This window comes from Marmota flaviventris, chromosome 10 (assembly GCF_047511675.1).
Source record: "Marmota flaviventris isolate mMarFla1 chromosome 10, mMarFla1.hap1, whole genome shotgun sequence".
Classification (NCBI taxonomy): Eukaryota; Metazoa; Chordata; class Mammalia; order Rodentia; family Sciuridae; genus Marmota; species Marmota flaviventris.
Genome location: NC_092507.1, coordinates 80,263,753 through 80,407,931, shown reverse-complemented (window position 1 = coordinate 80,407,931; position 144,179 = coordinate 80,263,753). Strand labels below are relative to the sequence as shown.

The following is a 144,179-nucleotide window of genomic DNA, read 5'->3' as shown; positions in this document are numbered from 1 at the left end:
ATCAGAATAAAGGCAGGATGCAGCGGTTGCTGCTCACCTTTTCCGGGAGTAGCCCAGAGGGTGTTTACAAGGAAGATTCCTTTCTGCCCTTTGACTTGTAGAGTATTTAGACAAAAAAAAAAAACAGGGTAGAAGTCTTGGGGGTGGGGGTGGGGGTCATCTCAGATACAAATAGAAAAGAGTGGCACTCTCTAAGGGACAAAGCACCCTTGAACAGCCTTTGAAAAGAAAGATCAAGAATCTGGGGACAGAGTAAGGTAATCTTCCTTGCTGTGGAATGACATCTCTGTTCCTTTCTCTTCCCTCTTCAGCCTCACCCTCTTCATTCCCTCTTCTTTCCTGAATTGCCTTCCATCTACTAAACAAAAATACTAAATGGGGGTGGGGACAGGAAAAGCCTGTATAATTAATGTTTTCCCCAAATCACAGGTTATTTTAAAAGACCAGTCTTCGTCATTATTGTTATTACAATTGCATCAGGTGAAATGATAGTATTTACCAAGGAGACAGCTCATTTGACCTGCACTGAAGTTAGGTTTGGCCACCTTGTGTTTGGTGGAGTTGTAGAATGGCCTCAACTGTCCAACTACAAATCCTTGCATGTCACTCCCTTGTGGGAGAGACCTGACTGATTACCTAGTTTGCTCCAGGTGGAGATGGTAACAGCACCCACCTCATAGGGTTGTTGTCTGGATTCTGTGGGGAAATGAGAAAAGTAATTTGCAGAGCAGTTAGAAAGACAATAAGCACCTGAGTAGATCAGGTTTTATGGAACTTGAAGATTATACAATTTTAAAAGTCCTCCTAAATAAAAAGAAGATAGGGCTGGGGATGTGGCTCAGTGACAGAATGCTTGTCTAACATACATGAGGCCCTGAGTTTGACACCCAGCACTGCAAAAGTAAATAAAATTAAAAGAGATAGGCTGGGTATGGTGGCACATACCTGTAATCCCAGTGGCTCAGGAGGCTGAGGCAGGAGGATCCTGAGTTCAAAGCCATCCTCAGCAAAAGGGAGGCACTAAGCAACTCAGTAAGATCCTGTCTCTAAATAAAATACAAAAATAGGGCTAGGGATGCAGTTCAATGGTTGAGTGCCCTTGAGTTCAATGGCCAGTACCCTCCCACCCCCAACCACCAAAAATAAATAAATAAATAAAATCTTAGTTTTGCATTATTCTTACTTGTGGATGTATGACTATGTGAACATACTGCTAAGGCCCCTCCCAGGTTCTGGGAAACTTGCTAAAGAGAAAGGTTCTTAAACTCAAGCTTTACCAGCTTCAAGTGATAAACCTACTTCTAAACAAATGTTCAAAATAAATGTTGGGCCTTGCTGTCATTTATTTATTTGAGAAAAAAATGAGTATGAAGCATTTACTGTGTGCTCAGCAGTGAGATCTTAGCTGGGTGTAGGTGGCGTTGCCCATCTGGAAGGTCTATGCCCAGCTAAATGGAAGGCCATTAAATATCAAAGCAAGCTAAACTCCTTATCTAAAGAATGTGGTTTGATTTGACAAAACATCCCAGAGCTAATAAATGACTTCAAAGCACTTTGCAGACCTTTTTAACAGAAACCCTGTGCCAGTGGAATAGATGAATATTTCTAGTCATTATTTTATTTTTTTCCTTTCAAAAAAATTGTGATAAAATACACAAAATGTTCACTATCTTAGCCCTTTTGAGTGTACAGTTCAATGGTATTCAGCACCTTCCTCTCCTTGAGCAACCATCAGCACCACCCATCTCCAGAACTCTTTTCATCTTGCGAAACACACTCTGTATCTATTAAACACTAACTTCCATTCCCTCCCTCCCTCCACCTCCTGGCAACTTGTTCTGCTTTCTGTCTCTGTGATTTTGACTACTTAGAGAAGTCAAATACTCTAAAGACTATTTATATCTTAGATTTGTAAGATAAATACAAAAATAAAAGCAGGTAACACAGAGTACCTCGTCACAGTGGAGTCATACAGTATCTGTGTTATTATTGGCTTATCTCACTCAGTATGGTATTCTCAGGGTTCATCTATAAGGTTGCATACATCAGAATTTTCTTCCTTTTTAAGGTTGAATAATATTCCATTGTATGTATATACATTTGTTTATCCATGCACTTACCAACAGGCACTTGGGTTGCTTCCATATTTGGAATTCCATATTGTGAATAACACTGTTACAAACGTGGGTAGAGTGGATATTATTTTTACATGGTTTAAAACATTTGCATCCCTATAATTACAGATTAAAATGCACTTGGATTGTTGCTTTCCTTTGCTCACATATTAATTAAACAAAGCAAGTCAGTTATCAAACTCAATTTCTTCATCGCTGTTGAACTTGTATCTCACTATCATCAAAAAGGGCAGTGGGTCAGAAGAGTTCCGAACAAGCACTTAGGACATTAGAGTACTGGTCTCAGCACTGCAGCCAGTGTAAGATAACTATGTGATACCTGGAAAATTCTGCATCTTGCTGGGCTTCAGTTTCCTCATATCCTGTGGATGATTTGGACAATTTCCTTTCTAGGGGGATCAACTCAGTCCAGTTTGCCAAGTCACAAAAAGTCCCATATTCCTGGGAAACTTCTCCATCCCAGGCAAACTGGAATGGTTGGTCACCCTACCTTCAGCAAGTATTCAAATTTGATACCAGATTTTAAAAAAATATATGTTCTAGATTAAACGGAATCAGGTTGTTTACCCCCTTCCCATCCCCACCCCACAGGAAATATCAAAAAGGGATTCAACAGCTGAGTCAGACTGAGACAAAATTCCAAGTGTGTAATTTTTAACAGGCTTTTTGGGAAAGAGTTGATTCTTAGATCCAGTTAAGAAGTCATCCCCCACAATCGTTCTGGTTAGGGAGGTTTGTGTGTTAACAATTAGACAAGAGCTGTTAAAATCTCCACTGAGCAATTTTAAAATGCTGCCATTTTTAAAAACTAGTCCAGTTTCTCATGGCTTCTCATTTTTTCCCCCCTCTCTCAAAGGGTTCCCTTCTCTATCGTGGGGAAAACACAAGAAGTTGTTCCCACAGAATGATAACAAGTGAAAGTAAACCAAGGTGGGCCCCTTGTCTGATTTGCAGCTAACAGGAAAGCTCAGCCTGGACTGTGTTGAAGAGTCCCCCCCTCTTGCATAGGAATGCGCTGATATGCCACGTGAGCCCCCTTCTCTGGGGAGGATGATGTAGCCAGATTCCAGCTCCCATCAGCAAACAGGCAGGGCGGGTGTGAGTGAAGTCAGTGAAGAATTGAAGTGAAACACAGGCCTGGATGATGTGGGCAAAAGAAGTATTTCAGCTCAATTTCATTGGTTGCAAATTTTTTAATTGTTTAGAAAAACAATTCCAAGTTCATGAACAGTTCCAATGCATTTTTTACTTGATTGAGTCTTGATACAGTGCCTAAAAAGCAAGCAAAACCTTCTCCCTATAAGTAAACAGAAATGAAAAGATAACCCTTGTATCAATTATTTTTTCCAGTAGAAAAATGTTTTAGTGACTTCTTTTTGTGGTCTATCACAACAGAATTTCTGTTTACAGCTTAGGTGATATTTTACAAGACTTTCCATACATAAAACATTCAAACCCATAGATAATGTACGTAAAGCAGACGCTTATTATCTCCATTTTTTAAAAATGCAGAAACAGAAGTTCAGACAAATTAGTAGTCTGTTAAGTGGCAGGCTAGTCTCAAACCTGGGTGTTCTAAATCACAATCAGGACTCATCACCAAAATGCAGAGGAGAGTGTGTTTTACTGTTTTAATTATTCCTTCTAGCTGTTTTTGCTAACTTTCTCATACTTTTGATATCACCCAAGGATAATGATTAACAGGAGAGCAGAAGGTCAAAAACAGTATTGGTTAAAACCTAGACTGGCTTAAAGAGCCCATCAGAGGAAGAAAATAAGTGGGCAAAGAGGCCTGAGGATAGTGAAAAAGGGCACAGATGACCAAGCCAGCTCCACACTGCCTTCTAAATCAAGGGAAGTGAGAGAAGAAGCTTCATCTTTAAGGAGAATACTTGAGAGAGACCCCTGGGTTGGTATTTAGGGAGCTACTGTTGACCTCTGCGAACATAATTCCACAGAATCGTAGAATCTTGTGTTCTGTTAATCCGAACACTTATCCATATTCCACCACACTCCTGATTATTCCAACAACGCTGTTGGATAAGGCAGCCAGCAAAGGAGATTGAGAAGCAGCCACCGAGGTCAAAGCACCTAGAGAAGGATGTCTTCAAGGCTGGCTAACAAAGCCAGTATTTAAAGAAGGAGGAGGAACATCTCTGTGCCTTTCTTTCAGTGTTTTGTGAATGTAAAACTGTTTTTTTTTTTAAAAGCCTTTACTTAAAAAAGAGGAGGAGGAAGAGAAGGAGTAGGAGGAAGGAAAGGAGGGTGGTAATAGATCCAGTAAAATGAGGACCAAGAATTGCCCATAGATTTTGCACCATGGATTTCACTGGTTATCTTGACAATAGACTGAAGGAGACCCGGGATGATGGGAAGAAAGCCTGACTAGAGTACGTTCAGGAGAAGATGAGAGGAAAGGGGGTAAGAGGCAGCTAGTATAACAAACTTTTTCAAGGAATGAGGAGAATCAGAGAAATGAAGCAGTAGCTGGAAGGGGATGGGGGTAAGAGGAAGGCGGTGTTTGTTAAGGATGGGAGATCTGCTGGGTGCAGTGGACCACACCTGTAATCCCAGAGGTTCCGGAGGCTGAGGCAGGAGGATCGCAAGTTCAAAGCCAGCCTCAGCAATGGCGAAGCACTGAGCAAGGTAGTGAGACCCTTCTCTAAATAATATAGGGCTGGGGATGTGGTTCAGTGGTTGAGTGTCCCTGTTTTCAATCCCTGGTACCAAAAAAAAAAAAGATGGGAAATTTCACAGCATGTTTGCATGTTTATCTAAATGATCCAGCACAGAGGAAAAGTGATGATGCAAAAAAAAGGCAACAATTGCAAGAGCAAGGTCCTTACGTGGGGGAAGGGAAGAGATCCAGAGCACAGGTGGAGTTGGCCTTGAAGAGGATCATGGACAATAACAGAAGGAGCCTTGCAAGGGGAGGGAAGGCAGCACCGTAGGACACAGATGCAGACAGACATATATGAAAGCTCTCATTATGCTTTTATTTTCTAAGTAAAATACGGAGCAAGCTCAGCAGTTGAAAGTAAAAAGGCCCTAAGAACAAAGAAGAATCAGTGAGATCATCCTTTTAGAAGAATAGGAGAGTGAGTGGATCAAAAAAATCTATTAGGATTGCCTGGCAGGATGAAAGGTTTGGGGTCACCTAAGATTCAGTGCTATCGTTGTGTCTTTAAGACCAAAACTCTGGGCCTCCCTTTGCCCGTACCCCTTAAACGTGGTCTCATTTAAAACATAACAGTGTTAATCATTTTATGGATGTCACAAACATTCATGTTACATTCAACCAATTCCCTGGTGCATAGGTGCAGTCTGGGGCACATTCTGTCTGGGAATAGGCTAGGAGGTGAGTAGGGAGAAGAGAGAGAGAGAGAGAGAGAGAGAGAGAGAGAGAGAGAAAGGCTTACTCCATGGGGTCTTTTGCCTCCAATTCTCATAAATAGAAAAAAAATCAATATTCTTGGATGACAGCAAACATCCCTTTGGGATGGAGGAATGTAGCAACTGGAAAATATGGCTTTGATTTGAAAACAAAATGAGCTTCCATATACTGATCCCTAGAATCAAGGCTACCCACTGAGGCCCAAGCTCCGATGGATCATCCCAGACCTCTCCCAGGGGACTTTCCTTGAAATTTACAGCATGGAAAAGAAAAAGCAAAAAATGAGTGACTCCTGCCAAGCTTGGGAAGAGAGGCAATAAGATGTTCCCACCTGGTGAGGCCCAAGTGCCTCCTTCCAAAGTCACCAATCTTGGGTGTATCATTTCATCTGGTGGGCATGGAGCAGAGAAAGGTGTGTAGGAGAGTGGACAGAAGCCAGGAGTGTGACACAAGTTCATTCCCCTGCAAGGAAGAAAACAGCAGGGTGAGAAAGGAAAGTTCTCTCCCTCCTAATAGCCAAGAAGGAAAGTGAAGTCTTAGATCCTGGGAGACTGCCCCATCCCATGCTCCTGCCTCTGACCCCTCTTCAGCCTTGGGGCAAGCACCAAATAGGGTATAAACAAGGAATTGATGACCATTTTGGCCTATGAAATCCCAGCTGGCCCTGTGGGAAAGAGATAGTGGAAAAGGTAGATGAATTGATTGGAGGCTCAACTGAGGTCAAAGAATGCTTGACTTAGAGGTTAAAAAAAATGCACTAGAAAGATCACAGTCTCACATATTTGAAAATCACTATTATGGTTCTTTTGAGTCTTTTTATGTTTAATCCCAAAAGGATTGAATTCTTTCAGTGGTCCTATACGAGAATATTTCAATTATATTTATAAACTCCCTGGCTGCTTTCTATTGAGCATACTCCAGCACACTCTTTTGAAAGGATGGCACCTGGATGCATGCCTCCATCCAGAGGGAGTGGGCAGGAATGCCCATCTTCCCTGGCCGTGGATGCCTCTCTTCTTTACTGGTGCAATCTGTGGTTCTGCTTCCTCTTCAGTGTTTCCCTCCTGATAACTTACCTTGAGCTCTTTGTCTTTTACAACCCCTGTGTCTTTTTCACTCAGGTACTGCTGCTTAGCGAGGGCTCTACCACTCCAGACCTGGACAGTTTTCTTTTTCTAAATTTATTGACATTAAATAATGAGGGTTGGAGGAGTGATCTATCTGGGGGTCATTTCAACTCTTACTAGCTACTACTCTATTCCTTTGTACTTGTTCACAACAACAACAACAACAAAAGGCATCTACGCATGGTATATCTGAGGCTGGAAAAAAACATGGACGTGTTTGGAACAGCTGTGAGTGTTATGGCAGAGAGCTGATAAGCGAGAAAGAGCACTTTCCAGAGTGCTAGGCACTGAGATCAAAGCCCTCTGCAAATATTTTGATAGGAGGCAGCTGTGTTATAACAAAGCCTACACTGACCTCTCTTCAGAGGACCTTTGCCAAGTCCTGGTTCTACCATTCTCTAGTTGTTGTGACCCTGTTCAAATTTACTTCTCTGAGCCTCAGTTTCCTCACCTATCAAATGGAAATAGTGATGTCTCTCATGAGTCCATTGGGATAAAGAACTAGGGATTTCTCAAAGTGTGAAACAAATTTCAGGAAGTAGTACTGTATAGTGAGAGTCCTTTAAAAGAAAGTGGTTGACCTGTCTGTGTCTGAGCTCCTCCCAAATCAGAACTCCCAGCTGGTACATTTGGGGATGCGTCCCAGGGAGCAGGAAAAGGGAAGAGGAGGAGTGAAACCCAGAAGGCGGGCCAGTACAAAGATAGGTCGCTAAATTGCTCAGGGCTGTGGGTGACTGAAACTTGACCCCACACAACCTTCTGAAAAGCCTTAAGTGAACTGTGATTCAGAATTGCCCCTCCAGGGGACAGTTTACTTAAAGGCTTCCCTCTCCCTGGATGGAGGTGGCCCCTGGGCACCGATGATGCCTCTCTTTTTAGGTTGCACACGTGAGTGCCCAGTGGACTCCACAGAAGCCCCGGAGAAGAAGTGAACGGTGGAAGGTGCAGAATGAGGTAAAGCCATGTCAGGTGACCTGCTTCAAATTAGTTCAGAATGGCTTTCCACTGCACCAGCTGGGATCAGAGGTGAGACCGGGAGGTTTTGAAATGGTGCACAAGTTACCACCATGCCTAACAAACATGAAAACAAAACAATAACAACAACAACAAAAATTGCGACATAGCTTGGCTTGGTTATTTATAACAGGTATTACATACCATCTGTTTGTTAAAAAAAAAAAATAGGTACACCTAAACATTAACTCTTAATGCTATTTTTCCAGATACTATGTGTTTCTGTAGAATTAGGAAATGCAATCCCCAAGACCCATCTGTTTGTTTATTTTTTTTTGTACTAAATTATAGATAACATGACCTAATTGAAAGAGACCCAGACCAAAACTTTGGAGAAATTTCTTCATTTCTCTGGTGAAGCAGGGGTGGGGGGGGGGACAGGGTAAATTGCTACCATTCTCCCTGCCTGCATTCTATTGTTGTGTGGGTTTGGGAATGTGGGGGAGGAGTTTCATAAAATAACCTATTTGAAAATAGTTTATAAAAGAGGAGGGCTTGCTATAATTTGTGTATTAGGTATTGATTACTAAAGTCTATTTCCCCCCAAGATTCTACCGTAAAATAATTTTAAGTTGTCAAACCAAATCAATAAAACTAGAGCACCTACTTTGCCAGTCACCACAAAGGATACAAAGATGCACAAAGAGGAGTGACATGAGGAATTAGGGTAGTGCCTGAGTAGTACTATGACCACTGCTACTGCAGGAAGAAAGAGTATGAGCATCAGATGGAACTGTCCAGAAATAAAGTCTTGGATTTTTCTCAGGTTGAGCCTGACTTTCCTGAGATTATGAGAATTGTAACCTCTCTTATATTTCCATATAGCACTTCTATAATATTATTTTACATTTAATATGCAGCCTTTTCAACCTATCTAATATTTTATTTTTAATTTGTGAGAAGTGGTATGCAATTTTATATTTTTCCAGAAAGATAGACATTTTTTTCTAACACCTCTTGTTAAATATTCTATCATTTTCACTGTTTTGAAATGCTATCTTTATTTTATTTTATTCTTAAATGTGGTCTCTGGTCTATGCCATTGACATATTGTCTTTTCCAGCAACAATTCCACATTATTTAATTGAGGCAGGTTTATAGTTTGATAAGCGGTAGGTCAATATTACCCCTATTATTCTTGTTTTTCTTGATTATCCTTATGTATTTACTTTGCTGGATGATGTTTATAATCTCTTTATTTTATTGTAAAATCCTATTAGAACTTGGGTCATGATTTGCTTATATTTCCTGTATGAAATATTATCCAAAGTCATCTCTTTAGAATAAGGTGAAGAGAAGACCAGATGTTTGGGGAGAGAGGAGGGATGCAGCAGCTGTTGTAAAGAGCAGAAGAGTTAAATTATCAGATCACCCTGCAGATAAGGAGGTAACCAAGGATTTGATAATAGCGCTAATCTACAGTTTAGGTGATTTTCTGCTCAGGAGTAGGCATGAAGAATGATCTGGCCGAATTCAATCTGGGATTGGATTTAGTAAAACAAGCTTAAGATGGGAGGGATATATTTATTTGTCTTTCTTTTAGAATAGAAAAAAAATGTGTTTTTCTTTCACCAGAAAGAAATGTGAATAAAGAGAGGTGTAACTTTTTGTTTCATTCTTTAAAAAATATTAGTAAAACACAAGTATTAATTTGTGGACCCCAAACCCCCCTTAAATTACAATGGAACTTTGTATTGTGTAAATAACTTAGTGTGTGTGTGTGTGTGTGTGTGTGTGTGTCATATTATACTTGAAATATTTTCCTGTGACACAAGAACACTATTTGGTGTAAAGCCCTATTTTTTTTTTTTGAGTGTGTATATTTCTCCCTAACGTTTTCTTTCTTTGGAATTAAGCATTCTCAAATGTATTCCCAGGGGAATCTGGAAATGTTGGTACATATCCATTTGGCAGTTTAGGGATTTGTTAGAGTGTGGGAAAATTCAGAGGTTATTTTCAGGTTAAGACATCTAAATATTTCTTTCTAGGTCCAGAACACAGCTTGTTTTTAAACTGTAAAGACACTGTAGTCTTGGTGCCCTTTTAAAAAGGAAATTGCTGCCATCTTTAACTAAATAATGTTTGAAATAAATACCAATTTAGAAAATTAGAGAATTTTTAAAATTGCCTGTTGGTTTTTATGTTTCCTTAGGCAAGCAAAGTTAAAGAACTATTAAATAAGATGGTTGTAAAGGTAAATCCATGGATATCATAAACAAACCTTTTTACCTTTTTCTTCACTATGAATAGGGGCTTTAGCAGGGTGAATCTCTGCTCCACCCTGGGAAATAACTCCAAGGCTTTCCTCTGGGGCTTCCTGAACTCAGGGTGCTGCCCATTCCCATCACAGTTCTCTCAGCCCAATTGTCTGATAGGTGGGGAAAGACCCAGAATTCAACTACTGCAAGGAAGGGGAAATAGTGCTGCGTACGTGTACATTGGTTACGAAAAGGCTGCTGTTTTCATGGTTCCCATCAGCCTTCAGAACATTCCCCATATTCCTTCAGCCAAGGGAAGCTGGATCCATGCAATTCTGAATATGCTACTCCTGTCTAGATGCTCACTGATCAAAAATGTGGTCAGGTGGGGTGACTACGTATTTCAAGAGTTGCCAGCATATACATTCAACTCATGTGTCTTACGTATAATCAACCACGACTCATTCCCTGAGCTTTGAGGTGAGACAATGAAAATAAACACGATATACCAACATATTCTTGGCACATACCATGAATTAAAATATTCACATTTCAGAGTTGGACTCCTCTTGACACTTTTACTCTTGACACTTTTACTTTTATCCACACTTTCTCTGGCAATAATAAATTCAGTAAAATTTATCCAAGACTATATTTCTTCCATCCATTCCTTCCTATCCACTGGTACTGCTAAGTTGTTGATTCATCTACATCATCTCTTACCTGGTCTCTTATAAAATCCTGATAAACAGTCTCTCTCACCCTTCAAAAATGTGTGTGTATTTACAGTACTTCTGTGACTAACAGTTTTCTATTGTTCATCGGCCCAAATCATTGATTAGAATTCCTCCAAATTTGGGTCTTTACCTATGTTCCCTGCCTCATCTCTGTTAATCTCCCATTGCTTGTGCTCCTACCACATAGAACTGTCTGTAGTTCTAGGGCTTTTCCTTCTGTCCAGAAGTGATATCTAAAATATTTAAAGAACAGAAACCAAGCAATCAGAACATGTCCACTTAGAACATGTCCATCTTAGGGCACCCTAGCACCTTGACCTTGAGTCTCTTCCTGGGGAACTTGAGCAGATCCTTCACACTGTCTATGGTGGAATAGCAATTGTGAAGGGGCTGGATGTGAGGGATAGTGTCATTTAGAAAGGATTATTGACTTTATTAACTTTTTCAGCTATGCAAAGACAAGTGGTCTCTCTGGTGCTCTAAGGAAGTTCTGACCCAGTAGTTGTAGTTGACCATTTAAAAAGCTTAGTAGGGGGACGGCAAGGGAGATGAAGACCTGCGCAACATCCAATTCCCTGGATCTAGACATGTTTGCAGTCAGCTACCTGCATCAAGTCCCCAGAGATGTGATCCAATATATTCCCAGAGAAGTGATCCATTCTGAGATGTTTTTGTTTTTAAGGTAACTGGAGATGAATGTCTGTAACTTGGAAAAAAAAGAAACCTGACTAATACACAAGATCAAAAAGGTCCTCATGGGAATGGAAAGGAAAAAACTAACAAGAAGTATTGTGAAACTGTGTGATGTGAGGAAGAGGGAAAGGTCAAGAGTCCTTTTGAGGTTTGGCTACCTGGTGACAAAGCATAAAGCTTTTACTGAAAAGGTGGAAGAAGTTGCTATTTTCAGTAGAGTTGGAAGAGAAAGTTTCCAAGGCTCCCAGGAGTCCAGAGCACTAGCCAGCTTCCAGAGGTAGAATCTACAACATGACTTGTGTCTGCTAACCCCTTCACCCTCTTCCAGAATTGCAAACTCATGAAAGGGCTCAAGGTCTGATTGGAATAGGCCTTTTGGACTCTGGCCTTTATCCTCTGTTATGGTTTAGATATGAGATATTCCCCAAAAGCTCATGTGTAAGACAATGCAAAAAAGTTTAGAAGTGAAATGACTGAGTTATGAGAGTTATAACCTAATCAGTGCACAAATCCTCTAATATGGACTAACTGGGTGGTAACTATAGACAGGTGGAGAATTGTTGGAGGAAGTGGGTCACTGGCGACATGCCTTTGGGGTTTATATTTTGTCCTAGGTGAGCAAAGCTCTCTCTGCTTCCTGATTGACATGTCATGAGCTGCTTCCATCCTCAGTGCCCTTCCACCATGCTGTTCTGGGTCACTGTAGGCCTAGAGCTATGGAATCAGTCATCTATGGATTGAGACCTTTAAAACTATGAGCCCTAAATAAACTTTTCCTTCTTTACGTTGTTCTTGTCAGGTCTTTTTGTCACAGTGACAAAAAAGCTGACTTAAATATCTCCCCAATTCACTCACTAACCTAATATGAATTTTCTTTCCAAAAACAATTTATTCAGTAATATGTTCATTCATTCACTTAAGACATACTTGGTGAGTGCTTACTATATGTCAGTTACAGTGGCAGGTGCTAAGGATACCATGATAAGAAAATAAACATGGTCCTCTACCTTCAAGGAGTTTATAATATAGTGGAGAAAACAGATGCAGGAAGGATTTGTCACACAAATGAATATAAATAGAAATAGTCTGAAGTTATGTGAAGAAAATGGAGTTTCTTAAGAGGTGTCTTGGGGAATATAATTTAGATGGAGGAGAGTTAGGAGGATTACTAGGGAACTTTTCTGGGTAGCCAAGTAAGAGGTGGGCACTGAAATGAAAAAGAAACGTAGAAAACCAGAGGAGTTGGTCTTATCCACCCTTAAGAAACAAATGATTCACCCATCAGGAATGTGAGACCGGGAGGCTTCAAAGTGATTTCTTTGAAGTGCAGCCACACAAGCCCTTAGAGCAGAGCTTAGCAGAAAAAATAAATAAATAAATAAAAATAAACCAAGGTAGTATAGGGACCTCTCAGCCTGTTCCCCAGTCACCTCTGGATGACTCTACTCATTTACTTATTCATTCACTCACTCATTCAAGAAATATTTATGGAATACTCACAGGTGGGAGGTATTATACTAAATGGGAGAAGACAATCTCCACCCTATCTCTCAGCATGAGGGCAGAAGCTTGGGTAGGCTCTTCCTCAAAGGGCTCCAAGAATCACCTTGGTCTTCACCTTACAGAATCTGCTAGACACAACCACATGCATATGTTTAATAAGACTTTTATGCCCTCCCCTCTAGCAGACTGGTATTTTTCTTTTGTAACTCAGGACAACTACACCTAGTCCTCCCAGAAGAGGCAAAGGTTCTTTACCCACATAAACTAGGGAACATGGCAGACTGACACCAAACACAGTGTGGCCGCCCAGTCCCTCCAGATAAACATAAGGAAAGGTCATCCAAACACAGGAAGACGGCCGCCCCCTTCCCTTTTCCTTTACCCCCTCCCCTTCCTCCCCCCTGGCTCCCTTATCCCCAGAGGGTGGACCCAGCCTTTCCCAGAGTTTATTCTGAGAGTTCGAGCTCCCACAGTGGAACGTGCTGCGGACATGGGAATACAACAGCTCGGCCAACAGGGAAAACCAAAAATATAAACTGAGATACTTAATAGATTTCTGCTCCTCCTCCCAAATTGTGGCAGAAATGTCTGCTGGTATTACTTTTACTGAGCTCGGTATAAGCCAGCCCTTCCTAAGAGGAGGTCTTCTGAAGTTTATTGCATTTGCCAGTGAACATTTTGTACAGAGGAAAATTAAACTCTTTCTTAGGATTCTCAGTGCCATTTGCTTGATCCGCTAAACAAATGCAACAAATGTTAGGAAACAAAGGCCAGAAAGCCTTGTATCTCAAACACTGGCAATTGAGTTAAACATGAATACAAATAACACTAAAACGGCAGGGGAAAAAAATAGAAGGCTAAATCTGCTTCAAATTCACTGTTGGAACCCTGGACCCATAAATAGGAAGTCATTTTATCTTTTACTGTCATATTCTGACCCAAACAGTGGTAAGAACAAAGTTTATGTTCTCATCATTTTGGATTTTACTTTCCATTTGAGAGGGGAAAGAATGAATATTCCAGGATTGTATACCCCAATGATTATAAACCAGCATTTGTGATGAAATGTTCAGTACTAATTTCAAAACAGACCCGTGTTTGAAAGCAAAGCATAATGGTGACCTTTCTCATTAGCTGTTGCTCAAACAAAGATATGTTCCAGCAATATCCGATGCTTCCTTCCTGCTCGGGCCTCCACCCAATGCAATTTAAAACACTTGTGTCACATCCAAACTAGAGCTAAGGATGTAATGTGGCTGTTTCAGTAACATTGTGTTTATGGTTTGTTGTTACTTTCTAAGTTTTTTTTTTAATGTTTTGTTTTCACAAATTTATTATCATGAGTTGGGTTTGCAAGATTAACTGTGTGAGACCGTATAGATGAACTCGTTATATACATATTCACTCTTCTGTTTCTCCAGCTCCCTATTTTTGTGATGAATAGCATCATAGGTTCTTAACCATAGGACAGAGATTTATTTCTCATTGCTCTTTGGTCAGTGTTTTTATGAAACTTTGTAGGCAAAAACAAGTAAAAATGAAACAATTTTTAAGGATCATGTGTAGTTTGTTTTTTGTTAAATACTATGAACCAAAATAAACACAAATCTAAGGAAAGAATGTAAGGAAGAAACAAGAGGGGGGGGTGGGTTAATACAAGTAATCCTCATGTTTGTCATGGCTAATGTTCCTGAATTAGGTTGAAAATTATCAAAGTCAAGGTGATTTTCCCATAGAATAATAAACAATAAGAATTTTGTTATTTACCAAAATTTTTATGTCCATCTTTGTAGAAGTGACCATAAACAGTGCAACTATAAATCATATAAACCATTTATATTTTCTACCATGGGCATAATTTTGTAAAAGAAAAAAATTGAATTCATATTACTTTAAAGACAATTTGACATATCTATACTTGTGCAGTATAAAGCTTTTAAAAGTATATATGCCTCATAAAAAGAGTTAAACACCCCGCAATTCTGTGAGAGTGTATTTGGGATGGTACAGTATCACAAACTACTACAGCAAGAAATATTTGGAGTGTTGATATTTGGTCGGCCACATATTGTGTCATTTAACCCTTATAATAAGCCAGTGAAGTTGTTTTTAGCATTACTATTTTAAAAGTGAAGAAATGGTGGCTCATAGGAAATAGCTTTCCTTGGGAAGCGGGCTAGCTCATGTGGTGGAAATTTGGAGGTAGAGCTGCCCTAGCCTGACTTGATTTAGAGGTTCACTATATTATCTGGACCCCAACTGCAATGTCCCTAACATTTTTGCAGTTCTGCCCCTTTCTGCATAGTCATTGCATCCTCAGCCCAGCTCCTTTCCAGCTGCAGTGACTCTAGGCCTTCCATTGCAATTCCACATAATCTGAAGGAAGGAAGATTGCATCCCAGAAATCCCCCAAAAGCCCCAAACAGGTTGTGTCACATGCCAGCTCTGGACCAGTTTTTGAGATCAGGGAGATGAGTGACTGAATAGCTTAATTTAGTCAGGCACTATCTGTTTCTCCTTAACATGTTACTAAGAATAGGGAAACCTCCATTTCCCCAAAGAAAATCTGGGCACTAGTCAATGACTGTCCAATTAAGAGTTGTCATGGGCTGGGGTTGTGGTTCAGTGATGCACCTAGCATGCATGAGGCACTGGGTTCGATCTTCAGCACCATGTAAATGTAAAATAAAGATATTGTGACTTAAGAATAAATATTAAAAAAAGAGTTGTCATGAAGGTTAAATGATATGGATATACAACAGTTTTCATGGTGCTCTGACCACTTAAAGACTCAAGAGTGACTGCTATATTTGTTGGAAGCATCACTAGAACATTGCTTTTTAACTCTTGTTAACAATGACATGGAATTTCAAGAATTGAATATGTGTGATAAAAAGTACTGAAACTTTCAAAGAAACTCATTAGAATATCCACATATAATGAATATCCTCACACAAAGCAGTCTTTGAGAGTCTGAGTTTTCACATGCTGCTGCCATGCTCACCTTATTGTTCCACCTGTGCAATAGGTATCTGCTGCTATTGTCCTCTCAACACCTCTTTTTGATTTCAGGAAATTTCCTCTCATTCATGTCTTTTGACATTTGGAAACCTTGTTCATTATAGTGCTCCTCTCTCCTCCGGGGGTGGTAAAGCAAACCAGGTCTGGCCAAGCAGAGTAGACCATTCTCTTCTCTGCATCCATAGTGATGAGATTCAGAGTTAACCTGAGACCTAAGCAAGACTTGTCACAGTCCTTCCAGGAAATTTGGTTTATGGACACTGGGAGAGTCTCTCATCAGCTGCCATGAAGTGGGCTTGGAGCTGCCAATAGCCATTTTTTTTTTTTTTTTCCATATGGAGAAAGCCTGTCAGCTGCAAAGAGAGAGTAAGGAACAAAAACTTCTAATAAGTCAGAATTGAAAAAAAAAAGGAAGTGCCACCATGATTCCCGAGGGAGTAGGGAGCTTGAGATGGGAGAATTTACTTCTCTGATTTCTTCCCTGAAAGGTCTTCTTGGGTTGATTGTTTCTTCTGGCCAAAGCCTTGTCTCCTCTAGACAGCCCTCTCCTTCTAAGTTCTGGTAATTGTTCCTTCCCCATATCCTTTTGAATCTAAGTTAATTGTTCCATTTTTCTTGCCCCAGTGTACTCTACAATTCCTTCTTGGTTCTGTATACTACAACTACACCACTATAAGTTGTTCCTTCTTCTAAATTCTGATGTGGACCTCTAACTCCACATATATGGATTTCCATATTAGAATTAGCATGGGCATTTATGATGACTTACACATTCTCTCTTGCTAATGGATTCGCTGCATCAACGTACAAAAATGATCAACTAACTTCAAAGACCCCTAAAGTATTTTTTTTTTCTTGCTATATTGTTTAGGCTGGTCTCAAACTCCTGGGCTTCAGTGATCTTCTTGCCTCAGCCTCCAGTGTAGATAAAACTACAAGAATGCACTGCCACACCAGGCTACTAGCTTACACTCCTGATTACATCCTAAATCTACATCTTGTTATTATTTTGTAATCACAGTCTTCTTATAAATGCATAGTTTTAATTGCATTAAAGGCACTAAGCCCCTTAACTCCTTCACTCCACCCCCAATTTCTTGGCTTCCTTTCGTTTTCATTTCCTTCTTCAGGCAGCTTAAAAACAAGATCCATTCTTTCCATCTTTCTCTTGCTTAAGACCCTGAATTCCATCCTCCTTCTGCCTTGTTCTTATACATATTCATCTGGAAAAATTCCAAATCATGAGTCAATCCAACTATTCACCTTCTCTGTGTCTAACACTGATGAAGAGCAACAGATATTTGTACATAGTGCTGCCACTCAGCTTTTAAGATCTCCAACTTCACCTCCAATCCTCCTACTCAGCATCTTTGCTCTTCTTCTTCAGCAATATAATTTCAAAGCTTCTTCTTGAACTGAAAAGAGGGGTATACCTCTCTTGCCTATTTTCTCACTGTAACACTCTCCCAAACTCTTTTAGTCTCATGTTTTCTTCCATAGTTGCTTTCTTCTTTTCCTTCACCTCCTTCTCCTTCTTCTCCTGCTCTACCTCATCCTCCTCCTCTTCTTCCTCCTTCTCCTTCACCTCCCTCTTCTCCTCCTCCTTCTTCATCTTTTTGTTTGTTTGTTTGTTTGTTTTTAACAGTGTTGGAGAACAACCCCAGGGCCTCACACATGCTAGGCAAATGCTCTATCACTAAGCTATCTTCCCAGCCCAGCAATAAATTTTTAATTTCTTAATATAATTGAATTTTTGCCTTTGAAATATTTGGTTTTTCAAAAAGGCATTTGACGCTTTTGCCCACTTCCTTCTTGATATGTCAGTTTTGCCTTCTAGAACAGCATTATCTTCCATTTTAGGACAATATTCTCTCCTCTTATCACATTCATGTTGGTATTTCCTCGGGGTTCCATTCTTGTTCTTCGTCTCATTCTCCACTTCTTACTTTGTGCTCCTCTCATTTAGCCTTCTTTTCAGCTTATCCACTGCTAATTGTCACTGGCTTGAACAACCTATACACTGATCTTCCCTAAATCTAGGGGTCAAATTATAATAAGTTCTAAATCAGTATATCCAACTGTTGAGATTTTTGATTGCGTGACTGACCAATACCCACAACTCAAAAGGGTCCAAATTAAATGATTAATTTTCTCCACCCTGCCCTCTGCCTGAGTCCTCCTTTATCAAATGGCACCATTTTCTACTTTCCCAGTCACTGAAACCCAACTCTGAAATCATCTTTGGTTCCTAACATGAAGCCCTTTTTGATTGTATTTCCCAATAGTTCTGAAGTCTACTCATACTCTCTATTCTTTTTTTTTTTTTTTTACCTTATTTCTTACTTAGAATGTACCAATAGATTCTAACCAATCTCTGTGACTTTAATATACCCATCTCCTCTACCACCAATGGAATGATGATTCCAACACCAGAGTCTTATGCTACTTCCCTTCTCAGGCCCTTCAGTAAGCTCCATTGTCTCGGGGGTAGACTCCAGGTGCATTAGCATTGTGTCATAGTGCAATTTCCTTTGGTTGAAAGGAACAAGACTCTGCCTCTGAAAACTCAAGGAAAAAGAGGGTAGCTTATTGGGAAGAAACTGTAGAAGATCATAGATTTAAAGAAGGAATTGAACAACCAACTTCCAGGAAGAACCTGAACTAGCACTGCTCTGAAGATGTGAAGACCTTGGCAAGGACTGCCACCTCTCTTGTGCTGACCGTGCACTGTTTGTGGTGGTTCTTCTCCCTAGGGAGTTGTCATTAATGTAACTCAACCTAAAGACTCCCAGCCCCTGTGTCCCTCACTTTACGTTTCAATATTGCCAAAAATAATATTTTGATTGGCCCAGTTTGAATTAATCATTCCACTTCTAGATTCATGGGGTGGGGGAGACCATGGCACAGGCATGATCATAAGGAGCTCCCTTTACACAGGGCGTTCTCAGGGAACAGAGAATCACTGTGAGCTGACAATATATCTAATTGCTATTCTCCACATTCTGTCCTTTCTACTTCTCAATTTTCTTTTTTTTTTTTTTCATGATTCTTCATAATCTTATTTTCCAGGCAAAGTATATGTTGCGGACTAAATGTTTATGTCCTCCCCCAAAGTCATATGTTAAAGCCCTAAACCTCATTGTGACTGCATCTGTAGATGGAGCTTTTGGGAGGTAATTATGGTTAAATAAGGTCATAAGGAAGTATGGGACCCTTATCTGACAGGATTGATAGCCATTTAAGAGGGCTATCAATCTTTCCCCCATGTAAAGACATAACAACAAGAACAAAACAAACAACAACAGCAAAAAAAAAAAAAAAAACCCAGCTGTCAGGAAGCCAGGAAGAGAGCTCTCGTCAGAACCTAACCAGGCTGGCATCCTAATATGGGACTTCCAGCCTCCAAAACCATGAAGAAATAAATCTCTGTTGTTTTGGCCTCCTCTATGGTATGCTATGGCAGCCAGAGCTGACGAAAACTGTACAACTTGTCACCCCCTGGAATAAGTCATGCTTTTCTACTCTCCTGTCTTTGTGGCTTTGCCTTCTCACCCGCTGCTCCCTGAGGTTGAAAGTACTTCTCTTTCCCATTATATCCTCTCTCCTTCTTCATCTACCAACACTCACTCATCAGTTAGGAAACATCTTAAAGATCATTTCCTCCAGAATGCCTTTCTTGGCTCTTCCGAGCTGATCCCATATTCTCTATCCACACATCCATAGCTTCCTGAGCTTCACTTTATCACAGGTCTTATCACACGCTATTGTAATTCCTTATTAACTCATCTACCTCTCTTACTAGCTTGTGAGATCTTTAAGTTCAAGGGCTGTATTATTATTATTATTTTTTAATCTGGGTCTGCAGAGGCAAACATAGGAGCTGAATCATCGCTAATTCTCAGCATATACTTTTGGAATGAATGACTGAGACTCATGACAGCCTAGTTCCACACTCAGTGCATTTGATAAAGTGCTCTCTCCAACTTCAGTTCATGGCCTTTTGACACAGCTGATTGTAAATATATGACTCTCACTCATGAAATTATGAACAGCTGGAAGACAATTATTTTCATATCACCCATGCTATCTCCCTCTGTGCTTTGTACATGTTAGGTAGGCAATAATTTTGCTGTTGTTGTTAAAGACCTAAGTATGTTTGACAAAAAAGCTAATGCACTCTAAGCCTTTATTAACAGATGTTCAGTGTGAAAGAGTTTGTACTCCTAATGACTCTTAGGTGGATCAAATTGCATCTGAAATATTATGTTCAATTCTGGGCAACAATCACGCATTCCTTCCTTCAACAAATGTTTATGAAGCTCCTATCCTATGCCAAGCACCTTTATTCATTGCCCAAGGCTTGGAAATCAAAAAGACATGTTTGAGTCTTAGTTTTGCCACTTACAATGTGCATCAATCAGGATAAACTAGGGTTTGTAACAGAAACAATCTGAAAAGATCAATGGCTTACCACATCCCAGTTTTGTTTCTTGTTCATGCTATGTGCTCTTCATGGACGGAAAGAGGCAGGCTCCAGGGCCCATTTGGAACACTGTTGGTTTCATGCAAGACAGAAAGCAAAGCCAGCCATGCACTGGCTACTAAAGCTACTGACAGAAATAAAACACATCATTTCTGCTCATAGTTCGTATGATCATGTCTGAATTCAGAGAGGGGCAGATAAGGGTGGGCAGTAAAATCATCTTCACACTGTATGACTTAACCTGTCATGACCACATTTTATCATCTTTAAAATGATAATAGCAACATCTACATTGAAGACTGAGATTCAGATTGCAAAATAATGTATGTAAAGCATATGATATGTTGTAGCCTGTCAGGTGATGATAGCTATTTCAGTTTAAATTCTATTAAAAATTTTAAAATCCTGATATTCAGCACAAGAAATTACTGTAAAGCTTTCTAAGTACTTCTGAGTAGAGTAAGTTAGTTTTCTCTTTCTTTGAATTTTTTCTTTGAAGATCCACTTAAGCTGACTGAATTATGTTTACAGGGCTGGCTTGATGTTTTTCATCTCTGCCTTTTGACACTTTTCCCGAATCAAAGAAATCTGTACAGAATTTTTCATATTCAAAGTCTGTTTTTGAAACAAGATTGTAAGCAATTGAGTATAGGACCATGTTTCATGATTTTTTTTGCATCACTGGAAACTAAGACAATTCCTCACCCAAGGAACATTTCTTGGAACTGATAAGAGTGTTTGGAAATAAAATTGGGACTTTATGTTATTTTACAGTGTCCATTGGCTTTTCAAAGTTTATTTTTTTATGAACAGAATGCCTTCAATTTATTTGTCTATTTTTATGTGGTGCTGAGGATCGAAACCAGTGCCTCATGCATGCTAGGCAAGTGATCTGCCACTGAGCTACAGCTCCAGCCCTAGAGCTATTTATTTTTAAATGTATCTTTATTTGTTAAATTTATATGTCATTTTCTACCAAATAATGTCAGGTCAAAGAAGGTGATTGTCTGACTTGGCAGATAGATCCAGAGTTACACAAATCCTGATAATACCACATCTAGACTCATCCACTGAAAACTAAGGGGAACAATAATTTATTACTTTTTTCATTACTCTTCTTAGAATGGCTAAAAGAAATTCTATATAGAGATAGTTGAAAATCCTTTTCAGGATGGAACTTATTTGGGTTCTTTTAAATATTTAGTAACCATGTGAGTTATCAAATGTGATTTAGAAAAATAATTATGCAATTGGGGGCATTCTCAAGTAAAGAATTTGAAATAAATATCTTCCAATTTAACCCTCTTAAGAGACCTCCTTTGAAGTGAGACAGGAGTGATGTTTGGGAGTCACATGGGTGGCACCTTTCCAGACTTCTCTAAACAACTCAGTCCTATGAACCATGTGTGCAGGGCAGCCAGGTTATTCCTCAGCACTGACGTCCTGTGCAGAGTGTTGTTGGTGATTATGGGATGCTTTGAAGATAGAAAGCAATGATACCCAGGCTGCCATTCAAACTAATGGCCAGCTATTTGTTACAAAACAGAGAACTCTCCATATTTGTAACCTCATTAAAACGTACTCCATAATAGTAAGCATCTTACAGAGTTGACATCAGGGTTTGGAAAGATGCTTTTATGCATTCTTTTATTAAGCTTAAAAAAAAAGATAGCTGACTGCTGGTCTGTGTCTTTGCCAAACTTTTTAATATGGTATTTGTTCATAACACTCTAAATACTAAGGCCTAAACTGTGAAGGGATAGAAAAGTGAGGGAAAGACCATGTCCCCCCAAGGGAAAGTAGATAGACACCCTCCCTTACAGGGAGGATTTGAATTAGCTTTGAGTGATTTAGATTTACTCAGATCCAATTTAATTAATCAGATTTAATTTGATTCAAATTCACTCAGTTCTAAAACCTCAATTTTTGTCCAGACAAGCCATATGGGGAGGAAAATTATATTAATCAGATTACACATGGCCTATTCTTGGTTCTTCTTCTGTATGAAGCAGTTTATAGCTCTCTAGGCTGCCAGACTTGCCCTCTTGTCACCCATGAGGAAACTGCAGGGCCCTGGATGTTCACGCAGCAGAGGTTAGAGGTCTCAAAAGATGGTAGGTGACTAAGACCTCATTCCGCCCTCTTTCTCGTTCTCTTCTCTTTCATCTTTATCAACCATTAGCAAAAATTGGATCATGACTCAGTGGTTCCCAAACCTTATTGGATTCGAAGTCAAAGTTCTGGGCTCTAGCCCAGATCTACTGAATCAGATTTTGGGGGTGGTAGGGCCAGGAATCTAGGCTGTTTAAAGTTTCTTGGTGATTCTGATTATCTTCCCACACGATGTAGAGAAGATTGCATGTTTATGGGCCATCTTAGTCTTTGGCAATTGAAGAGATCTGATCAGAATCACAGCTCTCCCCACCACCATTCCACACTGCCTCCTATCCATAGTACCCTGTGCTGTCATAGATATTGAGGAATTTAAGCCTGTGGACACAGAATATTCCATGCAAGCACTGAAGTGCTTCATAATAAAGACAGTCCTAACCATCACATCCCCAGGGAAAAATAAATCTTCAGCAATGCTGCCAAAGATGCACCTATTAGAATTTATTTTCACCCACTCTGGCTGTACTCCATTCTACTATTTAGACTCTTTAGCATTTGTCCAACTCCATGTAGCCGGTCCCTCGTTGATTTTATCCAGAACCCTCTTCCCTTGAGTGCTTGTAAACAATACCTGCCCAAGGAGCTCATTTAAAAGGAGAAGCCTATGTGCACATAATTCAAATTCTACAACCCCCAGTGATAACGCTATTATGTGTGATTGCAATTCTCTAAATTCTTTCAACTTATTTCCTGCCACCAGAGTGACGAATGCTTTGATATGTTCCTGAATTTCTGTGATGCTTTGCCATGAATTCCTGTAACTCGTCTCACTGATGGAGTTGATCTCAGGGTTAGCTTTAAGTGCTGGGCTGTTCCCAGAAAGAGCAGCTTCAACTGTACCTCCTGCTTTGTGCTTTCCCAGCATGATATGATAGCACAAGTGCACCAATTCCTTCCCTATCTTGCTGTCATTTGGGGCAAACAGAGATTTATGTAATTTTAGAAAATCACATATTCTCATTTTAGAAAGGGAGTTGAATGTGTATGTGTTTATGTCTATCTGAATATTTTGCAATGCATACGTGTGGATACACATTGTATGTGTATATGTGATATTAAGGTACACATACTCAAATACACTATAAGACACAAAGATTCCACTATTTTTTGTGTCTCAAACAGCAGTACCATGACTGTTTCTGTAACTAATATCAAAACAGAGTATATCTGTTACTTGTGTGAGCATAATTGACCCTCCAAAAGGTTGAAATGGGGTCTCAGAATATGGCTCAGTTGGTAGAGTGCTTGCCTTGCATGCACAAGGCTCTGGGGTTTAATCCTTAGCACCACAAAAAAAAAAGTTGAAATGGTTATGTTAGTAGAAATCATTATTCAATCTTGGGAAGTGATTCTAGGAATTGGAGACTGTTGGAGGAGCTGGTATAGAAGGACAGAAGGGAGGACATGAGTCTTCTCTATCTACCTTGCTAATATATCACCTGTAAGGTAATTGACAAATCCAGCTCATCTTCCCAGGTTATAGAAGAAGAATGGGCCTTGCAATAGTTTGAAAATTGATTGTAGTTTGCAGAAAAGAATCAGGATAAGCTGGAGGCATTCTTTCTCTCCTAAAATGACCTTTCCTCAAAAAGAGCAGCAGTTGAACCTGCTATTTCTGGAAACAGCCCCCTAAGTTGTCTTCTCTTATTTCTTATTTCCCTTGCTCTAGGGTAAAGCATTTCTACACTTATTTTTCATGTAGTAAATATGCTTAATATAATGTTTATCATTTTAATCATTTGTAAAGTGTCCAATTCGGTGGCATTAAATTTCTGTATTTCTTAATGGTGGATTCCATGCGTCTATCATGTTTTTTTGTGTCTATCTTATGTGGCCTATGAGAGAGACTAACTAGAGGGCACAAGTGAGAACCCTGGAAGTCCCCAACCTTTCCATCTTCCTCTACATGCTACTTGACCCAGTTTTCAGGGGCCCCGTGCTTGCAAAACAAGTACATCACCACTGAGCTACAACCCTTGCCCTAGTTCTAGAGACCTTTATTGTGGGAAGCTCACCTACTAAAGATTATGGCAGGTTGACAGTAGAAAACATTTTTTTTCATTGTTGAATGAATAAATAAATAAGGGCCAAATTTTAGCACAGGCTAAGAACTGTGAAGGTACAAGGGCAATTTGAAAAACAGTATGTAATGGGTGGATGTGGCCAGGATATATTCTGGAAGGTAAAAGTAAACTGCTATGAGACAAAGTTGGAACCAGATTAGGGAAACCTTGGCCCAAAAGAGCACTTTCTACCTCATCCCCAACAGAGTGAATAGACAGACCCTGAAGGGAAGACTATGGGGACAGAGAAAGCCCAAGTCAACACCTCCACCCCAAAGAGGTCCCTTAGGGTATAGAGTGGGAATGGCGGTAGGGGTGGAATCTAAGAATTAAGACAGAATTTTAGACCAAAGCAGAGAATCTACGGACACATTTAACAAGTCACAGAACAAGGAAGCAATGGTGTATGTCCAACCAACATAGACTAAGGGCCTTCTCAGGCCACTCCCCGTGGCCACCCAAGTGGAATAGCTGCAAATACTGTCTTCATGAAGCTTCATTTTACTTTGAAAGATAAAGTTAAATTAGTAATTTGGATACAATTTGAAAAGTGCTATAATAAAGATTTTGTGTTAAATGCAATGGAACATAGTAGAAGGAGAGATTAGTTCCACTCCTTAGGGGTCAGGAAAAGCCTCATAGAGGAGATGACATTGAAATGTAGGCTTTGAAGTAGAAGCTCGTCAGAGAAGTCAGAGAAGAGGGGCAGGGCCATCCAGGCCTAGAGCACCGCACAGACAAAGGGGCATGAAATTGCATGGCAAGTAGCACATTGCTTCATACTAGAAGCAGCTGCCCACTAATCTGTGTAGAAATACCAATACTGCTGGAGATTAACCATCTGGAGCACAAGCACAGCTGCTCTTTGAGAACCGCTGTGTTCATGGACATAAAGAAACCATGAGAAACAGTGAACCTGGCCAAAACCATCAGAGAAGCTAGAGAGCGGGACATTGCTGTCCAACACCCACATGAACGTTAGCCGGATAGATGACAAGTTGTCAGTCATTATTTCGAATCCTTACAAGTATTTATTTATTAACATTATCATCAATTTATTCTATGCATCAGAAGTATTTTTCCTAATAGTCATTTAAATCACATTTGTACATTTATCCAATAAATTTGAAGGCAATCCTCTTCACTTCATCTCCTCTAAGGCCCATGAGAAACCAAGAACTGGGAGTGCTACCAGGTGGGCCGGCCAAATGCTTGGAGCTATATTCATGGACAGTTGGGTTGATCCAAAACCCATCTTTCCAGGCCGACACACATACTTAGTAATTAAAGTGGGGTTTTTATATGGCTTTAAATATTTTAATGTGAATATGCCCTAAAGGTCCTCAGCAGAGTTGGTTTAATAAACTTAATAACCAATTAAGACACCCTCAACTTCAACCTCCATTAGGTTAATTGTTTAATGAGTTTCAGAACATCTCGCAGGACATTTCTTCCCTAGACATGTGAGAAACACACATGCACACACACATGCCAGGTATGAATTTTAATCTTTGATTTGCAAGGTACTAGCTGTGCAACCTTGGGAAAATCAGAGAACATCTCTGAGCTGCCTTTTTCTTCTCTATAAAAGAAAAGATTTAGACAAGGTTTTCAAAGTTCCTTCCTGTTCTTGACTTTTATTAATATAACACATGAACGACTGTTATCAGTACAGGGAAGAAGAGGTTCGTAACCTGCACATAACGCATTGTGCCTGTGAGTGAGTGAGTGTGTGTGTGTGCATGTGTGTGTACATGTGTGTTTAAATGAATCTCAAACAACCTGGTGTCTTTATGCAAGTAACAACATTGGGGTTGGATATATCAGTGTACATAAAGTTTCCTTGAAAGTTTCCTTATTAACTGGCCAATGAACAGATAAACTTTGTAGACAATCTGGAGTTAGCAAGTTGTGTTAGTTTTCCCAAAATTCTGTAGCCCTTTTGTTCCTAAGGCTTGAATGGCTTTCCCCTCAGGAGCTACACCTTGGTGGACCCATCAGCAATTGAAGGAGAAAAATAGCTCTCACTAAGCTGCAGTAGGGATCTTGGGGCCAAACAAATCACCACCCCCTCCTTTGTCCTTCTACTCGCCCATCACCATGACCGGCCAATACCACCGTGGGAAACTGACCTAGGTAGGAAAGGAGGAGAGAATTATAGAGAAAAGGAAGGAGGAAAATTTAAAATATTATCTGCTTCATTTTCTACAACTGAATGAATGGTCCTCCTTGTCAAGAAGACTTGGAGAGGATAATCTCTTGTTTTGTCCCTTCATATTAAGACAAAAAAGCAAAAACAAAAATTCAACATACAATACAGTGTTAATCTGATCCACCTAGTGCCTAAAAAGACAACTGGTACTTACAAAAACAACTACTTAAAATATGTTTAAAATACTAGTCAGAGGGACATTTGCCTTCACCTTGAGCAGTAACGTAGGGTACCATGACCTGCGGGAAAACAAGGTCTGAGCTGTCCCATTCAGTACAGCCAAAAGTTGTTTATCCAAATCCATGACAAATCCGCCTTTCAGTTTCTTTGAGACACTGCCCCCTCCCTCTGCATATTCAACTCATCTTTAAGAATGAGAAGTTGGCACACTTTCCAGTTTCCTCAGAGCCTGATCTTCCCAGAAGGGCAGCATTATTTTACTTAAAGTTCATTTGAATTCCCAGAATTTCAGAAACATCCATATTCAAATGTTCGAATAAAAACACATTCCAAAGTAAGATGAATTAAGTGCACTCTGCTCCAAATCTGGGGTACTCATGGGGAAAGTTTCTGCTGTGGTTGAAAACATGCTTTCATTTTCAATAAGTCATAAAGGCCTCAGGAACAATTTCGGGGTCATAGCTATGGTAGTTAAACCCATTGGCCTGTTAGGGCTAAGACACTTAAGTCATAGGGTATTAGGTAACATTAGCTGATCCTTTACAATGCTAGGGAACAGGATGTCAAATATTACAGAAAAGAAATTCAGGAAAATGCAGAATGAGAACCTTTTCTTAGAGAGGGCTAAGAAGACTGCCAAACCCTGCCCATTCTGAACCTGGAGGCAGGAAGAATCTTGTTTTGTTTTGCCAGGCTTGATTTATATACAGGTGCTGGGTCTTTTACTATGTGAAGCATGCCTGAAGTAATCATGCTGGCGTGATCCATCCAAGATTCACATTTTTGTTCTGTTACCTAGAGAGGAACTCCTGAACATTCTTCAGTGTATTAGAGCAACAAAGTTGACTCCCACACAACAACCTGTCAAACAAACCAGTGTCCTTATATGGTGGAGATGGGAAGGTGGGGAACTGTGATAAACATCCCTACAACCATTTACATTTTTTCTTGCTTCTTGGTAAGATGTTTGTAAGTGTAGTCATGGAGATAAACACAGAATAGCTGACTGGAAAGGTTAAAAGCAACTTTAGAAATCCTCCTGACTAGCATTTCCAAACATAGTTCATGCACATTAGAAGCACTTGTGGAGTTTGATAAAAACTTAGATTCTCAGAATCTTAAAAAGGTATTGTCTAAATCACAAATCACTAAGATCAGGATCCTAGAATTCTATCTCAAACGAGTAGCTAATAGACAGCCAGGTTTCAGAACCATGAGTACACTAATCCACATTTGCTCACTTTCACTATCTGCTTTTTTTTGGGTGAATAGATGGCTCCTGAGAATGAGTTCAATGGCTTCTTAAAGAAGGTAAGGACTCAAGACAAACTTAGAGAAACCAGGACCCTTAAAAGTAAATTGGTGATTTCTTTGAACAAATCTCTTATGTGACTTTGTCAGGCCCTGGCGTGTGAGACATTTATTCTGTAAAGAACTTGAGCTTGAGACAGATGTAGACGGAATAGCAAACTAAAGCTGTGCTCCAGCTGTTGTTATTCAAACTTTGCTCCTGGAGATTGGAGCTGAGGGATATTACAAGCGGAGTTGGCCCTGAACCATTAGCTCATCCTATTAGAGACCCCTTGTCTTAATTCATTTTCTCTTGCTATAACAAAACATGTGAAACTAAGTAAATTATAAAGAATAGAAATGTATTTAGGTTAGAGTTCTGGAGGCTGGGAGATCTAAGAGCTAGGTACCAGTATCTGGCGAGGGTTTTTGTGTGTGTGTGCATTGTAATATGATGGAGGTCATTAACATGATGAGACAGGGCAAGCAAAGTAGCTTGGGTTTAAATCTCATTTTTCTCATCTGAATAGGGTAATAGTAACAGTATCCTATCTTATAGAGTTCTTGTTTGAAATAAATAATCCTTGTAAACCTGTGCATGGCTGTTAGGACATGCTAGCTGTTTTTTTGTTTGTTTGTTTGTTTGTTGTACTGGGGATTGAATGCAGGGGTGCTTAACCACTGAGCCACATCCAACACTTTTTATTGTTTTATTTTGAGACAGAGTCTCACTAAGTGCTTAGGGCCTCGCTAAGTTGCTGAGGCTGTCCTCAAACTTGTGATCCTCCTGCCTCAGCCTGATGACTTGCTGGGATTACAGATGTTTGCCACCACACCTGGCTTAGCTGTTATTTTTATAACTTTAAAAAACTTGCCTATATTTCTCATTGTCTTTCTTACTCTATTCTTCACCTGCTTTTTAAATATTTAATCAAAATAAAACCAAATTATTCCTGAGTCTTAATAAAAAGCACTGATGTTTGAAAAAACTTTGGATTCAATCACTTTTTGATGATTAACCACTCAACTCTTCAGAACAAAGACTCTAAAAGATTCCTTAATGCTATAAAAAAAAATCCAAGGTTACATCTCTTTGATGCTTAGTAAACATGCTTTGATATGTTTGTTTTTCACAATTTTTAATCATGATAGACAGAGTGGGGCTTGACTTCACGTACATTTATCCTCTAGTTTGGTTATCTATCTTGCATGTTGTCCCATTGCCTCAGATTTTAAGTACTCATAGCAGTTCTATTAAATTCCTTTTTAAAATGCAGGAGGTGAGTGAAACAGAGCACTAAAAATATCAAATGGTTTTTCATAGCAAGAAAGTCTGAGTGATAAATAAGAGACCAGACCAAGAATCTGCAAGGTTATCTTTTAAACTTGCAGCTCTTGGTGCTGGAAAGCCTACTAACCATTTGTATTAAAATAAATTGTTTAAGCCCTTTAGTCAGATATCTTGCAGAATGAATTGTTGCTTATGCAAAGGAGTAAAAAATTTGACTCATCTAACATTTTATTTATTAGTTTCTCTTTCTGATTATGGAGCTTAAATAGAATCTCAGTTTTCCCTTTTGTGTACAAGATTTCTAGTCTGGCATTGACCAAGACTCTGTCTTATGAGAATAAGACAATAAGACAGCAATAAGAAACTCCTACTTTGACTCCTGTAAGTACTCATCCACCCATCAGAGGAGTTACTTGCTGGGGGATATTGTCTAATTGCCCATAGCAATGGGAATTTACAATTTTTGTTAATATATAAATTTGTGCTTTAAAAGTTGAACTGCAGTCTGGATTTATGTTTGGGATAGTCACATGTTGGGTTAGACTATCTAGATTTTAAACTATTTTTTCAGAAATTTTGTTCTCAACGCCAAAAGTTAAGCTCACTCTATTCTGTGTCAGTGCTGGTTCTCCAAGAAGAAGTCACCAAGAAGGAACTCGTTATGCATGAGACTTTCTGGGGCAAAATCCATGAAGAATGAGGCATGGGAATGGAAGTGGGCAGGAAGAGCCTTCTCATTGTGATGCAGATCAGATACATGCGAAAGGAGAGAAGAAGAATTGGATAGAAGGAATCTCAGACTGCAGCACAACTATGTGGAAGTCTCCAGTAGGTCAGGAGCTCCAGAGCTACAACTGTCCATCAGAGGAGTCTCATGTTGGGCATAAATGGCCCACCTCTAGTACCTTCTCTCCTATTTCAGTCATTGGCTGGACCCATCTGAGTAGACTGTGACTTTGGAGTGAACACTTGTATGTATCCTAAGGTACAAGAGTTGGAGGCTATTGGCTAACTACCTCCTTCTTTCAGGTATTTTGGAGGGAGAGCTGAGCGATTTGTGACATCACATTTCACCCTTCACCCCAGAGATCCACTTCTCTATGCAATTTCAAGCAGCAGATCTTCCATGGTTCCCATAATCCTCATCCTGAGGAGAAACTTAGAAAAAAAGGTTAATAGGACAAACTGAAGTCTCATCTCTGCAGTTGATCTTAGAGCCAAACTGGTACTCACTCTTTCTTTTTCTTACTGTATTTTCTCAATTGCCCTCATGTTGCTATTTGTGACTTTCTTGGTGGTCTTAACCAAACCCTCATCCTCAAAGGATCTGAGCTCCTGGCATTTATATCTTTTCTTTGCTGATCAGCAAAGATCAGCAAAGAACTTTGTCCTTTCATCATATATATCCAGGACCTAGCACAATACCTGAAAAAGAATGGGAAATGGATTTAATTAAATGAATTTTTAATGAACAAATGAATGAAATCACCCTGCTAGAGCTGAGCTTCAATTAACAAGTTTAATTTAGATAAAAAAGTATTTTTTCGGAGACTCACTCTAAAATGATGCCCCATAACCAAGCACAATGGCAAATGATTCAGTTGCCTAACTGGGTCTGAGCCAAAACTGGACTCAACTCTGGGAGTTGAGCAAAATTATAATTAAAATTGGGGTAAGGGATTACCGAGGGGTGCTGAAGTGGATAAAGTGAGTTCTACATATGTTCATCCCGGCCCTCATTGTGTAAAAGCAGCCCTATATCTCTTGCTGATCAGAATCGATTTCTTTCTGCCAACATGGTGATTCTATCTCTTGCCTGCTGATATCTAGATACAAGGTTTCCAAAGTGTCCAGGTGAGAGCTGTACCTAATCTGAATGAGGCTTCTTGCTTTGTGCTCTGACAAGAGGGTGCTTCCTTTGGGGCCCAGGATATGCATCATAGAGTCCAGAATTACTAGGATGGGTCACTGGGAGTAACGGTGAGACTACTTCTACTTTCACCTCTTTGTATTCTTCCTGGGGAGGGTACAGTCTTACAAAGAGGTGTCTGAAATGTATTGTGTTCTAAAGGATGCCATTCCATCCTCTAGGGCATTGCCACCAAGTTGCCCCTTCAGCTGCACCTTCAATAGGCCATTCCTATAAGGACCCTAATATGCCCTAAGTACCAACTGAGGGAGACGTGCTGGTGCAACTGTGGTTGGTGGCGTGAAGGTTTTGGCTACCTGAAATTTACTTGGCTCTCTGGTGCTGCTTCAGCTGGATCCTGGGTGTACCAGTTCTGTCCTTTAATAGACTTGCTGGATCTCCGACTTTATGACTTGGCAGATCCAAAATAACCCAACTCATAATGGATAGTTCTGGGTACGTGGTGTTTCACGGTCATGAATTCTAAGTCTACAAAGGTTCAATTACATGTCAAGAGCTGTTTCTCAAAAGAAGCATAATGCTTAACTGCATGTGGCACAACTGTGCTCCAGAACTCCAGGGGCCTTAATTATAATTTTCCCACTGGGATTAGCCATAAACTCCACTTTCCCACCATTGACATATACACCATCATTGGTTTGCCAGAATTTATGGCCAAAGTAGCAGGACTGATTGAAGTAGACCTCCTGCAGAGCCTTTTCTGCTCTGGGTAGATGGTTGTCTTCTATGACACTATGGCACACTATTTCTAGGTATGGAATGTGTTGCTTCCAGAACTCCAGAGGCTTATTAGGCACTGTGCTTCCTAGCAAGGTAGAGAATGTAATATGCAGCAATGTCCCAGCACACTCTGACTACTGGACCACGAAAATATTATTGAATGGCAGATTCCTGAATCTTTTTTTTTTTTATTTGTTCTTTTTAGAGATACACGACAGAAGAGTGTATTTTGACATATTTCACAATCCTGGGGTATAGCTTATTCTAATGATTCTTGAATCTTTGTAGAGATTTCTCCCCATATTCTGGACCATATGGGTCTGATCAAAGTCTCTAGTACTGTAAAACATGTTGTTGTTTTGTTTGCCTGATCAGCAAGATGTTACCAATATAATAATGTTCTGAGGGAAGTCTAGATGGTCCAGCTCTCTTTTCCAGGGTATATTATGTCAAAGCGTAGGATAATTAACATAGCCTTGGTGAGAAATGGTCCATCCCTTTGATTTTCTCCAACTTCCATGAATATTGATATTAAATATAAATTATGGGGACTAGGAAAATGACTCCCATCTGGATCCATAGACCCAGTGTACCCCCTATAAACTGGGCTTCAAGCAGGACTATAATTATAAGCTCATGCACCTATGTATTTATTTGTTTATGTCTCTCCAATTAGAATAGAAGTTCTTTGAGAGCTATGAATTTGTCAGTTTTATTTCTTGCTGTATTCATAGCATAATTAAGAGTACCTGGCATACAATGGGTGCCTAGTAATTGAATAAATGCTATTTATTTATATTATTTTACTCTGCAATACTTTAACTATGAATAAGATTGTATTTCTTGTTCTGTAACAAACTGTCTTTTCCTCGCCCTTAGTGTTATTATTAAAAATATAATAATAGTAATAATAATATATTATGCTCCTTCTGTTCCTGGCCACAAGCAATTGCTATCACAAAGGAGACAGAAGAGTTGGTCCAGTACTGAAAACCTCATGTGCATAGTGAACTTGACACTGATGTGTGTTACTTGGTGACTCTGGCTATATCCTAATTCTTATGTTCCTGCAGCATCCTTACAACTGCATTATAATCACCCTTTTTACTTGTCTCTGACTTCCCCTAGATTAGATCTCTTAAAGGAATGAACTTTGTCCTTTCATCATATATATCCAGGACCTAGCACAATACCTGACAAAGAATGGGAAATGGATTTAATTAAATGAATTTTTATGAATAAATGAATGAAATCACCCTGCTAGAACTGAGCTTCAATTAACAAGTTTAATTTAGATAAAAACGTATTTTTTCTGAGACTCACTCTAAAATGATGCCCCATAATCAAGAACAATGGCAAATGATTCAGTTGCCTAACTGGGTCTGAGCCAAAACTGGACTGAACTCTGGGAGTTTTAAAAAGGAATTTTTTTTTCTGTACTGTTACCCCAGGGCATTCATTGCTCTGTGGGATATGTGATGAAGTATCTATTTCTTTAGAAATAAACATTGCCTCAAAATAGAAAAAGGAAAGAAGATTATACTCTGTTGAGAGACTTCAAAGTTATTGCACAATGAAAAAAAAAGTGATCTTATGTGTGTGTGCGTGTGCATTTATAAAGATATTATAATACATGTATAGATGTATGTACATGTATATTCATATACACACATATAAATGGTTATGAATAAAGTAAACTTTGACTTATAGACAAATAGAAGATAATGGCTCAAGGATTTGTTTATATTTACACCACAGAAGATAATCATGATGCCTAGCACATGCCTGACAAAGAATGGAATAGTTTAAATAGATCTAATATGCCATGTATTCATTTGACTGATATTTACTGTATTTACTGAACATCTATTATGACCTAGAAACTCTTCTAGGCACTTAGAAATATTAATGATAGAGAAATAGGGAGGGAGTAAGGGAGGAAAAAGAGAGAGAGGAGAGAGAGAGAGAGAGAGAAGCCCCTGCCCATGAGAAAACATGCAATAAGCATAATGAAATTATATAATGTGTTAGATGGTGATAAGTGCTAAGGGGAGAAAATTAAGGCATATAAGGTAGTTTGGGAGTGTCAGTGTGCATATGTGGTTTACAGCAGGAGTGGGAGAGAGTGAATTTCTGAAGCAAAAGAAAGGTAGATGTGGGAAAAGATGAAAGCTTACAGAATTAAATGGGATGATTAGAGTAAGTCCCATTCAGAAGGTAAGATTTGAATAAAAACTTAAAGAAGGAGAGGAAATGAGTAAAATGAGTATCTTTGAAATCATTGCATCAAATATTATCTATGGGTCTTTTTTATGTATATTAGTCCATTTTCTATTGCTATAACAAAACACCTTAGGTTGGGTGATGTATAAAGAAAAGTGATTTATTTGCCTCACAATTGTGGAGGCTGAAATTTCACCATTTGTTGACCCCATCTGTTCAGTCTCTGGTGAGAGCCCTGTGGCTGCATCACAACTAGGTAAATGACATGTGACGGAGAGATCACATGATGAGATACTGAGGAGGGTCCAGTCCTGTTTTATTTTATAATAAGCCACTCCCTCTAGAACTAACTGGGGTTTCTGTGACAACTACATTTATCCCTCTAAGAACAGAATTTCCAATGACCTAACTATCTCCCACTAGACCCCACTTCTTAAAGGGCCCACCACTTCACTGAGGATCAAATTTCCAACACATAAACCCTTGGGGGACAAACTGTATTCAAGCCCTATCACTATATAATATATTTTTATTAAACTAAGTTTCCATGATGATATTCAAAATAAATATCTGAATTTAGACATCATTACATTAAAAAATCAACATATTAAATAGAACTGTAATTAATGAGTTTACTAATTGTTCTTTTCTGTTTGTCAGAAGAAGCCTATGTTTAGCTGGAGCTTACATGGTATAAAAACAATTAAAAGAGCTAGAGAAAGAGGGAACAGGTAATAGAACAGATATTAGCACTATTAACATATTAAGGAAATGCAGTTATTTCATTTAGCAACTTGAGCACTCAAAGTCCTCTATTATATAGTGAAGACTGAGCTAGCTCAATAGAGTAAAATAATGATAAAATCATTATCTGGGGACATTGTTACTGTACACACCTGCTGGTAAAGCTTCTTCATGGATTATTTCATATAGTGACTTCAAATACCACTCATTTGATGATAAAAAATGAGAAAGCTGAAGAAGTTATGTATTTTACCCAATGTCACACAGTTAACAGGTGGCCAGGTCAGGATATGATTCCAGATTTGTTTGCCATCAGATTCCACCTTCTCATTCTTCATGCTATCTACCTCTTGACTATTTTCACTGTTTTATTCATATTTACAATGAGAGAGAAAACAAGTGAATTAGTTAGATCTTCACAAGAGCAGAGGAGAAATGGGAGATTTGACAAACATATTGCACTTTTACCTCATCCCAGAATTTACCATAGTTCTGGATTCAAGGGTATTCATGGCCATAGGACTTATGTTACTGTAACTTTTGGGGACTGAAGCTGAAGATGGCTGAAAAAGGTTCCCAGGACATGGGTTTATTAAAACACCTGTTGAGGACAGCTCCACGAGGCTCCCATTCTCTACTTTAGCAGGCCATAGTCTTCTGAGACTACTTGGTAGAAAGCCAGAATGAAATGCTATAGAGTCAACTGACCTAATTCTAAGCTATGTGAGTAATTTTGACTCAAGATCTAGGGATGCATAAGCAAAAGATGAACAGAATCTAAGGAAGGCATGATAGCACAATGGACAGATCCCTGGTGAAGGCAGAAGATCCAAGTTCTTGTCCTGGCTCTGTCACCAACCCACGTGACCTTGGGCAAGTCACTTCACCACTATGAGTCTTGGGTTTGCTCATATGTATGATATCCACAGTTGTAAAGCTTAAAGGATGCTGATGGGTGTGATTCGTGCAGGAGCTAATGATTAATTATCACAAATAATTGGTTTATGTATGTATCTCTGGAACCTAGGGCAGCCGAAAAGTTTGATTCCGAAAGATTAGAATGAGAAACTCCAGTGCTGGGAAGGTTATGCATAGTAAGAAGTAAGTTACCATAAATTCCTTCAGGTACTTCATCTGAAGTGTCCTCTTTAGAACCAGTTATGGGAATGAGTTCTGTGTTCCATCCTTTCCATGTGCTCCACATCCTGAGCCCCATCAAAGTGTGGGTGAAAAGAAGCAAAGATTGTATCTTAAAGGCTCAGATTATGAAATGGGGAGAAGAAAAAAGCAGAGGGGAAGAGAAGGGAGGGGCCAGGAGACAGGGTTAGCCCTTAGGTTAGTACCATGAACACAGTGTTCAGAAAAAGTCCCTTTGTATCAGGAAGAAAGACCCAGAATCCCATTCAAAGATCTGATAACTCCTTAACACAGTCTGGAGGTGAGAAAATATTGAATTTGTTGAGAGCAGTTCCTGGAGTAGCATAGGCTTTAGGAGTACTTAGTGTTTGTGTAGCCAGGAAGAATCCAGGAATAGCATGCAACAGAAGGAGAATGACAGTGGCCAGAGTTCATGTAGCCTGACTTTTCAATCTGACCCTCTGCACTGAACATGTTAGATAATTTGCCTGTCATTCCCTTCCTCCCTGACTTTAGAGGGATCAGCCCTTCCTCTCATTCCAATTGTCTGAATTCTGAGTGGGTTTCAGTTTCTTTTAATCAAAAGCAGCTTGACCAGAAAGAACACCACCAAGTTCCTTGTCCTGCTGGCTCATGAAAATAGGCAGAAACGAGAGCAGCGTTTCTTCTCAGTCTCCCTACAGGCACGTGCCTGTTGCTATGCCAAATCGGCAACAGCTGCTAGAGTGGAGAGGGACCAGACTTGTGGATTTTGGGACTTCAGTTTCCATAGACCAAGGGACCCCTCTTTACCTATTGGTTTTGGTGCCCCTCTCCCATTTCCTCTGATGAAATAGCTGCTAGCCTTATAGAACCCACTAAGGCAACCATCCCTCCTCACTCTTCAAGCAGGGTTGGGGTGAGGTGTTAGAAAGTCAGCAGAAGGTCTAAGGAAAGCACTGGGGGCATTCTAGGCAATAATAGATAGTTTGCTTCTCAGAGTTCTTTCAGATCTGAGTGACTGCCCCTATTCTCCACATTCTTTCCTAGGACATGTCCCTAGAAAGGGTTGGTTGGAAAGGGGATGGTCTGAGCTTGAGTTACCCATATGCAAGGATTAGACCCTACCATAAAACTGAAAAAATTTCAGGGGTTAAAATAGCCTATCCATAAAGATTCTGGAGCAGGGACAGAGCTAGGGAGGAAGCCAAGCCTGCAGAAATGCCAGGTCATGCTTTCCGGACAGATTGTGGATATGGCTCCCAAGGAATTTGAACAAGGCCAGCAATGCCAAGGCAGGAGGGAAGAGCCAAGAGGGTAACTGGGATATCATATGGTGGTCCAGAGGGCAGGTCATTCAAGATGCTAAAGCCACAGATGGAGCATAAACATGTGGGAGGAGGAAAGACCAATGGAAATAGGGCAGGGAGGGCATGTCTGGGAAGTACAATGGGGTTTATTAAGACGAAACTGGCAAACGGCCACAGTCCTCTGTGCACATTTAGCATACTTCCTTAATATCCTGAAGCAAGGCCTTGAAGTGTCAGTTTCTCATTGGATGTGTACCACAAGGACCAGGGCATACTGGGAACAGAAAAGAAACTTGGAGCCAAAATAAGAGGGAGTCTCCCAAGTCAGGGCAACTGGAGGGAAGAAATGATCATTTGAAGGGGAATATGGCCATGAGAAACCATGACCAAGCTAAGGTATAGCAAATATAGACCCAGCTCATAAATGTTAAGGTCCAAAGGACAAATAAACACAGGAAAGCAGAATGAGGAATGGGCTCATTGGCCTTTAGCAAAGACCAGGGATGTGGGCGGGGGGTGGAGGATTTTGAAATGAAAAGCTAAATCTTCTAGGGCAGAAAGAAGGTTGAGAAGAGTAGAAAATGGGGCTGGCCGGGATGAGGCAGGGAAAGCAGATATGAGCTCCATGGTAGAGTATATGGTGGGACTCCCATGAGCAAACTCAGGTCCCCAAGAGAAGCAAGGGAAGGGAGCCATAGGTGGGCATCTGGGGAAAATCAAGCAGAACCATGCTTGAATATCTTAATGCACCTGCATCTTAGGTCTCAGTTTGTGAGCCAGAGAACATTTCCAGATCTCCAGTGACAAGTAGGCCAAGGGCTATTGATGTTTTTCCCAAGTGGAATCTTAGTCTTGGGGTGGAAGGTGCAGGCTTGGGATCGTTTCATACCAAATGTGAACAGGGAGATGAGGATCAATAGTAAACCTAACACAGAAGGATAGGGAGGAGTCCCAAGAACTCCTAAGCCTCAACAAAACTTCATTAAGTCATAAGAGAAAGAAATCAAGATTTGCTGGAGTGAGATGGCCATCCTAATATGCTCCTGCCAAGATTGTGAACAGGTATGTTGGTTCTAGAGGTCAATGTGGCATTAATTAGGAAGAGCCATAAAAAAATATGCCCAGTCTTTGACTGAAACTTCTACATCTAGAGATCTAAATTAAGGAAATAAGGGTTGATATAAACTCAGCTTTATGTACAAGGAAGTTCATTAATGTGTTATTTATATTCAAGGAAAACTGGGAACAATGCGAACATTCAATGGTAGAGAACTGAACCAGCTAAGGGAAGAAACTTCCGGAAGATGAACTATTATGTGGCCACACTAAATCATGCTAAATGGCATGGGAAAATGCTTATGTTGTAAATGGTAAGTGGAAAAGGAAAAAGTACAAAGTGGAATGTGTAGAATAATTTCAATTTTGTAAAAAAAATTAACCAGATATGCACAGAAAATAATATAATGAAAGGAAGAATACTAAAGATTAATAATCACTATCTTAAGTAGATTATTTTAGAATTCTCCACAATTTTCTGAGGCAAGTAAGTATAATTATAAACAGAAAACATAAATATATTGTGTAAAACCCAAGGGAAAACAGGAAGAGGATGGAATGCAATACACGAAGAATTTGGCCTCCTTAGGTGATATTTCATAATTGTGCCTCAAAAGTTGGCATGAGTATATGATCTGCATGATTTCTAATACTTTTAGAATACTGTTATTCCTGATTACCAAAAAAAAAAAAAAAAAAAAAATCCAGACATAAGACCCCAAATCTTTTATTTCCAAATTACTGAATTCTTTTTTAATTCTGTTCCCTTCAATTCTGTTGAAATATAGCTAAACTTGATCTAAATACATGACACAGTTAAGGTAAATGAGACCCAAACTTGTTGTAATAAACACAAATTTAGGGGCTGGGGATATAGCTCAGTCGGTAGAATGCTTGCCTTGCATGCACAAGGCTCTGGGTTTGATTCCCAGCACCACCACCATCACAACAACACACAAATTTAAGTGGGCCTTAGTTTGTCATTCAATTGTGGAAATAAAATGACATTAAAGGCAATCAGTGCTATTACAACCCATGCACTTTGATTTATAAAACATGCCAGAGCTTCTGGAGCAGGTGAATTGGGAAAGAGGAGGCAGCAGAGCTGGGAGTAAGGAGTGGCCAAGTGTCAAGATCTCTCAGGTGAGTGGATACTCAGGATCCCTGGGATAGTAGCCAGGAAGTCAAATCTGAAGGAATTTGGCAGGGGCAGAAGGTGGTTTCATGGTCTGATGTTTTAATGATTCAAGAATAGAGACATGTTTACCTGAGTTAATGGGGGTTATGGGAGTGAGCAGGTGGTGGTGTAGGGATTGTGAGGACAATTAAAGAAGCAGGAAATGCTCAAAGCTGCATGCTGGACCTCACAGAGACAGCACATCCTTTGAGAACCAGAAGCTGCTTTAGAAAACAGTGCAGCTTGACTCATCCTGTGGGTCCCGGGGGACCAGCATCAGGTGCCCTGACTCCACGCTTCTGCTACGTTTGATGATGACACAACTGCTTTGGGTGTCTGCTTCCCACTGTTCCTACCTCTACCATCCCATTTCCTCCATCATTTTTTTTTTCTGTCTCCTGGTCTCTGCTCACGAATGGTATCTGCCATCTAATGGTGTCTGCTTTCTATATGTTTTTCCAACCTCTGTCCCTATTACCAACAGCAGTCCCCTCACCTCACTCCTATATAAATGCTGCAAAACAGAATTTTATTGGTTCTTGTTCATTACCCTTTTCCTTATTAGGTAGAACTCCCTTGATAGATTATTTCACAGAATGCTGACAGGCCTGTGGATGGGCTGCCCTTGGATGAGATATGCAAATTTTGTTGAATCAACTGGGGTTAGGAAGTAGAAGTTTGTGGCCAGCTTTTCTCAGTGGGAGTGATGGACATTTCAGGTTTTGGAAGAATAAGAGATTCTTCTCCAATGCATAATTCTTCCAGTCTGAGAATGAGTCCTGATCAGAGGTTGGAGCAAGACAGGTAAATGAAAGTTGAAAATGTTTTCAGAATAATTGTTCAGCAGCCAGTTTGAGCAAGCATGGCAGAGCATAGGAAAAGATTACATAATGCATGCTCAGATGTTCATGGCTACCCCCAGCATAACAAATTGGGATGGCATGACAAATGGTGGTAGACTGGCAGATGGACTTCCTAATACAAGCAAGTCCTGGGCAGGATTAGCTTTGAATGGAACCATATTGAATCACCATGCTGGATGCCTCTGGCCCTCCCTAAAAATTCCAGGGGTGCTTTTGCATTGTATAGAGAGGAAAATGTTACTCTCGGAACAGTTTATTCTTGAGCTAACAGTGAGTTAGGAAATAATTCCTGAATTTTTTGACTTGAGAACTCTGAATTTAAACACAAAGCAGAAGGCTGTGAAGCACTCCCAGCAACTCAGGAGACCGAGGCAGGAGGATTGCAAGTTCAAGGCCAGTCTCAGCAATTTAGTGAGGCCCTGCCTCAAAACAAACAAATGAAAACTAAAAAGGACTGGGGATGTAGTTGTATGGTAGAACACCCATGGCTTCGATCCCCAGAACCACAAAATAAAATAAAAATAAACATCTAACACAGATTCCTCCATCCTTTCTTGAAAGGGCATTATAGTATTAAATTTTTTCCTTTAAAATATGTAGTAGTTTCTTATGTCTACTTTCACAGATTGCCACAAACTTGGATGGTTTAAGACAACAGAAATTGATCATAATAGAAGGGAGACCAACAGTATAGACAATGGGATTGGGGGAGGGAGGAGAGAAGGGAAAAGAGAGGTATTGGGGGATGAAATTTACCAAATTGTGTTATGTGCCTGTATAGATATATCACAGTAAATCTCACTATTATGCATAATTATCAGGCACAAATAAAATTAAAAGTAAAGAATAAAGGTGGTAAGTACATCAAAAATAAAACAAAAGAAATTAATTTTCTTACAGTTCTGGAGGCCAGAAGTCTAAAATCAAGGAGTAGATCACCACTCTCCCTCTGAAGTCCCTGGAGAAGAATCTTACCTTGCCTCTTTTTAGGGTCTGAGGTTGCCTGCAGTCCTTGGTGTTCTTGGCTTACAGCTACATTGCTACAATTTGTAGCTTTGTCTTTATAAAGCCATCCTCCCTTTGTGTCTCTAGGTTTTTCTTCTTAGAAGGACACCAGTTTAGGGCCCACTCAAATCCAGCACGACTAATTTCATTAAAGACCCTATATCCAAATAAGGTCCCATCCTGAAGTTCTGAGTAGAACTCAATTGGGGGTGGGAAGTATGCAATCAACTACAACATTTTTTTTTATTATTGGTTGTTCAAAACATTACAAAGCTCTTGACATATCATATTTCATACATTTGATTTAAGTGTGTTATGAATTCCCATTTTTACCCCGTATACAGATTGCAGAATCACATCGGTTACACATCCACGTTTTTACATAGTGCCATACTAGTGACTATTGTATTCTGCTGCCTTTCCTATCCTCTACTATCCCCCCTCCCCTCCCATCTTCTCTCTCTACCCCATCACTCCAGTAAGATTGGCAGCCATTATGAAGTCAAACAACAACAAGTGCTGGCGAGGATGTGGGGAAAAGGGTACACTTGTACATTGCTGGTGGGACTGCAAATTGGTGCTGCCAATTTGGAAAGCAGTATGGAGATTCCTGGGAAAGCTGGTAATGGAACCACCATTTGACCCAGCTATTGCCCTTCTCAGACTATTCCCTGAAGACCTTAAAAGAGCGTACTACAGGGACACTGCTACATCGATGTTCATAGCAGCACAATTCACAATAGCTAGACTGTGGAACCAACCTAGATGCCCTTCAATAGATGAATGGATAAAAAAAAATGTGGCGTTTATACACAATGGAGTATTACTCAGCACTAAAAAATGACAAAATCATGGCATTTGCAGGGAAATGGATGGCATTAGAGCAGATTATGCTAAGTGAAGCTAGCCAATCCCTAAAAAACAAATGCCAAATGTCTTCTTTGATATAAGGAGAGCAACTAAGAACAGAGCAGGGAGGAAGAGCATGAGAAAAAGATTAACATTAAACAGGGATGAGAGGTGGGAGGGAAAGGGAGAGAGAAGGGAAATTGCATGGAAATGGAAGGAGACCCTCATTGTTATACAAAATTACATATAAGAGGATGTGAGGGGAAAGGGGGGGAAAAAACAAGGGAGAGAAATGAATCAACTGCAACATGTTAAACATTTTCCAATCTTTGGTCAAAATAATAACGGCAACAAATCCTGTGTTTTTCTTAGTCTCTGTATATGCATTCCTTTTTGTCTCTAAAATGAATACAGGTCACAGAGGAGTTGTGAAACCTTAAATATTTGGCTGGCTACCTATCACCAGCACAGACTCCCATAGGCAGAAGGGATACCTAGCAATTGAACACTGCTGATAACTGGGATTTTGGCTCAAAACTCCCATAGGGCACCTCCTAATTCCTAGAGATTTGGACTAAACTACTGGGTCTCGCATAAAACCCTGAATAAAAGCAAGAAAATATCTTCTTACAGATTCATAATCAAGACTTTAAACTCTTCCTGGGTGACAGGAGTTCAAAAGGGATTTACCCAAATGAAAAATGCCCCAAGGGAAAAAGAAAGTTGATCCCTCTAGTAGAGGAAGCAGGAGAATAGAGGATAAAGGTGTAGTAGGCTTTGAGTCAAGCCTGACTTGAATTCAGATCCTGGTTTTGCCACTTGCTAGCTGGGTGAACTCATTCAAATTAATTTGTGTCTTTAAGTCTCAGTTTCCTCATTTGAACAATGGAGTAGTAGCATCTTCTTCATAGGGCTTCTGTGAAGAACAAATGATGTAATTTATGAAATGCCCTTAGTACATGGCAAGCGCTGGCTATAATCATTACTAAGGCCTAGAAGACTGGCCTAAACTGCCCACACCAGGCCTTTTATCTCCAGGACCCTACCTTGATTACCCCTGGAACTTCCCAGTGCAGAAGGCTCTCCTCTGTGATAGCACCCTAAAGCCCTCTCTCACTAGCTATGTGGGAGTAAGTTTTTCTGAAAAGGCAAAACCCAAAAGCATCTAACAAGCTGTGCACAGTGTTTCAGGCTGTGGTCTCAGCTACTCAGGAAACTGAGGCAGGGGAATCACTGGAGCCTGGAATTAGAGACCTGCCTGGGAAACATAGAAAGACGCCAACCCTCCCCCCTTTAAAAAAGAGCACTCTAGTATCAGCCAAAGTTTTTCGCCTACAGGTTGCAAATTGGCAGGTTTTAGGTCAGATTCTGCTCCTTATGAGTTTCATTTGGTCTTGACAATTTGAAAAAAAATTGACTCTATTGCCCACATTTTAAAACCCAGAGTTGTTCTACAAAAATCCAAATTTCTGGCTTAAAAAAATTGGAAGACCAGATAATATTAAGCCTAAATTTTCTTGTGTCTAGAATATCCATTTACCATATTGTACAATTGGCATACTTTTGAGATTACGAAGACTTTATTAATAACTATGCCTGAACAACGGGTGTCAACTTAGGCTGCCTGGGGAAAATGAGGATGTGTGGTCAATCACAGTGGTCTGGAGCTACATAGGAATGAAGGCCTGTGGGAGTTGGCTCTCTTGGTTTGCTTTTACCTCCCTGGTTTTGAGTTTTCAACTTCTATTTTACCACCTCTTATACCACACTTAAGAATTGATCCAGGGCATTCCTTTGACTTTGAGCAGAAACTAACCATTCTCCTCCTACTGAAAATCCATAAATTGTGACTTGTGAGAATAGGAAGAAGAATTCATCATTTCTGGTCTAGGTGTCTACCATTTTCTCCTTCCTCTAAAAAGAGAAAAGTGCAGAGTAAGATATCAAATCAACGCTGGACCTCATTCAGGTGACATCAGGAGTTCTGGTTTCCAGTAGTATATTATTAATTACACCATGCCATCAGTAATCTGTTACCATTCAGTGTCTTGGTAACTTGTCCTTCTCTGCACCCATAAGGCATGTATCACTGGGCTATGCATCACGTGTGTCACAATAATTTACAGACATTATAAGATTCGTGAAGTGCCTTCTGAATCATGAATCCTCTTAAACAAGAGGAATGTAAACCAATTTTTGAAAATTCTTAATTTTTAAGGAGTCGCCATCCTACAAATGGATTGTAATCCAAAAGTTTACTTATAAATTTAACATATTCCTATTGAAACAATGTTGCTTTTCCTATCTCACACATACATATTTAAAGTAAAATAAAAAATAAATCATAGAACATGTGAATATTAGTACTGTTAAATCTCTTTCTAGGTATTGATTGACATGGAATTCTGCCTTGGTGAAAAAGAAAGTATCTGTTGGACGGAGTGGCACATGTTTGTAATCCTAGTGGCTCAGGATGCTGAGGCAGGAGATTTGCAAGTTCAAGGCCACCCCCAGCAGTTTATCAGGGCTCTAAGCAACTTAGTGAGTTTCTGTCTCAAAATTTAAAAAAGGGCCAGGGATGTGCTCGTGGTAAACTACCCCTGGGTTAAATTACCCCAGTTATCTCCCCTCATACCCACAAAAAAAGAAAAAAGAAAGAAAAGAAAAAAGAAAGTATCTTTTGAGCACTTACTCTTTAGGAATTCTGAACTAAGGGTAGAGAGGGGGAAAGTAACCTCTGGAGAGATTCTAGAGGCATTTTTTTTTTCTCTGTGTATTTGTATCTCCTAAATATTTATTCTTGTAATCTTTGTAGGATCCAATCTGCATAATCTTTAGTATCTAGGATATTTGATGAATACAGAAAATGCCATTCCTTGATTAAATTGGATTATTTGAAATTTACAGGATGGAACAGAACTGTCTAACTAGGATATATTGGGAAAGTTCTGCTTAAGGAGACAGGTGACTTTACTTTGAATTTAATCTAAATGGTTCTTACTTACATATAAACAAAGAGATCAGGGCTTCCCTTCAACTTTTAGCAGAAACTAACCATCCTCCTCCCACTGAAAATACTTCCAGAACAGCAGGCTTGTAAACATCCTGCCCTCTGATTTTAATGACAATGTTACAGTGGATATGATGCGGCACCCTGGCCCACACCCCAGAGTAGGAGTGATATTGACTCATTGTGACTTGTGAGTATTTGGAAGAAGAAATGCCCTACTTCAAGAATTGGACAATGGCAACTTTCAGTAAAATTGAACTATATTTCTACCTGGCAAGGAAGGAGATGGTCTTGGTCTAATTAGAACTGATTCCATCAATGCTGTTACTATTGAATTCCTACAATTCCTAGATTTTAGATGGTGTTGCCTTGTATGTAGTTTCCTAAGGGCTGCCTCAACCATGCACCTCAGCCTGGGTTGTTTAAACAACAGAAACTTATTTTCTCACATTCTGGCTAGAAGCCTGAGATCAAGGTGTTAGTATCATAGCTTTCTTCTGAGGCCTCTCTCAGTTTGTGGGTAGGTGGCTGCCTTATCCTTGTGTCATCTGCCCTCTGTGTATGTCTGTGTCCTAATCTCTTCTTATAAGATAACAATCATTGAATTAGGACCACACTGATGACTTCACTTTTACTTAAGCACCCCTTTAAAGGGCCTATCTCCAATTATACTGTAGTCACATTCTCAGGTTCTAGGGGGTATGATTTCAACATATGAATTTTGGAAGGACACAATTCATCCTGTAAATAGTTTGTTATGTAAGTCAGTGGTTACTTTGTTCTCCAAAAATATTCCCTAAGCTTTAACTCTATCTCCTTTATCTTTTCCTTCTCTCCACAGTCCTGCCCTGGCCCCCACTACCAAACACTCTAGCCCCTCCAGTTTTCACAGCACTTTTAACACTCACAAATATAGCATTGCTATTGGCATCAGCCGCTCCCTTTAACTGAGGTGCTGGTGTTCAAGAAGATCCTAGGTAAATGAAAACATCATTTCTCTGTGAAGCATCTTCAAAGGGTCCTTCTAGAATCCACTGTCCCTTGACCTACATTCTATGTGTTTTCTTTTTTGGAATCTCTCAGGAATTCCAAGCTCTACTCTTGGATTCTGGTTTCTTGGTAAGATTACTTTTAGTCATATTTTTCCTGAATGGACCTCCTCCCTCCTTTTGGTTCTTAGTCATCACAACAAAGGAAGTTACTAGAAATCCACTTGGCCCTGTCCATTTCAACCAAGCCATACGCACAGAAGAAACCTAAAGCATGCTTCACCTTGCTGCCCAATTTAGCTAATTCCCAAGCAAGGCAATATGCTGTCTTGATGCCTTGTTTGCAGATCCATCTGTTCTCCACCCTAAATATACTAAACCAATGGCTTCAGAGATGTTACATAACAGCTATTTCATCAGTTTTTTGGCTAGTGACCTCATATACTCCAGTACAATGTAGCTCCCAGATAAAATGTAATATATCCTAAACTGAATATGTCATCAAGTGCAAAAGGTAAAGAATGTCAATACATCAGGAACAATCAATTTGTTATTGTTGTTTTTAAAGCAGCAACCATCAAACAAAACCCTCAACCAATGTTTTTGAAGTAAGAGTATCTGTAGACATTTCTAGATAACAATATCATAGGATTCTTAATTCATGGTACTGTTTTTTTCCTGCATTTTCTTTTCTTCTAACTGAAGACCTATATTGTCAGCTATTAGGATAACTTAAGAATAAAGTACTTTAAATCCAGTTATCTAAGTGGTATAATGATAGTTTTATAATAATAGTTTTTTTTCAATGCTATGAAATGTGGCATTCTCCTGAATGAACTTAAAATCAGCTTTGAAAACCAAATATTTTCCAATTTTTACAAGCAATTACTTCCCAATCCGCTGGCAAGCATGCCTCAGGCAGCCACCCCTATATAAATATGCAGTTAGAAAGATAAACACTCATTAAAGTCACTAGTGGTAGCATTGTTTCTCAGAGGGTTCAGCAATATTTGTTCAGTGGGTAGATAAAGAAAGAGATTAGTAATGTTTCCATTGGGCCCTACTTCTTCCTAAAGCCAGCCAGGCATCTCTGTAGGAGAAAGGCAGCAAGCATTATAGGTGTGTGTTTCAGAAATGCCTTAGGATATCTTTCTACTTCAAGAGCAAACCAAGCTCCTCATTGGTTTCATGCAAAGCCACCCATTTTTTTAGGGGCGACATTTTTGCTAACAATAAGTCAGACCTCCAATATAGTGGGAGTACATTTATACAAAGAATTTTGTATTTAAACATGTTAGTAGAGCTTAAATATTTACTCATTAAGCTGAGAATGATTCAGGTAGGCACTCTGATCTAATTTCATAGGGTTGGCAGAGATTTTAAAGCCTTCGATCTACTGGTTAATGCAAAAAGAGCCTTGGCTGAGGTTCCAATCCAGTTAGGCCAATGGCTAACCTGTGACCTTTGGAAAACTGGCTGGGCTTTCCTTATAAAATAAAGGTGAATAGAGTCGATGGGCTTTAATATGCCTCTGCCTCTGGTAATTATGAAATTCTCTTGGGAAAAACAGACCTGATTTACCATTTTCAGGGTTTTTGTGAGGCTCAAAGAATAAAACATACCAGTTAGGAGTAGCTGTATTTACTTTCTTTTCTAGTCAGCATTTGGTGAAAGAGATGAAAGGAAAACAGTAGCAGAAAATATTCACCCCCCTCCACTTTAAAGAAGGAAGGAAACAATTTAAAGCTCTAGAGTTATTTATGGTTCATTCAGATAAAGATTTGGTGAAGTAATTAAACTTGGCTTGTGTTCGTATGTTGATTATGAGCACCTAAAGTAAAATCATTGTCAAACAAAGCAATATGGTTCTCTTATCTGATTAAAATGTTCAAAACGTTGACAAACAAATCTTTTTAAAAGATAAATCTAGTGTTTGGCATATGTAATGTTATTTCATTGATTGATTAATCTAAGTCCTTTCCCAGGCACTGGAGATAGAACCAAGCAGTCAAGAGTCCCTTCCTTCATAGGGCTTCCCGTATGTGAGGCAGTGGCTTAGATTCTCAGCACCCCAGAATACTAAATAAAGATACCGTGTGTCCATCCAAAACTAAAATTACAAAAAAGAACAGTAATTTTGGATGAAGTCTCTCACCTTCCTCTGGTAAGCCTCCTGACATCCATGAAGTGGGAACAGGGATCCTTTGGGTCAAATGATTTGTTCCAGGCCCAGCAGTAGCTAGGACATAGGTGGTTGGGTTTGTTTCTTGACTCAAATACACATAAAGAATGTACCCCCGGCAGTCAGTAGGCCTCTAATTTGGGAAGCAGAGCAGTATTAACTGCAGGCCCATTTCATCTTTCCTCATTCTCAAGAAGGGTGTCCAGGCCACCGTGACTTTAGGCAAATGAGGGGCATGGGAGCTTACTTTGGACACAATCCTGGACTGCTCCAGGTATGGAAACCTCCAGCCAGAAGTTTAGGATGAGTGTCACACTAGTGAGAGGAAGTAAAGAATACATAAATAACTAGTGACACTATATCAAGTCGTAGAGGGGTAAGTGCTATGGCAAAAATTAAAGCAGAGTAAGGAAGATAGGGAGTATCAAAAAAGAGAGTGCTGTTTTCTATGAAACCCTATTGCTGATATGGACCATTTGAGGAAAGTTGGAATGGAGCAAGAGACAAATCACAAAAATAAATGTGTGGGAGGAACCCATTCCAGGCAGAGGGGACAGCAGGTATCCAGGGAAGAGCAAGAAGGACAAAGTGTGAGAGGTAGAATAAAAGGATTAATTTCCCACCATCTTTTTCTAAGAAAAGTGTGGCCAAATTTACCTTCATGCTAATGTTAATTTTCATAAAAGTCAGGCAGAAATTCTTTTATTGAGGGACTGGGAGTGTAGCTCAGTGGTAGAGTGCTTGCATAGCATGCCCAAGCTCCTGGATTTGAGCCCCAGCACCACACACACACACACACACACACACACACACACACAAATTCTTCATTGAACTTCTTTGGTCTGTGCTTCAGTTTTTCATTTGTAAAATGGGTATGATAATAGTATTTCATAAGGGTGTTGTAAGGACTATTTAACTTTACTAAATGTTAAGTATAATTAAGACAGCGTGTAACACAAAGTTAAACCATGATGTCTAGTTATTATAACTGACAAATCATTATCATCTCTTTATTTACAGCAGTTTCAGTAATTGCATTTTTAAGGCCAATTTTGTTTTGTTTTGTTTTGTTTTGTTTTGCACTGACCATTAATTATTAGGGGAGTTTCCTTACACATGTTGTTAGGCTATTAGGTAGGGCTATGATATGGTGTGGCTCAAGCACTGAGGCTTATGTCATCAAAAGTTCTACACGAAAGTTTAAAATAATATAAAATATAACACCTTGATAATAATGGTAATATCTTAATCTAGTCATAAAATGATTATATTATATCCATATTCTCACTTAAGTTTTTCTTTATTTTTACTAGTCCATCTTACTCAGTTTCCTTTCCTCATGACAGCAAGGAATCCTTGCATGTTTGCAATATCTTTCATATTCATTTTCAGCATGTGGACTGAATTGATTCCTTGTTTCTCAATTACAACCATCATGGAATCAAGATTAATAACCTGCTTGGTGAGTTTTGTCCACTTTGGAATCCGGAGGCTTTGTAATCATTGTGGCCTGCTGGACTCTTTGTCGTTCTTTCTAAATGCTCCAGCAGTGAGGTCAAGGACAGCAGCAGTCCGGGAGCCCAGCTGCCTTTGGGGAACTCCTGCCTACCTCATTATTTCTTCCCCTTGTCCAGGCATTTGTTTATTCCTGGTTGAGGAGAAGCTGAGAGTGGATTTAAAGTTCCCTGATATATCTTCTGTGCTTAGAAGAATGCCTGACACATTGGAGGTACTCAATAAACATTTGTGGAATAAATAAAAATAGGATAAGCCTGGAGGACAGTGTTGTACCCTCCTAAACAGACTACCATTAAAGTGAGGCTGAGAAGGATGAGCACCTGTCCATTGAGAGGCTAGATTCCCACCTCTACTGCCCATGTATGTGGAACATGCACCTTCATGATCGGCCTGTGATATCTGGGACCACCTTTGCTTTAGGCATGAGGTTTATGTGGCCATTGCATTTGGTTTCATGAATTATAACCAACTTGAACATAGCTTATAGTAAAAAAATAAATAAGTGCAACCTGGAAGATTTTTTATTCTCAGATTTACTGAATTGATTCCTTGTTTTTCAACATCAACATTCTTTCAGAAAATACTTAGTGAGGGCTCATTCTGTATCAGACTGGATAATGTAGTACTGCAGAACTTCAAATCTACATAGTAAACACCACCAAATAGCCAGGTGCAGTGGCATGCACCTGTAATCCCAGCTACTTGAGGAACTGAGGCCGGAGGATGGCTTGCCCTCACAAGTTACATTGCAAGACCCTATCTTAAAACAGAACAAAACACATTACCAAATAAACTTGGCCCAGCACCATGATACCATAAGAATAATATCCTATGTACAATATGATCGAAAATAGGATACTTAATTTTCAGAGGGGAGAAGAGAAAGGTTTCAGAGTAAAAGTGGTATTCGTTATCATGAAAGGAATAAAGAAACATATGAATGGGCAGAGTGGTTATGTATTAATACATGCTATAAATATAAAATAGTGATACTGCAACATCTGCTATATATGTTTTATTATTATCCAGTTATGCCTCTGATTTCTCATTTATCTATTATTTCCTGCTCTCTAATGCCATAACCACGAGCTACTTTAATGGAGAAACAATGGTTAAAAAACAAGCAAACACACACACACACACACACACACACAGAGCCAGTTGGTTTAAAAAATAATTCAGGGGGCTGGGATTGTACCTCAGTGGTAGAGTGCTTGCCTATCACATGTGAGGCACTAGGTTCGATCCTCAGCACCACATAAAAACAAAATGAAGGTATTGTGTTCATCTGCCACTAAAAAAATATTTTAAAAAATAATTCTGGGCAAGTTCTTGGGACACTTTCAGAGGGTTTGGTGGCAGTATTAACACCTTATTCCTTATTCCTTTCTTTGCAAAGAAACTGCCAGATAGCAGATTTTTCACAGTCATTCTTTGTCAATTAATACTTTAATTTTATTGTAAAAATGAACTACCATATTTCTCTGGAAATGTTTTCAAATATCATATGTCCTCTTATTAATAAAGAAGAAAGAGAATATGGCAGATGTCTCATATATTTTGAAAAAGATTCAAGGGAAGGATGAGGTTGAATGACTTTTCCAAATACCCTTTACATAATTTTGCTCATTTGTCAGCGAATATTCATGGTCTGTCTGTTATGTGTCAGCATAGACAATAGGAAAAATATTCTTGGTAGAGCTATTAAGTGTAACTAATATGTACAGCACTTTATTCAGTACAAACACTGTGCTTTTTACCTTCCATATATAATGTGTGATCCAATTAAAGCATTTATCCATTAAAGATAAATGCTTTAATTGTGGTTGTTCATTCTCCCCCCACTATGCTAATGAGACCCATTTATCAGAAGCATTTAATGGTACGAAGAAATTGCATGGTTAAATCGACATGTAATCAACTAGTATTTATTGAGCATTTCAATGTGTCCAGTTACCGTGTGTACATTAATAGCTGATGTTTTCAGGTAGTTTTTTGAAAATGACAATCAGCTGAAGAAAGAAAAAGCGGGGAAGTTTTAAAGTTAGGCACAAAATGTATGTTTGTTTCAGAAGGCAAAAGGAGGGAAGAAGTAGTTCCATAAAAGAAGTTGAGGACAAGAGTCCTGAGAAGGAATTTATAGTGTCCGCCTGAGAAATGTCCAATTAAACGAGGACAGAAGACTTGCTCCCTACTGGAATGTGCAAAAGGTGATTTTTCTCTCACTCGTCCCGTTTCCCAGCTGCAGCCCCTGCGTCCCGGGACCATGAGGACTAGGTGAGGCAGCCGCGCAGCTGACAGCCTGTGCCCCGCGAGCCAGCGGTCACCCCCACCTGCTGCCCGCTCCGGCCCCGCCCCCACGAGCGCCGGCCAATGGTGGGACTCCGGGGGGCGGGCGGTGCGCGGCGGGGGCGGTGCGTCCGCGGCCAGCGCGGTCGTGGCGGTGGCTGCAGGGGCGGCGGCGGCTTGGCCGGGCGTCTGCGGGCCGTGCGTGGGGGATGGGGACGGCGAGCTCCAGCCCTCGGCGGCGGCGGCGGCGGCCGTGAGCGTTGGACGGGCGTCCGCGTCCGGGACGCGGGATGGAGCGCCGCGGTGAGTGTGGGACGGCGGTGCTCGCTCTGGCGCCGGACCGGGTTCGGGACTGCGGAGCCGGCCGCCGGCCAGTAGCTGTCCGCGGTCGGGGCGGCCACGCGGTGGCCCGGGGCCGAGGCGGCTGCGGGCGGGGCGGGGTCCTCCCGGAGTATCGATCCCGGGCGAGGGCGCCCACGAGCGGGACGTCACGAGCGGGCGCTGTGGGAACGTTGCGGATCTCGGTGAGCAGCCGGAGTGGGGCTACGCCGCGGGAACCGCGGGCGAGACTGGCGAGCGGACTTTACTTTTCCTTCTTGGTTTTCGGGTCTTCATGTCCGTCTTTCCCAGTGGGATTTTTTTTTTTTTTTTTTTTTTTTTTTGGAAGTTTGGTGACATTTCCTGGAATTTCATTCTGACTAGTACGAAGGCTGAGGTAAAGAAACACACCCCGTGTTCCATATTTACTTTTTCTTAACACACTTCACCTCTTCTAGGCCTTGGTTGTTTACTACTTTGGTGGGGAGGGGGGGCCTAAAGGTGCAGGAACACTCTCCTTCCCTTTCTTTCTGAGTGCCCCCTCTGATGCATCTCTATCGTACCCCTTTTCTGCCCTTCCCTTGTTACTGTCCCTTCTGTTTCTATTCACCTTTTCCCAACCATGGCCCTAGGGCAAGTCGTGTGCTTTGCAAAATAGGAATTGATAAGCTGGGAGATTGCAGCTACTACAGGGAGAGCACGTCCCTTTGAGTTTGTTGCCCTGGTTGTCTTCAGGACCCCGTCCGTGATGAAAAATCGGGTATTCCAGAGGCTGTCTGGGTTCTGTGGAAACCAAGTGGACCACGACTCTCCTTGTCTTTGAGTCAGACAAGTGCCAGATTTATCTCATTTTTTCACTACTACTCCTCCCAGGATGGGATTCTACTCTGAGTTGTTTGGATCTTTGACATCCACTGAGTTCTTTGGATCTTCTGGAGGAAGGGAGGAGCATTAGGTGTTTTGTGAATGTTCCAAGACCATTTCAAAACAGCAGACAGCTTTTTGTTCTATAGCTATCTTTTCCTCTTTGGATTAACTTCACCTCCTTATTGACTTTGGGAGTAGGGGTCTCTCTCTTCATGAAAAAGAATTCAAAATTAGATGGAAGGTGAGTATTTAGGATGAGTAAATAAATCACAGCACATTATAGTTGTATATCTTAGAGATTTAGATCCTTTTTTCCCCCCAGTGATTTCTTTAGGCACTTTGCCAGAAATGCCTACTTAGAAATGCTTCCTTATTGTAAGAACTGTGCAAGTGAGGAACTGTGACACTTAAGCCTCATTAGGTTTACAATACATATAGCTCTGGTCTCATGATTTTGATAAGACTTTTTTAAGAGTGAATTTGAAGAAAGCAAGATAAGCCCAGGTAGAAAAGTTTCAGTCCCCAAGTTGGCAGGATACCGAACTTTGGCTGAGATGAAGAAATCACTATTCAGTGAATGTATGGTCACTCCAGCTCCCTCCACCTCCCTAAAATAGAACAACCATCTCAGTTATCAGCACCTTCACCTCCCAGCTGTGAAAGCCCTTGACCTAGGAATGTGGGCTTTTACAAGAGTTCTTGGTCCCAGTGGGTTAGTACTACCGCTGAATAGAGATTATTCCCAGGAGGTATCCTGGAAGGATTTTGCTTCCTGTCCATGGTAATTTTTTTCAGCATTCACTCTGAAAATTTAGCAGGATCTCACTTTATGCTAGACAGAGTCCCTGTAGAACCTTTCCGTTTATTGAGTGGCAGTATACAATAACCAAAAACTAGAGCCCAAGGCATAATGTGGGTTACCTGATAGAAGTATGAGCAATCCCCTATGGAAAAGTACAGGGATGATTATTTTCATTGGAGGGGATGAAAAGGCATTTTGAAAGAAGTGATGTTTTTGTGTGAGCTTAAAGGTAAAGAGTAACTTTAATAAGCACAGAAGATAAGGGGTCCTTCCTGTGCAGAATTGCTGATTATCTCTAATGTATACCAGGATATCATTGATCCAGCTTAGATGTTTCTGCTTTGAAGCATTGACGGTTATTTTGTTTGCCATTTACTTTAATTTCGTATTCTCTTCCAGCATGGTAATGAGCCACACATATAAAGACGTATTTATGTGTGTAACAAAACAAGGGGGTTTAAGAAGGTTAGGAGCACATTCTGGTCTTTTTTTTTTTTTTTTTTTGGAAGGTGGTATGCGCTTTATTTATTGTTTTTATTATTATGGTTATAAGTAAATGAGCCATATTGTTCATAGAGCAGATATTCTGCAATAATACCTCGCTAGGTAAGAATTTTATTTTTCTTGAAGAATGTTTCAGGTTGTGTTGCTGAGAAAGTTTTCAAGTGTCACAGTCTTTCTCTTTATATTTTATTTTTTGTGGTGCTGTAGGTTGAACCAGGGCTTCAAGCATACTAGGCAAGCACTCTACCACTGAACTACATTCCCAGCCCCTACAGTCTTCCTTTAAAAGGAAGAGGTGGGAGCTAATTAACATGTTTTTAGAAGTATTAGGGAAGGGTAAGCCGCGGCTCGGAGCTGATGATGGTGACCACAGTAAAAGCAAACTGATAGCATGTACCACACCAATTGCTTGATTTTGTGAGAGTGTTACACGTTCTGCCTCCTTTAGTTGTCGCAACAGATCCTTGTTTTTTTTTTACTCATTTCTCACATAGGCAAATTAAAGTTAAAAACCAGCACAAGCACACTGACTAGTAATTGTCAAGAGTGAAGAACTAAACCCAAGTGCCTTTGTTCCAGAATGTGTGCTCTTGATGGCTTAAGTCTGTGGACTTGCCTCTGTCCCTGCCCCGCTCCTGCCAACCCTGATTGTAATTCTTACTCCACTTGGGCTCTCATCACTCCCCTTGAGGTGTTTTAGGATTTCAGTGGTGTGTTTTTCTCCTCACCTCTGTCTTTTGAATTTATAAGGGGTGTTTTGTTTGTGGGCTCCTCAAGCTCAGTGGTTTTGTCTCAATTCTATTTTGAATGGGTTTTGAGGTTTGATGGCTTCAATTTAATTTTTTTTTTTCTTTGAAGGGATGAGGTCAAGTCTGAGATGGTTCAAGGTTGAACCCTAATGCCAGATGAACCTGTGCCTTTGTTTATTTGTTCACATTCTTTCTCAGGAGGGAATTTGCCTCTTACCTTTTCAGAGGACAGTATTTTACCTGCGAAAGGCAAGAGCTAAGCACTCCTTCCCTTCTGTCTTCATGACTGTCTCTTGTCTGTCATGTCTTTTGTCTGTTGTTACTAGGCCTTTGGGGAGAAGCTGGAGTGGTGGTGGTGATGGTGGTTCTCTCTCTTTCCTTCTGTATTTAAGTCCAGGATGGGGAACGTGCTCTTTGCCATTGGGTAGTTTTGGCTGCTCTGAGACAAGCCTTGCCTGCCAGGAATGCTAGACATTTTGGAGGCGTGGGAGGCTGGGCAGCTTCCTCTTTTTTAAGCATGCTGGGTTCAAACTGTACAGGAATGAAGTGTATGTGTGTTGTACGCCTTCCTTTGGAAATTGTTTACATGTTATTGATAAAACACTCCCTGTTCTTTTTTTTTGGGGGGGGGGGTGTTTTGTTGTTTTGCTATGTTACTGGAAATTTAACCCAGGGGCATTTTACCACTGAGCTCCAGCCTTTTTTATTTTTTTAATTTGCTGAATTGCTGGGGCTGTCTTGGAGGTTGCCATCTTCCTGCCTCATCCTCTCAAGTAGCTGGAATTGCAGGTGTGTGCCACTGCACTAGACTTGGGAGTGCGTTTAAAAATGTAATTAAAGACCTTCAGAACTCTTCTGATTTTTTTTTTTTTTTAGCATCTTTAAATAGATTCTTACCATATCAGAAATTGTGCTAAAATAGCAGGTTTCTGAAACATCTACAGTTTTCCCTGTAGTGGAAATAGTAAGAATGGGTCCTATTAAATACAGATACTTGAGAACAATTCATTTCACACTTCAAGTAGTCCAGTACCTTAAATAAAATACTTCTATAATGTGCATTTTTGGGGTTGTATGTGCATGGAATAGGGGATATTGATTGACACAGGTTACTGAAGTGTTGGAAAAGCCACTTGGGAGACAGGAAGTTTGTATATAACTTTCTTTCTTCATTTATTTCATTGCCCCCCACCCACTTTCAGTGCTTGGGATCAACCCAGGGCCTGCCACATGCTAGGCAAGCACTTTGCCACTGAGCTACTCCCACCCTGTGTCCATATTTCTAATTTATATTACTTAGAATTTAGAATAAACAGAGAAAGTAGTTTTACATGGTGATTTTCTGCTTGCTACAAAATTCTATGATAAGTGGGTAATGTATGTTTTTAATGTCTATGGTTCAGAGTTGGAAGAAATGTTATAAGAATTAGAGTTCAACTGTCTGTTTATACAGTTCAAACTTCACTTGGAAGGCTTTTAGTAGGTTTTCATGAAGTCAGTTAAATCTCTGGAATTGCTTCTTGCTCACAATCTACAGATGTAGTGAAGTCACATTTATTACTTAAGTGTGTGGAAAAACAATAAAACACTGCAACTAATGATGACTAACAGTTATTGAGTCTTCATGATGAACCAGGTGCTATGCTAAGTACTTTTCATGCATTAGCACCCAACTTAATTAAATTACTAGCTGCAATCTATTATTAACTACATTTTATGTCACCTCTCACTAGAAATATCCACTTTGTTATAAAGGAAAATGAAAAGTACCTTATAAGTAGTATATTAATGATCATGGAAAAGTGTATATTGTCTAAACTTTATTTGTCATAGTTCAGTTATTAAAACTTGGCTTATATTTGTATTCTAAACATTTTATCAGTTGTAATATTAATGTTTCCCTTTCCCAGTTTTAAATGTGAAAAGTAGTAGAAACACAGAATTAGAACATTAATCATAATATTGGCTAGAGGTAGAATATAATCCTTTTTAGTGCCCCTTGTGTGAATGGGAGGGGGAGAGAGAGTACATATTTCTCTGTCTTGTATAAACATTTTCAAGTATTTTTTTTTTTTTTTACAACTTTGGGTTACTGATTTGACACAGTTACTTAAGTACATTCTTTTTACTCAGGTGAGACGTTTTATTTGAAACTTGTGATATATCTTTAGTTTTTATAAACATGTTTACCAATAACAGTGACCAGTTGCCTAATTTACTAAATTTAAAAGCTGCCAGAGGTAAACAATGACTTTAAGTAAACTGCAAAAGTGATAAGATTTGTTGGGCTAAGAGCTCTTCAGTTAGTGATTTGTACAAGAGCTGCCCAAACAAGGCACTTGAATTTTTTGTTTTGTTTATTTCTGTTGATGGCAAAAGCTAGGTATAATTATACTACTAAAAAATCATCCTAGGTTCATTTTAGAAATTACACATTTAAGGATTAATATTAGATAGACTTGAAACTAGTTGAAGTGTAAAATTCTATTCTTAAATAATTTGGAATTAACAAAAGAATATTGAATAAAGGAATTTAAAAAGCTATAATTAGAAGGAACAGAATAGAAATATAACTTTTATTTCAATTTTATGTAATTTTGCCTTTACTCAGCTTCATGTCCTTTTTTAAAAAAGAGATGGATTTTTTTTTTGAAAAATTATTTCTGTTTGAAATATTGCAAAAACCTAGTTATTTTGTTGTCTGTTAAAGTCAGTTGTAACTTTATTAATTTATATCCATTCATTCTGCAAATAGTTTGAGTAGTTCATCCTTTCTCTTGTAAAGCACTGTGCTGCGAACAGAGAACAAATGATTAACAACCAAGACAAGGTCTTAATTTCCTTAAGATTCTAGTCTAAATGGTAAGATCTGAATTATCTATTTGGACTGTGGTAAATGCAGTGATGAACAGTGTAGGATGCTCTAGATCATCTCTAGGGCTTCTGTTCTAGTTGGGTGATGGTGATTATGGGGCCATGGGAGTAGTGCAGGAAAGTTTCTCTGAGGAAGTGATCTTTGGGTAAGATCAGAGTGAGTCAGTGAAGGAGAAGAAGGAATATTGCAGGCAAATGGATCTGCATGTAGACTGGACCCTGATGTGAATAGTAGGTATTTTTTAAGCTATAATGTCATGACCCCCGTTACATGTATAAAAACAATTTAGCGAGTTGCAACCAGCATTTATAAAAATAAAATGGAATAGAATGAAAAAAATCTGAGTATATCTCATAGATCCTTAGCTAGAATCTGTTTTATGAAAGACAAATAGATCTGACACATACCACACACCAACATTACATACTAATGTATCTATACTGGTCATGATGTTTCATACTGTGGGTGAAAGTACACAAATACTGTTAGAAGGAAAAGGAGATGTTTATGGCAGGAGTGTTGAGAGCCAGGAGTGTGACTTCAGATAACATTGCAGGACCAGGCAAGAGCCACCACATCTCACTTTGAGCCTCACAGAGTACGACATTTTTTCACTTGTCCTTTGGAAGGTTTGAGCAGAGAAATGGCACCATGAGATTTATGTTTGAAAAGTTTACTCGCTACATTTATAATGGGACGAGAATGGTTGTGGAATGATCATTAGGAAATTAGTGCAGTAGCTCAGGCAAGAAATGACAATTCACTAGTGTGGGAGAGGCAGAAATAGAATGGGATAGACTAGAGAACTGTAATCCCAGGGAGAAACCAAATCAGTGGAATTGGGCATGGTGTAATAGTACATGGTACAGTAATGTATTTTAACAAATGATGAAAACATTACATAAAACTTTGTACTGTGAATTCATAGAAGTCCTTAGTCATTTTACATTTTGAAAGTGTCCAAATATTTAAGACAAAATATTTGAAAACTCTTTTAATGATCATGCTTGGGCTAATTCCTCAAGTTGTTTCCTTTTTGATTTCAAGAAATTTAAAATAGTTGGGGATTTTATTCTGGAAAGTTAAAATAAGGATGAAGAAGAAATTCCTCAAGATTCTCTTGAGTCCCAGTGGGCTAGGATTAGATGTTTTAACACAAAAATTTCTAAATTTTGTGATGCCTTTTAATCTTCTCACAAACCTGAGTATGAATTGTATAAGTCACACATCTGGAAAACACTGGAGCCAGGATTCAAATCTTTTTTTTTTTTATAATTCTAAACATTGCCTTTTCACTATTCCATTGTTAAATTACCAGAAATATTTCTCTGATAACATGACATTTATTTGTACAGTCAGGATACATCAAATTAGGGGACATTCTTAGAACTATTTTTCAACAAAAAATGTTCTTCATGAAACTTAATAACCCAGAATGTCAGCGTGTATGTGTACATGTATATATATCACTAGAAAAAATAACTGTAATTAAACTACTTTTATGTGCTCAATGGATACTTACATACTACTGTCTTATTTAATTCTGTAAAATAAGCTTCTGAGGTAGGTGTTGTCAGGATGTTTTTCTGATTTTATAAATAAGCATACTAAAGTGAAGAGATGATTAACAGCTTCTAAGGGCATATAGTAAATAATGGAAGAGGATTTTAAAAACATTTCTTTTTCAGAGTCCATATTTCATCTTTATTTTTGAAGGTTATATTATAGAGGGAAGATTTGACCTACTAAGTGATGTTTCAGAACAATTTTTACAATTAAAAATATTATGTACCTTAGGAATTAAGAGGAAGTTAAAGCAGATCTAGATTTAACTCAAGAGTTCATCATTTATCAGCTGAGAACATAGACATATTTTTAAACCTCTAAACCTCAGGTTCCTCACTTGTGAAATGAAAAGAATGATAGTTTGCATATTGGGCATTGTCAGGATTATGGACACTTAATGAATGGAAGCTATTATTCATAGTACAGAGTTTTATTCATTTGTTTTTAAAATTGAAAACAGGAGACTAAGGTGGACTGTGGGCAATTTGTGAAACTCTAATATGTTTTCTTGGCTGATGTAGTATTTGTGTTTCTCTCTCTCTCTCTCTCTCTTTTTTTTTTTTTTGTTTCTTGCCCCCTTAAGGATTTCAGTTTTTCTGATTGTTAAATGAGAGGATGCTTGCTCACAAACAGAAAAAGGCAAAGAAAAAACGTGTTTGGGCATCAGGCCAACTCTCTACTGATGTTACAACTTCTGAAATGGGGCTCAAGTCCATAAGTTCCAACTCCAGTTTTGATCCGGACTACATCAAGGAGTTGGTGAATGATATCAGGAAGTTCTCCCATGTGTTAATATATTTGAAAGAAGCTATTTTTTCAGGTTTGTCAACTGTTTTCTCTTAGCATTCTTACTGGATAGGTTGTAAAATTTTAAATGCCAGCCACCCTACAGATAAGTGTGTACACAGTGGTAGAAACAGGTTATTATTCTGCTTTAGTTATTTTAATCATACCTCTAAATGTTTGATGTTTACAATGTAAATGAACCATTTTCTAGCCAAATAATTGTGCAGTTGGGGAATGATATTGGCCAAACTATATTGTTATGTGCATGTATGGATATGTAACTACAAATCCCACCACTATGTACAAATGTAATGCACCAATAAGAATAATGAGGAAAAAATGAACAGAAGCAAAAGAAAATTTGAAAAATAAACAATGATGCAGTATATAATAATTTTGGTAAGGGTGGGGAAATAAGAGTACCAAAAAGGAAAAATAAGTCTTTGGTTTCTCTCAGTTTGGTCCAGGATAATTTGAGACCGTTGGAATCTAAACCTTCTTGTTAAAGACAGTACAGCACATTGATTGGTCTTTAATAAGCAAACTAATGTTTACAATGTAGATTTTTGATGCTTTGGCCTTAATTCAGCTTTCCACATTGTTGGCAACTTTTAAATGACTGTATTTGAATGAATTTTCTTCCCCAATATTCAAACTTAATTTTGTTTTGCTGATTTGTAATCTCTTCTTAGATTAAGGGATAATCACAGAATTTGTCTAGTTAGAAATAAAGAATTATATGTCCCTGACTTCATCTTAGTACCTAAGTCTTCTTTTAGTGTTTATTTAATATCTAAATTTGATGTCAGTGATAATAAATAGTTGAGACAGCTCCTGTTCTTTCGTGATAAGTAGCAGTTCATTTTCATGTTCGTTATGTTATAGAAAGTGAAGATTACACTTCACTTTTATTGTATTTATATGACACTTCCTGGGCCTTCATAGAAATGTGTGAGATTTCAACAAATCATTTATGTTAAATGGTTATTTTCTGATATGCATTTTGACAACCAGAATCTAAAACCACATCTCATGCTTATACTAAATTTAAGAGTATATTTCTAACCTAATTATAATGTTCAAGTTGAAGTTCCCCAAATAACTGAACTAGAACTGAAGCCTCCAAAAAAATAAAAAATTATTTTTTTCTGGCATTGAGGCTTGAGCCCAGGGCTTCATGCATGTAAGGTAAGTACTCTACCACTGAACAACCTCCCCAGTCCCAAAGTCTCAGAATTTTAGTTTTTGAATTTTCCTTAAAGCAACAGTCATATATAATTCTTTTGAGATTATGTTAAAAATACATAAATATATATATGGTTTTTATATTGGGTTTTTTTCCGGGGTACCAGAGATTGAAACCAGGGGCACTGAACCACTGAGTCACATTTCCAGTCCCCCCTCCCCCATTTTTCTTCTATTATTTATTTTGAGATAGGGTCTCACTAAGTTTCTTAGGGCTTCACTAAGTTGCCTCACTAAACTTTGAACTTGAAATCCTCTTGCCAGGGCTCCTTGGGGATTACAGGCATGTCTTTGCACCTGGCTCCAGAGTATGTAAATATTATTAGAAGTTGCTCACACTCCTATTAATTTCAATAGGTTGATTTTGAAGTCTAAAATGGATGATTACATTGTGGTAAAGGTAACTTGTTATGGAAAATATCCTAAATATATTAAGGATTATACTAGTAACAAATTCCTTATTGAAATGATACGTCTGCCATTTTTTTTAAAGATCATAGTTTTGTAATAAAGATTTGTTCTTAACTGGATTATTTATTTAAAATTTATTTTTAAGTTTGTAAACAGTAAATTTTATTCTCTTTGTCGTACAGTTCGTTAGTGGGTTAATTTTTAAGGTGAAATTTAAAATGATATATTTACTGACAAATCATTTACCTCAATTTAGGGTAAAACATGATGTTATTTAATGTATCAATGGAAGTACATTTTTAATAATATAAATAAGATTTTTAGTTAGGATTTCTGTTTGTTGTTTATTTTCCTTAGGAGTTTTATACCCTTTAAAATCCCCATTTTACATAGATACGCCTTGTTTAACAGATTTTAAATGGTGGTAATTTAAAACAAAGTGAACCACTCCTTATTGGCAAAAAAAAAAATTATGAGTTTTAATTTATGAGTAGACAATTCAGAGAATAGGAAAGAAGAGGATTGGAAGCCAATCCACATGAAAAAAGAAAAAAATAGTAATAAGATACAGAAGGAGACTACCCCTTCAGATAAAAGGATATATAGGGAAACAAATTTATTCATTGAAGTTTAAGTTTAAAAATTTGTATGGACATTATCCTTTTAATAATAAGCATACCAGTACTTTAACTTAAATAACAGATGTGTCACTAATAATTGAAAAGCTTATAAATTAATTTTTTAAAAAGATTGATTTTAATGCTTGGTTTTTCAGGCATTTTGAAAGATACATGTATCCCCTGTCAATATGAATTTTGAATTTAATAAGAATTTGTTTTATCTGTCTTTGGAAGATTATTACCCAAATCTGAAAATTACTATTTAGTTAATTTGAGTGGCTGGAACCTTTTTGTTTTGTTTTCCTTAAGCAAGGAAGTATATATAAATATATAAATGAATCTCATTATAAAAGATGAGGAGAATGCTTTATAATAATATGCTTGTGTTTAAGCCTGAGAGTGATTTTCAGCTTCTTGGAGTATCAGACTATTTCTTATTTACTTAATAGAGTTATTATAAGGATCACATGTAGTCTTCAAGCAAGCAGTTAAAATGTTTAAAATGCTATAACTCTTTTAGGTCATATTATTACCTATATTTCTATAGACTTGAAACATGTGAATTGAGAACTATTCCTGGACTTCTGTAGTTACCACTACAGCAATAAACGGTGGCCAGACAGCAAAGAGCTGTTTCATTGTTCTTTTGGAGTAAAGGAACCTTGTCAGTATTTTGCCAGCAACTTTGCCAGTACTTTGTCTTTTGCCTTCCGATTTCTGGCATTGTTTATTACCTTTTAATTCATATCTGTTAGCTGCTAAAGAATTGAAAAGTTAGCCTTGAAAAATAAAAAATGTGGATAGACAAGTCACCTTTTGGTCTAGTCAGAATACCCTTTTTAATGTATAGTTTAATTATAATGAGGCAGTGATGTGCAAATTCACTTGACTATTGCCTCAGGTGTTTAATCCTACTGTTGAGGCTAGACTTAGATAAGCATCTTTTTTATTGGTTTATGGTCATATTTTCATTTACCCAAGTGAGTCATAGAAATGATCATTCCCTACCCAAAAATCTTAAAATGCAAAACTTTTTTGAGTACCATGGCAGTAGGAAAAAAAAAAGTTTCTGATTGTAGAGCATTTTGAATTTTCAGACTAGGAATGCTGAACTGTTAAACTCTGTGCAAATATTCCAAAACCTGAAAAATTCCAAAATCTAAAATATTTCTGGTTCCAAGAATTTTAGATAAGGGATACTGAATCTTGTACGTGGTGCTTTTCATTTTATGTGATAAATTCATATGCAAAGAAATTTATTAATTTGGTACCCATAAAGGTGAGTACTTTTAGCCACATTTTCCCAATGAGATGTATAACTAAGATTGTATGATCTTCGTCAGCTTCTTTTTGTTGATAAATATTGGCCTTATTTGGGGTCCCAGAGGTCGTTAATACAGAATGGTATATTCTTTCCAAGCGATTGCACCTGCCTTACATGGCAGGCACTCTATAAAAGCACTGCTCAGTTTTCATTATTTCACTAGCTAATTCTGTACGTTGTAGGGATTATCTAAATTTGCACTGTCTGATATGGTAGCCATTAGGTATACATGACTGTTTAAATTTAATTAAAGTAAAAAACTTCTCAGTTATAGTAGCCACCTTTTACATGCTCAGTAGTACATGTTGCTCGTGGTTACCATATTAAAGAGTAAAGATACAGAAAATTTCCGTTCTCTCAAAAATTTCTGTTGGATAGTGCTGATGTAGACATTTGGTTTTTATAATTATGGAGACTACTGAGATGAGTTCTTGCACTATAAATATATTTTTTAATTTCTGTAGCATTTTTAAAAACCTAGAAAAGTTGTTTGATAACAATTAGTAAATGTTTAAGTTTTTTACAATAGAAACAAAAGTCCATTTGGAATCCCCTTCCTTGGGTTGGTTTTGGAGTGTGTAACTTTCATTCCCTTTTTTATTTGAACCAGCAGATAATTTTCTAGCTAGGGAGGCTGGGGTTGTGGCTCAGTGGTAGAGTGCTCGCCTTGTATGTGGAAGGTACTGGGTTTGATCCTCAGCACCACATAAAAAAATAAAGATATTATGTCCATCTACAACTAAAAAAATATTTTAAAAAATTTTTCTAGCTAGGTTATTTAGTGGTTAATTGGTAGTAAAGGATAGCAGGAAAAACTCTCCCAGAGAATCATATTATCCAGCTTCTAGACCTAGTTCTGCTACTGCTTTGGAATATATCTTAAGTCATTTAATCATTTGTTAAGAATAAGTTACTTGGACCAAGTTCTGTCAGCCTTATAATTTTGTAAATTAGAATTTGATTCAACTTGGAGATTATATATCATTTTGAATACTTTTCAGTTTGAAAGTGAAAAACATTAGCTAAATACTTCTTTTCAAATTATGAAATGCATATTATAGGGTATCCTCTTTTCTCCTCAGGCTCTAGAATGTTTTTATGACTTTTCTGATGAAAATTTTTCACAAATTTTCCCATGATAGCTATCTGTGAGAGATCTGAAGACTATGAAATTACTCCACTCTTACTTTGATAGGATAAGTAGTTTGGTGATTCTCTTTCCACTACTATGTGCAGGGTAAGATTGCCCTGTAGTCTTATACATGTAGCAGATATAGAATTTGAAGTTTTATATCTCTATCCATTGTTATTAAGGTACATTATGAATAATTACAGGGATAAGTCTATATCTTATATGAAAGCACTGAAGGTATTCACCCATGCATAAATACCTTCTGTTTAATTATAATACTGTAGATTTAATGTATGTGCAGTGTAAGTACTAATTCAGGTTTATGGTTGTTCCCTGAGGAATAATGTCTTCTGAATTTCAAATAACAGATTTATAAATGTACTTCTAGCTTATTCAGTAGTTTAAAAGTATACCTTTGTGACATATCTTCCCATTTCCAGATATAGTGTCATTCAAGGAGGTCCAAAATCTGTGAATTTTAAAGGTGCAAGTCTTTTTAATTAGGCTTGAAGGAATAGGGCAAAATACCTCATTTTTTTGCTACTCATTGCTTGAAAGCATTAAGTGCCATTATAAAATGTGAGATGGAGAAAAACAGTCTAATACTTCTTATAGGTTTTTCGTTTTGATTATGTAATGGTATTTTAAAATGGATTTTAGTGAAAGTTTACTGTTATAATTATGTGCCTTATTTTTCTGCTTTGTTATTTGGTTTTGGTTTGTCTTTTAAATAGGCAAGAATGGAAGATAAAAATTTATCATCAGTTTCAGATAAATTAGTTAAGTTCATAAATTTTTAAAAGTGCCTTCTAATTTTAAGAGCTTATTTTAGTTTGTAAACCCATAATTTATTTTATAATGATAGCTTCTGATGAATTTTAGATCCTAGATTTTATAGAACTGTAATAAGAAGAAGTATGTTAACTTTTGAAAGCAAATTTTATTGAATAGTAGGAGTTAAATGAAAAGCTTAATACCATTAGCTGTTCTGCTATGAGAGATTCTGCATGAATTTGCACTTTTAATTACTTGTCTTGTATATTAACCAACTACCTCCACTCCCCTGTGAATGTACAGTAAGTTAGGTAATTTTTTTTCCCAGACAAATTTCAGTGTGTGTTAATTTTACCTCACTGATTTAATTTTAGCCTCACAGTGTGCCACAAGTTTTGTGGGATATTAGGAAAATTAAATTGCTAGTCCCATATGTTGTGCTGTCTTCTAGAAGTCATCCTCTTTCTAAGTGATTTCTAACAGGTATCACTTAGGAGAAATGAATGTGAATGTTATTAGGTTATGACTTAGAGACAAAAAGAGATGAAATGAATCTTTGAAGAGTGAAGTATGAAATACAGGTAGCTCATTTATTACACCTCTACCAGTTCATAGGAGATTGTAGTACTCTTCTGTACTTGCCTAGAATGGTTTACATAATTTATTACTATACATAGTAACAACTGTCATAGTTATTGGAAGTTAAAGCCTGTTAAATCAAATCTGCAGAATATCTTGTCATTAAGCTTTAACTTCTTTAGCCATGTGGCAATGTATTACAGTGAGTAAGAACACAAACTTTAGAGCCAGAATACCTGAGGTTGTAATCTTCATTTCTCCTACTTGCTAGTTAGCTCTAATCTTTGTGCCTGGGTTTCTACATCTGTTAAAAAGAGATAACAGTATCTACATCACTGGATTTAGTTTAGAGCAAGTGTTTTGAAGTGTCACCAGTTATTGTTTTTACAGTCCACAGGTAAGTAGATAAAGCTACTATTCCTAGAGTTTCATTTTCTATAAATTCAAAAGTTATTATAGCAAAACATAGGAGTTTCCTAGTGATGAGTTCTGATGCTTTTTTCCTCCTTGTTCTTTTCATTGCTCTCCCTAGTTAGGTTGAGCTGAATTAACAAGACTGATTTTAAGATTATTGTCAATTTTTTAAAATAAAGGAAAACACAGTGGTTTTTAAAATTTATTTACTTAAGCATTTCCATGAAATGTTTGCAATATAAACAGTGTGGTATTGTGTTAATGCATGAGAACCCCAAAATAGAGCTGACTGATCTGTTTTCACTTGATAAGCTGCATGAAGCAGAAAATAAATGGCACAAATAGGCAAAGCAATAATTAAAAGTCAGGTTACCATATTACAGGGGTAGTAGATACTTTTTTACTCTTCTAGATAATTGGTGTTAAGACTTTGGTTGGATTTTCTTGTATTCACATCTATAATACTTTTGTAGAATTAATTAAACTTTATTACATTTACAGTGTGGCTACTGTGACTTTAAAAATTATCCTGTATTAGTTATAGAACAAAATTAAATACTATAAGTTGACAGGCATAGAAGTATTTTTATAAGGTATATGTGTAATGACTATTTCCAAGTAACTTATTTAGATTTCACATGTAAAATGAAATTGGAACTTTAATGTTTCTTTTTCATTAACTAAAACATTGAGACTTACCTATAAATATGTTTGTTGCTCATTGTACCTGAGACACATCTGTTTTCAAAGATACTTAGTTTGAATGGCTTATAGATTTATTAGTAATAATCATTATTTGTATATTAAGACTATAAACAATTTCATCTCTATTAATTTATTTGGTATTCACAGCAACCTTATAAAAATTAAACAGGTATTCTTATCAATTCTCTCTTACTATTAATGAATCTAAGATTAGAGAAGCCAAGAGTTTTATTTATAATCATTTCAAGGCAGTGGTAGATCAAGGATTGGAACCGAGATTTCTTAATCAATCTTTTGTTTTCTAACACCAAGCACACTTTATTCAGTATTGGGAAAGAACAGTTACTGCTTTTGCTTTCCTTGTGTGACTGCTTTGTTTTATTTTGTGGTGGCAGGGCAGGGGATATTTACTTTTGATGAACAAACTATTTAAACTCCTTAAAACTTTTTTTAAAAGTCATATTTTTAGTTAGAGGCTTTTTGCTTCTTCTTTTTTTAATATTTTACTTTTTAGTTATAGTTGGATACAATACCTTTATTTTATTTTTATATGGTGCTGAGGATCAAACCCAGGGCCCCTCACGCGGTAAGTGAGCGTTCTACTGCTGAGCCACAACTGCAGCCCCAGCTTTTTGCTTCTTTAAAGATAATTTGAGGTAATTTTATTCTGTGGGGAAAATGGAACCTTTTTTTTCTTCTTTTAACTTTTTATGGCACAAATGGTTGAGGGCTTGCTAATTTATGAAGTCCCAGGTGAAATTTACCAGGGTATACTCATGTCCTAGTAGTCAACCCTTCTGCCCAAATATATAGAAAAGTTTATGATTCTGTGATTAACATTTTATTTAGTTGACATATTCATTGCCGTTGATTTATAGGCTTCAGAAATATGTTTAATCATAGAAATTCGAATTATCTGTAGTGCAATTTATTTGTCTTTCTGAAATGTTTCTAAATAACTTAGTTATTATTTTTTAGTAAGTTGCTTTGGACCAACTTCAATATCTTTATAATGACTTCTTGTAGGGAAAAACGGAATTTCAATTTGCTATTTTTTGCTGCAGTTATTGGACTGTTTTGCAGTAATTTTTTAAGAAAACTTATAGCAGGGATTCTCATGACATCTGTTAAAAAAATTACTGAGGATTCCAAAGAGTTTTCACTTGTGTATTTTGTATCTATTACATATTACCTACTATATTAGAAATGAAAACTGAGACAATTTAAAAATATTTAATAATTTTGAAATATGTGAATGTCCGTATATTTGATTTCCTTGACTCTGAGAAGGCCAGAATTTATGACCCTAGTTTATTTAGACATTTAGGTCATTAGTATTTTGTAGTTCTTCCTTAATAGCCTATACTAATTGGTGGTGGTTGTTGACAATCATTTAAAATAAAGCTCTTTTTGCCCTGAGATTTCAAAATACAACAATATATTCTTGAATATTTCTCAAGTATATTAATATCTGTTGATTTTATTGTGAATATTAGAAATGACTAGCTTTTTTCTCTTTGAGATTATTAATCAGCTTTGGGTCATTACATAAGATATAAAAATACATAAGATATATATATGTGTGTATGTGTATATGTATATATATGTGTGTATATATTTATATTTTTATATATATATATATATATATATATATATATATATATATATATAAAGAAAAATTTATTTTGGTTTACAGTTCATTATCAATTAACACCCCCATGGTTTGGGGCCTGTGGAGAGGCAGCACATGATTGTAGGAAAAAATGGAATTTCAATTTGGTATTTTTGCTGACAGTTATTGGAGTGTTTTGCAGTAATTTTTAAGAAGACTTATATGGTAGAACAAATCGAGCTACAGAACAAGAGGAGAAGAGAAATGGAATGGACTCGGGTCTCAAAGTCTCCTTTAAGGACATATCCCCAGTGATCAGGCCCTTCCTTCTAAAGATTTCACCACTTTTCAATAGTGCCATGCTGAGAACCAGTATGGGCCTTTGGGGAATATTTAGCATCTATACTATTGCACTACCATAGATTAGGTTTCAAAAAGAATGTAGTACAATTCTCTGTGATGCTCATCACTCAATCTTGGTTTTGGTAAGTATCCAGAAGTATTAGCATAGACTAGCTTCATAGTATAAAGAAGAGACTTGTGCAAAACTGGGATAACATAGGAAGTCTGGAGTGTTTTACAGTTTTTCCTTACAACTATCAAGTTGTATTATTTTCCCAGAAGTTTGTTTTATTTCAGTGCTACTGGATTCTGTTTCAGAATCCAGCCTTTATAACCTATATCTTCTGTTGCTTAAGATAATAGGAACTGCAAATATTTATAGAGGGCTTACTATGTTCCAGCAACTGTTCTAAGTGCTTTATGTGTTTTAACTCATTTAATCTCACAACTCTATGAAGTGACCCTCTTTGTCTTCTCTTTATAGGCAAGGAAAGTAGGCACAGAGAGATTAAGTAACTTGCCCAAGTTTCTCAGCCATGGAGGTAGAATTTGAAGTCAGGGAGTCTGGTTCCAAAGGCTATCCTTTTTAACCACTATGCTATATTGGCTTAACTAAGTAAACTTAACACCCACAATTATCAAACCATTGTTTATTTAATTAATATAGTTCATTAAGTTGTATGTTCATATTTGTCCTAAGGATTAAAAATTATAAATTATTTTTTAAAATTAGGTTTATGGAGAAAATGCCAGCTGTACATAAAATTCCTAAAATCTCTGACTGGCTTTTATTTCATTTTTAAAACAGACTTTGCTTTTTAGAACAGTTTTAGATACACAGAAAAATTGAGACAGTATATGGAGTTTCCATATAATCCTATGTCCAGTTTGCTTTAACTTCGTAAGAATTAATGAACCAATATTTGACAGTAACCAGTAATAATGCTACCTTATTGTTGAACAAAGTCCATAGTTTATTCAGATTTTATAGATTTCCCCAAATGCCCTTTTTTGTCTTCTAGAATCCTATTACAGTACATTTAATGGTCATGTCTCCTTAAGTTCTCCCTGTCTCTTAAGTTTCTCAGACTTTCCTCATTTTTGGTGAGGAAAGTTTCAAGGAGTACTGGCTATATACTATGTTGCATGCCCTTTGGTTAGAATTTTCTGATGTTCTCATGATTAGTCTGAGGTTGTGAAATACTGGAAGAGAGATTACAGATGTACAGTGTTTTTTTCATCCCATCATCTCAAGGGTACTTGCTACCAACATGATTTATCATTGTTGTTAACCTTGATTAACTGTCTTATGTGGTGTTTGTCAACTTCTACACAGTGAAATTATTGCTTTTATCCTCCCATGCATATTGTACTCTTTGGAAGAAATCACTATGCATACCTCTCTGAGGGCAAAGTGTCTACATAAAGTATTTAGTATTCTTGTACACAAGAGGTTTGTTTCTTCTCCATTTACTAATCTGTTCATTCATTTATATTAATATGAATGTATGGATTTTTTTTATACTTTAGGTATAAAGTCAGTACTATTTATTCCTCCAGTTGTTATAGCTTTGGACAGAAGGAACCTTTTCAGTTGACTTTTGTACACCTTTGACATACCCTCTTCACTTTTTAAAGTTTTTTATTGATGCATTATAACTTTGCATAATAGTGGGGATTCATTATGCCATATTTGTATATGCACATAACATCATTGATCCCTATTATTCCCCAGTACCCTCACTTCCCCTCCCCTCCTCCTTCTCCTGATCTGCTGACTCTACTAATATTATTATTATTTCAATTAGTACATTATAATTATACATATAAGCAGGATTCATTGTGGTATATTTGTACATGGACATAGCATAATTTGATAGATTTTGTTCCCTGATACTTCTCCATACTCTCTTCTCTTTGTTCCCTCCTGCTTCCTTACTTTCTGGCACTATATGATGCTTTTGACTCAACTTGTATATTTCGTGCCCCTGTCCTACAATTAGTCATTTCTTAAAGGAGTTCTGATTCCTTTTATTGGAGAATGGTTCAGGAACCAAGACCTTTGTGCTAGTTATGCTTGTTGCTACTGGGGTGGCATTTGTTTATAGACTCTCTTGGTTGACAGCAGAGAAATACATATGTCTGTGCTGATCCACGTGTCCATATATACATATCCATAAATATCCTATGTGTAACTATTTATATCAAGTCAAACATCAGTTCTTACTGAAGTTTCCAACTTTAATCCATCACAACCTGGAAAATTATAGTTTCCTCCTCCTGTTTATTTCTAAATTCCACTGTAACAGTGAGATGAGATGTCTGGCTCCCACCATGTTATCCATTTATTCATTTGTTCAGTTCTAGTGTACATGTATAATGGTGCCAGTTATAAACCCAAATTCCCATTGAAAAAATTTCAATTGGAGTACAGTACTCAAGAGTATTTCCTTTGCCTTTAGTCTTACTTATTTAATCTACTTACTTCTAGAGTTAATTAAGCTAATACTTAATCTCATGTTTTGTTTTTTTTTTTAATTTTCCCCTGTCAATAAAATTTGATAGATGAATGAATCAGATTTTTTCCTGGAAGGCCCTGTTTTCTCTCTTGCTTCTAGTACTATGTGGACCACTCTTTTTTTCTTCTCTCTGAATACTCTTTGCCCTGATATGCCCAGCTCTTTATTTTGTTTTCCTGGCACCTTCACCCATTGCTCCTCTTGTTCTTCGCATTTGTTTCACTCTTGATAGTGCTCTTAATAAATGGAATATTTTATGGATTATGTTGAAATATTTTTATTTTTTATGTTATAGATAGCTTTTCATTCTGGTATCTTCCAACATTTCTGTAAAATGAATAATTTGTTTAGTGATTATCTTTCAACATTTCTGAAAACATAAATATACATTTAATTATCATACTACATTTTAAAAATTATTTTCGGTTTTTAAGCTGAACTATTTCAGTAGGAAGGCAGTATAACATTAAGAGCATATATTCTGGAATTATATATGTTGACTTTAAATTCTGGCTCCACAGTTTGGTAAACTTAGGTGACCCTCAGTTCTCTCATCTGTACAATGGAGAATTGATAGCTAATAAGGTCATGAACATTAAATGGGACAATATATCTTTTAAGCATTTTTAAGTGTGCCTAGCACAAACTGAGCATTTAAATAAATATTAACCATTATTAAATGCTAATACTATGTAAGGTCAAGGAAAGGAGAATCATACTATGTTTAAGATGGTTATTTTTTCAAACTTCTGAAAATTATTCAGAGTCCTAAAGGTAGGTTGATAATACATACTGGTTTGCCTGGAATGATAATCCACACAATATGCCTATTATGCTAGCATGATTATGAGGAGCATCCTCCTTTTTACTTACTAAGTATTTTGGTTTGGGTGATAAATTATATGATCACTTATTTTTAGGGGGTTATAAAACTCTTATCTGCATCCCTCTGGCAGGGGTGGTATAGCACAGGAGGCTAGGATTAGACTAGTGGGTCCTGGGAAATGTGCACATCTAAGAGGGTAGCATTGCTTCGCTCCAGCTGCTGAGGAAGATAGCAGGCCTGGTTTAATCCAATCTTGCTTTTTTTAGAGTAGGCAGAAATCTGGAAAATTTAAAATAGTTCACCCAATTTGTCATCATTAGCAACTAATTACATTTTTCTAAAAAGCACAAAAAATTTATTAAAAGATCGATGCATTAGATCGTATATAATTTATATTGCAGGTTTTTTTTAATATGCAGGTCAAATGATGGTCCTTACATATAGCCTGAGAGTTTCTGTTTCCAATAACTGATAATTCCTTAATAGAAAGAATTAACTCTAATGTAGAAACTGAACATGTATTTTTAAACATTAGTTATGTAAACATCAAACTTTTTAGGACTTTTAATGTAGTTACCACATATATTAAATATATGATAGTAAAAACTGTAGACAGGAAATACCTTATATGGTTGTTTCAAGGAAAATCTGAAGAGTATATGTAGACTGAGAAAACTGAAAAGGGTAGTGCTAAATTGACCATAATTGTGAAAGTCTTTGAAATCCTTAATGAATTAAAATGACCAAGAATTTTCTAAAGATAACATAATTGCAGTAGTAGAATTAGAAGTGAATGTGTAGTAGGCAACAATTGTGGAATGCTTTCTAATGCCTTTCACTTGAAATGTGTTTCATGTGATCTATTGTAGCTTAGATTTCCAGAACTTTTCTTTGGAAACAAATTTTTTTTTCCCCTTTTTAAGACTGTTTTAAAGAAGTCATTCATATACGTCTGGATGAGCTTCTCCATGTTTTAAAGTCTGTAATGAATAAGCATCAGAACCTCAATTCTGTCGATCTTCAAAATGCTGCAGAAATGCTTACTGCAAAAGTGAAAGGTAAGGATGATATGTTAAAAGGGTAGCTTGGGCAAAAAGTCTCCAGTGAGACATTCTGTTTCATAATGACTGTATAACCATTTCCTCTGATGGCATTTGTATGAGGTGTATCAATAAAGAGTTATGCATACTTGGATATTTAAATACTTCCACTAAGTCACACCTACAGTTTCTTCCTCTTAAAAATGAAAACTTTGTCAGTGAACATTGTAAAACTACTAACTTAAACCAAACAGGTGATGTTTAAAAATTGTGCTTTATGAATGAGTTCATGATATTTTGAGGTAGTTTATTAGTGTACAATATGTGTCTTTGTTATGTGAGGACAAGTGATGTTAGAAAATGTTCAATTGTAGCAATTCCAGTTTGTAAAAGGAACCAAGTGGAGAACAAGGCTTATTTTAAGATTTGAAAATGAAAATTGTAGAATAAGTTTATCCTCTATATGTGTGTGTGTGTGTGTGTGTGTGTTTGAACACTCACATAGCATATGTGTGCTTAAACAGTCAAGAATTGGGACTTCCCAGTTAAATGACTTGCCACTCAAAATTGTTAAAATTATTCTGGGCTGCAACATATAAGAATTGAGAGTGAAGGGAGTATTTATTTAGGTCAATTAGGAGATTTTTAGAAATTGTGGGCAAGATAAGGATTGAAGGTCTGATTTAAGGCAAAAACTGGGATGTAGTAGTGGTAAGTTGTTGATTGTTGTCTAGAGGGGATGGATGTCAATTGACAAAACAAGACAAGTTGAACAGATTAGGGGTTATGGAGAAGTTTGGAGTTGAAGGTGTGGATTTGGGAATTGATGTTGTATGGGTGGTAGATAATTTTAAGTGGGAAAAGTGGGTAGCTTCTCTGTGGCTTTTAAAAATGTGCATACTAACCAAATTTGTTTTAAAATAGATTGTTTACAAGTGCCATTTAACTCTACTTAGGGAAATTTGTGTCTATAGATAGTAAAATTTCCATGCTTGGAAATAGCGACCTAGTTCAATTGTTGTCAGTGGCTACTATGTGCAGTCAGGATGTCCTGGGGAAGGAGTGCCTATGTGGTTGGTGTCCACATTCCAGAAACAGACAAAGAGAGTTGTCTCTCAATTGCCTTGGAGATCTTTTTATCTTTGAGCTAAAGTAATCTTTTGAATATCATTTCCCACGATGACTGTCGTTACATGGGATTGTTACTGTTTTAGTTTTGCGTTGGATGAAACTTTAAAAGCGGAAGATTACTTGTGAAATTTACTCTTTCAGCAAGAATTTGTGAGACTAAAAAACTTAAAAAAAACCTGTTCTTTGGAGTAGGTTTACATGTTTTTTAAAAAAAAGCTTCCTCCCTGTCCCTACTCCTAATGTTGAAGCCCCCCTAAAAATATATTGATATTGTAAATGAAAAATATTCAGTGATCTGCAAAATGGAGATCAGAGCTTATTTAATTCTTTAATTTAATGATAATCTAGTTTTCAAAAGCTGGAAAGTCAAGGTATAGGTGGAAACCATTTTTTAATAGACATTAAAATAATAGATTGCTGTCCCAAGCAATCTGAGTGCTTTGCATACTTCAATCTTTGCAGAAATCTGTAAATGTACATTTTTGTTATGCTTATTTTAGAGAGAAATGTTAAGAAAAACTCTTGTATGGTAAAATAAAAGAGTTGTAGAAGTATGAAGATCATTTAGATCATTTTAGTCTTAATCATCTGATTACATTTTAAAAAACAACAGTGAACTAAGCACTTGACTTTTTTGGAGTTCTTACCCATCAAATGCATTTTTCATATTTGCCAGACTGCTCAAACAAAAACAAATAACCCACCCCACAATACAGAACATAGAATGTTGTTTGTGTTCCTTGGATTTGAATGCATGAAATGCATCTACTTTCTATGCAGAAGAAATGAGAAATTGCAATCTTTAATTCCCCTTACTTGTTATTGTTCATATGAAATTTACCTTGTCTTAAGTTGAGAAGAAAATTTCTTAGTTTTTCCCCCATTTATTTTAGTAGTGATTTGTATTTCCTGTGTCTCCTCCTGTTTCCAAGCAGGAAGTTCAGTCTGACAAAATATTTGCAATGTGGCAAGAGAGATACACGCTATTTTTGAAGCAGATAAAGACATTTTCAGAACTCAGGAATTTATGCTGTATTTAGTAGTCATATTTTCATTTATTTAGGTCAATTTTAATTTGTAATTTAAATGAGAAGGAGGTTTTACTTAGGTTTTTCATGATCTGTATTTTGCTCTTTATTTATAAATTGGCAGTCAGAAAAATAAGCTATAATTATACCTCCAAGAATATAGAATTTCATGTTTTCAAATTTGATTCTTTTAATATGCAGTTCATTTACACAAGTAAATACAAATTGTGAGAGAGTGTATTCACCAATAAACATTTTTTTTAATCTCAGCCTCTTTGCCTACCTATATTTTTCCCTAGATAAGTAATAACTACTACTGCTTTCTTTTACATCTTTCCAGAGATATGTTACACATATACAAGCAAATACATGTATGTATTGTTAAATTCTGACAAGTGCACATTCCTGTGAAAACATCATTATAGTGATGGCAATGTTTACTCCCCTTATAATTCTCCACCTCCTCTTTCACAAATTTTAATCTAATTTCTCCTCTTTTTCTTTGACACATGAGTTAATTAGAAGTTTGAAATTTAATTTTCAGGTGTTTGGAAATTTCACAGAGATTTTCTATATTTATTCTTGATTTAATTCCAAGTAGTCACTGAATGTGTTTTGTCTGATATGAATACTTTCAAACTCAGTGTGAGACATGTTTTATGGCCCATAATAAGGCCTGTGTTGATAAATATTCATTTGAAAAGAACATGTGTTTGCTGTCACTAAGTGGAGTGCTCTATAATTGTCTGTCTTGTCAAGGTGGTTGATAGTATCATTCAGATCTTCCTACCCTTACTCATTTTCCATCTGTGTGTTCTGTCAGTTGCAGGGAGGGCTATTGAAATCTCTGCTATCACTATGAGTTTCTCAATTTCTTGTTGCAGCTCTATCAGTTTTTGCTTCATGCATTTTGAAGCTCTGTTTATTGGATACACAAATGTATAGAATTGTTAGGTCCTCTTGATGACCTGACTCCTTCATAATTGTAAAACAAGGTTGTGTCCATTTGTGTCTCTCCCCCTGCCCCCTGTAATTTCCTTTGCTTGTGAATCCACACTGTGTAATATTAGAGAGTAAAGTGGGCAGTTGTAAGCTTACCATGGTGTTTCTTGTCTTTCAGGGATTACTGTCCTTTATTGCCTGATAATCCAGTGTCTTGAAAAATGTTGTCTTTAAATTTTATACAGGTTTTTTTTCAATTGTTTCAGGCTTAATTATAACCTGTTTCTTGGCCAGAACAGAAGTCTTAAGAATATTTTAAAAATTATTTGCAATGATTCTTAAGTTTTTCTTTTTGTTTGTATTAGGGATATTTAGAAGAATGTGATGAAATGTGTGGACTGTCCTCACCCTCCACAAATCTGGTTGTAATTTCAGGGAATTTGTAGGCTTGAGGTTTAATTCATCCCAGTCTAGGAGTTTTTGCTTTCCAACTCTATTTGCATATTAGTGTCACCTGGGAGAGCTTTTGAAAAATATCTGTGCCTTACTCGAGCCTTTTTTGTTTTGGATACCAAGGATGGAACCCAGGGACGCTTAACCACTGAGCCAGATTCCCAGCCGTTTTTTATATTTTATTTAAAGACAGGGTCTGATTAAGTTCCTTAGTACTTCTCTCAGTTTCTGAGGCTGGCTTTAAACTCAGGATCTTCCCACCTTAGCTTCTCAAGCCACTGGGATTACAGGCATGTACCACTGCACCCAGCTACTACAGACTTTTCAAATCTGAGTTTTTGGTGATGGGGCTGACTTTGTTTTTAAGAATCCCCATCCAAGATTAAAAACGATTGGTAAAGTAGAGGATGGCTTCTTTTCCACATGGTTTCTCTACCTGCACTTTATTGGTATGGATACTAGAGAGGGTAAGATACATGGAACTATTTGCCTTATTACCAGCCTGAGTCACATGGTTTATTTATTTAAAGGAAAAAAGCCAATTCAACCTTCAGATTTTGTCTTAGTAAATTGTGTTTGGGCTTTTATCAAGGGTGCGTATAGAAGTTAGAAGAAATTGTTTTAGTTGTTTCATAATTTTCATTAACAAAGTGCAAAATGTCTCTATTATAAACAAAAGACAGCTCTATGTCAATTAACCTAGATCTCAGGGCCCAAGAACCTATTTTGAGCAACTATAAATAAATAGAAATTTAAGTTTTCTAAAGCACTAGATTTTTAAAAAATGTGATATCTTGTTATAGGTTTTATATATACAAATATATAAATGTATATAAAATTTCAGTTATTGGTGGTTCATAGTAAATATGTGCTTCCAAATGATTTCAGTGAGCCATAGTGTCTTTAACTGTTCTTAAAAATACCAGAAAGCAGTAAAGAAAAATAGCACAGAACACTCTTGATAAAGAGGTCTGGTGTAACAGACTCTGACTCCAAGACAGATTGATTTCCCACTAAGTAACTTTTTATATGTGTCAAATTATGTAAAGCATAGATTAGGGAGTTTGGAATGCCAACTACTTTCATGCAACTGATTTTTTATGATTTCCTGAATGAATACCTGAATATCCTCTTGTTTTGTATAGCCCTTTCACTTTCTGAATCTTTTAATGAAGTACTGGTAAATTTTTAAAGGAGTAAATGATTTTGTATGAATCTATATTCATATATTGTCTTCCTCATTTATTGTAACAAACCTTTCCTTACAGCTGTGAATTTTACAGAAGTTAATGAAGAAAACAAAAAAGATCTATTCCGAGAAGTGTTTTCTTCCATTGAAACTTTGGCATTTACCTTTGGGAATGTGTAAGTAAAGGACTGTCTTTTAAAGGTACTGGGCCTAAGTGTGTTTCAGTATATATATTGCCTGTACAATCCATAGAAACTAAAGTATTAACTATTATAACATATTATCACAACTTTGAAAAAGACACACTCTTTGTTGTTCTATTAAAGTATTTGGAGGTGTCTTTATAACTATTTAGAAGCTACATTCATTTGTAAGTAACTGATTCATGTGAATAGATTTCTAGGAGTTTTTAAATCATGTTCTTCCTTAAAACAGATTGTCCTAGATGATATGATTGTAAAGCCTGTGAAAAGAAGCATAATGATATGTCTTTTTTTTTTTTTTTAACCTCCCTGGATAGCCTTACAAACTTTCTTATGGGAGATGTAAGCAATGATGCGTTGTTACGACTGCCTGTTTCTCGGGAAAATAAGGTAAGTTGTTTGGTTTGAGTGAAGCCTTTTATATTTTTAACTAAGCATTTCATTTATTTTCTAATCTTAATCTCAGAATTACTCCTTCATAGTTAAGTTTATAAATTACCATAATATGGCAAGAAAACCAGACCAACTCATTTGAAATATGATCAGTTTTCTGGAGCAGTATTTGGTAATACTTTTTAAGTGGACTGAACTATTAAAAGGGCATGCCTGATAATTTATAATATACAATGAATCCATATGGTATAAGGTCTAAAATTTTAGAAGGGATTTTTAACCTTTTTCCCTACTGACTTTGGCATAGATTTTGAGACTGGTGAAACTTGTGGGGGAAAAATGGAAAAAGTAAGGAAGGTGGTAATCTCACATATCATACAATTTGAGTTTTTTTTTTTTTGCCAGGAAACACTTGTTAACCCTGTAGGTCTTAATTCTCCCTACCAGCATCCCTGTACTTTTGTCATAGGATTGGGGTTATGATTTCTAATTGGAAGAAAATTTTCTTTGGAATAATAAAGATCTATAATAGTGGAGGCTGGGATTGTGGCTGAATGATAGAGTGCTTGCCTAGCATATGTGAGGCACTGGGTTCGATTTTCAGTATCGCATATTCATAAGTAAAAAATAAAAGTATTTAAAAAAAGATCTAAAATAGTAGGAATATTTTCAGTTGACTGATTATTTTTTCACTTAATGAAAGATATTTAAACATACTCCCTCAGGGACATGTGTTGATAATTTCTATTAAAAATGATCTGATCCATTAGCAATGCCCTAAGCAACTTAGTGACACCCTGTCTCAAAATTTTAAAAAAGGGCTGGAGATGTGGTGCAGTGGTTAAGTGCCCCTCGGTTTAATCCCTGGTACCACAACAACAAAAAAAGGATTGATCAGATCCAAAAAGGATTTCCACAAATGTGCCAGGTACTTGTATTATATAAAAATAATATAAAAAGTTAAGCTGGTATGGTAGTGTGTGCCTGTAACCCCAGCAATTCAGGAGGCTGAGGTAGGAGGAGCACAAGTTCAAAGCTAGCCTCAGCCATTTAGCAAGACTTTGTCTCAAAATAAAATAAACAATGAAAAGGGCTGCCAGGGGTGGTTAGCACATGCCTATAATCCCAGTGGCTTGTTAGGCTGAGGCAGGAGGACCGGGAGTTCAAAGCTAGCCTCAGCAATTTAGCGAGGCCCTAAGCAACTCAGTGAGGCTTTGTCTATAAATAAAATACAGAAAAGTGCTGTGGTTGTGCCTCAGTGGTTAAGTGCCCCTGAGTTCAATCCTTAGAACCAAAAACTAAAATAAAATAAAAATAAAAAGGGCCAGGGATTTGTTTCAGTGGTTAAGTACCCCAGGTTCAATCTCTGGTACTCTCAACGCCCCCAAAAGAAAACCTAAGATCATTCTTTAAATGATACAAAATATAAGCATGAATGCTTAAAGCACTTGGTGTACATGTATTATAATATTGCAAAAATGATCAGGACTGTTTCTAAAATCATCCATTGATAAATGAAGAATAAGGAAGAGTCTTAAAATTGTCAAATATTTTACTGTTATTCATGTTTCTTCCTCAATTTTACCTTTTAAAATTGTTACTGATTCTTCAGAAGATAATAAAACTTTAACATGTGTAGCAGGGCTCTGAACAATTTAAATTTTAGATATGAATCATATTTCCTATTCCTGCTTCTCTAATGTGGGCACATACTATTCTGACTTTTAATAGAAAAATAACTTTACCCTTCTTAAAAAATTTTGTGCCTTGTTTTTCTTTTTCTGAAGTTTTAATTTTCCCTAGAGATTAAGATTAAAAAGCTCAAGATGATATAATCCTAATAATAAAATTACTTTGTTTGATGAAGGTTTTTGAAAAATATAATTTAAAAATAATAGCTGCAATTCATTTTAATAGTGCTTACTATATACCCTGTACTGTGCTAATAACATTATATCATCTTGATTCTTAAAATAGCCTTATGAATATAGTATTCCATTTTACAGAAGGGCAAACTAAAGTTAGGCGAATTTAAATGTGTAATCCCATGTCATAAAGTGAATAATGGAGCTGGACTTGAGACCCAGGTCTTTTTGATCCCTTTTGCATTGAATCCCTATATACCTTGTATTGCCCAACCAAGTAGATCAAATATGTGTAAGATTTAACAATTTTGATAGATGTAGTTTTCTAGCCTGCTAATATGGTAGCCAGTAGTCACTTCTAGTTCTTTAAAATTAATTAATAATTGAATAAAAGTAAAAATTTGCTTCTTAGTCATAATAAATACTTTTAAAATGCTCAAGTAATGTATGAAGAAACTAATGGTGTGACTCTACTTTGTGTACAACCAGAGATATGAAAAGTTGTGCTCTATATGTGTGATATGAACTGAGATGCATTCTGCTGTCACATATAACAAATTAGAATGAACAAATAAATAAATAAAAAATTTAAAAATGTTCAAGTAAGTAGTTACAATGTAGTTAATAGCTACCATATAGGATATTACATATTTGCATCTTTACAGAAAGTTCTGTGCTAAGCTGTCCAACAAACTTTCAAGGATGTGCTTATCATATAATAAAATGGTAAAAGATGAGCTGGACAAGGCAGATCTATATCTTCTATTTAGATAGCAATCTATTTAGATCACTTCTTTGACTTCCTGATATTTTAGGAATATGCAGAATTTAAAGTTTTGCATAGATTCATGCATGTTAACTTATGCTGTTAGTAAACAATGAGATTGTTCATTCTTGCTTGGAGCTTAAGACCTTTTGTGGTAAAAAGCCATGTAATTCTTAGAAAGTGTTCTGGTATTTAAACAGACTTCTCAGATCCTTTGAAAGGTTTTAAATACTTGAAATTCTTTGGCAGGAATTATGTCAAAGTAACAAATTGGGGTGAAAGTTTTCTGAAGCAGAGATTTGTTGTCTTCTGCACTAATCTTAAATTTGTTTTCTTCCATGTTGTAAAGTCTTTTGAAAATATTTCTGTGGACTCAGTCGAGTCATCCAGTGAAAAAGGTAATACTCAATGTACTTATAACTTTTGTTAAACTTTTTGCAGTTTCTTTCAATAAGTGGTTTGGATTACTTTATCTCTTCTTGATTAGTAACCTATTGTACCTAATATACTCATTTTTTAGTGCATAATGACATATAAAATGTTATGTATAAAACTTAAGAGGAAAACCCCAGTTGAGTAGATAAATAATTTGATGTTGTAGACTTATCAAGAATATAAGGCTTGTAACTTGAATAATAGAAATATATATTAAGATAAAATATATTATAATTTGAAATCATTTTATGTTTAAATCGTGCCCTGTAATTATAAATTTGTCTGAATGCTGCTTTGTTTAGAATTATTATAGACTATATTTAACAAATACTTACTCTGATATTTTTCTTTTCAGGAAATTTTTCTCCTATAGAATTAGACAATGTGCTGTTAAAAAACACTGACTCTATTGAATTGGCCTTGTCATATGCTAAAACATGGTCAAAATATACAAAGAACATAGTGACATGGGTTGAAAAAAAGCTTAATCTGGGTGAGTTGTCTTTTGGAGCATCTGATTACTATGGAGTGTAAGAACTAAATTGTTTATGATTCATTTTCTATAGACTAAGTATTTATGATAACAAATTAGTTGTTTCATTATTCATTTTCTCTTCTTGAAATAGACTTTTCTTACACTAGATATACTTGTTGAACATTTACAGTGGGTCAACCATTGGACCTAGAAGTCATATTGTAATGGGTGAAAAGAAATACAATCAGATAACATGGTTAAAGGAGATAAACGCAACAATAGATGTTTCAGCAGAAGACAGTGAAAGCTTAGAAGAAACATCCCCACCCCCAGCCCATGCTGGGGATTAACCCAGCATATCATGCAGGCTGGGCAAGCACAGTATATGCTACTACCACCGAGGTACAGCCCCAGCTCGAAGAAACATCTTAACAGCTAATATTACCTAGAATTTTATAGTTGAAAAAAATTTTAATATGCATTATCTCATTTAGTCCTACAAAACCCTGGGAAGTAGGCAAGACAAGAATTCTTAGCCCCATTTACAGATAAAACAAATAAGTGATTTTCCTAAAGTCATATATCAGATTTACTTAAGGTCATAGAGCATAACTGGAAGAAAATAGAATCTAGCAAAGCCTGTGCTCTTTCCACTGTGTTATTTATTTTTAATAGGGAATGCTAATTAGAATCACTCAGATAATCTGAAAAAAGGACAGTATAAAGGCCTAGGTTCCATTTCTCAGAGAGGTAAAGTACAGTCAAATGTATTTTGAAAAAGTTTCCCAATTGATTCTGATGAGCACTTAAAATTAAGAATTACTGCATTTTATCAGGATGCACACTAGTATGTGTAATCACTTTTTTCTTTTCTTATTTGTTGGGGGGCACCAGGGATTAAACCCAGAGGTACTCAACCACTGAAGCACATTCCCAACCTCTTTTTATTTTTTACTTTGAAACAGAATCTCGATAAGTTGCTTAAGACCTTGCTAAATTGCTGAAGCTGATTTTGAACTTGGCAATCCTCCTGCCTCAGCCTCCGGAGCTGCTGGGATTACAGACACACACCATTATTCCTAGCTTGTAATCACTTTCCAATTGTAGAAATATAAATAGAGAATGGAGGAAAAAAATTAGTTAATTTTGCTTTCTGATACCTTTTTTAATCTTTTCAGAATTGGAGTCCACCAGAAATATTGTAAAGTTGGCAGAAGCAACTAGAGCTAACATTGGACTACAGGTAAGTGTTGTGTGAATTTTAGGGGTTCTATCACAGGAGATTAGTCAGATGAGCTTCCAGATAGTGCCTTGTAAAATCATAAAATTTCAGTTACAAGAGGAAAAAAACTTAATTGCCAATCTTTTTATTGACAAATAAAATCCTTTTAAATTTATATGGCTGTTAATTATGAAAAAAACTAGGAAATTCACAATTTTATACCAATATTGATTAGTGTGATGGCTGCTAATTTTCTAATTTATAATTAACTTTCTTTAGTATTTTTCTCATAATTGTGTTCCTATATAGTCATTTTTCTGGGATAAAAAAAAATCTAAACTTAAATTTCTCTTTTTGAAGAACACTATGTGCATCTGGAATTCTAGTGCTATTTCTATTGTATAATTTACTTCTTAATTTTAAATTCTAGGAGTTTATGCCACTACAGTCTCTATTTACCAGTGCTCTCCTCAGTGACGTAAAGAACAGTCACCTTTTACAACAAACAATTGCAGCTCTCCAAGCCAACAAATTTGTACAGGTAAAATAATTTATATATGCACGTTTTTTTTTAATAGCAGCATATCTTTAGAAAACAACTTTTTTCTTTTTCTTTTTAAAAAATATCCTTGACAGCCTCTAATGGGGAGGAAAAATGAAATGGAAAAACAAAGGAAAGAAATAAAGGAACTTTGGAAACAGGAACAAAATAAAATGGTTAGTATTATACTGGAATTTCATGTACCTGTTTGTGAACATCTAAAAATCATCTATATTATATAACATCTACCTTACTCTAGTTTTCTAAAACACTGCTTAACTGTCTTCCTGAATATGCTAAAGAAACTTGTATAGTAGGGTTTCTTTCAAATTCTTGGTTTAATATTACTGTTTTCTGTATAGCTTGAAACAGAAACTGCTCTCAAAAAGGCAAAATTGTTATGCATACAACGTCAAGATGAATATGAAAAAGCAAAATCTTCCATGTTTCGTGCAGAAGAGGAGCATCAGTGCTCAAGTGGTGGATTAGCAAAAAATCTCAATAAGCAACTAGAAAAAAAGCGAAGGTTGGAAGAGGAAGCACTTCAAAAAGTAATATTTTTTTGTTGTTTGAAAATTCAATTAGCAATAATCTGCAAAGGGTTTGTTCTTAAACTTGTAATATATTTTGGGATTATCTAGGAGGCTTATTCAAGCAGCCTGCTGGGTCCACTTCAGAGTTGAGTATAGAGTAAGTAGGTCAAGGGTGAGACCCAAACAATATTCTGCTAACGAAGTTCCCCAGCAATGCTGGTGGAGATCCATACTTGAGAATGACTATGCTAAGAGACTTAAGAATTTGGGGTCTCGTTTGTGAAAGAAGTATTTTAAAGCAGTAGTTTAATATTTTTTACTTGATTTTTTTCAGAAAGTTCACCTTTTAGGCAAGTGCTAATTCCAGCACCTACTAGCAAGTATAAACTAAAATTTTGTGTTATTTATTAAAAATATAGTTTGATAAACAAATTTTGTAAGAGAAACAGTAAATAAAATAGAAAATGCTAATTTAAATAGAAGTGAATACTAACTTTATAGACAATATACTAATTGTAAATTGTGCTTGAATATTCATTAAAGCCAAGTATACGTGAGTCACACACCAGAATGATTATTATTTGTTACATTTAGAAGTTTTCCATTTAAAACATAGATAGACTATTTCTACAATAAGTATTTATTTTAAAATGTAAATTCTGGTAATTAGTGTTATGTTCTTTTTTATTTTTCTCCTGTGGTATTCCTGAAGGTAGAAGAAGCAAATGAACTCTACAAAGTTTGTGTAACAAATGTTGAAGAAAGACGAAACGATCTAGAAAACACCAAAAGAGAGATTTTAACACAACTCAGGACACTTGTTTTCCAGTGTGATCTTACCCTTAAAGCTGTAAGTGATTTCTTCAGTATTTTTAAAGGCAATGCGAGAGGGGAAAAGTCATCTTATCTGCAGAAGCCTGATAAATTGATTCTTATGAGATTTAAATTCTGAGAGCTTTAGAACATGTTTAAAGATTGGCTTTTCATTTTCATTAGTGACATAGTTTGATTTATTTTTGATCTGTCTCCCTTCCATGTCCCCTAGATTCATGATTTACTTGGTTAAAACTGAACTGTGAGAGTTTGAAATTGCCTCTAAACCATTGTCTTTTTGCCTTGGTTGACAAATGTGATTTAACTTTGCAACTTCTGTGAGCTGAGTGACAGAAGAGAGATCTATTCTTCAAAATTTGAGTAAAACTAAATATTAAAATTGTACGCGGTGATATATTTGAAGACAAAGCATTCAGCCTGCATTTGTTTTCATTATCTCTTTAAAATGTTTTTTTGTAAAATATTTACATATTCAAAACCTTCTTGGCATACAGTTTATAAGTTTTAACACACAAATAAATTTTTGTACCTGTCACCAGAGTCAAGATTCAGAACAATTTCATCACTTTAAAGATATTCTTTTGCTGGGCACTATAGTGCATGCCTATAATCCCAGTGACTCAGGAGGCTGAGGCAGAAGGATAGCAAGTTCAAGGCCAGCCTGGGAAACTTAGGAAGGTCTTAAACAACTTAGTGAGGCCCTGTCTCAAAAAGGCTGGTGATGTAGCTCAGTGGTAAAGTGCCCCTGGGTTCAATCCCCAGTTTAAAAAAAAAAAATACACACACGTATACATATGTATATACTGTTGTGGCAGGTGCAGTGGTACACACCTGCCATACTGGCTACTCAGAAGGCTGAGGCAGGAGGATGTCCAAACTCAAGGCCAGCCTGGGCAACTTAGTGAGAACCTATGTCAAAATAAATGGGCTCAGAAAGTATGTAGCTTGGCGGTAGAATATCTGCCTAGCATGTACAAGACCCTGGTCAGTTCAATCCCCAGTGCCAAATAAATAAATAAATAAATTTCCAGAATGTCATATAAATGTAATCATATAGTAGGTAACCTTTGGAAATAAGCTTCTTTTACACAGCCTAATGCCTTTGAAATTCACCAATGTTATTAATATATCAGTAGTTTGTATTGTTGAATAGTAGTCCATCATATGACTATACCACAGTGTTTATTCATTTACCAGTTGGACATTTGTGTTGTTTCTTTGTATTGTTGAATAGTAGTCCATTATATGACTGTACCACAGTGTTTATTCATTTATCAGTTGGACATTTGTGTTGTTTCTCATTTGGGGTAATTATGAATAGAGCTACAAGAATATTTATTTACAGGCTTTTGTTAAATATGTTTGCATTATTTTAAATAACAGAGAAGTGGGTTTACTGGTTGGTATGCTAAATGAATGTTTTACTTAATAAGAGCTGCCAAACTGTTTTCCAGAGTGGCTCTAATCAGTGGTGCATGAGAATTCCAGTTATTCTGTGTCCTTGATATTTGTCATTTCTTGTTTTTAAATTTTAGCTGTTTTAATAGAAGAGTAGTGTTATCTAATTTTGGCTTCAATTTGTGTTTCCAGAATGACTAATGATATTAATTTTTTTAAAGGGCTCATTTGTAATCTGTATTTTGCGTATCTTTAATTTTTTATTGAGATGTTTGTTTTTTTATTGTTGAGCTTGCATGTAGTTTCTCCCATTCACAGCTTCTTTTTATACTTTTAGCAATGTCTTTCAGGGAGGAAAAAGTTTTAATTTTGATGGAGTCTAGCTTATTATTTTCTTCTTTTATGGGTCATGTTTTTGATGTTATATCTAAGGATAAGGAAACTTCATCTAACCCAAGGTCACAAAGTTTACTCCTAAAAGTTTTATGGATTTTATTATTAATTATTTTTTAACCTGTGGATTAAACCCAGGGGCTCTTTCCCACTGAGCTACATCCCCAGTCCTTTTATTGTGAAACAGGATCTCACTAAGATAGGAGGCTAGCCTGGAACTTGCAAGGCTCCTTCTGTCTGCGCCTCCTAAATTGCTGGGATTTTAGGCATGCACCATGGTGCCTGACAAAATTGTGTTATTGTACATTTAGATATATGATCCAGGGCCGGGGATATGGCTCAGTTGGTAGAATGCTTGCCTTGTATGCCTAAGGCCCTAGGTTCAGTCTAGCACAGATAGATAGATAGATAGATAGATAGATAGATAGATAGATAGATAGATAGATAGATAATCCATTTTGATTTACTTTTTTTCCATTTTTTAAATTGAAGCTTTATAACTGTACATATGGTGGGATTTGTGGTTGCATATTCATACATGCATACAATATAACAAAATAGTTTGGCAATATCATTCCCTACCAATTGCCTTTTCCCTTCTTTCTTCCCTTCCTCTGGTCCCTTTTCTCTACTGATTTCCTTTTGATTTTTATAAGAGGAATAGATTGAGGTTTGACTTTTAGCATTTAGATGTTATATTAAAATTGTACTTGTGGAATTTCAACTTATGGAAGTGATTGAGTACCAACACAGAGTGGTCAATGCCATTCATAGAAGAATTTATTGCTTACATTTTCTGAAGAGAAGGGGACTTATCACAGCAGGTTTGTCAGGCAGATGCAGGAGTGAAAGGAATGCTAAGTTAGAGTCTTTATTGGGGTTTCCTCAGGAGAGGCAAAGTGGGCAAAGTAACAATTTAGAATTGGCTAGTTTGAATAATTCTGGTGGGCTTTGGACACAGGGATGGTCTCTAGTTGCTTGGTACCTGACCTTGGCATGATACAGGGTCAGAGAAAATAGTTGGCTTGAGGTAAGAGTTAGATCGGGAGTCGATTAGGGCTACAAACCTGGGACTCCTTGGTTTGCATGTGAAGTGTGTGATCCCCGCTGAGTCCTTGGCTATTTTAAGAATTGTCTGGCTCAAGAAGGAGCAGTCTCTCCCTGGCCAGCATTCTTTTTTTTTTTTTTTTTTAAGACATCAAAATATATAATATAGAAAATAAAAAGCATGGTTAATATAGATGTCTATTTGTTCTTATACCATTAGTTGAAAACACTGTGCCATTTCCTTTAAATTGCCTTTACATCTTCAAAAAAAAAAAAAAAAATCACTTGACCACATTGTGTGTGTCAGTTTCTGGACTCTCCTCTTTATTCCATTAATGTATTTGTTTATCCGTTTGCAGAAACCCTAATATCTTGATTCAGTTGCTTTAAGCCAAGTCTTAAAACCAGGTATTTTGAGTCTTACACTTTTTATTCTTTTTCAGAATTGTTCGTATTTAAAATCCTTTCACTTTCCATTAAAAATGTTAGAATCAGATTGTGTTTATCTACAAAAAAAATTGCTAACATTTTTATTGAAATTTTATTAATTCTTTGATGATATTATGGAGAATTGATTGTATTTGTCTCATCTTTTTAAATACATGAACATGTTTTTCCATTTATTTAGGTTATTGTTTTCTTAAAAATCAGCATTTTGTAGTATTCAACATATAAATCTTTTACAGATTTTGTTGAATTTAAATCTTGTATATGTGTTATTGTGAATGATTTTTGTACACATACACTTGAGAGTTCCAGTTGTGTAACAATATTTAGAAATATTATTAATTTCTTTATATTGGTCTTATTTCTTGCAACCTTCATAAACTCACTTGTTTTAGGAGCTTGTGTAGATTCTTAGAGTTTTCTATGTAGAAAATCACATTATCTGCAATTGAGAACAGCTTTATATTTTCCTTTACACTGTGCATTTCTTTTGTTTATTTATTTATTTTCTTGTTGCACTAGATGGGGCTCCCTGTTGAATGGGGTCCCACTGTCAAGTAAGAGAGGTAAGAGATGACATCCTTATCTTATTCTCCAGCAGGGGGAAAAATATTTAGGTCTTTCACCATTAAATATGGTGATACTGTAAGATATTTGAAGATACCCTTAAGTCTGATGAAGGAATTTTTCCTTTTGCTAGTTTGCTGAGAGTTTTATCATGAATAATGTTGGAATGTATAAAATATTTTTCTATATAATTTAATGTAATCATGTGGTCTATCTTCTTTTAGCCCATTAGTGTGGTGAATTAAATTGTTACCTGAGTGTTGATCTGGCCTTGCATTCCTGGGATTAGTGCCTCTTGTTTGTGATGTATTGTTCCTCTTATATATAGCTAGATTCAGTTTGCTAATATTTTGTTATATTAAAAGATATTGGTATATCTTTTTTTTTTCTTTTTTTAAAAAATTTGTTCTAATTAGTTATACATGACAGTAGCATGCAGTTTGACACATCATATATAAATGGTTGTATATGATGTAGAATCACACCAGTCGTGTAGTCATAAATGCACATAGGCAAATAATGTCCAGTTCATTCCTACTGTTCTTCCTAACCCCATATCCCCTCCCCTCCCTTCTACCTAATCTAAAGTAACGCTATTCTTGCCTAGCTCCCTCCTTTTATTGTGAATTAGCATTACATATCAGGAAAAACATTTGGCCTTTAGTTTTTTGGGATTGGTTTATTTCACTTAGCATGATATTCTCTAGTTCCATCCATTTACCAGCAAATGCCATCATTTCATTCTTCTTTAAGGCTGAGTAATTTTCCAATGTGTATTATATACCAAATTTTCTTTATCCATTCATCTGTAAAGGACAACTAGGTTGGTTCCATAGTTTAGCTGTTGTGAGTTGATCTGGTATAAACATGGATGTGGCTGAGTCACTGTAGTGTGGGAGTGGGATAATGGTGTCAAATGGTGGTGCTTTCCATAATGGTTGCCAATTTGCTGTCCCACCAGCAATGTGTAAGTGTACCTTTTCCCCTCATTCTCAACCAACATTTATTGTTGCTTGTATCCTTTTGTTTTTTAGTTTTATATGGATACAATACTTTTATCTTATTCTTTTTATTTATTTATGTGGTGCTGAAGATTGAACCCATATCCTCGTGCGTGCCCCATGCGTGCAAGGCAAGCATAGTACCCCTGAACCACAACCCCAGCCCGCATCGTTGCTTGTATTCTTGATAATTGCCATTCTGACTGAAGTGAGATGAAATCCTAAGAGTAGTTTTGATTTGCATTTCTCTAATTGCTAAAGATATTGAACATTTTTTTCATATTATTTGTTGATCAGTTGTATTTCTTCTTCTGTGAGGTGTCTATTCAGTTCCTTAGCCCATTTATTGATTGGGTTATTTGTTTTTTTGGTGTTGTGTTTTTTGAGTTCTTACATATCCTGGAGCTTAATCCTCTCTCTGAGGTGCATTGTTTTAATTTTCTGTTTGGTTTTGGTTTAGGGTAATTCCTATTTCATAAAATGAGTAGAGAAGAGTTCCCTCCTATTCTGTTTTCTAGAAGAGTTTATATTAAATATGTTGTTTCCTATTTAGATATTTGGTAGCATTCCCTGATGAAAGTATCTGGCCTTGGGATTTTCTTTTTAGCAAGATTTTTTATTATATATTCAACTCTGTTGATAAAATCCTATTCAAGTTAATTATTTTTCTTAGGTGAATTTTGGTAGTTTGAGACTTATGTGGAATTAGGCCTTATCATCTTAAATTGCTGAATTTATGTGCATAGGGTTGTTTGTAGTATTCCCTTTCCTCTTAATGTCTCTGTAGGTTGTAGTGATCTCTCCTCTTGTTTCTGATGTAGATCATTTGTATCTGCTCTTCTCCTTATCTCCCCGCCTTTGCATGGGCAGGTTTTCTCTCTGGTCAATCTGGTTCCAAGTTTATAAATTTTATTTATATTTTCAAAAAATTACTTTATAAAAAACATTTTTGTTTTCATTGATTTTTCTTTTTCCAGATTTATTAATTTCTTTTTATTCTTTATTTCTGTTTGCTTTCGGATTGTTTTGCCTTTTTTTTTTTTAAGTTTCTTAAAAGTAGGAGCTTGAGACTTTCCTGCTTTTCTAGTAAAAATATTTAATGCTTAAGTTTCCCTATATCATTGTTTAGCTGAATCTCATGAAATTTAAAATGTAATTTCATGTTTATTTAGTTCAGAATATTTTCTAATTTCCTTAAGACTTCATTTTCAACATAGTGATAATGTAAAGTTTGTTGTTTAATTTTCCAAGTACTTGAGGATTTCTCTAGATATTTTCCTGAGACTGATTTCTAGTTTAATTTCATTATGGTGGAAGAAATACTTTGCATGATTTCAGTTCTTTGAAATTTGTTTTGGTTTGTTATGACTCAGAGATTGAGTAAAGAACAAAGAAAGAATAAAAAGCAGAAAAATCAATGAAACTGAAAAAAGGAAAAGAAAAATCAGTGAAACAAAAAGGTGTTTTTCTGAAAAGGTTAATAATGAATATTCCATGTGTGTACTTGAAAAGAATGTGCATTCTATTGTTGACTGGAGTGTTTCATGAGTGTCAGTTCCTATTGGTTTGTAGTGTAATTTATTTCTTGAATATTCTTGATTACTTCTAAATATGTCCATTAGTTTTTGAGAAAAGAGCTTGAAGACTTGAACATATTGTGTATTTTTAGTTCTTTCAGTTTTTATATATTCTGAGCTCTGTGAGTTAATTTCACATTAATAATTGTTATATGATCTTGACAAATTGTTCCTTTTATCTTTATGATATGCTTACTTATCCTGGTAAATTTCCTTGCTTTTTAGACTAATTTATGTAATAGTGATAGAGTTCTTTCAGTTTTCTTTTGAACATGGAATATCTTTATTTAATCTTTTATCAGAATTACATTTTAATTTAAAATGCTCATCTGTATTTTTCTATTTAATTTATATGTTGGATTTTTATTATATTTCATTGTGCACTTATATATTTTAGTTAATTATACTAGAAATTGCAGGGGTTTTTTTTTTTTTTTTTTTCTTTTTTTTTTGGTGTGTGTGTGTGTATAAACAGTTGATCTTCTGTATACATGGATTCCACATCCATGGATTCAGCAAAAAAACACATCTGTACTATAGAACATAAACAGACTATCATTCTCTAAAAAATATAGTATAGCATTTGCATCATAATCCATAATATAAGTAATCTACAAATCTTAAATTATTTGGGAGTGTTTTCATAGATTATATGCAAATACTATGACATTTTATATAGGGGCTTGAGCATGTGAGATTTGGGTATATGAGGGGTATCCTAAAACCATCCCAAATGGATAGTGAGGGATAACTGTATTCAATTTTTCAGAATTCATGGAGAATAAATATTCTGCCACTTCAAGTAGAATATATAAAACTTGCCACTATACAAGTCCCTTTAACGATTGAGGATTGTGGTTGATATGTGTTTATCTATTACAGATCTCACCAGGCCATCTTAAATTTTTTGTTTAAAAGTTGTATGTATTATAAAGAAGAAAAGGAAAGTAGTTTATCATATTTGCCCAGATACTTTCCATTTCTGTTTATTTTCCTTCATTCCTGCAGTTCCATCTTCCCTAACATTTTTCTTCTGTAAACAGAATGTCTCTTACCATTTCTTTTATAGCAAGTCTGCTGGTCACATTTTTTTTTTAAACTACCCTTTATCTAAGAATATCTTCATTTTGTTCTTAATTCTGAAGAACATTTTCACTGTTTATTGAGTTCTAAATACACAATTCAGTTGTTGTTTTTCTTCCCCCACCACTTTAAAAATGTTGTTCCCCTGCCTCTGGCCTCCATGGTTTCTCAGAAGAAATTCATAGTCATTTTTTTGCGTCATTGTTCCTTGTATGGTTTGTGTTGCTTTTCTTTGACTGCTTCTAAGATTTGATTTTCTTTGTGTTTGCTTTTCAGCAGTTTGGCTAAGACTTATCTGCACATGAATTTTGCTGAGTTTTTTCCATTTGGACTCACTGAATTTCTTGAATCTACATGTTTGATCCTTGCAAATTTTGACAAGGTTTTAGCTATCGTTTTTTTCCAAATATTTTTGTTTGTAGTATTTTCTTTCTTCTAACACTCAGGTGACTCACAGATCTGGATGATCCTATTTTTCTCCTAATCTTTTTCCCTTTAATTGTTTTTACAAACAGTCCCCAACTTATTATGGTTCAGCCTAAGATTTTTCAACTTTATAGTGGGTTGTAAACACATTTTCAACTTTGGGTGGATTTATCAGGAAATAACTCTATCATAAGTTGAGGGGCATCTTTGACCTAGGATCTGTCTTCAAGTTCACTGACTCCATTTTATTATAAAATCCTTTAGTAAATTTTTTAGTAGGAAAATTCCCTTTTGGGTTTTTGTTTTGTTTTGTTTTTTTAGATCTTCTGTTTCTCTGCTAAGACTTCTGTCTGTTCCTGTTTCAAGACCGATTTTCCTTACTTCTTGACCATGTTATCATAGCTGCTTTAGAGTCTTCATCTGATAATTCCGCTGTCTGAGTTAACCTCAGTGTTGATATCTGTTGACTGTCTTTCTCTTGTGAGTTGTTGAGATCTTCCTGATTCTTTGTATGAAAAGTAGCATTAGATGATATCTTACATGTTTTCAATATTACTTTCTGTGACTTTTAATCCTGTTTATAACCTGTATTGAACATTGATTTTTTTTTTTTTTTTAAGTTTAACAGAATTTGATCTAGTTAGATTCTCTCTCCAGCTTCTGTGTGCCTCTATTCCTGGTCTTCTGACTGGGAAACTAAAATGTACCTGCCTAAACTGCTGTCCTCCAGGGAGCCAGGGGCATCAATTCTGTCATTAAATAAGGGGAGAAAAAAGAAAAACAAGAGGAACTTCAAATCCACTTACTCCTTGGAGCACAGTTCATCTGCTCATAAAGGATTCCCTCTAAAGTTTAGATATATGTTCCACTTCTATTGCCATCACCTACTGCCACAGGATTGCATCTTAGGGATTTGTGCTTATTTGGGCACTGGGGCAGGAGCGGAAACAAACCCACCAAAGAAACCAGGGTTATCACCTGCTGTTAGTTACATCTGTTGCTCCATGTCCTTTTATATTCTTTGGACCAGAGAGGATCTCTCTTGGAGTTCTTTCTGTATCATGTTTACATTTCTGGGACTCAAGTTGTTTTTTGAGGAGGGGCCAAGCATAGGCTGGAAATGTGATTGGGGTGGAGGCAGGAAAATGTACCTTGAATTATGGTTTATTTGCTACATTCTACCTGCTTCTATTTTCTTTTTAGAGTTTTTAGATAGCTGATTTGTGCATTCTGCCCAGGGTTTTTGAGTAAATTAAGTGTAGACCAAGGATAAAGAGATTATTGCATCTGAATCAGAAATCTTTAAAATGTTTTGAGTATTTAAAATTGTGTTTCATTAATTTACCAAATTTTAATTAATGTTATAGCTTATAGAAGTATAAAAATAATTGAAAAGGATTATAAAATCCAAGGATTTGAAATTACCTTGTAAGTCATTTAGGCTAACCATTTACCTTTGACACATCCTTTCACCTCCAACTATAGTTGATGATATTTAAGATTAAGTATTTACATACCAGTGTATTAGCTGTTTGTCTACCTTAAGTTATTTAATTTGTACATAATTTGTACATAATCATATTGGGTATAATATAATTCTTTTTCTATCCTTTTTAACTGATGCAGAAACAAAATTCTAGAATGCCTTTCCTCTATAAATAAGATCTTTGAACCAGTCACATTGTCATTACTTTGGGAGCCTATAAGGAATGTATAATCTTGGATTTTAATCCAGACTTTGCATTTGAACAAGATTTCCAGGCGATTCATTTGAATGTTATTTTTTAAAAAATCACTGGTTATAAATATCTTAATCATGGTCATGCAAGTAAGCTTAGGCAGTATGGTCAGACCATCAAGGTATTGAACTATGGATTCTCAAATTGTGAACCATCAGGGGCATGGGTTGTATTTTTAAAACTTTACAGTTTAATAACCATTTTGCAGGAAATGATCACTCCTAGATATTAGATTAAAACTACTTTTTTATTTATAATCTTTATCTTTCATTAAATTAGGCAATATACCATGCGTACAGTGGTATTCAGAGCTGTTTCACTTGTATGCCCTTTTTATTGGTACATTCATTGAAATCAATGTACATTTATTTATAATGCATTCTGTATATCATGAGTTGTTTCTGCCTTTTGTCTCTGTAACTGTAGGTAACAGTTAACCTCTTCCAAATGCAGCACTTGCAGGCTGCCTCCCTTGCAAACAGTTTACAGTCTCTCTGTGATAACGCCAAACTTTATGATCCAGGCCAAGAGTATAGTGAATTTGTGAAGGCTACAAATTCAACTGAAGAAGAAAAAGTTGATGGGTAGGAATTAATATGTAGAATTAATATATTTCTAGAGATAAAACATTTACTAAGTTTCTGACTGTTATAAAGAGGTATCTTTTCTAAACTTGATAGAATTAACTTGAAAAGTTTCTGAATTTTTTTATATTATTTTGTCATTTCTTAGTCCATTCAGTGAATAGCTTTCCATTTTGACACAGACCTCAGTTCTGTGAGACTTAAAAATCCTTTGGGAATGTTAAATGACAATCATACACATTTTGAATGTCCACAAAATTTAACCTATATTTTCCACTGAAGTGATACTAGAAAAGTTTAACCATAACATGAATTACTGACTATACCGTTGCTATTCCTGTTCATGTTTCAACTGTGCAAATAAAAGTTTTTATCCATATCTCCTTAAAGAAGAGATATTACTACTATCTATGTAATAGTTTGTTCATAATATTTAGTTAATTACTCTATATTTATTAAGTCTACAGATTTTTCTGACTATGGTATAAAGTAGATTTATTGTTAGTGCTGAGCTTTATTTGCTTTTTCTTAGGAATGTAAATAAACCATTAACAGATAGTTCCCGGACATCTAGATATGGCCCTGCTGACTCTTTAGAGGATGTTGTGCGCCTTCCTGACAGTTGTAACAAAATTGAAGAGGACAGATGCTCTAACAATGCAGACCTAACAGGTACCTTTCACTTTGAAGAGAATACAGGTTTATGAAGGAGCAGATTGCTCATTTAATCATGAAATGAACTAGAGCTCTGGAATTAGAAAATCAGGCTTCATAATGTAACTCTATGAGACCTAGTCCCAATTATAATCACCATGTCTGCCTTAAAGTCCCTAATAGTTCATTATTAAAGAAATTTGAATCGTCTCATTTTATATAATGTCAGTGTTTTACCTTATGAAATCCACCTGTTAGCTAAGTTTTGACTTTAAATATTCTTTTCTTAAAGGTTCTTCTTTCATAAGATCATGGACATGTGGGATGGTTAGTGACTCTGAGAGTACTGGAGGGAGCAGTGAATCTAGATCTTTGGATTCAGAGTCTATAAGTCCAGGTACATAAATATTTAAGTCTAGCAGTGAAAATATTAAAATAATCATTCGGGGTATATTTATAACTATCTTATTTGTATAATGAACTGTCTTAGATATAGAGATGAGAATGTACGCATATATGTACAAGAAAAAGAATGAAACAAACCCTCACTAAAAATATTAATACGTTAGAAGCCCTCTGAGTACCCCTTCTTGATAACACTGCCTTATCTCCCATGAGAATAAACTATTATCCTATTTTTTAAATCATTCTGTAGATATTTTAAGTGTTTTTAGTACCTATATGTACTGGAGTTTTTCCCCTTTCTGGATGTTGTTCAAATTCAGTCATACTGTTTTATGACTTAATTCATGCATGTTATGTTAATGCAAATAGTTGCCTTTATTTTTACTCCTGTATCCTAGTCTATGAACTTGAATATCATTATCTGTATTTTGAATTATTTTGCAGTAATTGCTATAATAAACAATTCCATTATGCCTATGAAAATTATTGCTAAATTTTTACAAATGTGCTTTAAGGTACTATGATATAAATAGTCTCAAAATTCTCAGAGAGGAAATGTTTTGGATTCCCGCTTAGTAATATTAAAGAGAATAATTCACCATAGGTTTTATAGCTAGTAGGAGAAAGTAGCATTTAAATTCAGGAGATTCTTATTTCCACATTCTTCTACCAAAGACTGCTATAGTCCTTTCTGGCTATCTACCTTCCTCCTAGACTCTAGGGGGATGTTACAGGGTTTGACCTCGTCAAATTCCGAGGCCATTTTTTCAAGAATTTTACGTATTGCAGTTTTATACATTCATATGAACGACTTGTGTTTAAAGTTATAATTTTTGCCATGCAGGACTGGGGTTTGTAGATTGATCATCAGCTGCCACTTTCTTACTTCCCGCTCGCTCTATTCAAGGGACATTCTAGAAGCTAAATATTTAACTGAATATTTGTAAATCTAGGTAATGCCAGAAATTAAGACCCAATCTAGAGCAAGCCCTAACCCATTTGGAATCTTGTAAATGTTATGTGATGAAGGCAAAAATTTGGAATTTCTGTCACATGATAAGTGGGTAGTCTGAGGGATGCCTCACCTGAAAAAGGAAACTTAAGGACATGACATGGAATGAAATGAAGGGGGGTTTGAGTTATAGTTCTTGTTTGCCCCTGTGAGAAAGAAATATGACCAAAGACTGGTATTCATACAGAGGCAGATTTCTGTTCAATAATTTAAGGGAACTATTTTATAATTAGAATAGTTCTAAAATGGAACATGTGAATTTGTGATTTTTTCAGTCATTGGGAACACATTCCAAGCAAAAACTAGACACTCACCTGTAAACATATTGAACAGAAAACCTTTTGAGAAAAGGATATTGCTTAGCATCATTTATGGAAAGTATTAGTAACTGAAGCTAAGACAATTAAGACCTTGAGTTAAAGTGAATTCTTTTCAGTTGTAGACCTGTTTATAATTTCAACAGAGTAAATCTCTGCTAGTCAGTCTGCTTCCAAACCAGCTTTGATATATACACAGCAGTGTCCTTTGACATAGTTTGAACTTATGGTTCAGTTCCTGGCTAGAGATCCCTGGGTTGTTGTTCCTGACTCCTGTCTCCTGAATTACTAATAACATAATTTAATTTTACTATTGGATTATTGGGTTCAAATGATTCTTGTATACTTTAGAAGGCCTTACATTATATACATTTATTTGTAACTTAGGAAACATTTAATGACAACTTTACTATTTTGCTAGCCACTGTCAGATATTAGATATAGAACATGAATACCAGATACTACCTATCTTTGTGAAGCTTACAACCTCTAATACTTTCAATCAGAAGTTGGCAGTAAGTTCTCTTAGGAATATATGATCCTAAGTTTTAAATTTATTTGAAAAACTCAGAGTTAGTTAAATCCCTTTTTTCCCCCAAGAATGAAAGAACATCAGAATTCCCTGTTATCTAGAGTATGTATAAGAATGGAAGCGAATTTTTGCAGTGAAGCTAATAAAATAGTATGACTTGTATGATTCAAAAAATATTGTAATTTCCTATTTTTGATATTCTATAATGAATAGTTAGATAATGGTATCAATAATTTTCTTTTAGGAGACTTTCATCGAAAACTTCCACGAACTCCATCCAGTGGAACCATGTCTTCTGCAGATGATTTAGATGAAAGAGAGCCACCTTCCCCTTCAGAAGCTGGTATTGTATTGTATTCACCTGAATGAAAACCCATTAAACTGGTTGAATTAGTAGCACCTCATGATGTTAGAAAGATAGTGTCTTTAAAGAATCATTACTTTGCTGTGTACTAAACAAAAGCATCACACAGTAACTTAAATATATCCTAGTAATTATGTTCAAATATTAGTTGATAATGTACTAATCAGTTATTTAAAATACAAATAGAAGAATAACCAGCAGGGTTAGGGATAATAACTAAATGGTAGAGTACTTGCTTAGCATGCACAAGGTCATAGGTCAATTCCCAGCACCACAAAATAAAAAAGAAAAAGAATAAGCAACAAAATTAGTAGATCTAAAATGCATTGGTATGTTATTAAAATAGCAGGCTAGGTATGGTCTTTTTTTCATAAACCCAATATAGTGACTTATTGTTGAAAGGGAGCATCCTGAGAAAATCTGAAAAATCTTCTAAAGAAAAGAGTGTAAGAAACCAAGCAGGAAGAACAGATTAAGTGTTCTTCCTGAGAATAAGGAATGTTGTGGGTATTGAAGGATATAAAGTCAGTTACCTTAAAGACTCAAATTAGACTCTCATAAATTAATTTTATACATTTGATACCTGTAGATATCTGTCTTGGCATAGTTTCCCAAATTAATGGGATACCAATATAATATTAAAATATAACTAGCTAGTATTACCTATAATTTTATTATGAGTTAAGAAGAGCTTTATCCTTAATGTAAATAATTCTAACATACTAGCTTCATGTAGCTGTTCTTCTTTGAAGCATTTATATGCCACCTATGAACATAGTTCCCAACTCGGTGAAGGACATATTAATAAAAATATAAATATGCTGGTTCTTTTTTTCTTTCTTTTTTTTTTTTTTGGTACCAGGACTTAAACCCAGGGCACTCTTATCACTGAGCTGCCATACTCAGCCTTTTCATTTTTTATTTTAAAACATGTCTCACTAAGTTGCTGAGGTGGTCCTCAAACTTGTGATTCTCTTGCCTAAGCCTCCTGAGTTGCTAGGATCATAGGCATACACCATTGTGCCTGGCTTAAATTTGCTGATTCTGAAAACAATATGCCATAGTATTTTAGAATTATTTTATGGGTTTGATGGTGATTTTGACTCATGGATAAAATTTTGAATAAAAGTGTGTGTTTTATAAGAGATCTATACGTTGGATGCTTTTTTTCATGTTAGAAACTCAAAATATAATAGCTTTTGTAATATGAATAATCTGAAAGTCTAAAAATTATTCCAAGTCCAATATCATGTGGTCTATTTTTGTTTTTCTTTTGTCATTTTACCCTTCTTATATACTAACATTTCTGTTGTAAGGACCCAATTCCCTTGGAGCTTTTAAGAATACATTGATGTCAAAAGCAGCTGTTACTCACAAGTTTCGAAAATTGAGATCCCCCACAAAATGCAGAGATTGTGAAGGCATTGTAGTATTCCAAGGTGTTGAATGTGAAGAGGTAAGATCTTTTTGGAATCACATTGGCCCCCTTATTTCTTTGCTACAGACTTTTTTTGTTATGGTTTTACTTATTAAGAGATGTGTATGTGTGCACACACCTAAATATATAAATTTGTTGTTTATAGTACTGGGAATTGAATTCGGGGTCTTGCGCATGCCAGGCAAGCACTTTACCCCTGAGTGATATTTCCAGCCCTTTTAAAATTGTATTTTGAAATGGGGCCTTGCTAAGTTAGACTGGCCTCAAACTTGTGATCTTCCTGCTTCAGTCGCTCAAATAGCTAGAATTATAGGTATATGACATCACACCTGGCTCTGCCAGTATATTTTTAATAAAGTCCCACAATTTATCTTCTATGGTTTTATACTTTATTTTGTTGTTAATTGTTTGCATACACCACAAGTGATACTTTTTAACTAATTTTTTTTTTTTTTGTCATTAGTCTGCCTGTCATTTGCTTAGTTGTGAATAATGTAAGGTGAATTAATCACTTTTAAACTATCATTTTCTTGTAGTGTCTCCTTGTTTGTCATCGAAAATGTTTGGAAAACTTAGTTATCATTTGTGGTCATCAGAAACTTGTGGGAAAAATACACTTATTTGGAGCAGAATTCACACAAGTTGCAAAAAAGGAGCCAGATGGCATTCCTTTTATACTCAAAATATGTGCCTCAGAGATTGAAAATAGAGCCTTGTGTTTACAGGTATGTTGTTAACTCTTAAAATTCTAAAAACATAAATGCCTATGTGATTTCTTTTAAAGGAGACTTGAAGAAAATCAGTACTCTTAGTTTGTAATAACTGAATTTATTCACATTTATTTGGAAAATGTTAATTGATTTGACTTTAACTTATTTTTTTTCCTAAAATACTAATAAAAATTGAAGTAGGTACATCAAATATGTTTAGATGTCTACATTTTATTATTTTTAGTTTTAGTATTATAGGCTGGAAATTCTTTTTCCTCTGAATTGTGAAGACATGGGTTTTTTTGTTGTTGTTGTTGTTTTCTTCATAACATGAATCCTCCTTATTTCATTCCTAACTTTGTATGTGCCTATTATTTTATCCCTCTGTAAACTAGTAGAATCTTCCCCCCCCCATAATTCTAAGATTTTACAATATGTATATTGATGTGGATGTCTTTGTACTAAAGTATAATTTTGCATAATTTTTTTGTTTCTATTCAAGGGAATTTATCGTGTTAGTGGAAACAAAACAAAAACTGAAAAACTGTGTCAAGCTTTGGAGAATGGAATGCATTTGGTAGACATTTCAGAATTTAATTCACATGACATCTGTGAAGTCTTAAAATTATACCTTCGACAGGTGAAGTGTTTATTCTAAACCTACCATCAAATAAAAAGAGCAAAAATGTTTTATGTTGCATATATTTTCAATGGCATAGACTATGTTGATATATTTCTTTTTCTTATAAGAGCATTATATTTATACATAGTAGCTAGGTTCATCCTGACAATTTCATACAGGCATGGATCTGACTCACTCCACTTTAGTCCCCTTTCTTCCTCCCTTCTTCCCCCTATTCCATTCCATGTTGATATTTTTCTCATTATTAATACGCAGATCATAAAATGTACATACATTTTAAAGAATAATAATAATAATAAAGCCAAATTCATTTCCCATCACCCCGCCTAAGACAATACAATATTACTATCCCTTGTACAAGTCTTCCAGGTACCTCTTCCATGTTGCAGCCTTCCAACTCCACCTTGGACGTCCTCCTAACCATGTTAAAGGGATAAACATTTTCCTAAACATAATGGAATAAATAACACTTATTAAGTTTTTGTTCCTTTAAGTTTTAGAATGCCAACTTAAAAAGCATAAATGTAGCTGTAAAGGCCAGTGTTCACACTGTTAGGAATATTCAATAAGTAGGTCAGTATCTAGATCATAGTCTAGCTTTGCCTTCAGTGATGTTTCAAAATAGCTATTTTGAGAGGTCAGTGGGAATGGCCATGAAGTTCATCAGGCATCAGGCATAAGGCTTCCTATAAGGTGGATGCTAGAAGTCCAGCAGGAATATGGTCAGGGAGTGGGCTGTCCTATTTTGTCATTTTCTGTTCTCACTATTATACCTGCAGTTGGCAGGAGTAAGTCAAACACACACACACACACACACACACACACACACACATCTGTAGGGTGAAGTAAGTGGCCTTGTTGGCTTTAGGCAGCCGCTTTCAGAGGAGTTACAGGAACTTAATCAGCACATTGTTGTGAGCCAAGTACAAAGAGATTTGGGTCAGACCCAGTTGGCCTTCTATCCTTGGGTGAAAATGAAGAGATAATGACAGAGAGAATAGTGCTGATAATCCTTAATCTGTCCTTCTCTGGAGTTCTTTTGCTCTCTTACAGATCCCTTTTAATTTGGTTATTAACTGTCATCCTGAGATCACTCTCCTCTCCTCTCTTTTGTGATGGAACACCTCTCCTGTTTTCTTTGTTTGGGGGTATTCTGTTTTGGTTTATGTCTGTCCTTAAGCAAGGTGAAGTAGGATTGAATATTTGAAACCTTGTTCATCCATAAATGTCTTTCTATTCTCTTGACAGAAATGGAGTAGTGTAGATAGTGTGGAAGTTTTAGTATTATAGGCTGGAAATTCTTTTTCCTCTGAATTGTGAAGGCATGGGTGTTTTTTGTTCTCTTCACACTGTGAATCCGCCTTATTTCATTCCTAACTTTGTATGTGCCTATTGTTTTGTGCCTCTGTAAGCTAGTAGAATCTTTCCCCCTCCCCATTATTCTAAGATTTTACAATATGTATATTGATGTGGATAACTTTTCATCCACTATTATGGCTACTCCATGATCTCTGTCAGTAGTCAATGCTTTAGTTCTTGGAACTTTTCTTGATTTTTATTGCCCATTTTTTCCCCTTTTGTCTTTGTACTGTCTAGTTGAAGCTCTTGTTTGGATACTCAATAACCCATACTCGTTCTCTAGTTCCCTTACTTTCCTCTATTCTTCTTTTTTTTAAATTAACTTTCTAAGACATTTCCTCAGCTTTATCTTCTTGACTAATGTAAATTACTTCATTCCTGAGATCAGGTTTTAATTTTTAAGAATTCTGATTTTTCTATTTCTTTGATAACATTTCTTAAAATGACTATATCATGCTATTTTCCTGTGGATATTTATAGATTTTCTTTATAAGGCTTTGTTTCTCTACTTAGCCTCTAACCCTCTGTAGAAATACAGTGTGACCTTCATATATAACATTAAATTTTGTATAGCCACATAAATTTTTAAAAATAGGTAAAGTTAATGTTAATATTTTATTTAACATTTTGAATATCTAATTATTATTTTTAAATTATGAGATATTTTATTTATTTATTTACAGTTGAGCTCTTAATCTTTGAAATCTGGTATCTATTTGTTCATTTAGAGCACATCTCAATTTTGATCATTTGCACTTCCAGTATTCTTTCAGCATATAAACTAGTGGCCAACATATATTTTTTAAAATATTTATTTTTTAGTTGTAATTGGACACAATACCTTTATTTCACGTATTTATTTTTATGTGGTGCTGAGGATCGAACCCAGGGTCTCGCACATGTGAGGCCAGTGCTCCACCGCTGAGCCACAACCCTAGCCCCTAGTGGCCAACATATTGATAGCATAGTTTTACACCTTCAGTCTGTTATTTTTCTACCCATTTTGATTTTTGTCTTTCATGGTGTTTAGTTATTTTAGAGTTTGGACTTAAAATCTCTTCGGAAGCTCTTGAACACATCAAGATTTTTAAAAAACTTTGAACTTTCCTATAAAGTGGTCTAGGTGGACCATTGGGGATATGCCTGATTACATGTCTCTAGTTCCCTGCTCTTAGACTGGTTTGATCCCCCCTGGAAAGATATGGTACCAATACTGTGGGAGCCAGGGTGGGAAAGATGACTGCAGGATCAGTGCATTCAGTGTGCATACAGCCAACAAATACCCATTTTCAGACATTCAGCTCTCTGTCCCTTATGTTCGGCATTTCCCCCATTCAGAAAGACTCTGTGTCACGTTGCCCAGAGAAAATGTATCCAGATTTTTAGGGAAGAAGTTGCTCAAGAAAATGGAGTGGAGACAGGATTTTATAGACTGCTAAGCTTTCTCAGGTGGCCCACCTGCACCCTACCCCAGGATCATAGGACCTGGTACTGATTGTTCAAGTCCCTTTAGGATTCTCAAAATCATGTTGAGTGACAGCTTTCTTGGAACTGCTGCATCAGGACTTGTTCATCTGCTCTTGTGAATTATTGCTTTTTGTTTTCTCTGTTTTCCTAGTCCTTATGGATGTACTGTATTTTAGTGGGATTGCATGAGGGAAAAAAATTAAGTATAAATTGGTGGATCTACAATGTTAGCCCAGGAAAGTATTGATAACTCTTTAGTCATGTTTTATAGATCCCTCAACTGAGAAATAGCAGTTGATACTTTTGAATGAATATAGGTCTTGTAATATGTCATCCTTTATCTCTTTTAGCCAGTCAGGGAGAGGAGATGAATGGGATCCAACACTGTGAACTTGCATTCTGTTTTAGGAATTTTGTGTGTCCAAGACTTTCATGTGGGAAACTGTGCTCAATTCTTGCAATAGTATTAGAGAATAGCTTCCATTTTATTCATTTACCTAAAGCTCCAAAAGGTTAAGTGACTTGCTTCAGATCCCAGAGTGGTAAAGATAGAAACTGATCACAAGGCAACACCTGATACAGGACGTCAGGTAGACAAAGGTACACTGGATTTTCTATTGCAGATCAGTAGAAACATTGAAATTCATTATGGCAATGGACATTTGTTACAGGAACTTTTTCTTTTAATTTAGTTGTGGCAAATCAGGCAGTTTCAAAATTCGATGAATAAGATGATGATAGTTATGTTTTTGAAGGTCATATTAACCGGTGCTGATCTTCTTTCTGGCCCAATTAAAACATGGACCCTGTAGCACTATGATATTTTTACCCCTTACCAGTAACATTCATGCCTTTTCTAATTCATTCTATTTACTTCATGTCCTAGTTTTGTTTCAATAGAACAGCTGAAGATCATGCTATTTTCGGTGCAGATGTGAATATAATGTGTTTAGGATATAGATAAGAGTTTTAAAATTCCATCATGAAGCTTAAAGTTTTAAACTTCATTTAAAGTTTAGAGTTTAACTGATTATCTTTTAAGTTGTTTTTAACATAAATATAATTTATGGTGAAGATTTTGACTTGGTTTATAGATCATATCTCTAGCAAACATACGTTTTATGGGCTGGGGATGAAGCTCAGTATTGTGTTTGCCTAGCATGCTTGAGGTCCTAGGTTCAATCCCTAGTACTGTAAAATAAATAAATAAATGAATAAAGATTGACTTTAAATTTAGTTAATCTAAAGGGACAGGTTTAATCCTTTGAGTAACTTGCACTAACAGTTGACTTTAACAAACAAACAAAAAAAAAGTGGAAGATATTTTTAATGTAATTTTATTTCTTTAGCTCCCAGAGCCATTTATCTTATTCCGATTATACAAGGAGTTTATGGACCTTGCAAAAGAGATCCAACATGTTAATGAAGAACAAGAAACCAAAAAGGATAACCCTGAGGACAAAAAATACTCAAATATGTGTATAGAAATAAACCGAATTCTTCTAAAAAGCAAGGACCTTCTAAGACAATTGCCAGCATCAAATTTCAACAGTCTTCATTACCTCATAGTACACCTTAAGCGGTAAAAATTTTTATACCATCTTATGGGGTAGAGAGAGAAGATGGGAGGGGAGGGAGGGGGGATGGTAGAGGATAGGAAAGGTAGCAGAATACAACAGTTACTAATAGGGCATTACGTAAAAATGTGGATGTGTAACCGATGTGATTCTGCAATCTGTATTTGGGGTAAAATTGGGAGTTCATAACCAACTTGAATCTAATGTATGAAATATGATATGTCAAGAGCTTTATAATGTTTTTAACAACCAATAAAAAAAAATTAAAAAAAAAATTTTTTTTATACCATCTTAACCATTTTTAATTGTACGGTGCAATAGTATTAAGTACATTTATATTGTTGTGGTATTGTTTTTAAAATGATTGTTTCATTTTTATGATGTTTTTATTCTGTATTGGGAGAGACATTGAATATATGTTTATGCAGCCAACATTGCCTGTATGTCAGGCTCTGGCTGGGGAAACCAGGGTGGAAACAGGGTTTATGCTGTTTGTAGGCTCATCATTGTGGGGGGACAGACCTATACATAACCACAGTACAGCATCATCCTTTTTTCTAGTAGCTGTGCACAGCTTGCAGGCATGCAGAAGTAGTTTGCATGGGGATTAGGGGTAAAGCAGAGAAGGCAAGCTCTTGAGTCAGATTTTAAGAACTGAGTGGTGATTTGATAGAGAATGTGCAGAAGAGCATACTAGGCAGAGGGTAACAGACATGGAGACACATGAAAGCATTTTGCATTTGGAAAATATAATTTTGTTAGGCTACAATACAGCAAGCAATAGCAGGAACTGAGCTATCCTGTCTACAGGCCCTTTATAGGGCCTTACATACCTGGCAGATGAGTTGACCATATTGTTTCTGTACACATTAAAGAACTTGTAGTCTACTAGATCTTTCTGACAGCAATGTGAAAAATGGGTTGGAGTGGAGGCCTTCTGCAGTTCCATCTCCTAGAATAGTCATAGAAATAAAAAGTAGTGAGTGCTTGAAGTAAAGCCAGAACATCGAGAGTGGCAGTAGAACAGAGAGATGTTCAGGAGAGAGAATCATCTAGACTAGAAAATTAGCTGTGTGGGCTGGTGTTGTGGCTCAGTGACAGAGCGCTTGCCTCGCATATGTGAGGCACTGGGTTCAATCCTCAGCACCACATAAAAATAAATAAACAAAATAAAGATTGTGTTCATGTATAACTAGAAAAATATTAAAAAGAAAAGAGAAAACTAGCTGTGGGGGGATAGGAGTATGACTCAGTGGTAGAATGCTTGCAAAGCACATGTGAAGTGCTGGGTTTGATACTCAACACTGCATCAAAATAAATAAAATAAAGATATTGTGTCCATTTAAAAATACTTTTTAAAAAAGAAAACTGTGGACAATGAGAGAGAAATTGATGATGATGTTTCAGTTTCCAGTATAAGGAACTGAGAGTATATACCATATACAAAGATGTAGCAAATTTTAGGAATATTTTTTTTTCCTTCTGCTGGTAAAACTTCAATAGTTCCTTCTATTTACATGAATTTTATCCTAATATAGTACTCTGAAGCTCAGTTTGGTGTGTGGTAAGTATTATAATCAAACAAATGTATCTTTACCTAGACCCACCAAATTTGACCCTTGACAAATTTTTGTAGTCTTCTGTAACCCATGCTTCCTCTACCCTTCCATTCATAGTAGACTACCATTAAGGAACTCTAATAGGCAAATCTCATACAGCTTTATATGTTTTTTTCAGGGTTGTAGACCATGCTGAAGAAAACAAGATGACCTCCAAAAACTTGGGGGTGATATTTGGACCAAGTCTCATTAGGCCAAGGCCCACAACTGCTCCTGTCACCATCTCCTCTCTTACTGAATATGCAAATCAGGCACGGTTGGTAGAGTTCCTCATTACTTACTCACAGAAGATCTTCGATGGGTCCCTAGAGCCACAAGATGTTACGTGTAGTACAGGTGTTGTTTCACCTCAGGTTGATCAAAGCTGTCCTTCAAAACCTGTGATATCAGCAGAAGAAAGAGACTCAGAACATTCCACAAAGTCACTGTATTTTTCTTCAAAGGAGGTAAGTTTTAACCATTATAGAATTGCTTTAAAACTTTATGATGTTTATGTTAATAAATTAACAATCTTTGAACTGTTTGTTTTGAGGTGTGTTTTGCTTTTTTAGTTTAAAAATTCTCTTGCATCATTAGGATAGCCACACTGCAGATAGTGAAAGTGAAAATTTTGAATCAGCTACATCATTTGAGGAATCAGAACGCAAGCAAAATACATTGGAAAAATGTGATGCATGTCTCATCGGTGAGTGGTCATGTAAAATATATGTTTGCATATTTTCAAACTTTGCAAATAAGCCATGATTAAAAACCAAGGTGAAAGAAGTTGAAGGAAGTTCAAACTTCAAAGTTGTATTAGTTAACTTTGCTAGCCATTGGGAAAGTTTAATGAATGTCATTTAAATGAATATCATTGTTTGTATCTCTCTTGTTAAGAGATATCTTGGAATTCATAAATGTTTTTGTTCTCTTTCTGAAATTTGTTTTCATTTTTACTTCTTGTCATCAATGTCAAGGCAGGAAAAAACTGGACTCCTGAAACTCAAAAAAATAGACTCCCTAATTTTTTTTTTTTTATGTACTTTCTACCTGTATCCTACCTTTAACACATTAAGCACACATTTCTTCCATTTCCTTGGTTGCAATCCTTGTATTCATTGTTTTTCTCTGATATTATTTCAGTGAATGGTTTCTGTTAACGTGGTTGAAATGCTTCAATTTGTTACTGCTAAATTCTAATTTTTCAAAATATAGGCATATGTGTTAAATTTGATGTATAAAATTAAACATCAATGAATATAGCCCGAGAAAGTCTGAAAACAAAAGGAGTCAATTACCTGTCTGCTAAGAAAAGCACTGGACTCACTGATTGCATTTATCTGATTTGATCTTATTTTCAGTTCTGTGCTATGAACATTGGCCTCATTTAAGCCATGGCTAACAGTCAGAGGAAGGTTAATAATGCCAAGGGTCATGTCCCTAAATTATTGTTCATTCAGGATTTGAACCTAGTCCTGTCTCATTTTTTTTTTAAAGAGAAGGAGAGAGAGGGAGAGAGAGAGAGAATTTTAATATTTATTTTTTAGTATTTGGCGGACACAACATCTTTGTTTGTATGTGGTGCTGAGGATCGAACCCCGGCCACACGCATGCCAGGCGAGCGCGCTACTGCTTGAGCCACATCCCCAGCCCCCCATCTCATTCCTAAATCTAACCTTGTTTCACTGTGCCATGAAATTGGATTCCTGGTTAGGTATAGTAATAAAATAAATAATTTTTTAAAGTGTTCAAGTTTTTATTACATACCAGGTAATTCTAAGCCTTTTCCTTATTAGATTATTAAGACCACATGATAGCATAGCTCCATATAGGGGTCTTTCTTGACAGAGGAAAGCAGGTAGGGCTAGTGCAATGGACTTGCCCAGGTCAGAACTGGAGCAGGAGTGGAGCCAGAACCCAGGCAGCTATCTGCAGATCCTGCAGTCTTCATCATGCAGGACTGTAAAAATGCACTAATGCTTATCATCCAACCACAATGGCTCAGCTCCCTTCTATCAACGTGGAGAAGGGCCCAGGAGAGCAAATCACATGAGCAGTGCCTGGGAACCAGGGAAGAGAGGCCAGCAGCCTCAGATGAAGAAGGAGGTCAGATGAGATGATGATCTGCAAGTGATGCTGGTGTGGACCTGTCTGCAAACCACTGCCCTAGGATGTGGGAGAAGGACCAGGTGGCAGGGACAAGGACAGTGGGCTATGAACAGGGCCAGTGGCAAAGCCATCTGACCAGTCAAGGTGCACAGTTATCTGATGTTTCTCAGCAGGGAGAGGAGAATCATGGCCAGAGGGCTGCACCTTTCCAGCAACAGGAGCTTCTGGGGTAAAAGCAGCAAAGACAGTGTGAGGAGCTGAGAGTCCTAAATGAGAAAACAGGGACCTTAGGACCAGACTAGAGGAGAAAGATAAGGAAGTAAATCTGGAGTCACCAGAACCAATAGCAGAATGACAGTTTTGACAACTCTTCAACCTTAATTTGAGACCAATGGATGTTGCCATGTATTAGTGGATCAGCTGGGAGAGCATCCATGTCCTCTCTGGTGTGTGCCCTCAGTATGGACAGAATGTAGCTGGAAAGCAGATGAAGTGATAGGAAAAGTCCTTGGGATTCAGTGTATGGCTTTGGTTGGTGTATAGAATACTGTAACTGTTCTGAGGTTACCAATGTCTGCTTGTTGAAATCAGGACAATCCTAACCCAGCAAATATTCACTCATCAATAGTATATTAAAAAAATATTACTTCAGGAAGTGTTTTTTTGTTTTGTTTTATTTAACCAACTTATGATGTGATTTGTGGCTATTTATTATATTGATTTAGATAAAATTTTAAAAGTAATGCTCTAATTCAAAATGTGCCTTTAATGATGTATGAATTTTTAATTCCTCTGCATAGATGACTGAGAATATCATGTGTTGTTTTGAGAGTGTGCCCACTAATAACTAACCACACTCCCTTATTAACAGAGCTCCATGAAGTGAAAAAAAATTTTCTTTTTCAGATAACAAAGAACTTGAATCATCATCCCAAAAGATGGACAATATTTGTAGAACCACTAAGCCACTTGCTCTGAAATTTGATAGGGCAACAAACAATATACAGAGGCATATGCCAAGGACCAAGATTAGACCTGTAAGTTTGCCTGTAGATAGATTACTTCTTGCAAGCCCTCCTACTGAGAGAAACAGCAGAAATGTGGGAAATGTCAATTCAGACAAGTTTTGCAAGAATCCTACCTTTGAAGGACTTTATAGAAAAGATACCCCTACTACTGTTTGTTCCAAATTTAATGGTTTTGATCAGCAGATTCTACAGAAAACTCGAGGACAGCAATGTGAACAAAACAACTTAACTGCCAAGACTGCAATGATTGTGCCTAGTGCACTCCAGGAAAAAGTGACAGTGAGCATCAGGGTCAGTGGTGACCATCCCAGCAGTGCCACACAGCCCAGCACGCCAGCCATATCAGCAAGAGAGGTGTCAGAGAGACGGTCCTCCGATTCCTGCCCTCTTGCTCTTGCCAGAGCACCCAGAACACTACAGCCCCTACACTGGACAACATTTTATAAACCACGTACCCCCACCAGCAACGTCAAGGGGACTGAGGAGAGACCAGCTTCACCATTAGCAGCAGTGCCTCCTAGCACAGCTTGTACTCCCCTGAGTCATGTGGAGAAATCAGTTCCAGACTCAGACAGCACATCAGCTTGTCCTTTGCAGCCAGGTGGTAAGCCTAAAGAGAACTCTGAGGAGCACGGCCTGCCTGACGTGAATCCAACATGCCAGAGACCCAGGCTAAAACGAATGCAACAGTTTGAAGACCTTGAAGATGAAATCCCACAATTTGTGTAGGGTTGTAAAATTCAGTTTTTATTTTTGTTATTTTGTTGTTTTTGTTTTGTGATATTGTGTTTATTTTATGAAAGAATGTTTTGACAGGACCCCTTTTGTATAGGATTGCCAAAGTGTGTATTTTGCCTTTTATTCTCGTATGGTGTTTGCTAGTCATATAGAATAGGTCGTGTTTTAGTCATATAGAATGGTAGTGCCTCACTGGAATTGTCCTTAAATTTTGTATTTTTGAAGTTTTGCATAAAATAAGTATTGCATTTTTAAAATTTCAAATGATTTTCCCCATAAAATTATCCACTTAAATGCATCCCTAGTTTAATGAAATAGTTCTCAACAAATAGGTGCACTAGGGGAAAATCAGCTTTATTTTGGAGCAAAACTAAGTGCTCATTTATAAAATGTTTCTGAATGCAAATTCCTGAAAGATCTTTATTGCGTATGAATATGTTTTCCCATACAGTTTTATAGTACATCTTTGACCACTTGTGTGTTTATAGTAAGTATGTAAGTTTTTATTTTTCAATTGGCAATTCACCTAACTTTTTAATATTTACATAATGTCCAAAAAGTTTGCAAATCTATAGTTCTAATTGTCAGTTTTTACATGTGGTGGTCAGTTAAATTATACAAAGAAAATGCACTTAAATACCAAAAAGTTTGGAACTGTCATAAAATAAAAATTTGTACAGATGAAGCCAAGGAGTAAAAAACTATCAAATTTATTAAAACCATCTAAAGCCAAATAAGATATAACTAAACTATGTAATTTAAATTATATTATAATGTTATATATAACATATAATATGTTGTATATTACATATGGTATTATATAACATATGTTTATGATATAATATTATATATAAACAATAATTATAATATATTTTATATATTACATATTACTATAAATTATATAAATAATATTACATTATTAGTATTATGTAAATTATATTTATTATATAATAAATAATGATCATATTATTATAAATAATACATGAATTAACATACATATGCTATATAATATATAATTAGATTATATCATGATAAATAATATGAATTATAATATGCTATTATATAAAAACATAATGTATAATATAATTTAAATTATATATTTATATTTTATATGATTTCAGATAGTTCTAATAAGTTTGATAGTTTTTAACCTCTTAGCTTCATCTGTATAAATTTTTATTTTATGATAGTTCCAAACTTTTTGGTATTTTCTACAATGCTCTAAATACTGCTTCAGAAATTTTTTAATTCAGTGCATTTTCTCTTGATATTGTGTGGGTTTTGTTGAAACCATTCCCTTTGTATGAAATGTTTCAACTTATAAATCGTTTATATACTTTTTCTACCTGGACTATCAACCATTAAAAATGTATATTTCATTAGAATTAAGGAAAAATTTATTTAAGTTCATTCTGAGAATACAGTAAGCCTCATTGTTTGAAATTGGATAGAAGGTGTAGATGATTGAATCTGTTTCATTTGTAAAATACCCAGTTTTTATAACTAGTGCATTCCTGTTATTTTCTGGATTTTCATAATTTTGTCTAAAATAGGATATAAAAGGGAAAAAAATAAAATGGCCTCTTTTTATATGTGTGAACTATATTGCTAGTCAATGTTTTTGTATGACCATGTTATACTTGATAAAAAAATTATATGTATATGTTTATACACACACATTATATATATTTAAATTATTTCAAATATTTGAAGTTATTGTGGCTCCTATGAAACTGTTGCCTCTTAGAGTATGATACTTTAAGATTATTAACCATTGACTCAGTGGTCAACACTTGGGCTCATATTATCACTTGACTATAATAAGAAATGTGTTTTATGGCATGTTGTCTTATAGTTCTCTTTAACATTCAGGACTAAAGAGAAATGAATAAACAGCCTTTTTATGCTTAAGCGTATTTTTTTAATCTTCCTTATACAAAGTATAAAAATCATATTGGTATGAAAACCTGAAAAGAAAATCAGAGCTAATATTTATTGAGCCCCTTCTGTGTATTAAAACTTGGTATCGAGTTGAAATTTCACAGCAACCTATAATGGGTAAGTAAGCATTTTATGATTCCTGTGTTACAGGTGAGGAAACTAAGGCTTAACTAAGTGACATGCTTTTAGGTTCCAGAGATGCAGCAAGCACAACCAAATCTCAAATCCAGGGCCATCAAATTTTGATGGCTCGTGCCTCTTTTTTGGTGGGGGAAGGGTACCAGGGATTGAACTCAGAGGCACTCAGCCACTGAGCCACATCCCCAGCACTATTTTGTATTTTATTTAGAGACACGGTCTCACTGAGTTGCTTAGTAACTTGCTTTTGCTCAGGCTGGCTTTGAACTTGAGATCCTTCTGCCTCAGCCTCCCAATGGGATTACTGGCGCATGCACCAGCTGGTTAGTGCTCTTAATGACTGTGATTACTTAATAATAGCAGGAAGCACTGAACAATAGAAAAAGCATCTTTAGATTTTATTGTAAAATACACATAAATTTGCCATTTGAACCATTTTTAAGTGTACAGTTCAGTGGTACTAATATATTCACATTGTTCTGTGACTATGCTCAAGTGTCCATTTCCAGAACCTTTTCATTATCCTGTAATAAAACTTACAGACTTTAAACTCCTTCGGTTTTAATATGTGGATACCACCCACTCAGAGCATACAGACCTCATAAGTGAGGGTGGCACTGTCATGTCCTTTCTGCCTTTAGGGCCTCCTGGGATCTTGTTCAGCTTAGAGCCTTCAGACCGAATGTTCCAGCTTCCTGGGGGCACTGAAGCAAGTGTCTCCTGAGAAGAGGTTGCTGTTTCTAGAGTACCCAGAGTACTTATTGCCCTGCTACCCAATAATGTGGTAGAAATTGTTCATTGGAAAGTTGTCTTAGGACACTTGGAAACAGATGTGAGCAAGGGGAACGGGCATCATGAAGATTCCTATTAGAGCTGCCAGGCCACCAGAAAGCTTTGTGCAATGTATATTGTTCAAGTTTATGAGAATTGTTTGTGGAGGGTTGATAATACTTTCCCTCCATGGGCCTGTTTACATGCTGAGAATTTAATTAGAGTTTACGAATATTTTAAACTACTTTAAATGTACCATATTGGTATGATTATATGTGTAGACAGTTCAGTTAATATCTGTAGTTTAGCAAAGTTACATTCACAATCAGTATGTAGAAGTCTGTTGTATTCCTGGATATGGACAACTAACAGAAATTAAGGTCTATAGAAAAATTTATAATAAAATGAAAAATTGAAGTACTTAAGAATAAAAAGATATAAAAGATCTTCATGTATAAAATTTTAGACCACATCAGGGATAAAAGCCTCAATATTGTAAAGATGGTCATTTACCTTTCATTTTTGGATTCAATAAATCCCAACCAAAATACATTTGTACCATTTGAAAATTAAAGACATAATGCCCCATTACCTCTACTTGAGTGTGTACTTAAACAGTAACATTCCTTCATAACCATAGTGTACCCATGGAACTCTGGAGATTAACATGATAATGACATCTAATCCACATTTTGCTAATTGCCCCAATGATGATGCTGTCTTCAAGCATCCCAATCCAGGATCACATGGTGGATTTAATTGTCTATCTCTTTGGTCTCCTTCCATCTGGAACAGTTTTTTTGGTCTTTTCATTCATGACCTTGACACTTGAGGAGGGTAGGCCAGTTTGTATAATGTTTCTCAGTTTGGGTTTCTGTAATATTTCCTCATGATTAGAGACAAGATATACATTTTTGTCATAAATATCAGAAATGATGCTTTATTCTCTTTATTGTATCATACTAGAAGATGCACAATGTCCATTTATCCCATTTCTGGTGATGTAGTCTTTGGCCACTAGGTTAGGATAGTATCTACAAAGTATTTCCATCATGAAGTTAGTAGTTGAGATTCTTGGAGACCGTGTAAATGTTCTGTTTCCCACTGAATTGCCAACAGCTATTTTAAGTCTATTGACAATTCTTGCCTGAATCAGTTACTATTTTGATTGCCAGGTGGTGAGTCTGCTGCTTCTGCTTTGATATCCTACTTTAAGGAAGAACCTTCCTTCTCCATGTGTTTATTCATTTATATCAGTTTAGGTTCCTGGGCTGTCTCACTTTATTTAGTAGTTTATAATATATTACTGTCATTTATTTTCATGCTGAAAATTTTCCAGATTTTGTCTGTGGGAATTTCTTTAAGCTGTCTTCTATGTCCCTTTGACATGTCTACATTTCTTTTGGGATTTTTCCTTATTGTTTTGGTATATCAAAGTGTTACAAGGTCATCTTGTACTTTTCCCTGTCCCAGATTTAGATTAGACATTTTCGAAGGTACATTGTTTCCTTTAAATGGAGAATGGTATATGGAAGGCAAGACTTGAGAAGGATTCAGAGCTAATTGCGAAGTCACTGGTTTTAAGCCCTCTTGGTAGACAAACTTGTACAGATACACATGTAGACATAAATACATCATTTGTGCATTCATATGTAAACATACTTTGTAAACCTTGAAGACCTTAAATTCACACCGACATCTTTAATTCTACTTCAATACTTTGGGATTTACACTATTTCCCTTTCCATATTTGTAATTCCCTTTTCTCATAGAAATCCAACTTCCATAATGCTAAATACTTAATTTTTCCCTCAACCTCTTGACAAAGTCAACTGCTGCTTCATTCCACCTGGTCCCAAATACAACAAATCAAGTCCTCAGTAATTGCTGTACTGGTTCTGACCACAGTGATCCCTGACATGTCACTTGAAACCCTAACCTCTACACCAGCCCAGACCACAGCAAGAGAACCCTTACCCCCAGGGAAGTTCATGCTGAGCCCACCTTTGGAATCCTAGGTCCCTATCATTTGCCAGAGGGAGGCAAGAAACAAATGGACTATCTTTTTTGAAAATGAGCATTTATTGAATTTTTAGTTTACTAGGGAAAGTTTAAAAATGAATGGTTATACATATTTACCAGAAATGATTAAACATGGATGTATTTATAGCATTTATAGAAATAAATTTACAAAAAATAAATTACAATTTTATTTTCAACGATAACAAGTTTCAAGTAATATTGATACATTATTGAGTAAAGCATGTATGTTACACTGTTTTGAAATGTCTTTACAGTCAGCCAGTTTAATTGCCCTGCATATAGAAAAATTATCATACATTTCAGGCAATAGATTTGAACTTGTCTCTGACTTTTTATGTAAACAATGTAACAGATAGTAGTGGTACATCACACAGCCACACGGGGTTTCTGGATATGTACTGCCCACTTGTTACAGGGTATTTTAAGTCTCCTTTACAGCATTAAGAATTGGAAAGAAGAGATAATGCAATACTGTGAAACTATATAATGTGAGCCTTTCACTGTCTAAGCATTGATGATTGATCAGTGAATACAGCTCTGAAATCTAAAAACCAGGACAGACTGTCAGAATGAGAAGATCTCATTTATAGTTGGAGGCATAGAGCCTGGCATTTTGTAGTTGCTGGCTACAAAAATTCAGGTTTTCCTTTAATTTTACATGAAAAATTTTGTCTTTTGAGATCTACTTCTGGCAAAACCAGAACTTTTCTGTTTCCATCTATTTTCCTCAAAATCATAATGAGTTCACCTGGTCAGTTGCCAAACAAGTCACTAGATTGTGTTATTCAACATAACTGACAAGGACAATAATCAAGGGCTCCGGATTCCCATCTGCAAGTGCAGACACCAATAATTCAGATTAGTAAGAGTTAAGTTATAAGTTCAGAAGAGTGTAAATATGTGTGTATCAATTAAAGAATAATTATTAAATAAACTCTTAGCCAGGCATGGTGGCACATGTCTATAATCCCAGCTACTCCAAAGGCTGAGGCAGGAGTATTGCAAGTTCAAGAAGTGCCTGGACAACTTAGTGAAACCCTCTCAGAATTCTGTTTTTGAAAAGGTAGAGATAGCATACACCCTGGATTCAATCCCTAGCACCTAAAAAAGAGAAAAAAAAGCATAAAATGAACTCCCCTCTACCCATTTATTTCTAATAGATTGTTAATGAGCAACTAACACATCCCTCCCTGATCACAGGCCTGTGTCTTCCCCCACCAAGGTAAACATTTTGAATGTTTGGGGTAGGGGAGTGCTAGAATTGACCCAGCATTTTGCACATACCAGGCAAACATTCTACCACTGAGCTACAAGCTTTTTCTATTTGATGTTGAGGCAGTTCTAAGTTGCTCTGACTGGCCTGGAACTTGAGATCCTCCTGCCTCAGCCTCCCAGGTAGCTGGGATTATAGGCATGTACCACATCACCCAGATACTATTTTGAATATTTTTTTTTGTTTTAATTTGCCATCAATATAGTGTTTAATTTTGCCTGGTTTTTGGCCTTTTTGCAAGTGGAACCACTGAATTGTTGGTAACTTTGTACAAGAATGGAAAAAGAAATCATAAGAGTTCACCTGGTCAGTTGCCAAACAAGTCACTAGATTGTGTTATTCAACATAACCGACAAGGACAATGAATCAAGGGCTCCGGATTCCCATCTGGAACTACTAATGAAAAAACTGATATAACTACACTGACATCTGATAAAACAGATTTTACGTGAAGAAGGACTACCAAAGAGAAAGGGATATTTCATAATGATAAGGAAGCCAGTTCTCTAGGAAGAATTTCACAATTCTAAACACTGTTTCAAAATACATAAGGCTAGAGAGACAACTAAAAAAAAAAAAAAAAAAGGACAAATCCACAATCGTGGGGGTTGCTGGGTATACCTTTAAATAGAAAGGTTGTTAAAAAAAAAAAAAAAAGTATGAAGACTACAGTTAACAAACTTGACCTAATTGAGATACAGAAAACACTTTAAACAGTGGCAGAATTCCTATTTCACTTAAACCCATATTGAAAATTTACCAAAAGGCCATAAAGAAAGCCTCAAAATATTTCAGAGGATTTAAATAATTCAAAATAAACACTCTAACCTCAGGAAAAATATAGCAGAAGTTAATAATAAAAGATAACTAGAAAATCCTCAAATTTGTCTTAAATGCCTAGAAATTAAGCAGAACACACTTCTAAATAACCCAAGGATCAAAGGAAAAATAAACATTAGAAAATATTTTAAACTGATAATGAAGAGACAAATCAAAAAGGCTACAGTTAAACCAATGTTTAGGGAGAAATTTATAGCCTTACCTACACATGTTAGAAATGTAAAGTTAAAAATCAATTACATTGGGACTGCTGTTGTAGCTCAGTGGTAGAGCACTTGCCTAGCATATGTGAGGCACTGGGTTTGATCCTAAGTACCACATAAAAATAAATAAAGACATTGTCTCCTAAAAAAAATTTTTTTAAAGAAAAGAAAATGTAGATGGAAGCCAAGAGCAGCAATCACTGCAAGACAACGTTAAAAGAGAAACAAAACTAAAAGCTGGTTCTTTGAAAAGATTAATAAAATTGACAAACCACTAGTAAGACTAATTAATAAAAAAGGGAGGAAATAGCATCAGGAATGAAAACATACTGCTAGAAAACCCACAAACATTAAAAAATATATGAACAGTTTAATATCAACTTGAATAAGTATGAAGTTAAAGACAAAAATTTAAACTAAAGAAAACCCAGAGTCACCACCGATTAGTAGAATAATCATTTATTTAACTAGTTTTGGGTGGTGCTGGGGATTGAACTCAGGGCCTCACACATGCTAGGCAAGTCAATCAGTTATTTAAAAACTTTCCATGGAGAAAATGTAAAGACTTCTCACTGAATTCTTTCACACATTTAAGGAAGAAATTACCCCAAGTTGTACAAATTCTTTCAAAATAGAAAGAGGGAATGCTTCCCAATTCTAAGTCTGTCCTTACCTCCATCCTAAAACTTCACAAAAATATCAAATATATAGAAAATAAACTAGCAATATATAAAAGGGATAGGGTATGACTACACAGTGAGATCAATTCTCTTGTGTGTGCAAAAGTGTCTTAACACTTGGAATATCTATTGTGTTTGTCACGATATTTTAAGGAAGATAATATATCAATAGATCCAAGTTTTAAAAAGAATGGGTAAAATTCAACAGCTAAACCTAAAAAAAAAAAAAAAAAAAGATTTAGAGCCCCATTTTTGCTGAAGGTGGCTTTGAACACACAATCCTCCTGCCTCAGCCTCCCAAGCCAATGTAAATAAGATTTTATTGTAACACAGTCATGCTCATTTATTTTGTAAATTGTCTGTAATTGCTTTCCTGATATAACACCATGGTTGACTAGTTGGGACTGAGACCCACAAGCCTGCAAAGCCTAAAGGATTTACTATTTATTCTGTTACCAAAAAAAGTGTGCTGACCCCTGAGCTTGATGAATGTGTCACACTGGGAGCTAAATACTCCACTTGCTATTCCAAAAAGTGTCTGTTTTACGTACAGGAATTCCCTCTTCTGGGTTTTGACTAATGTGTTTAAAATAGAATATAATATGAACCAAAATAGCCTAAATGTCTACTTTAGTATATATGCATATTATATTCACTAGCACTGAATATTCCTTTGCATGACCATTTTATAGCTGATAATATATATGTATGTATGTATTTTTAATGTGTAATTTTTGCAATCTATTTTAAGGACTCATGTATCCTCTGAATTCGTGATCACTTAGACTTTATTCAAGTCTGAGAGCCATACACTTTTCAACATTGAATCATACTTCCCTTGGCTTTGAGATAAAATGTATTTTATAGGAAGTTGTATTATAGTTCTTAACGTCATTAAAAACTACAGGGATATGAATAGCTCTTCTCTTTGCCCCCAGGGCTTGGGTTTTTTTTTTTCTCATTGTGTGAAATATAAAAGAATCATATTACTTATAGAAACCTAAAGAGAAAAGTAGCTGACATTTATTGAGCTTCCATGTTGCTATGTATACCATGTACATTCTCTCATTTTATTCACACAAGAACTTTAAGAAGGAGAGTGGTGTATTATCACTGCTTTACAAATGTGAAAACGAAGGCTTAATTATGATCACAGAACGCATAACTGACAGACCTGGAGCTCACAGGTAGAGTTGTCAGGATTATCAAAGCAAGGCTCTTAGCCACTATGTCACTACTAAATAAAAGGCGTGAATATTTATACATTTTAAAATACCTTCACACAAAGTGACAGCTGTTAATTAGCTTGATTTGATTATTTGTAAATCATAATATCACTTTATACCCCATCGATACATATAATTATAAATGATAATTATGTATAATTTACTATATAGTAGTATAGATACTATATGTATGCTACAGTGTATAATATCATATTTATATATATCATATATGTGTGTGTATAGTCAGTTTCTAAATAAAAAATACTTTCACCTGCCTTTAAACATGTTAAGATAACCAGGCTAGAGAATATTATGGAGTTTTCTGGTTAACTGATATCTTCGTTTCCCTCACTGGCAGACCTCAGTGGGAATTCCTTTCTTGCTGCCATTCCTCTCTTCTTGCCTAGCGTCCCTTCTCCCTTCCCCACACACCTGGATACTCTGGAGTGAGTTGGGAAATCATGCCTTTGGGGGGGTCTTGGCATCTCATCCTATTTATAATCCTCAGCCTGTAGACATGTCTCCATTTCTGGAGTCTAGAAAACAGAAAAGGAGCTGCTGTCTCTCCTGTGCAAATCACTCATTTGGAAGGTCACCTACTGTAAATGGGCAGAGAGCTGACCCCCAGGAAGGGGCAACTGGGTCGAGTTCCCTGGGCCCCTGACCCTCAGAAGTGTTCATGGCTGGTAGACTGTGTGTAGTGGGTACTGAAAGACTCTGAGGGTTGAGGTCTCCTCCAGTCATCCGGCTTAGTTGCTTAACGATTCAGTTACAAAGATGTGAGGATGTTTGAAAAAAATCTCAAAATTTACAAATACAGAGATGGATGAAGTGTGATGATCTTTCAGTCTAAAATTTAGTTTATTAGTTTATTTACTTGAAAAAATGTACTGCAGTTACTTTAGGCCCAGCCAGGCTCATGCTGCTTACATTTGTCAACTCTGCAGTTTATTCCAGGAACATCTGGGTGGTCCTGTCACATAAAACCTGTTAGTGTCACTTCACCTGGGAACAGAGAAGGATGGCAACTGCATCATTCTCAACGGGTAAACAACACGGTAGAGCCCTGATGTCGAGAAACACGACAAGAATGCAGCTGCTGCTGCTGTTTACTATCTAAGGCTGCACTAGAAATATCCCCTGACACAGTGAAACAAGAGAAAGATGTGCAGGCCGTGGGTTTGATCCCCCACACCAAAAAAATAAATAAAAAAATAAGCCAGAAAGGATGCAGAGGTAAAGATCTTGGAAAGAAAGAGAGAAAATAATCACTATGAAATATAATTGTAAACGTAAAAACCCAAACTACAAACAACAAAAGAATGTAGAAAGCTGCTGGCAAATACCAAAATGATCCTAAGTTAACAGGTAGCCCTTAAGAGCTGCCTTGAATCATTGTCACTGGGCCACCTGTTGTGAACTCCAGTGAATGGTAACCACACTGTCATTTAGACCTTCCGATTTTAAAATGTTTTATAAAAATATTTTTTAGTTTTCAATTAACCTTTATTTTATTTATTTATATATGGTGCTGAGAATTGAACCCAGTGCCTCACATGTGCTAGGCAGGTGCTTACCACTGAGACACAACCCCAGCCCCCTTAAAATATGTTTATCCTTCCAACTCTGAAAATTCTCTTCCAAACCATGTCTTCAAGTTACTCAAAGGAATCTTCCTGAACTTATACAAAGAATATAGTGAGCTAATTAAGCACTTTTCCTAAGCAGTCTATTAAAAAGCAACAACAACATTACCCAAAACCCCTTGGGGAAGTTTTTGGCATGTTTATCATCTGAGAACCACCAGCTAAACTCAGTCTATCCCCTCCCCTGAAATAGAGGTGGTCCTGAGACTTTTCCACCCTGGTGAATTGAGATTTCTGAGCATGACCAAAGGAAAATCAACTTCCAGAGAAAGGGTCGTCACAACCCTTTCAATAATCATTGTCCCTGCACGTCCTATAGTAATGTTTGAAATCAGATGGCACTGACCCAGTTAGAGGCCAGGGTTAAAGAAATCTTCCTAGAATTGAATTAAGTCCAACAGAGCTACTGCCAAGAGAAATGCATTCCACAGAGTGCCCTTCAGAGAACCTCTCCTTACCAGACTGCAAACCTTTGACTTCTTTTCACTTGATACACGAACACATAGAATTCATTTCAGCATGACTGTAAATATATGTTCATACATGTCCAGAGCATATTACTTACGCTTCCATTTTTCCTAAACAACATATGCAGTCTTATATAGCACTTTGTTATTCATAACTCTGGGATAAAAATGAAATGTTATATAGTATTAATATAAATTGCATGCATTCTAGATAATTTCTCTGTATAACTTTATAGGGTTTAAAATACTTATATCAGAATAATGAAAGAGTTAAAGCATTACCTTTCAAATTAGAACTAGGTTTCCTGAGGATAAGCCTTTATTAAAAATCTTAAAAAACGAGCAGTGGAGCTTATTCTCCCATCAACCAGATGCAATAGAATCTGTCCATGCTTTTTCTCACGTCTGCCAATTTATGTTTATTTTTTTTCATCTATGCATTTGTTTCTCACATCCTACTTGATGTTATCTATGGCTATTGTGTTTGGTCTAGAATGTTCTCTTACTGCATGTCCTCATGCAGATGTGTTTGAATTAATATTATCTATCCGAGTCTTAAACATTGAGGTGGAGGGCTCTATAGGATTGAACACAGTGGGTTTTCATCTTGACTCTCATTCTGATCACCTGAGAGATTTTACAAATTCACCCTTATTCCAATTCAGTAGGTGTGCAGTGAGACCCAAACTCTATATTCCTTAAAAACCTAACAGATAATTCTAACACAGATAAGAGATGAGAAGTACTTTTAATACTGTGTCTAATTCTATCCATAGTAAACAACAAGATTGCCTGGCATGTAGACAACCCTCAAAAATTGTTTTCGTAATTGATGAACTGGTTTGAGATAGAGGTTCACTGGAGTGGCCACTGGCTGAGGTGGAGGGCCATTGGTGGTCATTGCATTGAAAGCCAATCCAGTGTTTCTGAGTAAATAAGATGCTAATAAATCCACACTGCACTTATTCAGTTCTATCATTTGAGTCCACCAACTAGTGATTTAACCTGGACAGGCTGACCTCTCTTGTAAAAACCTATTTATACACATATGCATGTATGTGTATATAACATTACTTTTCGAATAGATATACATGTCTGTACATATATACACACAATACATGTATATATATAACATATATATAAATTTTTTTTTGTAAGGAGATTCTTATTGTAAGATTTCAGGAAAAGTATGCCTTTGTTCTTATAAACAGTCTTTATGTTTGTGGAGTCTTTCCCTGATTAAAAATAGATAAATAACTGTCCAGCTAAACAAGAACTTTAATAAGACCCCCACTTACTTTCATTCAGTAAGTGAAAACACCCCAAGATTTGCATGTTTGGTTGGTGTGTTATGTGTGGTGATAGAGTGGAAGTCAGTGTTTTGTTTTCTTTTTATAAAACAGTTACACTTTTCCTACGGCAGCAATGGGTTTGGAGCAATCCTGATGCTGTGAAAGTTAACTGCATACAGACGAGAGAGCCTGGAGGCAAATGATGGGGCTCCAGTGGAAGATTGACTCATCTTTGCAATCTCCTGTGGGCTGCTTCACACCAGGCATCTCACTTGCAAAGCTTGCTAAACCTATAGAGTCCTGGGCCTCATTCCCAGAGGCTCTCATGGAGTAGCTGGACCACCGAGCCTGGAAATGTCCATTCCAGGTTAATGCCCACAGCGAGAATGTTCTGGGGTTTTCCACTTCCAGAAGTTGAAGAAAATCTACTCAAGGGCTTAATGACTTTGCCAACACGGGCGTTTTATTATACTTGGCATGTCTCAAGCTTCTTTATTTAAACTGGTGTTTATTTGTTTGTCATGGTGCTGGGGATTGAACCTAGGAACACTCTTATCACGGAGCTACATCCCCGGTGCTTTTATTTTTTTCTTAAAGGTGAATCTTTTTTTAAAATTTTTGTTTTTAGTTGTAGATAGATAGACACAATACCTTTTATTCATTTATTTATGTGGTGCTGAGGACTGAACCCAGTGCCTCACACATGCTAGGCAAGCGCTCTATCACTGAGCCACAACCCCAGCACCCCCTAGCTCTTTTAATTTTATTCTGAAACAGGGTTTTACTAAGTTGCCCAGGCTGCCCTCAAACTTGTGATCTTCCTACCTCAGCCTCCCAAATAGCTGCAATCATAGGCGCACTCCACTGTGCCCAGCTTGTTTTTATTTCTTAGCAAATGTATGTATACACTAAAGAACCTTTATATGCCTCTTGAACATTTATTCCTCGTTGAAATTCAGTCTTGGAGCCAATGTTTTCAAACCCAGTGCATTCAGCTCTCCTTCCAAAGCTGTTGGGAATGTTTTCACAAATCCTACTCTTTGATTTGAATGAAAATAGGATACAGACTTCACTAAAACAATATCCAGCATAATTTGTAATCTAATCAAGAGAGATTGGTACTAAGTAATCCAATGTGGTAACAGTTCTCTATAGTGGGGAGCAGCTGGAACACAGGCTGTATAAGTGCTCAAGTAAAAGGCGACTGCTGGGAAGTCTTTGTTGGGAGGAAAGGGGGAGACCTTCTGCTCCTGCATCACTAGGACCTCCCTGCTTGAGGGAAAGTACTCTGGGAGGTCAGGCTTCTAACCTTTGACTTCTGTCTGTCTTTATTTTTTCTAGCATTTTCCCTCTTTTCTCCCTTCTTCTCCACTTTTTTTCTCCCTTTTTCTCAAAAGTGTGAATAAAATCTGAGACATTTTGAAGGTGCTATTTGACCTTTAACAAGGACAGTGCCAGATATATTGGCTGCAGACTCCAGTTCAAAAGTCCCATCTTCAGGATTGAAAGAGCTGACAGTTTGTAAGACCCACCCAATCCTTTCCTCTCTTTGGATGCTCATAGTCCTCACTAAAGTCTATTGTGATGATTTCTAAAACCGGGAGGAAATAGGAGAGTAGGACTCCTGGAACTGTACTGGAATTGCAGACAAGCTGCCAATATGGAGGTGAGTCACCAAAGCCCTGGGAGCTATTTGCCATCTGTCAGCACAGAGCCAGGTTAGAATGGAAATCTGCGAAAAACAAGTGACTCAGTTTTCCCCTATAGAAAATGCTTCATTCCAGCTGCCTGATTTCCCTGCTTAAATAAAGGGGACATAACCATGACGGAGCAGGAGGGAGAGTTCACCATGCTTCCTGCACTGGAGGCAATGGAAATTGGGATGTTTCCCCCCTCATTGAGGCCTTGGAGAGCTCTCTGCAGAAGCTTATGACATTGCATGCCAGGAAGAGGAAAATAAAAGTCGAAGGGAGATTCAACCATGCATTTCCTGCTTTGTCAGAAACTGGTGTGGTGGGAAAGAATGAGCAGGGCTGTTTTGTTCCAACTTTTCCCCTAACACACTGTGCCACCTTGGCAGGTCATCCAACCTTTTTGAGAGTGTTTCCCCAACTATGAAGTGAGACTAGTACCTGCAACACAGGGCAGGTGTGAAGGACAGGTGAACTAGTGTACCTGAGTTAGTGAACATTTTAAGCCTATAAAAACATGAAGCCGGGTGCATAGGTGCACACCTGTAATCTCAGTGGCTCTCAGGAGGCTGAGATAGGTCCATCAAAAGTTGGAGGCCAGCCTCAGCAACTCAGGTCCCAAGTAACTTAGTGAGTCCTTGTCTCAGATTTAAAAAAAAAAAAAAGGAGGGGAGGCTAGGGATATGGCTCAGCAATTAAGCACCCCTGGGGTTCAATCCCCAGTGGGGGAAAAAAGAATTATTTTTGTTGCTGTGAAGTATTTGGAGATTATTGGGAATATAAATGAGAGAGAGAATGTATTTTGTCATGGAAGTAATAAAATGCTTGGATATAACTGGTCTCACAGGTATATTTTTATATGTATGAAGATGGACCTTCATTTTAAAAGCTTGATCGTATCATCATTGATTTTAAGATATAAGGAGAAAGACATCGATGGTAGACATTTTTTTTATCAAAATCCTAATAATATTGAAGCTATGCTTTGACATTTCCTTTAAACTCAGCACAGTGATAAGCTCTTCTTTTCATATCATCTCATTTAATCACAGCCCCAATGATGTGTAAGAGTTCTCAGCAGAGATTATCTACAACTCTGTGTGATAGTTAGTGTTATTCCCTTCTTGCAGATGATGAAATGGATAAAATGGAATTTTAGAAATTTTCCCCAGGATCCACACCTAATAAGCAGCAGAACAGAGTTTCAACCCCAGAAGTATGTGACTCAAAAGTTCTTATTTTTAACATTTAATATTATATATATATACTGAGGATTGAACCCAGGGGTGCTTAACCATTGAGCCATATTCTCAGCCCTTTTTTATATTTTATTTAGAGACAGGGTCTCACTGAGTTGCGAAGTGCCTCGCTAAGTTGCTGAGGTTGGCTTTGAACTCACAATCGTCCTGCCTCAGCCTCCCAAACTGCTGGGATTACAGGCATGTGCCACTGCACCCAGCTTATCTTTTTTATATTTTAACATCTGAAATAGAATGGAGGGCATGCTCTCCCTAATTGGAACAGAAGTCCAGACTCTGTGATAAGCTGACCTTGATTTAAGTTTGTATCCAAGTGAAGGAAGAAAGTCGAACACATTTCCCTGGAGGCCCCCTTTCTATTCTCAGCCAAGGTAAAGGAACAAGCAAGGGGGCGCTGGGAAGTCCAGATACATACTATCTGGCAGGACACACTGGGAACTAGGGCAAGTTAGTGTTATCTGTAGAAAGCTACTTTCTTGCATGAACACCCGGACATTTCTCCTTGGGACGCTGGTCAGACAAGCTCACTTAGCAAGCTAACGCTGGCGATGCCACTCTTCTGCAACTCGAGATATAAAACTCCTTTTAGAGTGGGGACAGCCATGAGGGCACTGTGGAAAGAATACACGGCACACATCCAGCCAGCCACCACCAGACAGAACACCGTGAGGAGGCGTGGCTTGGCAGAGCCCCATGAGGGGTGGAGGTGCCACTGTCTGCCTGTCCCCACTGAACTCTTCTTGGAGCAGTCTCTGGTCTCTTGTAAGCTTTCCTCAATAAACCGCTTGTCTCCCTGCTGTCTCTGGGCACTTTCTTTGATCTGTCAGCAACCTACCCCACTGCCCTGGCACTACTGGGTGCCTGGTGATGAGAGTAGCCTAAACACACACACATATACGTGGGTGTGCCTCTCACATCTTGTCCCTGTCAGCCACAGATCTGCTAAGAGGGAGATGACACACTGACAGGAGGAGCCAGGGAGCTTCAGTTCTTATTCCTGCCTGTGAGCGACTAGCCGTGTGTCTCTGGGGAAGGAACTTAAACCCTGAGCCATACTCCCCTCTGAGTGGGGACTCATAATGTTTGTCCAGCCCAGGTCACAGGTAGTTGTGAGGATCAAGTAAGAGAGTACCCCTGAAAGTATTTTTCAATACTAAAGAAAGGGAAGGCTATCTGGCTGGGTTTATTTCCAACCAGAAATGGAGAAATGTTGGTCAGTAGTGTGGGAAAAGAAAAATAATCATGAATAATAATAATCTGCTTGTCATACCTTTCATGATATACTTGATCATCTAAAGAAGTGTCTTCCAAAGTATTGTGGGACACAAGAGGATCTTAGAGGCACATGAAAAATAGACTTTACTAGATCAAACCCAGTGCCTCATGCATGCTAGGTAAGTGCTTCACCACTGAGCTACAACCCAGCCCCACTTTACTATCTCTGTGCTCCAAGGGATGCTGGAAAAATAGAAAACTGTGTATAAAAGATGAGTTGATTTTAAATCAAATAAATGTAGTAAGGCACAGGTGTCCCACAGATATGGCTAATATGGTAACAGTTGAAGGCAAACGCTTCAACAGTTACCATATTAGCTCTCCCTGTTTGAAAACAGACTTGTCTGGTAGTTGTCAAGGCGACCTGTGACTGATCTCTGATTGTTCTTCTTGTCTTCAACAACAGTCACAGTAATCGAGAGGTCTGTCAACATTCTCCCCGAAGCTCCCCACTCGCTCCTGCCGCCGCTGTGGTCGGCAGCATCCACCCCATCAGGAAGGCAACAGGAGCCAAAGGTTGTTTTGTTCCTTCCCTAGGAAATCTGCTTTTCCATCCCACGTTACACAGAGCATCCAAACCACAGATGCAGCCACACAGGGCTCGAATCTCCACTTTGAAAAGTGAGAAGTTACTATCAATATCTCAAAAGACCCAACCCAGCATCTTTCAGAGGAAAAGCTAAGCTCTGGAAAGGCTTTGTAAGAGCCCTGCTGGGATGAACTCCTCAGCCCAAGCCCTGCTGGCCACTCCCCAGCTGCCTCTGCACTGCCAAGGGTTGAAAGCTGGTGATAACTATTTTGTGGCAAGGTTTGTTTTGTCTCTGATAGAAGCAGCTTTTGCTTCAGGGGACTCTCCCAGCATTGTTGAGAAACCAAAGCTGACCTGATGTGACCTCTAAAAAAAGCAGGGTGGACTTTTGTGTTGAGAGACTTCTGTAGACCATGTCCTATCTCTTTCCAAACATACTCTAGCAATTTTAATAGCAACTGGGATAAAAATAAAGAAGCATTGCTCATTAAGAGAAAGTCCCTTTGTGTATTTTCTTGAGAAACTTCTGATTTATTGCAGACATTTCTCTCCTCATTTGAATAGAAACATCCAGAGTTTCAAAACTTAGAAAGGTTTATGGTTTCACCAGAAGTCACAGAGGTAAGTGGCAACTCAGAGATGTGAACCCACGTTTGTCTAGTTCCCAGGACCATGACATTCCCCGGCACCATAATACACACACTCAAATCTTTATTAATTAAGTGCTATCAAGAAGTGGCATCTTTTTAACATAATTTAATTTCATAAAGGAGTAAAGAGACACCTCAGGGGCCTCCTGAGGTGACAGCTTGGACCCCAGGGCTGCCAAGCCTGGCTTTGTGTTTGCTGACATGACCTTGCAGCATGGTCTGCTCCCACCAGAGTAGAGTGTGGAATGAGTCCATGCGGGAATGGAGGCGGACATGCTTTCTGTTCCCCTTTCCTGGCCCCAGAGTGAGGAGAGGAAGAGCCCCAGAACCAGGGCCCTTGAGTCACTGAGGAGGGAGGTGCTTTGAAGCGTCATAAAGAGAGTTCTCTCACGTAGGAGAGGGTTCTCTCTCTCTGTGACACATTTAGTGATGAAATCCAGCAACAAACCACAAACTCTCTTTGAACAGTTGAGTAGAAAAGAACCGTGAGAGTCATTTCCCCACAACACTTCCACCTTCTCACAAAATGCTGCCTCAGCTGCTTCCATTTTCCTTCTGCTTTCCCCACTTGTTTGACGGAGGACTGCACCAGGAGGCAAGTTAGGTCATTCATGTACCTGTAAGTCCCAGGTCTGAAGATATGTCCCTTTTCAACCTCCTGAATGGAAATTCCTCAGGGCAGGGGCTGAGTCTTCCTTTGCATAAGGAAGTGCACCCCTTCTGTACAGTTACTTAAATGACTACCTTATTTATGATGTTAGATGGATCACTTCAAAGAACTTGTTCTGATTGATCCAGGGCCTCAATTCCCCCTAATTATTTTTGGTACTAGAATGTCTCTTTCCCTCTGACCTTTAAGTTTGTCACCTGGTAGTGTGCCTTGCCTCTGGCCAGAGCCTTTTGGAATGCCTAATCCAACCTCACTCAAACTCTGGATCTGAGATTCAGAGTGGCCAGTCCGGCCCCAGGAGTGAGGCTCCTCAGTCAGTTGCACAAAACCCGGATGGAAGCTTGGGTGATAACAGCCCAGACTAATGGTTTGCTCTGAAACACTCGTCAACAAGCCCCTAAGACTCTTATCTGGCAAGTTCTGTAGTTTGCACTTAATACCCAGAAAATTTAAAATCTTTGGGCTCTTGTTCAAGGCAGGCAAACAGTTTGTAAATTAGCGCAGAGAATGAGTTTGGAATAGCAACCTGCCCCTTGTTTTCTATAATGACTTGGTTTAGCTTTATTCTGCCAAAGCCCAGTTCTTCCTGCTGAGGCGTGTGTCCTCACCTCCCCACCTCCTGTAGTGCAGGAAGACTTCCCAAAGGTGCCAAGCCAAGATAATTTGCATGAATACCTTTCCAGATCTTACACTGTCATGTGTATCATTTCCTCAAGTTGATCTGCTGTAGCGGAGGTGGGGGTGACAGGACGAGCCCTGAACTGGCCTGATGGACCAACCCTCCCTGCCCCCAGAGAGATGGTTGAGGCTGGAGGTCCAGAAGAGAGAGGTATGGGGAACCCCACAGGGGCAAGTGACAGTAGAGTGGGAGGTTACAACCCAGAGGTAGACCTCACCTTGCCAGGGACCAGGAGACCTCTGAAAGTATCCAGCTCTTCTGGACCAGAAAAAAACTGCAACTGGGAGACGATTCCCAGAAAACACTCCTGCTATAGTTAGTTGTTGGTTAAATGATCAACAAGAATTGAATGCAAGTCTCAGAGCCTGTAATTTGCCAACAAACTACGTGAATATCATAGCGTGAGTGTCTGGAGGGGAGGGAAAGTGGGCAGGCTACTTAATTTGCCCTCTAAGATCTCTACACACTATATAAATGAGTCTCCCATCAGAAAGGCCTAAGCAAGAATTACCTTTGTATTAACAAAATAAAATAAAATAAAAAGTCAAAGGAAGACAAAGGAAAGATGAGATAGTAAATCTCCACATTTGTTAACAACTTATAATTCACAGCATGTTTACCTTGTCTCATGGAATGCCCTTATCGACCTCCTACGTCAGACAGGAGCCACTAGAATGAGCTTCCTCAACCCCTCCCTCTGGCTGCTGAGTGAGTCACTAGCTGCACCTTTCTAGCATCCTTCCCCAGTGTCCCTGGAATGTAAGGTATTCCTTCCTGCCCAAGGCTAATTCCACCTCCTCTTCTTCCTTGGGACCCCATCAATCATCCCCCCAGTAACTTTAGCATCTTCCTTTCATCTGCCTCTTTCCCATATATTAATATGGCCAATCTCTCCTGTCTCAAGGGAAACCCAGACCTTCTTGACCTGACGTGCCCTCTAGCTACGGTCTCCATCATTCTCTCTCCCTTCACAGTCAAGCTACTTGAAAGAGTAGCTAGAATCTCTGCATCTCATTCTTCTGCCCTCTGCGATCTGGCTTCTGCCTTTCATTAAAACAATTATCTTGGGGGTGTGTGTTGGGGGGGTGCACCTGGGGTTGTGGCTCAGGGTAGAGCGAACGCCTACCATTTGCGAGGTAGCTTTCAGTCTTCATCCTGCTGGACTTTTCTTGACCTATTGGATACTGCTGATTAATTTTTTCCCCTTGAAACATCCCTTTTCTGTGGTTCCCAGAGCATCCTTCTTTCAAATATTCTCACCCCATCTCCAGCTCAACCTGCTCAGCCTCTTCACTGGGTTCTCTTTTCTCACCTGAAGTTTAAAAATATACATATTTTTATTGAGGTATAATATACATACAGAGAAGCACACAAATTTTAAGTTCACCAGTTGACAATTCCAACAAACTGAGCACACCCAAGGAATAGGCACCCAGAACAAAGGCTGAGTATTTCCAGCACCCCCAGAAATGTTCCTTGTGCCCCTTCCAACCACCATCCTCTCTCTCCAAGAGTAAGCACCATGCTGACTTTGAACATCACAGGTGAGGTTTGCCTATGCTTGAACTTTGTGTGGGCTATGAAAGCTTTTGGGCAAGGACTTCTTTTGCCCAGCATTGTGTATGGGGAAATTCTCCATGTTTTTGTCGGACTAGTTTGCTCACTCTCATTGCTATAAGAGAGTTGACTGAAAGAATATACCACACAGCTCATTTATCCATTTTTCTGTGTGGGGTAATTGTTAAATCTTCAGGTTTTACTGTTAAAAGGGGGGCATCATAATGAACTCACGTATACCTGGTTTTTAAACTTTGCATTCCTTAGATTCCCATCTGAGACCTCTTCCCCTGCATAGTCCCCCAGAGTGGATCTGGAATACTTAGGGGGTAGATGAGCAAAGACTAACTAGATATAAAAGCAGTACATTTCTCTTCTCACTAAGCAATACAGAGACTCTTGGAAATGTTCAGGTGAATATTTTTCAAATAATACAATTTTCATAAACTAAAATTCAACATCTGCATGTTAACCAAGCAATAACAACCTGAAGTCCAAAATTCTTACGGGCAAGATTAAATTAATGCCAGCTGATGTGCAAGATTCTTATAGGAGAGATTCCCTTGGTAAAAAAGAATTTGTTTCTCAGCTGATAGGGCCCATGTTTCCATACTACTACTGAATCCCTGAGTTCTCTCAGTTTGGTCATTAAGTTTTGCATCACAACAGTTAGTGACAGGACCTGTACTTCTTTTGACACTGTGTATATGTTCTTAGTGAGGCAAAGCAGAAAATGGACAGAAATTGTGACTTGATGATCAGTCAAATAAATGCAGCTTGAAAGAGTTCCAAGCCCAATAAGACAATGTCAACTAAGAGAGCAGACAAGATTGATTAAAAGACGGAATTGAGCTGCACATATCTTAGGTATATGCAAAGTTCTGTGATCACATTTGTATCACATCTATAAGGAATTTCTACATGTTTTGCTACACTATATTTAATAATTTAACGATTATTTTTATTTTGGTACAATCATCCTCAGGAAAAAAAAAAAACAAATTTAAATTCAATAATACAGTTGAAATCCATAGCAATAGATATTAATTTTATAGTGTCCTGAGGAGGTAGGGAAAGATGCATTACCCAAAATTTTATGATATATAATTTCCCCTTCTCCAAAGATACTGTGTGTGTGTGTGTGTGTGTGTGTATTACTGGGGACTGAACCCAGGGCTTTGCACATTCTAAGCAAGTGCTCTACTACTGAGTTACATCCCTGGCCCTTTTTTATTTTGAGACAGGGTCTCACAAAGTTGTCTAAGATGGCCTCAAATTTGTGATTCTCCTGCCTCAACCTCCTGGGATTACAGGTGTGTGCCAGAACACCCAGCTCCAATGATACTTTTTACTATGGGATTTTCAGAGATTATTTGTCTGGGAAAAAAAAAATCTTCTACTCTGTGCCAAATTGTTTTGCAATATTCATCCGTTCTCTCTGGTGATACACTATGTGGTGTTCCTTCTACTCTTAAAATCAAAGGAAAAATGTGTTTACAGTTTCACTTTGAGTCTGTTAAAAAGGAATTCTGTAACCTTTTGTGACAAATACATTTTAAGCAAAACGTTAGTTCAAAACTGGGAACAAAGATCTTACTTGATTCACTGGCCACAAAAGCATTTAAAGAATCAAGTGACATAATTTTAATAAACTACAAAAATACTTCATTCCCAGCTCATAATGAACAATGGCTAATGAGTTTTCAACCTGTTACACTTCTTTCTACTTGTACCTTCACATGGCTTAACAAAGTTTGAAAAATTATCCACCTTTTCTTGATAGATGCAGGGGTTGACAAAATTGAGAACTTGGAAGTTGTTTTACTTTCTTCTTGTAAAATTTAAAATAAATTTATTTTTAACTGATACATAAAAATTGTACATAGTTATGGGTTTCCATGTAAAATTTCAATACATGTATATATTGTGTAATGTTTAAATCAGATTAAACATTTTTATCTCCTCGAACTTTTTTATCTCTTGATGGTGAAACCATTTAAAATCCTTTCTAGGTTTTTGAAATGTACATCATTGTTATCTATAGTCACCTTACAGTGCACCAGAATTTCTTGTTCCTATCTAACTGTAATTCAAGAATTTTAATTTTATTCAGACACATTCCAATAGGCTACAGATATTTTTTTTAACCTTATGGCAATTGGTACTTGATTAAAATAATTCACATTAGTCAGGTTACAAGTTTTTAGGTTACAAGTCAGAGAAACCAAACTTCAACTAGTTTTATGGTTTGGATGTGAGGTGTCCCCCAAAAGCTCATGTGTAAAACAATGCAAAAAGTTTTAAAGGAGAAATGTTTGGGTTATGAGAGCCTCGATTCAATCAGTGAATTACTCCCCTAATGAGATTAACTTGGTGGTAACGGAAGGTGTGTAGGGTGTGGCTGGAGGAGGTGGACATTGAGGGTAGGCCTTTGGGGTGTATATTTTGTCCTTGTTGAGAGAGCTCTCTCCCTCTGCTGCCTGATCATCAGGTGAGCCACTTTCCACCATCACACTCTTCTGCCATGATGCCTCACCCTGAGCCCTGAAGAACAGATCCGGCTATCTATGGACTGAGACCTCTGAAACCATGAGCCCCCAAATAAACTTTTCCTCCTCTAAAATTGTTCTTGTCAGGTCTTTTAGTCACAGTGAAAAAAACTGCCTAAAACACTAGTTTTGGCAAAAGGAGCTATTATTGAGAGGCCCGGAGTGTCTTATGATTAAACAGCCTGAAAAACAGGCCACATCTGTGTCCCAGGACAGCTGGACAGGGATTCCGCACAGCTGGAACATGGGTTCTCTGTCTCAGCCTCATGGTGTGCCCTTCACTCTCTGTTACTGAACATCACGTGCCTCTGGTGTGGGGAGCAGTCTATGGGCCTGTGCTAGCCTGGGCTAGGCACGAATTGGAAAAGGTGCTTCCCTGAGTGGAGGCAGCCTTACGGTGCCCATGGTTTGGTAAACAGAAGACTCCTTTGGGAAGGGGTTGTACTTCTTTTAGATGCAGTCCTGCACCCGGATCCGATGCTTGGTCAGCAAAAGCAAGTGAGATTCCGAACCCTACACCAGTCTTCACATAGGTACCTTTGCACAGTGCACAGACTGAACCTCACCAAGGGTGGCCTCTGATTTCTCATAACATCTACACTCTTTCAAGATATTTCTTTCAGGTCTACAGTCAAAAATTCTGTGAACATACTCTCACTGGCTTGCTAATATCATGTGACCACATATGACCAATCAACCATGTCCAGATACAGGGATCTATGGCCTTGACAAGCTTTATTGTAGACCTTTCCTTTGACATTATGGTCACTCCCCCCAAAAAATAAACCTTTGTAAACTGGGCAGCCCATCTGCTGTCAGCTTCTATACAGTCTTGGATTTTTTTTTTTTTTTTTGCAATGCATAACTTTAGTAAACTAGTGCTTATGTTTATATTGAACTGTTATCTCATTAAATATTATTGAATAAGCTGAGGAAACATTTAAGTTACTGATGCTGATTGAAAGAATTGCATGTTTTAATTGCTCAGTGATTTAGTTTTGGTAGAAATAAACGCTAACTTAAGCATCAAGATATTTTGCCTCTATCTTACAATATGGTGTCCCAAAACTGCTTTATGTGCTCATGATGTATGTTCATAATGCCCTCCCATCCGACCTATCATCACTATTTTTAAAAATAATATGTTCAATAATATATTTGAAGACATTCTATTTCCCTCAACTTGTTTCAAATGGACTGATGGTGCTCTATTGATATTACAATTCATCCATGCTGTAGCATGTTGTCTTAATTCATTGAGGCTGCTATATAACACAATACTATAAACTGAATACCTTATAAACAACAAATTTAGTTCTCACTTCTGGAGGCTGGGAAACCCAAGTTCAAAGTGCTTGGAAAATTGATATCTGGTAAGGATACATTTCATCATCAAATTTGTCTCCACTCCAAAATTACAATAATTTCTAATTCATTTTACTTATGCAATTTCCAGAGCTTTTTTTTTTTTTTAACCAGTAGAAACTTTTTGTAGGAGAGGTAGTGGGGATTGAATCCAAGGCACTTCAGAATAAATTACATCCCCAACCATATTTATTTTATTTTGAGACAGGTTCTCTCTGAGTTGCCAAGGTTGGCCTCAAAGGTGCAGTCCTCCTGCCTCAACCTCCTGAGTTGCCAGAATTACAGGCATGTACCCCTGTGCCCAGATTCCAAATAGAAACTTTTTGAAATTATAACTTACCTCTCTCCGTTATGGAACTTTGGGTGGTAAAGTAACTAATATAAATAACAGATTGCCTCTTCTTTTGGAATACTACATTTCAACCTCAGAAGTAGGAACAAGACTTTTAAAACTTCACCATTTGTCTTGATTTATTTATACTTACGAAGACAAATATGGGTTGATGTGGTCCATGGCTTCACTTTGTATCATTTAATCCACATGCAGAGCCAGACCTTGAAACCACTGCTTTCTCTACATTTATGTAGATTTCAGGTCAACTAATGTTCATAGCAATAATTATGAGAATGAATTGTACAGGCATCATCAGTAGCATCCTGGACCAACTAGACAAACTCTCAGAAATATTTGAGAATACTGAGAATACAGATTTTATTTTGACATAATATTTTTAAACTGGTTACCAGGGGGAGGGGATTTATGACACCTAAATACAGCTACACTATTGGAAGAGTGTCTTCAAATACAAAAATATAAATCAAAACAACACTGAGATGCCATTTCACACTCATGAGGATAGCTGTTATAAAACAAAACAAGAACAAAGCAGAACAAGTGTTGGCCAAGACAGGGAGAATCTACAATACCTGTGCACTGAGCACAGAAAATAAATGGTGCAGGTGCTATGGCACACAGTATGGTAATTCCCCAAGATGTTAAATACCATTTGATCTAATAATTCCACTTTTGGGTGCATGCCTAAAAGAACTGAAAGCAGAGACTAAAACAAATATGTGCACACCCATGTTCATAGCAGCATTTTTCACAAGAGTTGAAAGGTGGAAACAACCCAAATGACGATGGATGGATGAATGAATAAACAAAATGATACACACATACAACAGAGTAGAATCTGACCTTAAAAAGGAAAGAAATTTGAAAGGGTATTTGAATGTAGTACCTTTTAAAAAATTCATAGGTTGAAATCCTACCCCCCAAAGCTATGGTATTAGGAGGTGGAACATTTGGGAAGTGATCAGATCATTAGGGCAGAGCTCTCATTAGTGAAATTAATGCCCTTATAAAAGAGGCCCAAGAGAGAGCCTTTACTCATTCCCTCATGTGAGTGAACAACTGGAAGACACTGTCTATGAACCAGAAGGTGGACCTTTTCTAAACATTGAATCTGCCAGCATCTTGATCCTGGACTTCCCAGCTTCTAGAATTGTGAGATATAGATTTCTGTTGGTTATAAGATATCCAGCTTGTGGTATTTTGTTATAGTAGCCTGAATGAACTAAGACAACATGCTAAAACATGAATGAACCTCTTACTGAAATAAGTCAGACATAAAAGGACAAATATTTTAAGCTCCTACTTATATGAGGTACCTAAAATAGTCAAATTCACAGGAACAGGAAGTAGAATGATGATTTCCAGAGGCTGAAGGGAGGTGGCAATGGGGACTTAGTGTTTAAGGGGTGTGGAGTTTTAGTATTGTAAGCTAAATTTTAAAAAGCTCTGGGGATGCATGGTTGTGCTGATTATACAATATGAATTCTCTTAACTCTACTGAACTCTATACTTAAAACAGTTGAAATGGTGAAATTTGTGTTCTGTATATTTTATAATGAAGAAAGAGGAAGCATCAACATCAACAAAACTTTATTCAGGCATGAACACCAATTAGCTGGAATAATGCTATTAGAGAATTGCAAATTGAATAATAACAAACTGCTCATTGAATTTTTTCTTTTTCTAAATCAAAAGTGAGCCACTTATAAATTATGATAGAACATCATTACATAGCAAATATCTGATGGCCATAACTTTTTTCTTCCCTTTGGGAATTTGGAGGAAGCATATTCCTTCACCATCCATAGCTGCCTGCTGTATGTGACCTCACACACTCTCTGAGCATCATTCCTGGGTGACCGGCCAATCAGTCCCAGGGCTTCATCTTCCACCTATATGCTGATGATTCCCAAGTCTGTCTCCATCCTAGAATCTTGTTCTAACCCCAGAACTCAGCTGCTTGCTGAATGTCTCCACTCAGATGTCATTGTAGGGACTTCAAATGTCAGATGCAAACCCCTCTTCTCCCACACTTCCTCCCCCAGCCCCTGCTGGCCCTCCTCTGTCACTCCTTCCTCTAGAGCACCACCATCTCCTTTCATTGTCCCCCCAGCCAGTGCCCAAGCCCCAGTCCTTCTAGTTGGCTTCTCCTTCTTCACCACCCACTTCTAACATGTCAGCCAGCATGCTGTGTCTCTTTCCTGCCCGTCACCCCAATCCCTCCCCTTCTCTCCATCATGGCTATCACTGCCTTTGCTCAGGTTCCGTGCTCCCCACCCCATGTACCCCTACACTGATGCCAGAGCAAACTGACTAGTCTTGGATCAAAATCTTTCATCTCTTCCTGCAAAAAGCCCATACTCTTTAACATGCAGCAAGGTCTTGGTTCTGCACAGAGCTTGCTTCTGTTTGGGGTGCCCTGACCTCCACTTGTGGGCCACTCAGAGATCACTCCAGTTATGCTCATTAAATCTTGGTTGAGTAAATCACGATCATTCTCATCAACATCATGATGCTTTTCAGCCTTTCCCCCCTTTCTAGCCTCTTCTAGCATCTTCCCTCCATCCCCTTCACTCCAGCCATGCTTCACTTCTTTTGGTTTTCCTGAAGGAATAAGCTATTTCTGTCTCCCAGGCTTTGAGAGATTTTAAATGACTGATTTGTTCAAGAACTCAGGTTATCATATGTGACCCCGCACCCAGTACTTCATCTCACCAGGCTTCAGATTTCTATCAGTGAAATAGAGCAGATCTGCTTCACAAAATTGTAGGGAGGATAAAATAAAATACACAAAAGCAGTTTTTGGAAATCCTATATTACTATAAAATGTTATTTTGTAGTACACCAAAGCCTATTTTAAATGCTACCACCACCAAGGATCCTTTTAAATAACTTAAGGAGAAACCATCTGTCTCTCCTTGGAAGCTCCACCCAATAGCCCATAGGCCTTTATGATTTCTGTCACATGCGCCTTAATTTATCGAAGTTCATGTTTCATGTTTACGACCCGACCACAAATTTCATGAACTCAGCATCCATTCCTATTTTGTTTCTTCTTCTATCCCTTTGAGGTTTCAAGGGTCTAGAAAAAAGCCTGAGATTTGAGGAGGTAGACATAAAATGTCCATGGGGAAGTACCTGGGAGACTTCTGTTTGGGGTGTCTCTTGGAATCAGGTATCCAGCCACCTGATGAACCTATCCACCAACACCCCTGTGCTACACTAGAATGACAAGACCTGGCCCTTCCTCATACCCACACCTGTGCAGACATTGCTAATCAACTGTGGACTCTGGAGGGGACCAGGGCTTTTTTCAACACAGCTCTGGGAAGCCATGACTAATTAATCAGCTGGCCTAAAGTCACTATGAGAAAGATGAGGGTTAAAAAAGAAAGAAGGGGCTGGGGTTGTGGCTCAGCAGTAGGGCGCTCGCCTAGCACGTGTGAGGCTCAATCCTCAGCACCATATAAAAATAAATAAATTAAATAAAGGTATTGTGTCCAACTACACCTTAAAAATAATTTTTATTTATTTATTATAAAAAAGAAAGAACGAAGTCACTTCAACTCTGGCAAGTGAATTGATGAACTTGAAAAGAACTTGAAAAATGCCCAGCCTATATTTACACAAGGAGATCTTGTCCCAAACTTAAAGGCCAAATATATCCAGAGGTGGTCCCCTCCAGAATCCCAGAGGTCCCTGATGAAGGACATCTCCAAGGCTCTTGGTTCCCATCAAATGTCCCCACTCAGTGCCCAATCACGTGTGTCTTTAGTGTTCATTTTCTCTTCCTAAAAAGGAACCAAGCATGGTATCTGCCTCCTCTCCCCAACAAAGGGCTTAGGTGGAATTAAAAGGGATTATGTTTGAAGGGGAAAACTAGCCTTTAATCACCAACAGAAGGACACACCAGCCTGAAGGTGCTCTGAGCGGTGTGTATGTCCGTCGTCACTAACCCGAAACCTAACCCTGACCTGTTAGCCTCTGCTCCACGCCATCCCCTTGTCCTTGGGTGGTCACCAGCATGGGCTTCGCCAGACAGATACAACTATTGCTCTGGAAGAACTGGACCCTGCGGAAAAGGCAAAAGGTAACGTGTTACCATCTGTGTCCTAGAAGTGAGGTGTGGAGCAAGTGAACAGATTGGAAGCTTGGGGTGCAGCGGGGGGAGGAGAGCGTGAGGAGTTCTGCGTTGCCATTTAGCCCCGAAGCAGTGTTTATCTGTGTGACTCCTCTGTGAGCCTGTGACCTGTGCCCTTCACAGGATGACATGCTGCTCTGTCCCTGGCCACATTAAAATATGCCCCTACCACACAAACACAGATGAATCTACTGAATGCCCATCCCTGTCCCCACTCCCCTGGTTTTCACACTTGTCAGCCCAGTCCACCATCTTCTGGAGTATCCACCCCACGCAGTGGGGAGAACCCTAATCCCTGCAGAACAAGATCAAAGGAAAACAAGAATGTCCTCCACTAGCTCCCCAGCCATTGATTCCAGGAGGCACACCGGGTTTTCACATTTTGACAATTCCAAAACTGGGAGGCAGCTCACAATCAAGTTACTTTAACCAAACATGTTTTTCTTTCTTCGTGGTACAGAAAAATGACAGTTCATCTTACAACTGGTGGCGTCTTAGATTCAATGAGTATATATTCTGAGCCTCTTCAGTTAGCAGACTTGGGGTTGTGATGTACTAGGGACGTAAAATCATGAGACACTAAGCCCCTGGACTGTCTTTTATGGTAGCTGGGGAAATCTGAAGTATATTTTAACACCCAGAGCAATATGAAGTAGCATTGGCCAAAATCCCAGGAGCCACAGGAGACCAGAGAACTCCAAGAGCATACGTATAAATGGCACCAGGCCTCAGTGCAATTTATCTGGGAGGGGGTGAGGAGTGAGTATGTAACTATAAACAATGCACTTTACCACAGCCTTGCAGAGTCCTGCCAGTGACTTAAGGAGCTGATAAGTGGGACAAGGGAGGGGAGCAGAGAGGGCTGAAGAGAGCTGAGATTAGAAAGACTGAGCCAGTCAGCCATGGGAGGAAGACTGGCCATAGGGAGGAAGGGAACAGTGTCTGCCCCAAGCCTCAGTTCAGGATGGGAATAGGGGTAGGGAAGGGTTCAGGGGGAATGTTAGGGAAGAAATGGGCCAACTGTGGAACATCTGAAGACCCGAGTGAATACCTTGTCAGGGTCTGGTCAGAGAGAGCTGAATATGGAAAGGTGTTAGCTTAGCTAGAAGCCGGCAGCTGCGTTGTAAAAGAACTGAGGTATCCTGGAGGTAGAATTGCAGGACTCAGCTACCTCCTGGGACTGAGGACTGAGGACTGAGGGAAGAAAGTGGGATCGGTAAGATGGAAGCAAAGGCCAAATTCTGTGGAGCTGAAATTAGATTTGTGCAGAGGCTGCTGCAGAGTCTCTGAGGCCCCCCAGGTTGAGGGATCCCCGCCTGCTGAGTGTCCAGATATAGGACAATAAACTAGCAGGAAGGGGAGCAGGGAGAGACACACTCCAACCATGCACAAGATGGTTCAGAGGTCTGTGTGTGTGTCTCGCACAAGACACAGGCCAGGGGCAGTGGGGGTGGGGACACATAGTTATCCTCAGGCTGTTTTCCTTTGTCAAAGTAGGTGTCACTTCAAATTATCCTTGAAGTTATTTGTGGCCCCCAGGAACCCAGATACTTGATCAGAAACTTGATTTCTTCTAGAATCTTCCCTTCTTGAGTGAAAATATTGACAAGATGTGAACAAGACTCATTTTTCAATTTATTCATCAATTTTCACTTATTCTTTCCATCAGCAAATAATTGTCCCCAGGCATGGTGCCCCGTGCTGAGTATACAATGGCAAATAAAAGCATCTAGTCCCTGCCCACCTGATGCATATGTCTATAGACTGCCAGGGAAACTCCTCTCTGCCATTTTTCACATTTTCTCTCTTAGTCATAATGAATTAAGATTCTCAGTTCATTTTACTCTCAATGTCCCCTTTGTGGCTCTCAAAGGAAACAAACCAGAGGACTGTAGCCACTGGCGTGCAATGATTCCATTGCTGTGGCAAGCACACTGTGGTTACAAAGCACAACCTACTTCCAGACCCTGGGTTTGGCCCAGGTGCCCTCAGAATCTCTGCTCTCCTTCCCTGCTGTTGGTCGGTCTCTTCCTGTTCTGAAATCTCCACAGTGTGCTCCCAGGGGATGGAGCGGTGCAGGCCAGGAACCTTGTTTCAGGGTCATCAGTCAGGGCTGGACATAGGTCTGGGTTGAAAGTCATCTGATGCCATCCTAATGTCCTGGAAACAGAGATCCCTGGTGTGCCTCAAGCTGGCTACCATATTCCAGAAT

The 144,179-nt window shown here is 37.2% G+C and overlaps 1 protein-coding gene across 3 annotated transcripts; it reads left to right on the top strand.

The window, feature by feature from the left end:
• Window positions 1-52,651: 52,651 nt before the first annotated feature.
• Window positions 52,652-113,472, top strand: LOC114092629 (rho GTPase-activating protein 29). 3 transcript variants are annotated; one of them, XM_027935199.2, is made up of 23 exons: window positions 52,652-52,797; window positions 60,759-60,995; window positions 74,388-74,522; window positions 79,327-79,423; window positions 79,768-79,840; window positions 82,824-82,872; window positions 83,265-83,402; window positions 84,563-84,627; window positions 85,037-85,147; window positions 85,243-85,323; window positions 85,510-85,698; window positions 86,393-86,530; window positions 96,619-96,776; window positions 97,309-97,448; window positions 97,723-97,827; window positions 99,941-100,039; window positions 101,377-101,516; window positions 102,035-102,223; window positions 102,711-102,848; window positions 107,027-107,259; window positions 108,992-109,319; window positions 109,450-109,558; window positions 111,868-113,472. In XM_027935199.2, exons 2-23 carry the CDS (start codon window positions 60,791-60,793, stop codon window positions 112,716-112,718), a joined length of 3,771 nt encoding a protein of 1,256 aa, XP_027791000.1. In that variant the 5' UTR covers window positions 52,652-52,797; window positions 60,759-60,790; the 3' UTR covers window positions 112,719-113,472. The 3 variants fall into 3 exon arrangements, with proteins under 3 accessions (XP_027791000.1, XP_071474172.1, XP_071474171.1); XM_071618071.1 differs by lacking the exon at window positions 52,652-52,797 and adding an exon at window positions 53,002-53,018; XM_071618070.1 differs by lacking the exon at window positions 52,652-52,797 and adding an exon at window positions 53,191-53,209.
• Window positions 113,473-144,179: the final 30,707 nt, after the last annotated feature.

What these genes read in the sequence shown, in the direction of transcription:
- LOC114092629 (XM_027935199.2), top strand. Translation starts at nt 60,791, where the DNA reads ATGCTTGCTCACAAACAGAAAAAGGCAAAGAAAAAACGTGTTTGGGCA. An exon ending in GCTTACTGCAAAAGTGAAAG is followed by an intron (nt 74,523 to 79,326) that starts GTAAGGATGATA and finishes CTTTCCTTACAG; the next exon opens with CTGTGAATTTTACAGAAGTT. An exon ending in ATAGAGCCTTGTGTTTACAG is followed by an intron (nt 102,224 to 102,710) that starts GTATGTTGTTAA and finishes TTTCTATTCAAG; the next exon opens with GGAATTTATCGTGTTAGTGG.